Genomic DNA, 144179 nt, shown 5'->3' with positions numbered 1-144179 from the left:
GTAATAAAATTCATTTTTAGACAGATGAGTGCTAATTTAGCCTTCAAAGATGGTTTATAAGTGCATCAAGATTATTTTTTACATGTTTTATGGGCTGTTTTCTGTTTGACAATCCGTATTTTCATAGCTAGACCGGCCATCGGTCCAGAAATTAATGTACTGTTTACAAACACTCTTTTTCTACACGAAGTTTTTGACGCAATTTTACAAAAAAAATGAGACGAAATGATTTTTATTGGATTTGCTGAATGATATATGTACACAGTTTCAGAAAAGGTATTACTTCAAGCGATTGAAATTCTACTTTTAGCCAAATTTTTGGGAAATATGTGACATCTTTCCCCCCCTTTTTGCAATATTTTATAACAAATAAATGCAGATTGTTGCCATGGATACACCAAAAAGAAATTATATTTTACCATTTTATATACTGGATATAAAATCTATGGAAGATTCTGATTACATACATATGCCCATATATGACACAAACAGTAAGCTTGATATTGCAAGAAAGCAATGAAAAGGGTATGGTAAAATTCATAAGGGCAAACTTTAGTATTTTTTCCTAACTGTTTATTGCTACCAAAAACTGTGGAATTAAACAAATAAAACTGATACGGAGGGGGCAACTTAAACATACACCGAAGAATGACCGATGAAGTCATGACAAAATCAAAAGGACAAACTGATTAAACACTTTTGAAGAAAGCACTATATATATCAACCGTTTTAATATTGTTTTTGTAAAAACTACTGCATATTAATATCAAAAATGAATTATTGCAAAGATATTATGATTTCTATTGATTTTTTTCCTATGTGCATTGTAGCAAAGTCAAAAAGTTTGATCACGATGGGTGCAAGCAAGTCCTCCTTTTCGATCAGATCTAAAGTTAAAAGTAAGAGTGAAACGCATAGAAAAAGAAAAAGTGCAAAAGAAGGCTGGTCGAACCAGATATATTTCGACCCAGAGGCCGACAATGAATTTGGAATAAACTATTATATCGAACACGAAGGATTGGGTAAGCTTTCTACCCTTGTGGATGCTGAGGAACGTATTTTAAATGTATACGCATATAAAGTACCTTTAAACAACTGGCAATTGACATCATTTATTATGTACCATCTTTTCATTATCTTCAAAACTAAATCTTGGTGGTGGTCAATTGAAAAACATACGGATTGCATCTCAATTCAGAGAAGCAAGTTAGAGTCAGCTGTCCGATGTAAGCATATACAGACCTACAGACGAACGCCAATAGACTTGGTAAAAAGTGATTCAGGAAGCAAAAGTGTAAATGATTTGATTTGTTGGCTTTACAATAAAAATGAGCTGAATAAAGAGTTCGATGAACTGTTTAGCAATTGCAAAACATTTGCAAAACGTGTCTACGACCATGTTGCAGCAAACACGTGGTTGTTCTGGTTTGATGGAGCATTCAGTTAGAAATAGATTTTATTATGAACTTTCATTGAAGCCAATAAGACGTTTAGATATTATTTCGGTATACTTTACGATAAGAAGATATCATTTCGTTTGGACGTAAGTCATGAGATTTAATACCTCAGAATAAAGACTTTTAACGAAGTATGTCCTTGCTGTATGACCATAATGTAACCAAATGTACATACATGTATGTAGTGACTGTGTATAAATATATCAAATTGAAAATGTTTTACTCATTACTCATAGTCATATGGCATAACATAATACGGGTTAAATATCAAAGAAACAGTATTATTTAATGTTTGTGCTTTCTTCTTATTTTTTAATCGGTGTGAGAAAAATATTTCTTCTCACTAGTGAAATATTTTTTCTCGACAACTGATTAGTCGAAATTTAATTATGACGTCAATTTTTCTTGTTTTCTTCTGAATTTGTTTACTGTGACGTCATTAAAAAGGGCGGCAATGTATGAGGACGTCACATATATAAGGAACACAACGTAATGCAAATCTTTGAAAAGGAAGAATACAAAGTATTAGCGAAACAGATTCCACCACTATAACTCGTGTATGACGATATTTCTCAACTCTCAACAGCTAAGTTTTGAATATTCAAAAAGCTCGGCAAGCCTCGCGCTTCAAACATTTAATTCAACTATCTCTAGTGGAGAATAGTCCATTTGTCAATTACCGATTTAATTCTGTTATTACACACTTTTCGCGTAGTGAAATTAACTATTTGTGGATTCTTATAAATTCTATAACTTTTGGACTATTTTCAATCTCGGTCTATTTCTGAAATTTATTCGTACATACTTTGATTTTTTAACCCTATACCATTGCCTATGTAAATTTTAAAATTGTTTGTATGCAGAGAAATTTATGTATTACTAAAACTAAAAAAATATTACACCAGGGTTTTCGATATCACAAACTAGTCAAACATTTACTAAATTTTATCATCGGTATAAGGACATCATTCGTAAATATAGCTCAACATCAAGACTTCTTATAAGTTCAGGTATTTCACATCCAATTTTTTATGGAAATATTCTTTATAAAGCACAAAGATGTCAGTATTCACCCCAAAAACTAACAAAATCTTTGAATAGACTTATTAAGATGGGATATAGTTACGATACTGTTGTCAGGTCATTAAAGATTGCATATTTTGGCGTTAATATTGATTTACTTATAGGGTCTTTGCTTCGGAACTAAACACATTTATATAAAAACCAGTTGTTGGCATGACACGGATACTAGACCCCTAACGGGAAGGATTGTGCCTGATGTTCATATGATGAAATCATAATCTTTCAGTCAATTTAATTGAAGTCTGGAGCTGGCATGTCAGTTAACTGCTAGTAGTCTGTTGTTATTTATGTATTATTGTCATTTTGTTTATTTTCTTTGGTTACATCTTCTGACATCAGACTCGGACTTGAAGTTCTCTTGAACTGAATTTTAATGTGCGTATTGTTATGCGTTTACTTTTCTATATTGGCTAGAGGTATAGGGGGAGGGTTGAGATCTCACAAACATGTTTAACCCCGCCGCATGTTTGCGCCTGTCCCAAGTCAGGAGCCTCTGGCCTTTGTTAGTCTTGTATTATTTTAATTTTAGTTTCTTGTGTACAATTTTGAAACTAGTATGGCGTTCATTATCACTGAACTAGTATATATTTGTTTAGGGGCCAGCTGAAGGACGCCTCCGGGTGCAGGAATTTCTCGCTACATTGAAGACCTGTTGGTGACCTTCTGCTGTTGTTTTTTTCTATGGTCGGGTTGTTGTCTCTTTGGCACATTCCCCATTTCCATTCTCAATTTTACATTGAACGACAAATCTATGTGACGTATAAAATTTTCTGACGTCAGACACACAAATCAATGAATGTGTTTGTAGATAGATGTTTTTGTGTTCTTGTTAAATTGTTCCTTTTAAAATTGTTATACGATGATGACTGATGTACCCATATTTTGACTATTTTATTTATTGTGTCTGTTTAATTAACGCATCAATGTAAATATAACGGAATTTGATGAAACTGTCATCAAAGTGAGAGGGTTAGCGCTATAAAACCAGGTTTAATCCACCATTTTCTACATTTGAAAATGCATGTACATGTACCAAGTCAGGAATATGACAGTTCTTGTCCTTCGTTTTTGATGCGTTTTGTTATTTTGATTTTGCCATGTGATTATGGACTTTCCGAATTGATTTTACTTTTTAAACAAATTACTTCCCTTTGTCAATCGTAGACTGGTTCCATACTGGACAAAAATGGCTTTTGCCAATGCAAAACATGATGAATTGAAAGTGATGTATCGGCGGTTTAACTGATTTTTCATTTAAAATTATTTCTGATAAAAGATTTGAAAACCTTAAAGATTACTGACATTACGCACTGGCAAATTTGCTCTTTCTGCTAGCAAAAGAAATATTTAAAGGAAACTTCCTACACGTATATTAAGCTTTATTAATATTATACTACAAACATGCATATACCAAATTGATTGGTAATGTTCACTCGTTAAGTTTAAACCTTAAGCATCAGTAGAGGGAAACTTGACAATAGGAAAGGAGGATGTGTTCCTTTCACTTCACATTTTTATAAGAAAATTTTCATGACAGACTGTGGGTCTCATAAAGGACATAAATCATTGTTACGAGAGAATAAATCCTCTGAATATATGTAGTTATTGTTAGATAACGTTCCGAATCGTATATATTTGTATATATTTGTCGTCCAAGGTTATGGTTGTCTTTCTGATATTGTTTAACATTTCACCCCTTATTGTATTGTATTTACATAGTGTCAAATTTATTTGCTCTATGTGTTCACTTGATTTTTTCATATGTCTTTTGACAGTTAAGCCATTTCAATTGAAATTTAATAGTACATGTTTTTCTATGTTGTGATGTTACACTATTGTTTCAGGTGAAGTTGAAGGTCGGTATATTTGTACTATTACTATTAAAACGTTTAAACCCGCTGCATTTGTTTGCACCTGTCCAAAGTCAGGAACCTAATGTTCAATGGTTGTCGTTTGTTGATGTGGTTGATAAGACATTAGTGTTTGTTCGGTTTTTTTATATAGATTAGACAAATGGTTTTCCAGTTTGAACAATGTTGAATGGTTGTACACTAGTTATTTTTGTGGCCCTTTATAGCTTGCTCTTCAGTGTGAGTCAAGGCTCCGTTTTGAAGACCGTACTTTGGTCTATAATGGTTTACTTTTACAAATTGTGGCTTGAATGGAGAGTTTTCTCATTGGCACTCATACCACATCTTCTTATATCTATTGCCATTTGTTAAAACAAAATAAATTGTAAAATATTGTTTTTAATATTTTCATTTATTAGAAGAAAAAAAAGATATATAGGACATTCTAGAAATTCACGCCCGAATCGTAGCATGCTGCAGTTGAAAGACAAAATACCATTATGATTATTTTCTATTTTCATTTATATACGCCAAATATCATATTTAGTTCAACGGGATTTGAACACAGATAAATGTTGACTTCCCATTGACCTTCAGTGCAGCGAAGCCGCTCTTCTTTTTTCTCGAAACGGGAGAGTACCAACTTCAAGCTGAAGAAATATAGAAGTAAACTTGTGATTCTGGAAATGAGTTTCTGAAAAGCGTTAAGAATCCTCCTGAACGGATAAAACATTCTTCTTTAATTCATGAGGCATTACATAGTTTACGTCTGTTTACAGTGGAATATCTTAAAAAGTAGAAATTTGCAGGTTTTTCTAAACCTAGAGTCCATAAATCCATAAATGATCGGATTAGCTACATTATTAATTATAAACGAACGTGCTATAATGGGTAAAGCGGCTGATACAACAGGACCGGGTGGCAAAAGAAACCCTCCTTTGATTGCTGTCATTAAACTTATTGTCAAATGTGGAATATAACTAAGAACAAACACCAGACTTATGACAAAGACTATTTTGGTTAATTTCTGCACGGAACGAATCTGAATTTTGTTGACTCTTTCGCTCACTACATGTTCTATTGTGTTTTTTGATTTTTTCGTGTCAGCATGCACACTGTCGGTAGTAGCTATACCCAAAGAAGGCCTGTCATAATTTGTATTAGTATCTCTTGAATGTTTTTCAAACTGTTTCCTGAAGCTTGACTGAATATATATCCTTCTGCCAATTATTGAATATATCACTATCAGAAAACATATACAAATGATCGTGAAAAAGAGTAGTATACCTTCAGAGACAACCGGAAATAGTGTTTTAGCATAATCGTCTGATAATGAACAGTCGTGTCCAGTTACATAATTACTAAGTTTTACTAAACGTATTCCACCGAACAACAAATTAGGCCAAACAAATAAAAGTGTCAGTACAAAAATTGTGACAATGTATATCCTACATGCTTTGACGGTCATCTGTTTCTTCATTGGTTTACAAATTCGTCTGTATTTTTCATACGAAGATCCTATCAAAATTATCATTGACACTAGACTAAACCAATACGAAAGACTTCTGAATACTTTACAGGCTACCACATTATAGAACGTATACTGAAATCTCATTTCTATAATTTCGAACGGTATAGTAATCAAACACACCAGCAAATCAGAAATAGCTAGTCCAACGATGAATGTCCTATGTGTATTTCTTGGAAATGTAAGCGGATAAACAATCAATACTACAGTATTACCAACTATTCCGATTATAAATAAAATTACTAGATATATTAATGGAGCCAGTCTTCGTAATGCTTCTTCTTTGTTATAATCACTTAAAGTTTTAATGTTTGATTCATTTCTAAACGTCGCAACTTCTTGTAGCATGAACCATTCCATCGAACCCATTGTACACTGCTTGACTGTTCAAATTTCACAGTTGTAATTCTACCTTATATAGTACACGATAATTGAGTGGTGATGTAAAACAATGCATTAAAAACAAAGTGGAAAAATCCTAAAGCCCACGTGTATCCATTTATATTACTGATAAAAAATGTGATTGTTCTGTCACTAAAAGCATTGTCAACAACATTTAAATTATACATCTGGAACCGTATCCTTTCATCTACAATTATGTTTATGTTTACATTTGGTTTATCAATGTAACCCTCCTGTGTGAATTTTTTCCTAAGTATAGAGCATTATCATAAACATGTTAAATATAATTCAAACTTTCGTTTTGCAGTTAGCTTATTTAGGTACCTTCAAAACAAACAATTTATTTAGATACCAGCTAAAGTAGTATTATGAATAAAACATATCACAGTATATTCTTATGATAGATAACCTGGTAAGGCTCGGATTATTTGCTGCTGTGCATCATTCAATCAGTCTTACTGATAGTTGCATTTGTATTGCATTGAGTGCATACGTCTAATATAACGGTACTAGTATATCCCAATAAACTTAATTGACACACATAATGAACTGCGAATGTTCATTTTCAGTAATTTGTTAAATTTACTTGATTTTTATAATGAAGTGATTGAAATAATGGACGTCAAGTTGGTTACCTATTCCCTATTCCCTATTCGTTACCTATTCCCTATTCCCTATTCGTTACCTATTCGTTACCTATTCCCTATTCCCTATTCGTTACCTATTCGTTACCTATTCCCTATTCCCTATTCGTTACCTATTCGTTACCTATTCCCTATTCCCTATTCGTTACCTATTCGTTACCTATTCCCTATTCCCTATTCGTTACCTATTCGTTACTTATTCCCTATTCCCTATCGTTACCTATTCGTTACTTGTTCGAATTTTAATATCCTTCCCCCTTTTTAATTAATTATTATTCTTCTTCTTCCTCTTCTTCCTCTTCTTCCTCTTCTTCTTCCGACACTTTAAAAATGAACTTGTCCGCATTATTTCTCCAAAACTACTTGTCAAATTTACTTAGGGTTTCATAAAATGTTAGACTAATATGTCTAGGTGAGCCATCAATCGCTCATTTGTGCATTGGGGTCTATTAAGGGGTATTTTGGGGGGCAGAAAGAAGGGAGGGGTTTACTATAGAACCCTATGGGATTTTATTTTCTAAAATTTTCAAATGAATATAACTTGAAAACTGTAAGTGATAGATACATGCAGTCTTCAGAAATGATTAAAGGACAATAAAACAAATCACATGAAATATAGGGGAGTCCCTGGGGGGTCATCCCTACCCCCTTCATTTCGAGAATATGCTTTTAACTTGTAAATGGTCCAGATCCCCACCCCTAAACCATATATGTTCTTGTAGGGGACAATAAAACAAATAAAATGAGATAAAAGGGAAGTCCTGAGGGGGTCATCCTATCCCCCTCTTGTTTGAAAACTTGTAAACGGTCAACATCCCCACCCCTAAACCATATATATTCTTGTAGGGGACAATAAAACAAATAAAATGAAATGTAGGTAAAGTCCCTGGGGGTCACCACCATACCCTCCTGTTTGAATACTTGTAAATGGTGGAGATCCCCATCAGTAAGCCATATATATTCTTGTATGGGACAAAAAATCAAATCAAATGAACATGGGACCATATGAATTGCGAGTTATGGGAGCTTTGTTTGGGAGACTTCGTAACAGCATCCTGTTACAGTTACTTCTTGTTGTTTATACTCTTATATCTGGTACTAGTTCTAAATTTATTGAGGTAAAATGATCTTTTTATGACCTATTTATATGTGTTTGTGCTCAACCGATCCTTTTACTTTATGTTCGATACTCATTTGTTCCTTATTTGATTTTTATACGTTCTACCTTTTAACTGCTTTATGTCCGTATGTTTGAAGATGGATCTTGGTTCGAAGGGATGAAATCACCGTGTTAGCGCTTGCATAAAAAAAGATGTGGTATAATTGCCAATGAGACAACAACCCACAATAGACCAAAATGACACAGAAACTATCAACTATAGGTCAATGTACGACCTTCAACAATGAGCATAGCCCAAACCGTGTAGTCACCTATAAAAGGCCCAGATATGACAATTTCAAACAATTCAAACAACAAAACTAACGGCCGTATTTCATATACAAAAAAATAACGAAAAACAAATATGTAACACAAAAACAAACGATAACTACTTAATTTAATGCGCGGGGTAAGTATACGTTGCACCTTGAAATAAATCGTTTTTTAATTGTGTTCATGTCTCTGGTGGTAACAATGTGTTCTTAGAGAAGAAATGACCCTATTAGAGCGCATGTACCCGTTCCAGCGCTCGGTTAATACCCTGTTACCTATTCGTTACCTATTCACTTATAATACGTTTGTTGTACGTTGCACCTTTTAGAAAAGGATTTTCACTTGTGTTCATGTCTCTGGTGGTAACAATGTGTAATTAGAGATGAAATGACCCTATTAGCATGCATGTACCCGTTCCAGCGCTCGGTTAATACCCTGTTACCTATTCGTTACCTATTCGTTACCTATTGACTTATAATACGTTTGTTGTACGTTGCACCTTTTAGAAAAGGATTTTTACTTGTGTTCATGTCTCTGGTGGTAACAATGTGTAATAAGAGATGAAATGACCCTATTAGCGTGCATGTACCCGTTCCAGCGCTCGGATAATACCCTGTTACTTATTCGTTCCTTATTCGCTTTTAATGCGCGGAGTAAGTATACGTTGCACCTTGAAATAAATCGTTTTTTAATTGTGTTCATGTCTCTGGTGGTAACAATGTGTTCTTAGAGATGAAATGACCCTATTAGCGCATATGTACCCGTTCCAGCGCTCGGTTAATACCCTGTTACCTATTCGTTACCTATTCGTTACTTTTTCGCTTTATATACGTTTGTTGTACGTTGCACTTTTTAGAAAATGATTTTTACTTGTGTTCATGTCTCTGGTGGTAACAATGTGTAAATAGAGATGAAATGACCCTATTAGCGTGCATGTACCCGTTCCAGCGCTCGGTTAATACCCTGTTACATATTCGTTACCTATTCACTTATAATACGTTTGATGTACGTTGCACCTTTTAGAAAAGAATTTTCAATTGTGTCCATGTCTCTGGTGGTACCAATGTGTTCTTAGAGATGAAATGACACTATTAGCGCGCATGTACCCGTTCTAGCGCTCGGTTAATACCCTGTTACCTATTCGTTACCTATTCACTTATAATACGTTTGTTGTACGTTGCACCTTTTAGAAAAGGATTTTAAATTGTGTTCATATCTCTGGTGGTAACAATGTGTTCTTAGAGATGAAATGACCCTATTAGCGCGCATGTAACCGTTCCAGCGCTCAGTTAATACTCTGTTATCTATTCGTTACCTATTCGTTACCTATTCACTTATAATACATTTGTTGTACGTTGCACCTTTTAGAAAAGGATTTCCACTTGTGTTCATGTCTGTGGATGTAACAATGTGTAATTAGAGATGAAATGACCCTATTAGCGTGCATGTACCCGTTCCAGCGCTCGGATAATACCTGTTACTTATTCGTTCCTTATTCGATTTTAATGCGCGGGGTAAGTATACGTTGCACCTTGAAATAAATCGTTTTTTAATTGTGTTCATGTCTCTGGTGGTAACAATGTGTTCTTAGAGATGAAATGACCCTATTAGCGCATATGTACCCGTTCCAGCGCTCGGTTAATACCCTGTTACCTATTCGTTACCTGTTCGTTACTTTTTCGCTTTATATACGTTTGTTGTACGTTGCACTTTTTAGAAAATGATTTTTACTTGTGTTCATGTCTCTGGTGGTAACAATGTGTAATTAGAGATGAAATGACACTATTAGCGCGCATGTACCCGTTCCAGCGCTCGGTTAATACCCTGTTACCTATTCGTTACCTATTCGTTACCTATTCGTTACTTATTCGCTTTTGATACGTTTGTTGTACGTTGCACTTTTTAGAAAAGGATTTTTACTTGTGTTCATGTCTCTGGTGGTAACAATGTGTAATTAGAGATGAAATGACCCTATTAGCGTGCATGTACCCGTTCCAGCGCTCGGATAATACCCTGTTACTTATTCGTTCCTTATTCGCTTTTAATGAGCGGAGTAAGTATACGTTGCACCTTGAAATAAATCGTTTTTTAATTGTGTTCATGTCTCTGGTGGTAACAATGTGATCTTAGAGATGAAATGACCCTATTAGCGCATATGTACCCGTTCCAGCGCTCGGTTAATACCCTGTTACCTATTCGTTACCTATTCGTTACCTATTCACTTATAATACATTTGTTGTACGTTGCACTTTTTAGAAAAGGATTTTTACTTGTGTTCATATCTCTGGTGGTAACAATGTGTAATTGGAGATGAAATGACCCTATTAGCGTGCATGTACCCGTTCCACTGCTCGGTTAATACCCTGTTACCTATTCGTTACCTATTCGTTACCTATTCACTTATAATACGTTTGATGTACGTTGCACCTTTTAGAAAAGGATTTTCAATTGTGTCCATGTCTCTGGTGGTAACAATGTGTTCTTAGAGATGAAATGACCCTATTAGCGCTCATGTACCCGTTCCAGCGCTCGGTTAATACCCTGTGACCTATTCGCTACCTATTCACTTATAATACGTTTGTTGTACGTTGCACCTTTTAGAAAAGGATTTTCAATTGTGTTCATGTCTCTGGTGGTAACAATGTGTTCTTAGAGGCAGCACTCGCACCTGAAAAGTGGAAAGGGGTAAATATAAGTTGCAAAACTTGTTTCCCAATCCACTATAAATAAATATATTTAAATTAAAAAATAAAACGTGTGTTATGCGTTGCTCTTTAAAAAAAGAAATATGTTTGTGTCTTTGGTGGTAACTGTCGGTTTTTAGAGGTGAAATAACTCTAATAGAACATATGTACCCGTTTCAGCGCTAGACTGATACCCTGTTACTTATTCGTTCCTTAATCGCTTTAAATACGCGCGTGGTATACGTTGCACCTTGAAATAAATCGATTATCGATTGCTTTCACGTTTCTGGTGGTAATTTTGTGTTCTCTGATCTGAGAACATCTGCATATGTACCCATTTCACCGCTCAGTGATACCCTGTAACTTAATCGTTCCTTATTTGCTTTTAAAACGTGTGTAATGCGTTGCACTTTAAAAAGAAATGTTTGTGTGTCTCTGGTGGTAACTGTCGGTTCTTAGAGGTGAAATAACCTTAATCGAACATATGTACCCGTTTCAGCGCTCGACTAATACCCTGTTACTTATTCCTTCGTTATTCGCTTTAAATACGCGTGCTATGCGTTGCACCTTGAAATAAAAAGTAACAAATAGGTAACAAGGTATTAGCCGAGCGCTGGAACGGATACATACGCGCTAAAAGGGTTATTTCATCACTAAGAACACATTGTTACCACCAGAGACATGAACACAAATGAAAATCTTTTTCTAAAAGGTGCAACGTACAACAAACGTATTATAAGCGAATAAGTAACGAATAGGTAACGAATAGGTAACGAATAGGGAATAGGGAATAGGTAACGAATAGGTAACGAATAGGGAATAGGGAATAGGTAACGAATAGGTAACGAATAGGGAATAGGGAATAGGTAACGAATAGGTAACGAATAGGGAATAGGGAATAGGTAACGAATAGGGAATAGGGAATATGTAACCAAATTGAAATAAGCTCTGCAGTCAATAAGAAAACTGGTCGACATTAATATGAAAAATACATAAAGAAATTTAGAGGAATGCACCAGTAATTTTGCAGAACATTTTGTCAAACTTTGTCAATAGCAGTCCTATATAGTTATCAAAGGTACTAGAATTATAATTTAATACGCAAAACACGCGTTTCGTCTACATAAGTGACGTTTAGATCAAAATAGTTATAAAGCCAAACAAGTACAAAGTTGAAGAGCATTGAGGACCTAAAATTCCCCAAAAGTTGTGCCAATACCGCTAGAGTAATCTATTCCTAGGATAAGAAAATCCTTAGTTTTTCTAAAAATTCAAAGTTTTGTAACAGAAAATTTATAAAAAAAAATGACCATATAATTAATGATAGTCATGGGAACACCAAAGTGCTGACTACTATATACGACAGTTTAATATCAAATACAATGTATTTGTAGGAATCTAAAGTGCGATGGTCTACACTAAAGTACGACGATGTCTCACACTTAAAGTGCGATGGTCTACACTAAAGTACGACGATGTCTCACACTTAAAGTGCGATGGTCTACACTAAAGTACGACGATGTCTCACACTTAAAGTGCAATGGTCTACACTAAAGTACGATGGTCTACACTAAAAGTGCAATGGTCTATACTAAAGTACGATGGTCTACACTAAAGTGCGATGGTCTACACTAAAGTACGATGGTCTACACTAAAGTGCGACGATGTCTCACACTTAAAGTGCGATGGGATTTTTTTTTTGTTGCTAAAGTACAAAGGTATATCAAAATAAAGTTTGATATCGATGGACCAATATGGTAAGGTTCGAGGGCTTTGATAAATGTCAAAAAACATTCGATATGAAAATAGTCCTTTTGCAAACCTAGTATTCTAAGGTATACCATATATAATAGGTATTATAATGTACTGATAGGCTTCTGTGTTTGTTTCTAAATTTAGAAGACCGACCACGTAATAATTGCTAAAAAGTAATTTAGATGTCACAATTATATTTCTTGTAAAGATTTTTAAAATTTATTACTTAATTGAACAGCTTTGTACATCAGACGCGCATCTTGTTTACAAAAGACTTATAAAAGAGGGGCGAAAGATACCAGAGGAACAGTCAAACTCATTTATCGAAAATAAACTGACAAGGCCATGGCTAAAAATGAAAAAGACAAACAGACAAATAAAAGTACACATAAACAACATAGAAAACTAAAGGCTGAGCAACACGAACTCTACCAAAAACTTGGGGTAATCTCATGTGCTCCGGAAGAGTAAGCAGATTCTGCTCCACATGTGGCACCCGTCGTGTTGCTCATGTTATAACAAACCCGGTAAATAGTCTAATTCGGTAGGTCACATTCATGAAAAGGGAAGGGATTGTAGTTGCAACATAAGAAACATATCCGATATCATATGTGAAACGGATATTCCATATCGGTCAACCAACTGGTGATGGCGTCCGTAAAATTTACGATGGGATTGTTTCAACTTCACCTTTTGGAACTCTTGGTTTAATAGCTTCCCTGTGAGTAGTAAGCCTCTATCAAGGAAATCATGATAGAACATACAAGCGTGGGAATATTGTATCAATTGGGAGATATATACTCCGTATGCAGGCGTTTCTGGATGGTGCTCGAATAAAAAAGTTATAAGAAAAAAATAAGTATCAGTTTAAATTGAGATAAAAAGTAAAATCCCCAAAATACTGAACTCCGAGGAAAATTCAGAACGGAAAGTCCCTAATCAAATGGCAAAATAAAAGGATAAAACACATCAAACGAATGGACAACAACTGTCATATTCCTGACTTGGTACAGACATTTTCACTTCTGTTTAACACGACTTTCCTTTGATATGACAATATGCGGAACCTGTGTGGGTTGAACAGTAGTTACCATTTTTTTTCATTTTCGCCCATAATTCTAGTTTGAATTGGTTAAAACTATCTGTAAATACCTAAAATTAAGTAATTTTTGTATATTTGAATTGTTGCAGATGAGCACTTTACAAATACATGAGATGTATAGCAATTCTAGCTTGAGCGTTCCAAGATTAATCCGAGAAAAAAACACCTTTGCAGACCAAAAATTTAAATAGCGTTTCTTCATTAACGGACCTTTAAATGATAAAAAAACTGAATAGAAATATACAAGGCAGATTAAAGTAAATATCAAATGCAAGATTAGGTATTAAATAAACATAAAGTATGATGAAGGCATTTTTGGTCGAATTATAGTATTGTTCTGTGGAGCTGGTGGACAGGCAAGCGTGCGAAATGTAGTGGTTATCAATAGTTATCAAAGGTACCAGGCTTATAGTTTGATACGATATATGCTCGTTTCGTCTAAATAAGACTCAGTGACGCTCAGATTAATAAAGGCAACAGTAGTATACCGCTGTTTAAAATTTATAAATCGATCGAGAAAAAAACAAATCCGGGTTTCAAACTAAAACTGAGGAAAACAAATCAAATATAAGAGGAGAACTACGACACAACAGAAAGACAACATTAAAATGTAACACACAGAAAAACGAACCATAATAAACAATGGCCATTTTACTGACTTGGTACAAGACATTTTAATAAAAACAAAAAAAGGTGTTTTGAACCTAGTTTTTTGGCATTCCAAACCGCCCGCTTTTATTGCAATGTTAAATATAACATTGAAATGACAACATTTCATGATAGGACTACAATACAAATAAATGGGAGAACATATAGGACAGAGAAACACACGAATTATAGCTAACAAAAGGTACCAGGTTTAAAATTTAATACGCCAGACAAAGTTGAGGACACAAAGTTCCAAAGAGTTGTGCCCAATACAGCTAGGGTTTTCTGCCTGGGATAAGAACATCCTTATTATTTGAATAATTCATAAAAATAGTTAGAAAGCCAAAACAAATACAAAGTTGAAGAGCATTGAGGACCTAGAATTAAAAAAAGTGCCAAATACGGTTAAATATCAACACCTATAGTTTTAAACCATTCCCTTTAACGATATTATTTTGCAGTTGTGCACCGGCTATTAAGAAATTGTTTGAGCAATTGATTTTTCATTTTTGCAGATTTGAGAACTTACTTTTTCAGCAAAAATCATGAAAGAGGGTACACATTTTGTGTAACAAAATGCTCCTAAAGTAACAAACCAGAAACTTGAAACTTCACACGAGCGAATTGAATATATGTTGAAGTTGTACACCTGCTATGTTATAAGATCTTGTAATATATTTCCGTAAGATGTATGAAAGAAGGTAGACGTTTTAACATCTCATACAGTTTACATCGAAGATTTGTAAGATAAAATGTTAAAATTGTGCACATAGAATCGTTTGAAGAAACTTTTTATATTTTTCTGTACTTTTGAACTTATTTGTTTTCCAGCAAGATGTGCAAAACAAGGTTACAATTTGTGTAATCAACTTCTACAGTTACTTTTAGACTTTTACCCATTTTTTGCTTTTTGAATTTAAAATGATAAAGCATTATGATCTACCAGATGCCATTCTTTAAATGTGCATGAGATTGTCAGACATCAGTATCTATATTATTCAATCATGTCGCACTGACAAGACATCAAAACTTCTTATTAAGGTACAGTGATGCAGAACTGCAAAAATTGCTTAAATTGGACATTTAGATTTTAACATATTTGCAACAGCTATACCAAGAAAGATATACATTTGTATTCCAATAACAATGTTTTTTACAATGATTTTAAGTGTGAAGTTATTGCTAATATATGATTAAAAAAAACTGACGCAAAAAGGCAATTTAAGAAATTAAGTATCCTGATTATATTAACTTGTTCATTTATCTATAAAATAACATAGTTTTGAATAGATTTATTTTTATTACAATTGTAGGGACCGGACAACATCCTATGTTCTCCTTTAATGTTATAATGATTTACCATATACTTCAATATGCCCAACTTTCTTTGTATTTTCTCTCATTATGGTGACATTATGGCAAAGAATCATTGAAATCGCAAACAATAATAATAGAAATTAAAAATATTTTTTTCAGAGAACAATTGAATGGCCCTCCATCATTGAATATCAAAATCAAAAGAAGTCGCTTTCAGTTTACTCTAAATTACTACAGTCAGGAGTCTACTTCGTCAAAATTATCTTCCCATTACGCCAGTTCATTTTCACAATCGTAGAAATGGAAGCCATTGTAGGGATGACGCGCTACCAATATTGCTCTTGGAAACCGATAAATTTATCCACATTGCACCATTACGATCCTTATATGTCAGTTGTATTTTAAAAGACAAATGTATCAACTAGCTAATGAGCATCAGTTAATAATCTTGTCTGCATTGATTCAACTTAAAACTATTGTCTGATCGGTTGTCAGGTGGAATTTTCGAAAATTGATAAACATTTTAAAAAATTCTCATTAAATATTTCGTGGAAGGGCAGACTAGATTTTTTTTAGTGTAAGAAGACTATAAACCCTAGTAATCACACACAAAAAAATAGAATTTTTCGAAGATATGCATTTTCATCATCCAACTTGAAAGACTGTCGTCAAGTACTTTCAGTAAAAAAAATAGCTATTCGAACTCTGTTTTTGTGACTCATTAGATAGGTATTTCACTTGACCCATATATTTCATCTTTAAGAACTGTGATTTTCTTGTGTTATAAAGTCAACCTGTAGCTTTAATATATAAAAATGATAGAATCTGAAGCGAGACGATGTATGAAATATTCTTACTTTGTACGATATCAAGACAAAATACTCAACTCAAACACGTCCTAACATAAAAAGGTGCACTCGATTTTCTCTTTTCGATACAATTGTTACCCATTTTTTGAATTTTTTCTTCAGTCACATAATGGAAGGGCAGACACGAAAATTACTGAACTAATAGATTGATATGTTTTCCGTCCGTGGTAATTTTTTCATAAAAATCGGAGGTTATGCATTTTCTTCATCCAACTTGAAAGATACCCATGTCGTCGACTTGATATCTAATTGTTCTGCTTAACTATGTACTAGATAAATTGAAAACTTATGCAAATGGTGTTTTTAAAATAAAACACCTCGTATTTGAGAAGAAAATTGCAATTTTGTTTGTTTCTATTAACTTTTAAAAATTTTGTCACTATAGTAAACAATACAGTAAACATTTATCGCCTTCTCTAACAAAGAGCTTCGATTCTTTTGTTCTATTTCAACCTGGTTTCCGACTGACTACTATCGTTAAATCAAAGGTTTGAAAGAAAATTTGCTGCTTCCGTTTAAGGATATATCACTTTTAGGTCTCATTAAGAGTAGAAAATGTACGGTTCAACAGGGTCAAATGCGAAAGCTATTTCTTTTCACCAAATCTTTTCGATATCAAGCAAAACAAAAAACCTCAACATAAAATAGTAACAGAAGGAAACATATGATCTAAATAACACAACAAAAACAGTATTATCAAACCTGCTTCCTTTTCAACTTTATAAAATGTGTTTGAAATAAAATAAACCAACACAATTGATTTATAATATTACTTTGCTAGGTAGGTTATGTACAATCCTGAAAGTTAACCTAATTATGCATTTATGCATAGTAATATTAGAAATCATTCAAACTATTCTATTGTAAAGTGCTGAACTTCATAAAAATATAGAGGATATGAAAAATTAATGACGACTATAGCTACATCGTGATTAAATGATGATTTTATTTAAATGCAAGATACATTGCATAGAGGATATGGCAAATTAATGATGACTAGCTACAATATGAGTTCATATATATTTCAAAAACGATTATCAATTTTACTAATTATACTGACAAATTGCATGATTTTATTCGACATTAAGTTACGACTAAATGAAGGAGTATGTGTGATTATCAATTTTACTAATTATACTGACAAACTGCATGATTTTATTTGACACTAAGTTTACGACTAAATGAAGAAGTATGTGTGATTTTATACAGGATAAAAATTTAACTAACATCTCGAAGTCAATTCCGAACGAAAAACATATCAATGAAGGAAATCATATTCTCATAACGTATTTAGCAATTCTTTCGTCAACCGGAAGCCTAGGTAACTGTTTACTGTTTGGATACCTTTTGAAGAAAAAGCAATCGACGCACCGAATACTGTTATTAGGACTGGCAGCTTTTGATTTACTTGTCTGTGGTGTTACAGTACCTTTTGAAATATTTGACTTGGAATACCAGTACAATTTTTATTCGGATGTGGCATGTAAACTATTTCGATCTTTGAACTATCTGTTTATTTGTACTTCGATACTGATGTTAATGTCCATATCTCTTGACCGGTATTTACGAACGTGTAGACCCCTGTTTAGACAAATGTGTACAAAAAATGCTAAATACATAGCAGTAATTAATTGTTGTGTTGCAATGGTGTTCGCGTGGCCAAACTTATTCTTTTATGGCGTTCGTATTTCGGCTTCGGCAAGTAACTTTACTACTTTTGATTGCACGTCTGCTGACGAATTCGAATTAACCGTTTATACACGAGTTTACAGCGTGATTTTGGGAGCTCTCTTTCTCACCTTTTTTGTGCTTTTAATTCTGTGTTATTCTAGGATTGGGGTACATGTGTTTTCTCACATAAAATACAGGAACTATTTCATAAATATGCAGAAAAAAGAAAACAAACAAAACAATGAACATGGAATTACTTTAGGCATCCGATCAAATCATATAATTTCAAGCAAAATAACTAAAATATCCTGCATCATAAGTATAGTGTTTGTGCTAAGTTATTCGCCAATCTTGACATTAAGTATTTTAGAAGCGTTGCTAGGGAGGTACATTCTTCAACAATATTTTGTGAAAGCATTTATTTTGGAAATAGTGGAAAGATTTTATATTTTGAACCACATGGCGAATCCATTTATATATGTATTTGTCGATAAAAAATTCAGGAAAATGTTAAAAAATATAATAGGATGTATTTGGTTTTGAGAAACAGTAATTTCATTGCGTTAAATCATTGTAAAGCATTCAACAAATAACCAGGAAATGATGTAGATATGCATTATTTTAAAGTGGAGAGAGAATAACATTTCTTGAAAATGGACTACAAATGTACGTTCATTTGTGAGATGTGACACAATCGTATGCTTTGTTTGATGTTTACTGATCTTTACTATGATTTTTTTAAAAGAAAAAACCCAGATCATTTAGCCTTACACAAAACAAACTGTGATCTTAATTACTGTGTCTGTATAGGTTTTGTTAGGTTTTGCATTTGTATTTTAGAACAACAAATTGTCTTTCATTTCCTTGCGGTTCATGAACCTTTGACCTAATTTAATCCGGAATATTAAAATTGGAAAAATACCATGCACATATGAACATTAGAATTCTTCTGGTCCATTGTCAGTTCTCCTATATATAAATTAGCAAATAGAAAGAAAACAAATAGAATTTTTGTTCATATCCAAAAAATGCATATTTGTGAATATGTTTGTGGCTTACTTAACATTAAAATATATTCGACTCCGAAAATTTAACGAAAAGGAAAGTTACCCTGTAGGATACTTTTGATAGTTTGTGTTTAATTGTAAAGTAAATTGTAGATTCTCAAGTTTCTAATGAACATTAATATTCATCTTTTTGGGAAGATGTATTGATCTAAATCAGGCTGCCTTCATGATCCTGGATCTTCTGTTCATAATACTAGTATTATGTATTACTTAATAAAATAGATGGTTAGTTAAAACATATTTTATTTGCAAAAGTAGCAAACAGGATTGGAACCCAGCTATAACAACATTAGTGACGTCCTATGAGACCAAAAAAACGGTTAAACCAAGTTACATAGTACATTGACCTAGTTTAATCATGGGATTGATAACATTTCTTTTCTGTTTCACTTGTAAGAGGTAATAGTTGTGACATTTGTTAACTACATAATGAGTACTATGAATTAAGTTACGGTTATTATACGTTTGACCTTCAAACCATTTTATTTCAATTCAGAAAAGACAGACTATTCTACCTAGTTTAACTCTCATACAAAATACAGATGTTTCATTATTTAACTTACAAATTTGAAAATTCTTTTAAAGCGTCAGACTGAGTCTAACTGATCAAATCATAGCCTTATTCTAGGTTATACAGTGAGCGAGGAACTAGTGTCTTTTTAAATGAAGTTCCAATGGTATCTTTTTCTTATATGAATAGGACTCAAATGGCGTCAAATCAACTTGTAATTCCAATGAGTTTTCCGTTATACCATGGACAAAATGTCCCTTCAAACTGATATACATTCATTTTTGTAAATGTTTTCGACCATTGTGTTGATTAAATGAATAAATATGTTGTATGATTGTCATATTACAGCATTTTTGTTTTTCTAAGTTCAAAAATCACCTCCATATCGACCAAGTTGGTATCCAACTTCTGCATTTGTTTTTATGGGAAATAGCCGCGGTTTGCTACCGATACAACTGAAAAAAAATACCATATAAATCTGACAAAACCAGCCCAATAAACTGCACTACAGTCTCTAAAACAGTATGCATCGAGACTTTCTGCGAAAAAAAAATAATCTGTGCAATTAGAGGATGACATATAGCCTTTAAATAAAATTAGTCGTAAGAAAAAGAAAGTTTTTGATATTTTAGTTTTCATTATATTAAATAATGCTCTTGAAATCTATTGTAACAACTAATGGAAGATTAATTAAAAAGTTAAATCACAAAAATACTGAACTCCGAGGAAAATTCAAAATTAAAAATTCCTTATCCAATGGCAAAATCAAAAGCTCACACTCATCAAACTAATAGATTACAACTGTCTTATTCCTGTCTTTGCACAGGCATATTCTTATGTACGTAGGATGGATTTAACCTGCTTTAATAGCTTGCTAATCCTTTTATTTATATGAAAGTCGCATACAGTTATATTATATTGGAAACGATGTGTGATAAAACATACAAACATAATAGGGATTTATAAATGTAAAAACAAAAGGGTACAGCAGTCAACATTGTGTTATTATCTTTATCACTATAAAAACAAAAAGGTTCTTCTTATATAAAAGTAAGACTTTCGTACATTTATTAAATTTGCTAAATATTCAAACTGAACATGACACAAGTATATGATGGGATACAAATGGTTTAAAAGCAGGTTTAAACTTACCGTAATGTAAACAAATATTCGAAGGTTATTGTTCAAATCATTGAATACTAAAAAAATAAAGATAGGGAACATGCATCTCCTTTTTATAAAAAGTATTCGTATACGCAAACGGAAATGTAGAGATTGAACAGAACTAGATTGATTTAAAACACAACCTCGTTGGAACCTTATTTCAATGTGTTGAACCTTAAAACTTACCATTAACAGTCCTGTGTAGAAAGACTTTAGTTTAGCGGTAATCAAATAGGACAAAAATTAATCAAAGGAAAATGTTTGCACTGTGTTACTCTCTTTTATCTAAATCTGCAATCTCATGGTACATGCTGAAAATGCCTACATAATTATTCCAATTTGTGTTGAGACGATGAATAAAGGTTTCACTACAAGTGTTATGTATACTTAACATTGTCAATGTTCATATAGATCCATGTGAATGATGTCCAGGTCAGATGAATACTACAAGATGGACATGTAGACATTACGATTATTATAGTTAAGATATTTCTTCAAGTATCGGAGAAATAAACCTTACATTAAAAACTTAACGCTTTCAAATGAACTATTTAAATCCGGTTAAGATCAGATAACCTTGCCAGACAGACAGGTTCGCAATATTATCATTTTAATTTTAAATAATGTTGAAAGTAAAAAAAAAAATCCCAAGAGTATCTTCTATCCAGTAGCCAGTATTCAGTACTTTTGTCGTGCTGCTGATGCCAATACAAACCCGGTGACTAGTCTCATTTAATTTAGATGAAAAAGGGATTGGATTGTGGTCACGGCAATTGGAACATATCCAGTACCATTTGGAAAAAGATATCCCAAAACTGTCGCGATGGCGTCCATAAAAATTTCATAAGAATGATTTCAACTTCATCACTAGAAATTCTTTGTTTTAAAAACTTCTTTTTGGGCAGCAGCCATCTATCATGGAAATAATAATTGGAAACGCAAACTCTAGAATGGCGTATTAACTAATAGATATATACAGCATATGCTGTAGTGTTGCTAGTATATAGAAATGAAATGTCACAAAATCATTCTTTGTTGTAAAGCTGTGTTCTCATTGTCAGTATGTAGATGCAAGTCATGAATTGAGGCAGTCTTAATTATATCTGTTGCATCTTTTATTTTATGTTCGGTGGAATAGTTATCCAACTTTTGAAATATTTAATGAGCGAACATCATCTATGTAGCAGAACATGAAGTTAAAGAATAATAATATAAGATTGGAATGGGGAATACGTGTGTGAAGGATTGAAAAGTGCAATGTTTTAATAGTATTGGTAAACGAAAAGAAACTTAAGATTGTATGCTCTTTAAGAGATCTTTGGAATTTTAAAGTATCAACGGTCAAGTCACAATGGTGTCTGTTGCAAGTCGGCAGCTTAAAATGCATAGCTTTAGTAGTCTTAGTAATATATCATTTTGTTTAGAACATAACTGTTAGTTTTCTAGTTGAACTGTTTTGTATTTGTTAACCTTTTATACCATCTCCTCTGAATTTAATATTTACAATTATTCCAGACACAATGTAAAGTCAAAGGATTACTTTTTAGTACCTGGGATACCAACTTGAAAACAAACCTTTTATCAATGATCACTGATTATTGAAATTATGTCAGGTGAAAGAATAACATATAGCAAATATAAGTATCCTATTACTAATAAGTGAGAGTTTGTGCGACAAAAACTATATTCATGAGCCCTCGCTGTCGATGACAATTAGGTCAAGAACAAAGGAGATAACAGATGGAAACTGTACAAGAGGCACCTGTAAAGAACGTATAAATATAGTCTTTTAATTTCTGAAACATAAGGCCTAATACAAAAAATAAACATCGCCCCTATTTTTTGTCCTCCTTTTCAGCCAAAAAAAAAAAGAAAGTCAGTAAATTCGGTTTTTCAAGTCACTTAAAATGGTATAAAACAAACTCAACTACAATAAATACTTTGATATTTATAATCTTTTCAAAAATAATAAAATAACAAAAATTAAAATCAAAACAGCTGTTCCCAAAACCATATCCTCTGTAACCTTAGCTTGGCAGTGTTTTAAAGTTTAAACCTTCCTTAGCTTGGCAGTGTTTTAAAGTTTAAACCTTTCTTAGATTGAGCAAATCTCATCAGGTAAGGACTACTTTTTAATCATGATCGATGCTTAAAATGACCAGCTTTACCACAATATGATTGAGATGCATTCCTTAATGTGTCCTTTATTTCTCTTAACTACAAAATAATCAATTACAAAACAATAAAATTTGAAGAACTTCAAATTGAGGTACTGTAATTTCAGAAATTTCAGCCAAGTTTTAACCAAAGCGAATTGTGTGTCTAATTTAGTATAGCGAAAATAAGAATTGTCAATCAAATATCCGATACATAAATCTATATGCAGCTTATTCTGCAATTGCAATAATTTATCTGGCATTTTTGTCCAATCTTCAAACATTGCAATAAAAAATGCTCGCAACAATTTCTTAATTTACATTATTCATTTACAGTAATAACGTTGGATGAACTTGATGTTTTTTTTTATTATGATTGATTGAGGTTGAAGTCAATAGGGACACAGGAATGCATTTAGAAAATCGAAAATAAATATACCAATTTCCTCAATAGATATGGAATTTTTTGTTATCATGATTTACCTTCATTTGTATTTTTTAAATCTTTTGAAATAATGCAATTTATGAACAGGGATACATTTTTTGTAGTTGATGTTATAATTAAAAGATCAACATTCAGATAAAACATATTAGAATTATTATGATTCATTATTCATAGTAAATCAAAATGAGTTTTTTTTAAATTGATTAGATCTAGGGAGCAGGCTTGCATGCATGTCATCGAATTGGTTTTAGAGGGAAGGTTGGCAAATTATTACAGATTTAAAGACAATTATCAAGTTCTGTAACAGAACTATATTCTACTATCATACAAGTAGGCTGTTTAGCTAGCTCCTAACTGTAAAATTGTTTACCAAGGCAGGAAAATTGTTTTTTTTTTTTTTTTTAGTTTTGTCCGTACATTGGTTTCCACTCCTTGAATTTACCTTGGAGTTCAGAATTTTTGTGAATACATTTTTCCTTAAAACGAGATGCGATATATACTTCAATTAGAGATTAAACTTACATGAATCAAAATTATAAGGTCATCAGCTAACAAGTATTTATACAAAAAGAAGTCATGTCTAAATGCATGGAGTATACAAATTTATAGTAAAAAACAAACTACATAAACATCAAACAATTCCCAATTACAAAATGTTTTCTTTAAAGAGACATATTAATTCTTGCCTGGTAGGCTTATTCATACATATAAACACTATCAAGACATAGAATAGTTTGGTTTAAAATATTAATCTATCTAAAATGTGATTTTTATAAATATATGTGAGTGATCTATATAGCAGTTCTTTGCTCTTGTTTGTCATTTTCAATTCCTTATATTGCTACTATAAAATTTGGATTTGATGCATATCTAATGTATATCACAAACTCTTACATTTATGATAGTTATTAGTAACTTCATTTTACAAATACAAAAATCAATTTATTTGTTAGCTCTGATTTCCCATGATGTTATAACCACTTAATATATCATTACTTCTATATCAATCAAATAGTTGTCATTTCATTCAAAATAATCTATTAAAATTCACAATTTCAAATGAAAATACTGGTATTTGAGCAATTGTCTTTGTAACATGTGACCTTTGTAAAACTGTTTTACAATATCTAAAGCTACAACTGTATAATCTATAAGCTCATAACGTTTTTTTCTGAATACAATGAGAAACTAATAGGTGTAAAATCTTAATTTACCAAGTGTAACATTTTTTAGTTTTAAATTCAAGATTTTTTTTTTGATAAAACAGAAACTTGACAATTTGTGAAATTTGAGCGACTAATTGCTGTAAGTATTTTTTTTTACCCAGATAACAGTGGTTAAAAGTGTTTGTAAATACTAAAAATTAAGCAATTACTGTATGCATATCTATTCCATAAGGTCAAATGACAATAAAGGCTAGATATAATACATGAATTTCAAAACATTTTGCATAGAAATAATAAAATACAACAAAACCATGAATACATCATCATAACATTTGTAAAACATGTATAAAGAGGAGTGTCCTGAGCGAAACAACACCAAACATGAATATTCTACAACAAAACATAACAATAGTTTGAAGAACTAAGACTCTTATCATAATTGTTAAATATGCTAGTTTAAACAAGTTTAAAAACAGTGTTTATATAATATAAAAATATAACAAAAATACTGACCTCCAAGTCAAATTCATAAATGAGAATTGATGTCCATAAAACCTGACAAAATTAAACACTATTAATCAGAGAATTTTCATTATAAAAGATATTAATTTTTATACGTTTATAACTTTAACGTTTAAAAAAAACACACTTTTTTGCATAATCATTAACATCATATATGTATATTGCAAAACAAAATTTTTGTTTATCCAATGGATAAAGATTTTGGCACACAAAAAAAGCAATAACCATGAATCCCAAAGAGACTTCAATGTTTAAAATGATAAAAGGATCATCAACAAGGTTTAGAATTTAAAATGTCTTCCTAAAATTGGTCCATATGAAGAGATGAGATTAAAAAAAGGGTAGAAACATGCAATTACCCTGCTGCAACAATTAATGATTGAAGAGGAACTGGTTATAAAATTGAGAATGGAAATGGGGAATGTGCTAAAGAGACAAAAACCCGACCATAGAGCAGACAACAGGAGAAGGTCACCAACAGGTCTTCAATGCAACGAGAAATTCTCGCACCCTGAGGCGTCCTTCAGCTGGCCCCTAAACAAATATATACTGGTTCAGTGATAATGAACATCATACTTGTTTGTGAATTATATTAGATAGGAGCAAAGACTGGTACATGTATATATATATTGAGCAAATATGTCTAAGGTTTATATTTATTTTTTTGTAAATACTAACTTCAGTATGAGATACATACACTAAAAGATATAAAAAAAAACTAGCACCAAAACTTTTACAATCTAAATGATAATCTATCTATTACGAAAGGGGAAGAATAATTGTGGTCTGAGGCCAGAAACACGAAAATAAATTGAATTTTGTTAACAGAAAGGAAACAAATATCGGACTTTGGAAAAAGGGAGAGGGCTTTTGGTACCTTTTATGAAATTCTTCATACATAATATCTTTTACAAAAAAATCATCCTACAACAGTTCACAAGCTGTATGCCCGCGATTTCGCGGGTGTGGTCTAGTGTTCTAGTGTTTACTAAATCTAAAAGGAATTAATTCCAGCAAACCAACTTATACTTAAAACTGGTACTTAACCAATACATGCAATAACTAATGTTTATTTTTTTTAATTTTAAAACATTAGCAATGGTAATAAAAATACTATTTAAGAAACTAAAATGTTTTACCCAAAAAAATCTTACACAAGTATTAATATATTTCATAATGTAATATTTTAATCAAACATATTTTTGAAAATTGTATGGAGTTTGAAAAACTTTCTATATGCAACACAGATATTTCAATACAATTATATATATACCCTGACAATACAAGAGTGCTGTCACAGTTATAGAATGTTAAAATACCTGAGTATGGTCACAATTGAAGAGTTAGGTTTTTAAATATAGACAAATAAATTATGTATTCCTAAAATGTAACTATGTAAACATAAATAACAAATATCTGTGAAAATCTCCTATAAAAGAGTGTAAATAAATTAAAATATTTGATATTAAAAATATAATTTATATCCCCTACCATAGTGTCAAACTCTACAACATTTTAAAGTGCTAAAAATTCTTCCTTTCTTGCAAAGTACTCATTCAATTTCATTATGGCGTAGCTGAAAAGAAAAACAAAAATCATCATAAAAACAAAACAATTAACTTTCTATTAATTATGCGTAAACATATATCTAAAAAAAATTAAGTTCATGTGTTGCTGTCAAAAGTAAAAGATAAGGAGAGAAGATATAAAATCACAATTTCTAATGCAGCAATCCTTTTGTATCAATGGTTCTGATTAAATGCCAACATGTGTACAATTCTCTTTCTATGTGTCTGTAGTTGACATGTTGAATTCTGGAATGCATTGACATGGTATTTCTTCAATAAAAAAAATTTTAAAAATTAAAAACTACACACATTTTTTATTCTTTTTACCTAATTTCATTTCTTTCATAGGCTTACAAAAAGCCTTTTTCAAAAGACTGGTGATTAAATTTAATGCTTGAAGCATACATCAGATGTCAGGCCAAAATAAATTCATAGTGTGTTTCCGGTTTCCAGACCCTACCTCCGTTTTTGACGCCAACCCTAAACATTTTCTTGACCAAAACAAATAAATATTAAAAATCTGGATTTTTCAATCTGTCGGGATCCGACTTTTCGTTTAAAAAACTGCAGATCTTCAAAATGTTTGAAAGCAATCACCAATATGACCAGGTAAAGCGTTTTAAGAACCAAGATTTTAAATAAATAAGCATGGCTTTTCGACAACCGTGCAGTGTATTAGCTGTCAAATATGCGAAATTCGATCACATGGTTGCAAAATATAATGATATTAATTCCAGATAATAACGATATGATGAATCTTTTTGAAGAACACCATGATAGACCTATAGATGAAAAAAATACGAAGTAGACGCATTTTGCTCAACTTCTTTGCACAGGTACAGGACGAGATTTTTTAAATAATGTATTCAATATATATACATATATTAACAAAATCTCGTTTTTAACCTGTGCTTCTTTGGACCAAAAGTCAGAATTGTTTCAGGATTGACAGACTGTATCTAATTCTGTCGGTTAATTGACAAATATTTTAAAAGTAAAATGAGATCAATTTAATTCTAAAATCAAATTCCATCTTTTTTTTAGTAAAAAATGCTCTTACGAATGTTGTAAAAAATTGTTCTCAGGAAGCAACTTAAACGGCTGTTAATGCTTTTGGGCATTTGACAGTTTGAGTTAATGAGGGCAAGTGGGCAGACAATGTGTAATGAGAAATAGAAAGCTTTCCCTAGTAGGCAGACATGGTGTATGATTCATGTTCATTTATAAATGAATCTGCCCTGGCACCATGTCTACTTTTATTCTATAATATTTCTCTGGCTGTCCCACAACAGTTTATATTAGAGAAGAAAAAAATTCATGTCCTATTACATGTAAGAGCCAAAATTTTGTACTCGAAGTACCTAGTATACCTGGAGTTTTATGATGCAGGTTCATATCTCATATTGGTTTAAAATATGTTGAAAAATATAATTAGATATACATCAATACAAATACAACCACCTGCATTAAATTACAAGACATTTTGAAGAAACACCATAACTAATGGTAAACTATGATAAGTACTTACTCTAAATAGTCAAAATCTATAGTGGAATATTTTGACTGTATCAAAGCCCAAACTCCCCAGAAAAAATGTGCTGCCTGAAATATAACAAGGAAAAGAATCATTATTTTGAGCATTGTACAAAAAAGCCGTCTTCTTGTCCTGTTTATGAAATTGCTGTATGAGATCATGTACATTCAACTATATGGAGGGTTAAGTTGTTATTAAAGGACGTAAGGTGTCAGACCTATAATTACTAATCTAATGTCTGCCACCCTTTGTCTCTTATAAAAAAAAATCCATTATTTTTAACCAGAAGATTAAGTACTTTGAGCCTGATTTATGTAACAGTTAACATCCTGATTGCTCTGATAGTACTAGTGTTTTTAAAGTGTATATCAGTTTTATAGAGTTCATTAATATCGATTAGCATGTACTAATTCAGATTGTACATTATTTCATGCATATTGGGGTATTCCTGTGATCCAGATCTAGATTTAAAGTAGACCAATTTAAATCCATGTTCCAATGCTTCTAGCATTTCAGGAATGTTGTTGGTAAATGTCTTTTGTTCTATTCATGTTTTTTGTCATTTAAGAAATTTAATGTTCATGGCATTAATATTTGATAATAAACTTTGCATGCTGATTATGAAATCATGTTGTTATACATCATCTATCAGGAGCCATACTTCAGAATAGCTTGAACTTGAAAATTATATTAGTACATATTTGTTGAGGGACCAGCTGAAGGACGCCTCCAAGTGCGGGACTTTCTTGCTGCATTGAAGACCCATTGGTGGCCTTCAGCTGTTGTCTACTCTATGGACGGGTTGTTGTCTCTTTGACACATTCCCCATTTCCATTCTCAATTTTATTTTAAGTCACACAATCTTTTCGGAAAATGAAAAGAACAAACACATATATAAGTTATAAAATTTGTGAAAAAAGAGCTAAAATTGTGTTTAGCGGACAAGTCTTTTATTTTATTTCAAATTCAAATGTAATAACAAGGATAACTTCATACATTGAACAGATACAAATATTATGACATACCTAATGTTTACAAATAGAAGGTTAATGATGATATATGAAACTGATGGCTTTTCGGAAAGGACATAATACAAAGGTGTCAAATTTGCACTATATAATCTATTACCGGTTATACATGTTATTAAATGTATTGATGTTCAATGGATAGATTACTAGATTGATCGAGATTTATAACTTACCAAAGCACACTTATTAACCTGTGTGTACAGCTTATAAACCTCTTCATCAGTCACAGCAGATTTTATCTCGTTTTGTTTATTCCATTCTTCTAAATATGTACGTAGCCACATTAACTGGTACTCTTTGTTTGGGTACCTGCTGAAATCTACCTCATCTACACCTTAAAGATAAAGGAAATATTCTATAGTTTTATTTTTCAGAATATACAGGCAATAAAAGGCCTCCATCATGAAGTATAATGTTATTGTGGGTAGCAGAATGAAATTTAGCTGAAATTTAAGATAACATGATTGATTCGATAAACCAACTTATTTTTAGGGATACATGTACTTTATTTCACTTTTAGCCCTCTCTAGTCAACTTCGCAGCTATTAACTTTCCTAATTTTCTTATTTACCTGATAATGTTAGATATGGAAAGATCCAAGTTTTACATATTTTCAACAATTTATATTCGCGTTATTTTCTACTCCTGAAATAACGAAAATTAGTTGATTTATAGTACTAGTATGGTCATCGGTCAAAGAGATGAATACAAAATAAACATTCTTATTTGCAATTTTATTGTTCATATATCATTGTATATATTCTGGATTTTCTAGATAGCCAATATAGTGCAAAAATATAATTTTATTTTTGAAAAATTGTCATTTCTCACCCTTATACTCCTATTTTTTCCTAAAATAACTTGGTTGATCTATCTCTTTTTGCAATAAATGCACAGCAATAGTACCCACATCTTAGCTAGCCAAAGGTTACAATCCACTCATTTCCTCTTCATCCTTGGCAGATTGATAGAGAATTTTGGAGACACAAGTAATGATATATATTGGTCGCAGACATAACTGGCTGCATCAAATCAAAAAGTCTATATAACATGATCATGTGTAAATGTAGAAAATGTAGGTAAACAAATACCACGCTGATTGTGCAACAAGTCTATACCAACCCCCACCACCCAAATGCATATATATGACGATATTAATGACAATTTAAATGTTCTTAATCAAATAATAGAAGTTCCTGTGTATGTTTCTTGCACAAATGTGGAAATAATTTTCGTTTCCTGCTTAACCAAGTTAGTAAACTCTAGACACTACCATGTTTTCACCTCCACACTGAAGAGAGTTCAAGTGCTACCATTGTTCAAGAATAATGTATTAGGAATGGGGGTGACTTTAATCATCCAATAGATGGTGCAACATTGTTATCACAAATGTTGGCTCAACCTGCCAAGGGTGAAGAGGAAGGGTGTGGACGATAACCCTTGGCTAGCGAAGTTGGAGTACCCAGATATTTCAAAACTCTAAATCTGTGTTAGCATATATGCTTAACCTTATCTCTGCTTTCTGTTACAATACCTGCATATTCACAGAAATGGTTTCCTATATCATACGGCTGGTAATTAAACATTGCATACTCATGATCTATAAGACTAATTTTGTCTGAAAAAGAAGAAAACCAAATTAAAACACCTATTCACACATGTACTTTAGTTTTCAAAGGTTTTGTTTAATGATAAAAAAATAAATTTTTGCCAATTTTCTGCATTTTAAAGCTAAATTTTTTTCTCAACAATATTTTTTAAAGCCTTTTAAAGTATGTAAATATCTTAATGTATTTCAACATCCCATCTTTTTCCCATTTACAGTAGAGTTTTCATATATCTTCATACATATACAAAACTACTCAAAGGGACAGAACTCTAGAATTCATATTCACACTTAGCATTTTCACGATAAACATTTTGTCCATTTATCATTTCTCTGATTTTTAATTTTCATTAAACAGTTGATTATTTTTCCCATATGTGTAGTTTACTTAAGCTTTGTTCTTCATTGGTAAAAACTATGATGTTAAATATTCTTGCTTGCCTAATGCTTTGCTTAAAAGGCGACTTTGTCTCATGATGTCATGTATAAATAACAATCTTTTTGCCAATCAGTTAAAAGAGTGTCTAATTTTGTCTAAAATCATTAAAAAGTATCACAGTCAAACTTTTATATCTTTTAATAGTTTCTCTATTCTTTTACATTGACAATCAGTTTAAAATTAATATTATCTACTCTTAAAAGGAATCTTCAGTGTAACATGTGTAAAATTAAACAGCTATACGGTATAATTTTTTTCTCTCATTGTTGAAGGCAAATATAGCTTACATCCACTTTATTTAATCTTTCAAGTTTGGTGGATATTTCTCTCATTGACAATCAAACCACACTTCCTTGTTTTATACTTAAACAGTAAATCTACAGCAAATAATTAACAACTCATTGTATGTAACTCAGATATAAAAAAAAAATCAATTCATATCTGATGTCTTAATTTGCATGATTTGTAGTACTTTTTTCAATCATATAAACATCATCATACCTGTAGCTGCATCATAAACTAGATTTTTTAACAAGAGATCATTGTGACTCATGACAGCAGGAGCATTTAGAGATTCTATTGTCTTCTTCAGTTCTTCATATTCCTTCATCAGCCTTTCTATAGATCCAACATTTTTTTTAAATCTAAGAAAAAATAACAAATCAATGCATATTTTAAGAAAAATAACGTTTAGCTAGCATCCACCATCATTTTCATATAGGCATTGTTTAGGTTTTGATATGATAAGACTCTAAAATTTTTAGGATTTAAAAAGACCAATGAAATTTCAGATAATCATGGAAGAATTTATGTGAAGTTGTAATCTTTATGTAATAAAACAAGAGGCTCTAAAGAGCCTGTGTCGCTCACCTTGGTCTATGTGAATATTAAACACAGGACGCAGATGGATTCATGACAAAATTGTGTGATGTTGATGTGTTTGTACATCTTACTTTACTGAAAATTCTTGCTGCTTACAATTATTTCTATCTACAATTAACTTGGCCACTATTTTCAGAGGAGAAGATTTTTGTAAAGGATTACTAAGATTTACGAAAAATGGTTAAAAATTTACTGTAAAGGACAATAACTCCTAAAGGGGTCAACTAACCATTTCTATCATGTTGACTTATTCGTAGATCTTACTTTGCTGACATTTATTGCTTTTTACAGTTTATCTCTATCTATAATAATATTCAAGATAATAACCAAAAACAGCAAAATTTCCTTAAAATTACCAATTCAGGGGCAGCAACCCAACAACAGGTTGTCCCATTCATCTGAAAATTTCAGGGCAGATAGATCTTGACCTGATAAACAATTTTACTCCATGTCAGATTTGCTTTAAATGCTTTGGTTTTTGAGTTATAAGCCAAAAACTGAATTTTACTCCTATGTTCTATTTTTAGCCATGGCGGCCATCTTGGTTGGTTGGCTGGGTCATGCCACACATTTTTAAAACTAGATACCCAAATGATGATTGTGGCCAAGTTTGGTTTAATTTGGCCCAGTAGTTTCAGAGGAGAAGATTTTTGTAAAAGATTACCAAGATATACGAAAAATGGTTAAAAGTTGACTATAAAAAGCAATAACTCCTAAGGGGGTCAACTGACCATTTCAGTCATGTGGACTTATTTGTTAATCTTACTTTGCTGAACATTATTGCTGTTTAAAGTTTATCTCTATCTATAATAATATTCAAGATAATACCCCAAAACAGCAAAATTTCCTTAAAATTATCAATTCAGGGGCAGCAACCCAACAACAGGTTGTCCGATTCATCTGAAAATTTCAGGGCAGATAGATCTTGACCTGATAAACAATTTTACTCCATGTCAGATTTGCTCTAAATGTTTTGGTTTTTGAGTTATAAGCAAAAAACTGCATTTTACCCCTATGTTCTATTTTTAGCTGTGGCGGCCATCTTGGTTGGTTGGCCGGGTCACCCCACACATTTTTTAATCTAGATACCCAAATAATGATTGTGGCCAAGTTTGGTTTAATTTGGCCCAGTAGTTTCAGAGAAGATTTTTGTAAAAGATTACTAAGATTTACGAAAAATGGTTAAAAATTGACTATAAAGGGCAATAACTCCTAAAGGGGTCAACTGACCATTTCGGTCATGTTGACTTATTTGTAAATCTTACTTTGCTGAACATTATTGCTGTTTACAGTTTATCTCTATCTATAACTAGAGGCTCTAAAGAGCCTGTGTCGCTCACCTTGGTCTATGTGAATATTAAACAATGGAAACAGATGGATTCATGACAAAATTGTGTTTTGGTGATGGTGATGTGTTTGTAGATCTTACTATACTAAACATTCTTGCTGCTTACTATTATCTCTATCTATAATAATATTCAAGATAATAACCAAAAACAGCAAAATTTCCTTAAAATTATCAATTCAGGGGCAGCAACCCAACAACGGGTTGTTCGATTCATCTGAAAATTTCAGGGCAGATAGATCTTGACCTGATAATCAATTTTATCCCTGTCAGATTTGCTCTTAATGCTTTGGTTTTTGAGTTATAAGCCAAAAACCCCATTTTACCCCTATGTTCTATTTTTAGCCATGGCGGCCATTTTGGTTGGTTGGCCGGTTCACGCCACACATTTTTTAAACTAGATACCCCAATGATGATTGTGGCCAAGTTTGGATTAATTTATCCCAGTAGTTTCAGAGGAGAAGATTTTTGTGAAAGATAACTAAGATTTACGAAAAATGGTTAAAAATGGACTAAAAAGGGCAATAACTCCTAAAGGGGTCAACTGACCATTTCGGTCACGTTGACTTATTTGTAGATCTTACTTTGCTGAACATTATTGCTGTTTACAGTTTATCTCTATCTATAATAATATTCAAGATAATAACCAAAAACAGCAAAATTTCCTTAAAATTATCAATTCAGGGGCAGCAACCCAACAACGGGTTGTCCGATTCATCTGAAAATTTCAGGGCAGATAGATCTTGACCTGATAAACAATTTTACCTGATGTCAGATTTGCTCTAAATGCTTTGGTTTTTGAGTTATAAGCCAAAAACTGCATTTTACCCCTATGTTCTATTTTTAGCCATGGCGGCCATCTTGGTTGGTTGGCCGGGTCACGCCACAAATTTTTTAAACTAGATACCCCAATGATGATTGTGGCCAAGTTTGGATTATTTTGTCCCAGTAGTTTCAGAGGAGAAGATTTTTGTGAAAGATAACTAAGATTTACGAAAAATGGTTAAAAATGGACTAAAAAGGGCAATAACTCCTAAAGGGGTCATTTGACCATTTCGGTCACGTTGACTTATTTGTAAATCTTACTTTGCTGAACATTATTGCTGTTTACAGTTTATCTCTATCTATAATAATATTCAAGATAATAACCAAAAACAGCAAAATTTCCTTAAAATTATCAATTCAGGGGCAGCAACCCAACAACGGGTTGTCCGATTCATCTGAAAATTTCAGGGCAGATAGATCTTGACCTGATAAACAATTTTACCCCAGTCAGATTTGCTCTAAATGCTTTGGTTTCAGAGATATGAGCCAAAATCTACATTTTACCCCTATGTTCTATTTTTAGCCGTGACGGCCATCTTGGTTGGTGGGCGGGGTCACGCCACACATTTTTTAAACTAGATACCCCAATGATGATTTTGGTCAAGTTTGGTTAAATTTGGCCCAGTAGTTTCAGAGGAGAAGATTTTTGTAAAAGTTAACGACGACGGACGACGGACGACGACGGACGACGACGACGGACGCAAAGTGATGGGAATAGCTCACTTGGCCTTTCGGGCCAGGTGAGCTAATAATATTCAAGATAATAACCAAAAACAGCAAAATTGCCTTAAAATTACCAATTCAGGGGCAGCAACCCAACAACGGGTTGTCCGATTCATCTGAAAATTTCAGGGCAGATAGATCTTGACCTGATGAACAATTTTACCAAGTCAGTTTTGCTCTTAATGCTTTGGTTTTTGAGTTATAAGCCAAAAACTGCATTTTACCCCTATGTTCTATTTTTAGCTGTGGCGGCCATCTTGGTTGATTGACCGGGTCATCGGACACATTTTTTAAACTAGATACCCCAATGATGATTGTGGCCAAGTTTGGTTAAATTTGGCCCAGTAGTTTCAAAGGAGAAGATTTTTGTAAAAGTTAACGACGCCGGATGACGACAGACGACGGACGACGGACGCTGGACGCCAAGTGATGAGAAAAACTCACTTGGCCCTTCGGGCCAGGTGAGCTAAAAATCAATTTTTTCAAGTTGACATTTCTCCCAATTTCAGTCTATCAATGGTTGTTGTGACCTTGACGGTTGAACAACGCACAAACATATTATAATTCTGAGTTAAGTATGACGTCCATTATCACTAAACTAGTATACATATGTGTTTAGGGGCCAGCTGAAGAACACCTCCAGGTGGGGGAGTTTCTCACTACAATGAAGACCCATTGGTGGTCTTCGGCTGTTGTCTGCTCTATGGTCGGGTTGTTGTCTTTTTGACACATTCCCCATTTTCATTCTCAATTTTATGATCATGACGATACAGCAGATATGAATAAACAGTGGATGACAGACACCATATTTAAAGTAATGGAATGAAGCAGAAGTTTATGTTAAAAAAATCTTATTTGACAGAATACCTTTCATTTTTTTCTGGTTGGTCGTACCCAGTTGGTGCTATAGCCAACCACTTCTCAAGTTTTGGAAACAAACCTGCAGATGGTGGAGACCCTGATTTTGGTTTTAGAGAATGTAGTTTTACCATCTCCTTTGCAATTTGTCTGTAAAATAAACACAAGATGCAGATAGGACAACAATTGAGAAGAAAACTGATCAGATTTAGTCTTAGATGGACGATTTTTTTTTTATTCGTTGTTATTGGTTTTAAACTAATTACTAAGTACTCTTAGATGTTTACTTTAGTGTCTTTTTTGTTGTGCAGATGTATCAGTGCCCTGGCACATCCACTCTGGGTTATTGTGAGATGTATTTCTACTTGTATCCCTCTGATGAGTGGTGCTTTTTTCAACTGGTTTTTAAAGTTGTTGTTATGTTGTACTGTTACACCTCAGTCCAAAGTTAGGGGAGGGCTAGTATGTTCAAACCAATTTAACACCGCAACATTCTGTATGTACCAGTCCCAAATCAGGAGCCTGTTATTCAGTGATTTTTTTTTATTGCTCTGTAACATATTTTTTGTGTGTGTGGAAGCATTGAAACATAACAAGATCTGCATCAAGTTATCCCGGACTACTTACACTCTGTATCTTCTAACTGATTCTGGGTCCAGTGTTTGTCCAGGAGAGAATCCATAAGCCACGCCATTATTAAACTCAGCATAAAGTGGCGGACACAGCCCATGCTCTGACAGAAATATAATATTATTTTTCTCTGTATCTCTATCTATAATCAGATCTGTATTAGCACCATATATTCTTATTAGCACCACATCACAACCAAATCCTTTGTCTGCTTCATAACATCCTATCAGTTTGTTAGTTATACCTTCAGTGAAATGCTGAAATACAAAATGTAGGGTTTTCTCATTGTTGAAGGTATATTATTACAATTAGTGTTATAACTTGGGTAATTAAAGGCTCTCAAGAGCCTGTGTCGCTCACATGTCTTTACTGTTGTTTTTGAAATCATGCAAAATAAGGTTAAAAACAGGATAAATAGTGTTACATTTACATGTAGATACTAAAGATTATTAGATGTTACATGTAGATATCATTAGATACTACAATCATGACAATGTATAATAATATCTAAGATAATAACCAAAAACCTCAAAATTTCCTTAAAATTACTAATTAAGGGGCAATGGGTTGTCTGAAAATTTTGCAGATAGATGTACATCTAAACCTGATAAGCATGTTTACCCCTATGACAGATTTGCTCTAATTACTTTAATTTAGAGATACATGTATATACCAAAAAACTGCATGTTTTCCCTATGTTCTATTTTTAGCCATGTCAACCATGTTGGTTGTCAGGTGGGGTCATCAGGGCCATTGAGCCAGATGAGCTAAAAAAAGAGGGAACCTGTTTACATTTTAAGAATTTCACTGTAGTTTGAAACAATAATTTTTTTTTATTTATAGCAATACAGTTACATGACTTACTTAAACACATTTATAACCATTCAGTGGTGGATCCACAACTTTTTCAAAGGGGGGCCCACTGACTGACCTAAGGGAACAGGCTCCAGTAATGGTCAAAATTATAGAAAACTTCATCGGCTCTAACTCAAAATATGGACAATTTTATGTTAAGGGCGTCTTGAAATCTTTGGCAGCTCCCAAAGTGCTAATTTTGCACCTTTTTCAGCTGGATCAAATCACTACTTTCCTTAAAAATTCGGGACCCAAATTTTTTAACAGTGTAATTTTACCCCCTTCTTAAAATTTGAGGCATTAAACATGGAGAAATAAATTTGGAAGGGGTATAAATATTAATGGCAAGTAACCCACTGTCAACACTAGGGACTATATTTGTGAACAACAAAAAAATCAAGGGACGACAATTGTAGTCTCGGAACTTATACTTCAGTAATTCCCTATACATGCTATATAGTAAACTAAAATTTTCCCACAACAATGAACAAAAGAGGGGAAGGGTCCCATGCCCCCTGGATCCACTGTAACCAGAGAGCATGATCATGATGAATCTTCTTGCAAAATCCTATGTCTCCACCGGGACTCCAACCCAGGACTTCTGTATTACAAGGCAGCACTTTAACCGACTGAGCTAAAGAAGTACTTCCTTAGCTCAACCGCTTATGGCTGACTAAGTACATGAAGTATCTACTAAGTTTTCTAAGGGAAGCAATCCAGTGACACTTCCCCCACCTCAAGAGTCATTATATTCTATACATGCTATAATGATGATATCTTCATCTTTTTTATATTTATATTTTAACCTGGCTAGGTATTTCTTCTAACCGTGGGTTTTTTATTGTTGGCCGCCAATGTAACCTGAGAGCATGATTCTTCTTGCAAAATCGCATGTCTCCACCGGGACTCGAACCCGGGACCTCTGTGTTACAAGGCAGCGTGTTAACCGACTGAGCTAAAGAAGTACTTCCTTTAATAGCTAAACCGCTTACAGCTGACTAAGTATCTTCTACTAAGTTTTCTAACTTGCAAGCAATAATGTCACACCACCAATGGGTGTGAATGTGTGGGGTGTGGATGTGACAGGGGGCGAATGTTAATGGGAGCAAACATTATTTTGGGCGAACAGCTATAGCAAAAGACCTATGAGTATTAAATTGTGTGTTAAGTTTCAGACACAATAAATAACATATATATGCTAAAAAAAAAACACGCAGATTTTAAACCCCAAAAATCGTCCAATAATTCTGACGTCTTGAAAGGCTATCATATTTTTTTTCTTCGACGTCTTATTTCGTTTTTTTCTTTGACGTGACACCTTACTTCGAAGTGTTAACATGGTTAAGGCGTCAAAGAAAAAAAATATAATAGCCTTTCAAGACGTCATAATTATTTGGACTATGTAAGAGGGTGAACATCACCCTAGTCAGGCTAGTGATGTACTGAAATATCCACTGGCCAGGGCCCCGAGTCAGAATAGAATCGAACAGGGATCTTTAGAACTGTAGCCACTGGTCTTAACCAATAGAAATTCAACCCACACTTTATCAGTGATAGAAAGCTGAGACTACTATAACACGTGTTATAGTAGTCTCAGTAGAAAGATAGCAGGCCAGGGTCAACGAACTTCAGAAGTGTGCAAAATAGCTGCATAAAGCGACAAAATAAATGATGACAACTGCTTACAAACCTTAAATTTTATGTTATCTGTTTGCCATTGAGGTCTTATTACATCTAAAATAGCTTGTGCACTTTTTTCTAGATTGTTTTCATCAAGGCTAATATTCAGCTGTTCGTGTTGTCGTGCCATGATTGTAAATCACTAAATCAAAAAGGGTCAAACATGAATTATATCCGCATATAAAAGATCTAGGATTCGTCCAGAATTTTATAAATGCATGATCATACTTTGGTACATTGTTATATCTAATACTTACCGTAATACGTTAAAATACATTTTTATATTAAAAACAGTATTATAAAAGAAATAATATCTTAAATAAATTAATAAGCAAACTAAGCATAATTATGTTATATAAAAAAAATTTAAATTATTATTCTATAACAGCAGAGACATATATATACACATATGTGTATATATGTCTCTGATAACAGTCACGGAGACCGCACTTCGATAATTTTTCCTCGATTAAGGCTTCTAAGGGAGACTACCTGGACTTTTTTTAGCGGATACATATATTTACCACAGGCATTTGTTTCTGTCAATGTGGGGTTTTAACTTTACTATCCATACCCGTACGAAAAATCACTGTTTCTGTCAATGTGGGGTTTACTATCCATACCCGTACGAAAATATTTACGTTATCATTGCAATTTCATTTTTTTTTTAAATGTAATACAAATAGACATGGGGGAATTGAATTTACAATGTTTAAAATGTTTACAAAAATATATATCCGTTTAGGTTTAACACTGTTAGTTATCGAGACTCTAGGAATTGAAAACAAGCTAAATAAAACCCCACCTTGTTTAGATTATAACCATGGATTGAAGAAATACACCAACGGTATAATCTTATAATAATTATAAAAACAAGAAACAAGAAACACCTAACAAACGAGAACCACTGAACAACAGGCTCATGAAGTTATAGTAGGTTTAAACGTTTCCACAGGCGCCAACCTTCATTCTAACCTGAGTGTTAAATTACAACTTGATATGTGAGGTGATGCATTTTTCTATTCTTTATTTTTGTCCATCCTTTTCTGTTCCCTGTATTCTGTATGACCATTTATACCGTATTCATGATAGGCAAATCATTTTGAAAATATTGGAATGTTTCCTATCCTGTCAATTTCGAATACGGAGATTTGGCAAAAATCTTCCTTTGTACCATCAGAGACTTATAATACAATCTGTATCTGGTACCCTGCACTAAGAGTACTGTCCAACAAAGCAGAATCTGGCGCAACTGTTTTACTCGATAGTTCAACGTATTTGATTGACTTATACCGTTTATGGGATAGTTGTGACAGATGAACACAGACACATGTATGCTCCACTTTTCTATGTTGTGCTATGTACAGTGGCGGATTTATGGGGTAGGGACAGGGGACCCAGGCTCATCCTCTTTTGTAAGAAAAAAATGGTTAATTTTAAAGGGATTCACTGAAGCATGACTGGAGGGGCCCCGTCTTAGGCAGTTATTGGGCCACTCTTATGAAGAAAAAAATATGGATCCGCCACTGTTGTATACTATATTGTTTGTCTGTGTGTCTTTTCTGTTTTAGCCATGGCGTTGTAAGTTTATTTTCGACCTCAGAGTTTGAATGTCTCTCTGGAATCTTTTGTCTCACTTTTACTTAGTCTCTCTATATTTAGTAAATCATGCTTTGAAATCTAAAAATAAGAAGATGTGAACGTTTATTTTTTTGTAAAGTTTTTTAAATTGCTGTTTAGCCATAATGTGTTCAGTGTCTTTCTTGAACTTAAAAATGGGTAGTTTAAGGTCCACTTTATGATTCATATGTTTTCAGTGTTAAAGATGTAGAAATATATAAACTAAATTGACTTCTATGTCATATGGTCTTTTTGGAGAGTTCTTGCATTGGCAAAATATCCCAAATTCTTAGTTTGATGAGAAAATTACAGCTAGGAGCTTTATTTTATTTGACAGTTTAATATAGGTGGACGATAAACAATATAAAATAAAACCGACTAAAACTAATCACTTTTGATTATATGTTTTCATTTTTTACGAGATCAATGCATGGCGACAGATGTTGTATTAACTTTTTACTTGTCATTGTAAGGAAACATGGGACAATTGTAAAGGTAAAGTGAACACATTATATATGTTTAATGTATAAGTCCTTGTTACTCAAATGAAACCAATTTTGTAATAGAAAAAATAGCTTCATTTTAGATAAATATTTACCTAGAACTGAAGTGTATTGGATAGTTGCTTTATACGAGATTTCACAATCGAAGAAAGTAGTGATCAAAATCATAAAATATTTGAGTAAAAATGCAGACGTAAAATGCAACAATTACAATGTATATTATAACCTTTGTGTTTTATATTTTTTTAAAATTTTGATTAAATGTCTACATTTATTGATATTGCAAATTTGAAAACCTCTAAAAATTTACATGCGATTCAATTTATATGATGCATTGGCTATGAATGTTTACGGTACACTAGTACTTGAGCTAAAAAAAAATCTAATGAAAGTACATGTATGTTTTCAAAGCGTGTTTAAACAAATTTAAAAAATCTAATAACGCTTGGAATTTGGAAAATATACCATACAGTTCGATTTTTCATTCCTGTTTTATCTCAATAATGCAGTCGCACAATAACAAAATTATAACATCATTATACTTATAACGACTTTTGTATAGCATATTAATTGCCTGGCAGTGAAAAAAGGGGGGGTAGCAGGTAGCCATTGTCGTGAATAACAACCGAAGTAGCAATTCGTTTTCATATAATAAAATTGAGAATGAAAATGTGGAATGTTTCAAAGAGACAACAACTCGACCAAAACATTAACATGGTTCGTCTTGGTGTTTTGTCTGTATGTATAATTACATCCGTCATTTCCTATATACATGTACTAGCTTCTTTTTTTAATTTCCTTTATAAAAATTTCAATCGCTCATTACCTCCTCTGTGGATGATTTTGAGGTCGGCTAAAGAAATTTTATTTATTACTTTATCTGTTTGTCTGGTTTTTTTTTTCAAACTGATTTTTTACTTGTTTGTGTCTTATTCATTAAAACACATTTAAAACGTTTCTTCTTTAAAAAAAATGCCAAAGATAGCAATTTAGACAATAGATATTTGTTTTTCGTTCAATTTTCTACAAAAATGAGGCCGTTAGTTTTCTCGTTTGTATTGTTTTACATTGTCATTTCGGGGCCTTTTACAGCTGACTATGCAGTATGGGCTTTGCTCATTGTTGAAGGCCGTACGATGACCTATAGTTGTCAATTGCTGTGTCATTTTGTTCTCTTTTGGAGAGTTGTCCCATTGGGAATCATACATCTTCTTTTTTTTATAATTGTCTTATTTCTTCTTAGCCTATAATGATATGATGCTGTCGTCTTCTTTCATTTTAGTTCCATCCTGGCACATACAATACATGTTTTGACAACTCGAAGACAATCTTGAATGTTTTCGCATTATACCGTATTGCATCTCTCTATTCGCTCATCATATCGATCACTGATTACACGAAAACGTTGGCGAAAAAGGAAATAGCCTCACTGAGTTGTTCACATAATTATTCGTTTAAGAATTTCTTCATTTAAAAAAATAACAATCAATCAACAAAATACAATAAAACTATCATATATACGAGCTTATTCATTACAAAGCGATAATAAATATAATATAAATTTTTCTGCCAAGAAGATATAACAATAATACATTTTCTTTAAATGATCCCAAATTTTCAATATTCTTCTGAAATAAATATACTGCTCAATAGGTATCCACATTTGATAGAATTGTTGTCTTAGTGAACTATAATAAACCTGTTAATCGCAGCCGACGGGGATAACTTACAATATCCAAGCACACACATCATATAACCGGCTATCCAGATCACGGGACAGTTGAGCGCTCACAAAGATGTTTAACCCCGCATGTGCTCATCCCAAGCCTGTAGATCAGTGGTTGTCGTTGGTTCATGTCTGTCATATTTGTGTTTCGTAATTTATTTTTGTTATGAATTAGGCCGTTGGTCTTCTCATTGAAATGTTTCATATTTATTTATGTCGGGGCCCCTTATAGCCGACTTTACGGTATGGTTTTTTTTCACAGTTGAAGGCCGTACGTTTGCAAGTATTTACTAACATCCAATTTATTTGAACATTGGGGACAGTTGTCTCATTAGAAATCATAACACGTACATCCCCCTTAATTTTTTTTTATCCCGGTACGGAATATTAATAGGTTCTGTGTTCTTATTTGTAATTAAAAAATCGTTTTGCCTATCGTGTCTAACTTGTGTGTGTCTGCGTTTCCGATTGCCATTGAAAAAGAAAAGAATTGCAATCGTCTATTACAGATGCTGATCTGTGTAACTTATTTCATCTTCCCCACCGTGAAGTATATACCTCAAAAAGAGAAATTCTTCAGACTTGATATCTTATTATATGCGAGTGAAGTAATATTTGCCGTTCAGTCAGAATCTAAAGGATTATGGGTAATTTTATTGTTCGTACCCCAAAATGAAAATAATGTCAAGTCATTAGTTGGATTTCTGTTGGATTTAGGACGTTTTTAACCAATCAAGACGCTTAAAGGTGAACGCTTTTGAAAATATTACCCAGAATGCATTAGACAATCATTGCGATTTATTGAAATTTCGTCAGTTCTGGTGCTTTTAGTGTATTTAAAAGCTTTTATTTGCTGCATTAAGTTAGTTGGTTATATTTGGTCGTTAGCATCAATTATAAGGTATGAAAATTGGTATCCAATGCAACAGTTATGCACACATTGCCACTGATAAGATTAGGAACGAATGCAAAACAACTACTATATTCCCTCATTCAATATTTATTCAAAGATTCAAACCAGATTATAAGATAATCTAACCTTTACTTATATTTCAAAATCGACAATTCGCTGAAAAACAATCTATTTTTCGTTAAAAAATCATAAATTCCATTATCTTGTCATTACTTCTGAAATCTATAGGTAAATCAGTAGACTATGCGGATCCAATTCTTGCTCCACTAAATGATGTACGCATAAGATCGTCACTGCGAACTGTTCCTTTGGCATGTGGATAATTTGAATGTGTACGTATAACACAAGCATCCCCCTGGTTTAAAACTAAAATGGCAACACCTGTTGACCCTGTGTAAGCATTTTGAGTAGCTCTGTTGTTATCAACAAATATGGCAGTGGCGGATCCAGAGGGGGGGTTCCGGGGGTCCGCACCCCCCCTTTATTTTGGCCGATCAATGCATTTGAATCGGGACATATGTTTGCACCCCCCCTGCACCCCGCCTTTGTCCTGGGCTAGCACCCCCCCTTTCGAAAATTCCTGCATCCGCCACTGTATGGTTCCGCGGGCTAGTAGCCTACATCGTTGATAGAGATTTCAAAAGAATCATAGCCGCCAATCTCCATAAATATGGTATATGTAAAAATGTATACTCCTGCGATAGGCACCGAGAATACTCTAGTATAACGATTATAGCTGCTACCCACGTTAGTTTCCACATGATCAAAGATGAGACTATGGTGTGGCCCAATGTTATTTTCGTTATGAGTCATATAGGCGTAAAAAGCCACGGTTGATTCAGTAGTGGATGCAGGAGCACCAAGTATACTTTTTGCTACAAAGGGAAATAACAACCTTTTTTTATAAATAAATGATCAAATATTGTACTTCACTGTAATAACATACTTATTATTTAATTCGAAAATTTTTATTTATGCTAAAGAATAAAAGGAGTATGTGCCCACAATACGTCTGCATCATAGCTTATAACAATAACTTGATAAGAAACAAGTATCCATCCTAATGTTGCCCCAAATCCATGATAATATGCAACATTTACTAGGTTTTTGGGACATAAAGCAATGAGAGTGTGCACGTCGTTCGACAAATTATATCTATTCAAATTACAAAAATTGAAACAGATGCAAGAAAATATTAAACATATTCTTGGATTACCTAGAAAATTTCGACTGGTATTGTATTTTAAGCTCCGATGGCATTAATTGGTGATTTGATGGTCGCAAATTAAGTTTACGCGTTACAATTGATGCCATGAAAATTAATGACGTTATCCAATCAAAATGAACGTTACAAACTTTGTTGCATTAGAATTAATCGTATTATACTAATCTAAAAAATGGGAGTCCTCATGACGTGTAAGCAACTAAATGTCACAGCACGGCCTTCAAAAAGGAATCGAACATATATATCAAATACTAGTAGTCAGATAGTAATGTCTGCATATTATCAATTTGTACAATTTTGTAATTTTAACTGCATACAAAATAAATGATCTAGTATAGAATGAAATTCATAACAGTGTAGCTATGGCCATTCATTAACTGGGGAAAATTAGGTGAACGTTCGTCTGTAATGCCCACTGCTCACGACGTACTTATCATAGAAATTTAAACTGTGAGGTCACCAAAGGTTCTAAACGCCTAAATAAAATAATTAAAAATACTAATCAGGAATAACCTTTGTAATTTGAAAATAAATAAAAATGGCCTACAACACGGAGTCTTGGCTCACACCGAACAGCAAGCTATAAAGGTTGAATACTTAAAATTCTTTACTTGATTTTTTGTTATGGTTTGACCATCAACTTTCCTAATATGATATCGCACGTTCTTTCAGATTATTTTTTTTACTTAATTGGCATGATGTCGTCTGTTTATGTAGTTCATATGTGTTTTTCGTTTCTCGTTGGTTTTCCCGTTTGAATGGTTTTACACTAGTAGTTTTGGGGCCCTCTATAACTCCGTGTTGCAGGTCGTACCTTGACCTATAATGGTTTACTTTTATGAATTATTACTTGGGAGGAGAGTTGTCTCATTGGCACTCATACCACATCTTCCTATATCTATCTATATCTATACATTTTTTTTTCAACAAAAGAATACATCACAAGAATATAAGTTTTGTAAGAAACGTGAGAAATTGTGTTGGACTTGAAGATAAGGCAAAGTGACAAATATCTGAAAGAATGAATCGTTTTATGGTATTAAACAAAGAAATCAAATGATTTTTTAATTATCCAGAACTCTTCACAAACAAAACCCACATGTATACGCATTGAATAAATACTGTAGGCCATTCTTAAATGATCACACCGTAGAAGTAGTTGTGCTCTTAATCAATGAGATATTTTGTGAATTAACCCCATCAACATAATAGTTTTTTTTACAATGGATAAACCTATTTTTTTTTATTATTATTGAATAATATCATCTCTGAACATTATTATTCTTATAAATGACACGGTTGTATGTGATGATTATAATAAATATTTAAAACAAATTCCTTTCAAGCTTTGTAAAAAGAAAGTTTCATTTTATGTATCGGAATGTGTAACAAGTGAATATTTCAATCTCCACTGGAAGGCCTCTGACAGACTGGGTGAGCATAAAATCATAGCCGTTGACAAACAAGTTACAACCTACAAACGTTTTACTGTCGACCACACTGTTATGCAATTAATTCTATATATTGACACAACATTGTTGATTCATCTATTTAATAAAATCAATGATAATATTAAAAAGTCAGAACCTTATTTCTATTTACCCGTATTATCATTTTCTTCCCGCTTTTGATTACTATAAACAGTCATTGTGTTTTCTTCGTATTCTACATTACTGAGTTTGTCGCCTACTTTGCTTAGACTTCTAGGATTAGATTGTCCGAAAACGGCTTCCGATTCGAAATGTTGACGAGTTTTAGTGCGGAAAATGTCTGAATGGTTGGTGCTTCTGTCCTTTTTGTATATGTTACACGCGAATGTCAAATGTTCAACAGTTTCTATAAGTTTTTCTGTCTTCTTTCGTTCTACCTGCAAAGTCCCCTCCACGTGTTTCAAACGATTGATTTCTTTATTTTGCTGCAGAAGAATTTCCTCGACTTTTTTTTATTTTCTGCGACTGAAGGTGGTGTTCATATTCCATTTCCCTGAATTTTGAATGAAATTTAGTCGTCAATATTTCCTCTAACTGCCTCAACATGCTCAATTTATCGAATGATATTGTACCATCTTGGTTGCTTAGTCCGCTCTTAAGGAGGCTCGAGGGTATAAAAATTTCAGAAAAAAATCAAACATTTGTTTTTCATTACAAATTTTATTTATTTCCTTTTGTAGTTGTTACTTTATCATATGGTACAAACATCTTTCAAAACAATCAATTCGTGTTGGCCCCAGATGACTTTTAAAATGTATACATCATTGAAAAAGTTCCAAATTATGGACTTTGGTGGAAAAATGCCATTTTTTGGCTTTAAAATTGAAATATCTTTTTCAACTCATCGGTGACCTATCTTTTTTAATATAATTTCCATATAAGCCGTACTTAAACTAAATTATTGTAAAATTTGAGCGATTTCTGTAATAAATTTCTTTTTTTATTTCGATATTACCTTTATTTCTCCTATTACTTCAACAGAAAAAAAACACCTTTACAAAAATGTATGCTTCTTTCGAAGGCAGATTGTGAGCGCAAATGAACGGTGACCCCACTTTTTTGTTTTATTTTTCTATTAACTATAAGATAAAGTTCATTTGTAGAAAAATATAAAGAAATCCTATATAAATGATTTAACCCGCGAACCCCCTTAAGGTCTTCACTTTTGAACGTAGACTTTACAGTCTTTAAAAGTAAGCACATACAAGTAATCTGCCAAAATAAATTCATTTTGGCACCAATTGTGTCAATGCCCTAATTCACTTGAAACAATCAGTGGAAAAAAGATAAGGTTAAGTTCTATCTTAAAATGATAAACGCATAGCTATATATAGTTATACAAACTATTCACTAAAAATCACGTACTATATCGTTGTACTACACTATTCAATAGAAAGACCACTTAAAACATCTTGAGGTGACTTCGCCTGGCCTTTTTCTACACGTACAACAAACCGCCTAATATCCCATTTAATATATTTTTAGGGGGGGGGGGGCAAGTTGTCAAAAGACTAAGGACTAGTTTAAGCTATTATTATTGACAATCGCTTGTTGATTTTTAATTTTTACTATCTAAAGTGAGTGGATTGTTATATTAATAATGTTTACTCCCCGAATCTTAAAGAAAGGGATGGGAAAAATGTTATAACTGGGAAATTGAAAAATTCTTGTTTGAACTGAAAACAACCTATGTATTAGCAGTTACAGTTGCTTCTCTTTGAGTTAAAATCTATTGCCAAGCGACATAAAATGAAAAATTAGTTAAAATAAATCACACTGAAAAGAACAGATATAGTTACTATTGGTAGAGGTACATTTAGCGTCTAATTTTTACCTCATCGTCGCTTTAGTGAGTGAAAATCTTTAGGAACGTTTGTAACAATATTTTGATTATTCAAACACGTTACCAAATTTATTTTTTGGTAGCTTCCATAAATGTTATGTATTACGGTTTTAGATGATACTCTAGCTGGTACATGTACAGGTCACTGCATAAATGAGTTGCCTTAAATCCTTCGAAAAAATCTTTCCATTTTAATATCAAATGTACATGCACATGTATTAACATTGCACTTACACGAATATATGTATTCTAACATCGTATTGCATGTCTGACTTTAGTTCGATAACCACAGTAAATTGGAAAAAAGATGAAACTACAATTTGCTTACAAAGATGCATTTTCCATCAAACACGTGAAATATAAGTAAATGACCTGATTTGCTAAGTGAAAACATTAAATATGAAGGAATTTGTCAATATTTGTCAATATATCACATTAACAAATCCTATAAACATAAAATAGACATATGACAGATCGATGTTCGATCTCTAGTCACCTGATTGACGCGGATCTTGTATATCTATAAGTAGGTTAATTATTAACTGAATATTAAATAATTTTTGTTTGTTCACAGTATGTCTTAACAATTAGTAACTGCGCTGTAGCATTACCATGCATTAGAGTTGTCCCATTGGCACTCATTCCACATTTCCTTATAGCTAATTATCAAAAGAGTGCAATATGTTTTACAAGAATGCTAAGACATATATACTTGTATTTTCTTTTGGCGACGTCTGTTACGAACATTGTGTAATTGGTGTCATAAATTTTTATTGATTTTGCAATAATGTGAGATTCCTGAATATTCATGAAATAACAATTATGTGAAAAAACGCCTAAACTTGTCGAGACTTTTGTAAATTGTCTGAAATTATCTAATTACCCGTTGGCGATTTTAGGACATAGTGATTTACAAGGAAAACAATTTCGACTTTTGAAATGCTCACAACGGCTTACTTTCTATCTTGCTTATATATTTGAAGTCCTTTGAAATATTTGCCGGAATCTTAAGTCACACTTCTTACCAAGTGTGAAGTGAAAAATCATTGACCGATAATCACAATGGAAAACAATATTGTCTTTTTTCGCGCTTCGCAAATAATTGCAGATTACGAGGACGAATCGAAAATACAATCTTGACCTTATGTTATCATGTAAGCATGTGCATTGCAAGAAAAAAATAATTAGTAAACCTTACATTTTTCTGTCCTCCCATATCCATCTATATAAACTTCTTATCAGTTTTATGCTTCCCTTCAGTTCTAAAATGCTAACTTGGCCTGACATTAAGGTTGTTGCTCGAATTTTTATAATAAATATCCAATTAAAAAATATATATATTTAAGTCCATGATGCCTGACCATGATACGTATCAAAGTCTAGTATTTGTCATAGTATTGTATTTCTACTCAATACTTGATATCTTCTTGAAGAAAATATTAATATAATTTTGCCATTTATTTTTTTATAAATTTAGTGCGTCCGATACGCTTTTCTTGAGATATTTGCACTAGGAACAATCAACCCTAAATATTTGAAATCCAAGGATGTATAGTATTTATAAAAATGTAAAAGCATTAGGAGACATACAAACAAAAGAGGCCAAAATTTATCTATAGTCAATTATCATGCCTAAACGAGTTGGAACCTTAATTTCTGAATAATTCATTTAGTATATATCATCATGTACAAGGAAGCATCACTATTAAATACTGGTCTTTGTCTACAATTTGTATATTTCTGTTACTAAGAAATCGTGTCTACAAGGATATATTATATATACGATGACCTATTGTTGCTTGAAGTTCACCCACGTAATTTGGACTCTGGTAAAAAGTTTGACCAAGGGTAATCATACCACATCTCATTATTCTTGTATATTTAGCAACATCAGACATATATTAAAAGAAGCTGTTGTTTCCCTGTCACATTGCTTTTTGTGTGAGCTATTGCAAAAAATCATTGTGGTCATTTTTGTATATGCTAATACACATCATATACACATGTATATTGTCTTAGCAGGTAATAAAATTAGTGTTTACAGGTAATAACTACAGGTGCCCGTAGGGACAATTATTTACTACCATCAAATAATAATCTGTAACCAATGGGGCGATTTTTGTCATGTTTGCGGTGGTTTGTAATACGTAAAATTTGGATCAGGAAGATATGAAATATTTAGTGGAAATAAAATAGGAGATATGAAGCGTGGAAGCAGGTATGGACTTTTAAATATTTTTAATTAGATTTTCCTGGAATTTAAACCACTTAATATTGTTATATCAACTAGAATTAAAAACAAGGCTAATTTGAAAATCGCTCTAAACCTGGGACATGCTATTGATAATTATACTATTCCTAACCCATTATTTCAGATACTCTAACTTTTGTCATACTTTGGTTTTAAATTCCTTGCATCAAGATGATAAATGTACACACTTAATAATAATAGATGGCTAAGCATTCATCAAGTTTATCGTAACATGTTACATGTAAACGTTTGTTGAGACTTTAAAATGCGTGATATATGTTATATCCACATTAAATGCACCGAATTCTTTCATTGTCGTAGTTTTCGACCGTTTTTATGAAAAGTAAATAATTTGGAAAACGTATATAAAGGAAATACGGCGATTATGAAAGCACGTCTTCTATAAAGAGTATTTGACAGCCTCTAGAGGTTGCCGTTGGTAGTTATATTGTGTAAAACTCCTCTTGATATTTCGTTTTATGCTTGAAATGAGCGTTTAAAAAGTCTAAATGCACCCTTATTATATATTTTTTAACGCAGTGACACCTTTTACACCACATTTTAAAGCCTAACGCGTCTATTAAATTGTTATTTGACAGATAATATGAATGAATACACAAATTGTCTAAATAGTTTACAGCTTTATACGTCACACATAAATCTATTTCTTAAAAAGAAGTAAGAGTTTTTGTGACCTATCCTTCAGGGGATTATGTTAAATGGTTTAATTAATCATTTGTCGTTTAAAACAGAACGAGACCAAAACGTCAAGTTTTATTATCATCGGCCTATGCGTGAAAAGTACACTATTTGTCTCCGAGCTAAATTTAAACGAAAAAAAACGCGTAAAAAACTAACATTGAGAGACCAAAAGTGATAACAAATTTAATAATTTGGTGATTTTAAATTAAAAAGCACCCGCCAATATCTCCTTAAAAATTAAGACCCTTACAAATAAGAGAAAAAGCATGTGAAGCCTACTGTATCAGGTAAAACAAATCGCAAATGTTAAATTTCTGGCACCAGGTTACACACAATATTTCCACAAATAGCCAGTACCTAATGAGTCATGGACAGAAAATTGTACCTTCAAACCTTTATACAATATATATATATATATATATATATATATATATATATATATATGTATTCTCATACATTGTTAAATGTATATTATCATGCTGGAGTAAAATATCCCTGCAATTTGACTTGTTATCCTGACAGCTAGGGCATGTGAGCTCATAATTTCTGTGCCCAAAACCGAAGAACAGAATGAGAGTTCATGTTAAAATTATGACATTTCAGTTTAACGTAAATTTGTTTCGGGCTTCACAGGGAATATAGATAAACTCATCATATAAACCCTGAAGTTCCCGTCCTTATTACATGCATATTATATACAAAACTGGTACTTACAACATGTGAATAAAGCAATCATTTTAATAAAGGTGACGGGTATAGAAGAACTGGTTGCTTAAAAATGCACTTCCATTATATTTCGATGTATTCATCGAAAAACATGTATCTTAAACATCAGTATAAGCACCCTTCACGTGTATAACTGTCACTGTACAACAGATAATACTATAGCAATACATCTACAAAGAATTTCATTTGCATGTAAATCTTATAGCATTACTGGTGTACGTATTGAGCTATAAAGCAAAGAGGATCGAAATGAAAAATACTTTGCCCTCGTCATAAATTATATTCATTTGCCATCTTTGCAAGCCAAGGGTTACGATTCTGTTTTAAAGTTAGAATTTTTGTTAGTGGTTTTCATATATTTTATTGTTATGTTATGTTTGTACTTTGATTGACTGAAGGTATTTTATATTTTCGGTTAAACCTATCGACAACCATTATAAGGAAATGATGATAGTCCGTCGGAAGGGGACGATAAATGGCTGACCCGTGTAAAGAGAGAGCCATATCTCTTGCACGTTAAAGACACCCTTGTAGATTTCGAAAAAGAGCAGTAATGCCACTACAAGGCAGCACTCGCACCCGCAAAGTGGAAAGGGATTAATATAAGTTGCAAAACTTGTTTCCCGATCCACTATAAATAAATATGTTTAAACTAAAACTAACTAAACATTATAAGATTCTGTACGAATTACAGCTTGGCTTATGTGAAAGACACCTGCTATTGTTGAAGGTATCATAAATTGCTCTCTAGTTGTATTTTGCTTGGGTAACTTTCACCCTGACGTATACCCCATATCTTTATATATTCATATACTGACAATATTAACTGCATAAAAGAAAATTGGTTGTTTAAAGAGAGGTTTTTTGGTTAGCAACTGGTCAAAGAGTGAACATGGTTGTGGTGCATCTGATTCTACGCATATGGTACTGTATGTTATAATGCTATTGGTTCCGAGTATCATGATCTTCTTGAGTGAATGTATGTACTAGGTAAATTTTATTTAAAATGTCTCTAATGAAGAATTGTATCATTGGCAATCATTTCACATCTTATTTTATTCTTACTTCTTCAGTAGATTATGAAAAATGTAAAGCGTTTTTACTAGTTAAAAGTGCCAGATTCTTCGTTTCCTGGAGTCGTTAATATAACATTAACAGTACCAAATTAACTGTACCAGGTGGGTATTTAGGCAATTAATTCATCTTTAGTGATCCTTGAGGCAAACATATGACATGCAAAATAAGTGCATATATATTTACTAGATACTCGACATGCTTGAAAATTTTAAGAAGATTATTTACACTTTGTAATGTAAATTTTAAAGTAAAAATATATATATTATATCGTCGTTTATTAGTAAACTTCTAATCATTTTGTAAATGTACCTCTTTTGTTATATATTGATCATTGTTTATATATGATATATGCCATCGTCGTATGTATGCATGTATATCGGTAAAATGACAGAAAGTCTCATGACTGAAAGTCATAAAGTTAGGATAACAAGTCACAAATAATGTGTATACAATTGTTTGAATAATTAAGAGAAAGATCTTGAAAAAATACTTTTTTATTACATATATTTATTTTATAGTTTAGGAAATAGTTCATCAGACAAGATAAATTAAAGAATTTTAATCATGCAAAAGATATATTGATTGGCACCATGAATCCGTTTAAGTATAAAGCCACTTTGAAATTTGTTTTCTTGGCCATAATTTGATCACTGCTGGTATTTTTTTTTAATTGATTTTATTATAAAAATAGTTTATCTTTCTATACAAAAGTTGAAGAAAACTACAAAAGTGCTGGAGTTGCTTTGTGAGTATACTCCATGTATTTCAACAAGCAACTGATCTGCCTACAACACCAGATTTTCTAAAGTGAATTTTCATCAATTGCGACATCTAACAGCACTTATTACCGAATATGTTCATTTGTTTTTTTTTAACTAACTATGATCAAAATGATCTGCGGCCAATGATTGGGTAGGATCTGCTTACCCATCCGGAGCACATCATGTCTCCCCGTTTTGGGGTCAAATGAGTGTTGCTCATTCTTTTCTTTCCTATTTCTGTTGTAGACTGTTGTTTGTCTTATAGTCATTTTTCGTATTAGTGTTTCTCTTCGAATTATGATATGTGATTTGGTCCTTTGGTGAAATACGTCTCCTTTAAGAATAACATACATGTATTATAATTTTAAACTCGATTTTTTTTATGACTATAAGAAAGGTTTGTCAATACTACGTGTATATAATAACATGGCTTGTTTCTGTCTTGATTCTGAAAGTCTATAAAATACAATTAGAATATTTTATTAACCCATGAAAGTTAGATTTAAAAATTTAAAAAAAAAAACAAGGTCATTGTTCATATGAATCACACCCCTGCAAAGCATAAGCAAAACAATGTTTACAAATTGCACAAAGGTGGTTAATTGATTGCTATGAAATATATGATTCATGTAAACTGATGTAAAACAACAATTTTTAATACAGGAAAGCCTCCACCAAGAGGATGCAGCGAGAGAACGGGGCAATAGAACCAGAACTACTCAAATCTAAGATCGCCATCCTTTCAGGTAAATACATATCTTTTATAAAATATTATTCATTTTTTGCATTCTTCGCATACTTTTCTATATTGTATCGACACTAATTCTATATAAAAAAAGAAATGTAAATAATTTGTTTCCTTAATGCATGCATGCTGGTCTTTGTTGGTCTTGTATGATTTTAAATTTTAGTTTATTTATATATTTCGGAGTTTAGAATGACGTCCATTATCTCTGAACTAGTACACATTATTGTTTAGGGACTAGCTGAAGCACGCCTCTGGGTGCGGGATTTTCTCGCTGTTTGGAGACCCATTGGTGGCCTTCGGCTGTTGTCTGCTCGTTGTTCGAGTTGTTGTCTCTTTGACACATTCCCGATTCCCATTCTCAATTTTGTATTATGTATATGAATACAAGGATATTTTGGTTAAATATCAATAAGAAATCAACCCAAGAAATATAAGTTACACAAAAAAAATTCAACATTCATTTTTGAATCTCAAGAATTATGTACTTCCGATTTTTCGCATGTAAACGCATAGTTCACATAAAAAAGTAGGCAATTTCACTATCGGTAGCAAAATGGGTATAAACAAAATAATATATAAAAATGTAGATATTCGTCATTTCTTTCATAAGTGTTTATGTGCAAAACTATTTAGATTTATCTTCTACTACATGTAGTTATGTAATTGGAATTTAGAATTTTAACTTTCTCATCCGGGATGTAATCAATTATGTAAGAAGAATACATGGATAAATATTTGAATCCGATATACCTATTTATTTCCACATTAAGGTGGAATAAGTTCAAAACAAGTAAATATTTATTCATTCCTCGGTAAAGTCTTGTTTAGTTATCAAAACTAGATGATTGATAACGACAATTTCATATGATTATGATAACAACATCTTCAACTGAAATATGTGGTGGACACAGGTCAATTTTAGGCTACATTAACGGCACTTTCTAATTACATTTTGTTGATTTTATTTAACTAATTTATTTTGTTTATCAGTTATTTGCTGATAATTTCCAGTACTAATTTTTATAGTGTATTGGATTTTTTTTTACCTAGTATGCTAATTACTAGTGTTCCTAACTGCACGGTAATTGCAATTAAAGTTTTGTTTTTGCAGAACTACATGTATATATGTTTCCCTTTTTTTTTTTAAATACAAGACTTATTTTGATTATCACAAAAGATGGTCAGTGAAACGATAGCCTAACATAAAAGCTCTACCACAAAAAAAACCATCTAAAAGTTAATACACGGTACTCACGAAAGTCAAAATGTCAAAAAAATATGCCAAATTATAAATCAACCCAATACAGACAACTTGTGAAAGAATTCTACAAAAACGATTAGAATTTAATATAGACATCAAATTCAAAAGTTGACAAAAACATCAAATAAAACAACAACAACCCTTTGAGATGTTCTGTTATACGAACAGACGCATTACTTTGCTATATTTTGTTATCATTCAAGGTGTTGTCAGACATCACCCCCCCCCCCCTCAACGTATGTTGTTTCTCTAGAGACATTATAAACACACAATAATTACCCAGCATGGCAATGTCTCTTTGATAAAGATGGCAAAACCCAGTTAAACAAAAAACAATAGCTTATAATAGAAAAAAAGAAAACTGCCAGGTAATAAAAGCAATGTAAGCATATTAAAGGCAAATTATTATATAAAAGAACGTTTTCCTGTCAAGCAACATATTTTTTTCAAATGAAAATTGGCATCCAACGAATAATCATTAATCCACAGTACCATCACCCTCTCAGTATCGTTATAAATATTTGGCCTGTGTTGTTGGATTGCTGTTTTATTACTCGCGACATATATTACTAACTGTTATTTGTTTCGCAGGTGGTACAGATTTAGCTGGAAATCCTTTAATAACATTTCCTATACATAGTGCCACAGACAACAAAGACTGGGAACTTGAGGGGGCATGTAAATACCTTGTATACTTGCAGGATGTTATTTTCTTAGTTATGAAGAGGAAAAGTGCGGCTTTTGTGGCTAATTTTAGACAGGGATGTACTGAAAATGTTATTACTGAGGTGGTTAAAGCTTTGGAACATCTAGAGGTGAATATCATAATCATATATTTTGGATCGAAAATTAAAATTCGTTCTGTAATCTATCTTATCTATTGGACCAGATTTACCTAAATTTTTTTTGCGTAGGTCTACTTTGACAACTTATTTTTTTTTCTAAAATATATAAATAGTCATGCACTTATATAAAATATACAAATATAATAAATGAAATTAAACATGTTATTATCGTTGAAAACTGTATACTGAACTGTAATGTATATTCTCATATTGGTACAAAAGAAACGGACTCCCATTTGCACGTCGTTAACCATTTTGACGGCCCTATATTATGTTATGACGACTTTCCGTACGTACAAATTTCAGACACGTGTATCATAAAGTTTCAAACTTAATTGCACAAGAGTTAATAATCCTGTCAAAGTCGTTTAGCATTAGTTGTATTATACAGATTGAGCGTCGAGGAGCTGTGGCAGCATTTTATATAGTCAAACCAAAGTCCAGAAGCAAAACAAGACTTCTCAAAAGACTACTTGGTCTGAAATCACAGCGGAAGGATACCGTAACGTTTGGAAATCAGTTTAAAGTAAGGCTTATGTTGTATTACATCAAGTGGAACCAAAGAAAGTATCAAGCATAAGGAAACATTTAGTTTGTAGTATTTAAAAGAATAAGCTGTTCAGTGATTTACATATAAAAATAAGAAGATGTGGTAACTATGATTGCCCATGAGACAACTCTCCACAAGAGATCAAGTGACACAGACATATGTACATTTTTAACATATATTAGAAAGACAGCGTATGGAGCAGGCTGCAATCACATTGTAACTTAGAGGTACCATCGGGTTAATGGGATCAGTCATAATATATATGAATTCAATAAATGCATTCCATGTTTATGACATAGGAATTCAAAAAGAGGAAGATCGCATATGAGCTAATTATCAGACTTAAAAATTGAACTAAAACGAATAATGAAACCTTTAAATTGTTTTATATAATCTGAGTTATTTCTGGTCAGTCTGCTTCATGAATTACGTACAATTTGGTCAGCATGAATTTATTTAAAGTTCTTTAAATTAATTTAAATGTTTTCAGTTCAAATAAAACACCATATTCGTTTAAAAGACCCCACATAAGGGACTTTCTGTAGAAAATTGTTATCTATATAATAAAGTGTTTTGGTCATTTCTTAAATGTTTGTGAGTTTTTTTCTCTAAGTCCCATATTCTAGCGAAAAATGCGTAGTACTATTTACTTTTGTACTCGCGTGACTCATGCAGAGGATGGTGTCTTCAATATGTCTCTGGCGGAGGTTTATTTAAGTCTTAGAGTACATCTCTTTAAACGGAGTCTGAAATGAACATATTAGACCGTTCTGGATTCCTGCATTAAAAAAGTTAGAATTAAGCGAAAATCTTTATTAACCACATTTGATACTAGGATTCTCTGTCCCAGACAAAAAATATTCCAAATACTGTTACAGGTGTATGTGCTATTATAGCAAAGTTAATTAGGTTCCACAAGACCAGATTGAGATATCTCAAGGAACACCATACAAACCCAGTTTTATCAGGTTTCAATTGTAGAACTACAATTAAATATCTTGGTTTATCTGGAGTTAACTCGCTTTTGGCAGAAAATGAAATATCAAATTGAATTCCTTATTTTCTATGCGTTCACGTTTTACAGGAATTATCATATATAGATTTTTATATTTTTCATAAAAGTCAAATATAGGAAGTTACCTTACATCCTACATGTCCATCATTTCAAAGTACTGAACAGAGTCAGTAGCGCTAAAAAATTCGGTTTCCCTTATAATAGTGCAACTTTATTTCCTTATTTGATACTTTGATATTTTCCACAGTTTATTGGACGCCTTTATTTCCTTATTTGATACTTTGATATTTTCCACAGTTTATTGGACGCCTTGATACTTTGATATTTTCCACAGTTTATTGGACGCCTTTATTTCCTTATTTGATACTTTGATATTTTCCACAGTTTATTGGACGCCTTTATTTCATTATTTGATACTTTGATATTTTCCACAGTTTATCGGACGCCTTTATTTCCAGGTTTGAAATGTCATAGTTCGGCTGATGATCTATGAACACTCTAAGATGGCTATATTATATCTCGAGTTCTGTTATATTTCTAGTTAATGGTATTTGAATGGCTACATATGTATATCCTAATTACTTCAATTTGTGTTTTGTTGTAGCTTCTAGCAAGAAATATAAATATGTCAAAACCTATCATGTTAATTAACTGAATATTCAGTATCAATATTCTTGTGAAACACTAAACACCACCAATATGTCACGGTTTTAAACGAAAATTACAAAAATAGCTTACCATACCGTGGTAAAAAAGGGACGGAAGAAACTTAACTGTTTTCTGCTCTTTAGTCGGATTGTTGTCTTTTTGAAACATTCCCAGTTTCCATTCCCAGTTCTGTTAAGGGATTGCCAAACTCATAAGTTATAATAAACTGCATGTAGTCAAATTTAAGTTTAATGTTGGGTTATATTATGAATAAGACTTTTTAGATATTTGATACCAATTTGGTGTGCACTGTGCGAGTCTTAGCTGGAATACCATCCAGTATGATTGAATTGAAAGTTTTAAAAAACAAAACCATAAAATATTCATAAAGTTTCAAAATCTAAATGTTTCTTACCAGATAAATCATAGAAAAATTAGGAGATGTGGTATGATTGTCAATGAGCTAATTATCAAACTGAGATATAATTTTTGATTTAGAGAGTTTTGTAACGTAAGGTCAAGCTACAATAAACAATCATGGTTAATTGGTCTATTTCATAAGAATTTTCATACAAATCTCGTCTGCTAAAACTTAACTAAAATAGTCGAAAAAAATCTTTTTATCTTCTTTTTCTTTTCATTAATTTTTCTCAAAATAGCAGTACATTTGTAAACACAGCATGGAATGCCGATTTCAAATGCCGTAAATTCATCAAATCTCCAAAACCAAACCGTACATTGTACTTTAAGATACTTTTTTAAGGTTGATACATAATGTTGGCACATACACTTTTGTGTTATTGATGTATGATACTCACAGGGTAATTGATTAAGAAATGTGGAATGCAAATATTTCAAAGTATCATAGTTGCATCGTTATCTTTTACAGACGGTTGTTGTAAAAACGCTTGTTGAACTTTATACACAAATTGAACCAAAGGAATTAACAACAGATTATGGAGGTCACCTCACATACGACCATGATGCTTGGATCTTTCTACACAAGGTAACAGTATATAAAGTCACAATCGTGTTAACTCGATGAAACAGCATCGAATAACCGTAGGAGGGTAGCATATCAAAACTGTGCTGCAATTTGTTTTCTCTCCCAAAACAGCTGCTTTCTGCAATTGAAATTAGTAATCTTCAAAACTAAATTTTGAGTCACGTAATCTCGTCTTGGTCGTCCCTCAGTAACGAGATTCCTACATTGCTATAAATTTTATTCAGTCAATGGTACTCAATTGTATGTTTCCTGTGAAATATTTTAGGAATTTTATTTCCTTATCTTTGAATGAAGGTTGTTCTCTGACGTACTATTTCTTCCATATCTTCAATATTTTTTTCTGTATTTTCTGTTACAAAGTAGGAAAGCATTGTTGTGATTTTTATGTGAAAACGTTAAAAGTTGTTCGATTTATGTCTCTTTTAATTGTCCGCCTGAACTTCCGTTGTCAGACTCCTTGTTTATCCGGAAAAGAACCACCTACATATTTGTGATTTGTTTTTATTTTACGAACGACCTACATGTAACACTGAGTGTTTCTCATTATTTGCAGATACATTGATTTATTCTTATTTTTTTATTACCAATGAAATTGTATCCCCGGATAAAATGTGGACAGTATTCAAGATCGATTGCTATATCTATAGAAAACTGTATACTCTGACCGAAGTAAATTTTCTAAAAGTGTAAATGTTCAATAATGAACCATATTGGTAGCAGGAATAAAAACAATATGCGAGTCAGGATTATTGTTATGTACTAAAACAATCTTCATTTTGTTCACTAACAGAAACCTTCTTCTTCGTAACCGTAAACTCTTCAGATTTTGCACTCAGTCTCTTACAGAACTGAAATTGGCTAATTGGTCGAAGTAATAAAACATATATAAACATTTAAATAAAGTACAACTGACTTCGTAAGTAATAATAACATGATTCTGTTCACTTGTCTATAGATAATGAGTATCTGTCTTAATGTTGTTTGATTTCATGGTCAGTAATATTTTGTAGAAAATTCTGCCCACACTCGCCCAGTCTGAAGATGTTAAGGACAGACTCCATAGTGTCAAAGACAAGGCTCTGTTAATGGCAGATTATGATACAATTAGTCACACAGCTGATCTGCTAAAGACACTCCACTGTGAACTTGAAGAGCAGTTCAATTCACTGATACGGTAAGTCAGAATAAAAGATGATCAGTTACACAATGTGCTAGTGTGCTAGTGACCTAATACGATATAAATGGGGTCGTAAATTCCATTAAATTTAATTTTAAAGAAAACAAACTAAGTACAAGACTTACAAAGCATAGAGCCTCCTGACTTGGGACAGGCGTGAAAATGCGGTTAGACATGTTTTGTTCAGCCCTCCCTCTGTACATGTACATGTACTTCTGGCCAATGTTGAATAATCAAACAAAAAGCAATACGCACAGTTCAACTCAGTTTAAAGAAGTCCGAGTCCGATGTCAAGTGAACACTTATATATATTTGCGTTTGAAGTGTTTTCTATGAACAATAATTGTAATAATGATCAACATATTTCCCACAATGTACATGTATACATATTAATCAATACATTTCAACATGTCTCTTCAATAACGGATTTGCTGTAATGTGTCGTCTAAAACGTGCCAGATCTATTTTAAGTCAGTAACCTGGAAACGTCTTTGAGCAGTTAGAAACTCAGGTTATGACCCTTCACAAAGGACGGCCTGTTGACTCTATGCGGCAAAATAAATACGCACTAAGGTACTATCCAAATGCTGAATTATATCTGATGTCTCGTGTTTGGAAAGTAGCACTCTTCCTAAGCTTAAACGAATCTTTGCAACGACCGTTTGTTTTTTCGGTATTGTTACACAATCTTTCAGACTCATATAATTTTTCCTGTTTGTGTAGTATTGTCAATTTTGATGATCCAATACCTATTAAGTTTACTGGTTGGTAGATTCTTATAGACTCTATATCATTTTTGGGCTACCTGCATTGTGTTTTTCATGATCCCAGCAGACTTATTTTCCAACTGTGTACAACATGAATTATGATCAATATTTCAAACAACTAAGGATCATTAAACAACAACAAATTAGTACATGTACTAGACACCATCTTTCTAATTACTGTCATTATATTGACAATAATGTTATTCCCAGTGGCTTATGTATTAAAGCACTGCCTCAAACTACCGGCAACCTGTCTGATACATTTCTACGTAGGTGGGATCAAACCCTATTTCATTGTTCCCTCCGTCTACTCATACTCCTTAGAGAACACTGTATTGAACATCTTAAAAACCTAACACTTCAATTTGACTCCTTGTCTCAGGCTTGCAAAACAGATCTAACAGCAAGCGAATTCGAGAACATCCAAGAGCGCCTGAGAGATATAACCAACACTAAGACCGCCACTCTCCGCTCCAAACAAAGATGCAAATTTCAACGGGATGGTACTTTTTTCCCATCCATTAGTACAAAAGAAAAAAAGAATAATAAAACCAAAAACAGACATTTTAGACGTAGACCTCAAGTCCTCAGCAACAAGATCAATACCGTTGTTAATCTTTCCAGCAAACAACTTACTGAGGACGAAACGTCATTACTATCCAGAGGCCTAAACTTTTGTCCAGTCCCATGTCCAGTGAATGATACTAAATTGTCTGAGGAACTGGATTATTTTGCCAGGAGCCTCCGCATCAAGGAACATTTTGCATCGAAAGAGGACGATAGCACCACCTCAGATAGTGACTCTGATGACTCCAACGAATATAGATTTAGAAAGAAAAGCAACTGGGTCCCTAAACCAAGCAAAAATACCACCTTAGTATCATTTATAGACAATGTTAAAACGGATATACTTACAAATGTAAAAATAAACAATCAGACCTATGATAATTTAACACCTGATGAACGTGTGGCTTTGACAAATTTGAGAGATAATGACGACATTGTTATTTAACCTGCAGACAAAGGGAGTGCAGTTGTCGTCATGGACAAATCTAACTATGTCCAAGAGGCCATTCGCCAATTAGATGATGACCGGTTTTACGAAAAACTTAATTCGGACCCCACCCTCCAATTCAGCGAGGAAATAACAGAATGTTTAAAGGAAATGTGTGACAATAACATCATTGATATAGATACTTTCAAATATTTAAAACCTGAAAATTCAAAACCTGGGCGATTCTACCTGCTCCCTAAAATTCATAAACCTGGTAACCCAGGTAGACCAATCGTCTCAGCTAATGGTCATCCCACCGAAAAAATATCCGAATTCGTTGATTACTATCTTCGACCACATGTAGAAAACTTGCCATCTTTTATTAAAGATTCTACAGATTACTTACTAAAGATGCAGGATTTAAACCCTCTACCTGCCAATACTACTCTTGTCACTATGGATGTCACCTCTCTCTATACGAATATTCCCCATGCGGATGGTATTGAAGCATGTAGAGAAGTTTGGGACTCTCGATCTCTTAAAATGCCACCTACTGATTGCTTAGTTGAAATGCTTACTATGGTCTTGAAAAAGAACAACTTCACATTCCAAGGAGAACACTATTTACAGACAAATGGCACTGCTATGGGTACAAAAATGGCTCCATCTTATGCCAATATATTCATGGGTAAATTTGAAAAGCAACTGCTGGAATGCTCCATCGAAAAACCGCTTTCCTGGTATCGATTTATTGATGACGTTGACATGAAATGGGACAAGGGAGACCAAAAATTACAAACTTTTATAACAAATGCTAACAATCAACACCCTACCATTAAATTCACCCATGAAACATCTAATTCCACCATAAACTTCCTTGATACATCTAGCACCCTCTCTGTAGGTATAATAAACACAGATATATACTCTAAACCTACAGATACTCATCAATACTTGTCGCCTGAAAGTTGCCATCCTCCACACTGCACGAAGAGCATTCCATACAGCCAAGCTCTCAGAATAAGGCGAATCTGCTCCTCTGAAGACACTGCAAAACAACGTCTGGGGCAGCTTAAAGGACATTTGAAAAGAAGGGGATATAAACACAAAAACATCAAAAATAGTTTTCGAAAAGCGGAATCCATCCCCAGAAGCAGTCTGCTAACTTACAAAGATAAACAGAAAAGTAAAAGAATCCCATGTGTGCTCACCTACCATCCATGCCTGAGAAATAGTTTCAAGACCATTCGTGATCATTGGACAGCAATCGAGAAACACTCGAAGTTATCCAAAATCTTTCCTGAGCCTCCCATGATTGCCTTCAAACAACCTAATAGCCTGAGAAATATACTTGTCCGTGCTGACCTTTCCAAACCTAACCATACTGTAGGTAATTGTCAGCCTTATGGGGATAAGCGCTGCAAATGTTGCAATCAATTGCAGCATTCATCAACATTTCACAGTAAGACCACAGAAAAGACATACAAGATCTTCTGCAATGTCAACTGCAAAAGCTCAAACGTGATTTACGTTCTTGAGTGTCCTAGATGTGGTCTCCAATATGTTGGTGAATCTATGCAGCCATTTCACAAACGCCTCAATGGCCACAGGAGTGACCTCACAAAAAAACCGTATATTCCTGTCAGCCAACATTTCAGGTTACCAGATCACAATCTGAAAGATTTTGATCACATGAAGATCCTTGTGATCGAACAGGATTGTACATGGCAAAATAGGCAAAGAGAAAATCGGGAGAGGTTTTGGATAAAAACACTGGGTGTCCTCCATCCAGATGGAATCAATAGAAAGAAATAATTAAATTTACAGTCTAGTGTTTATATTATTATATTCAGGATTTTAGATTAAAATCAATCGACCAAAACTTACCTGTATTATTAGTGATCTATGTTTACACCTTATACATTATATCTTATTATTGTTAAAACTTTTGTCACCGAAGAAGGCCATTTGTTGAGCCGAAATATTTGCAATTATTGTATAATTTATATCATCTGTTCAGTTTTTCCATCTTTGTGCAATGATATTCAACACTTTTTAGTGTTTTGTTTTCCATCTATTTATCGGTATTGTTACACAATCTTTCAGACTCATATAATTTTTCCTGTTTGTGTAGTATTGTCAATTTTGATGATCCAATACCTATTAAGTTTACTGGTTGGTAGATTCTTATATATTACATGAAAAGGATGTGGTAACAAAACCCCATCAACACCCTATTAATTTTATATAAGTATTGAAGTGTACCCTCCCCAAGACCGTTATTGACCATCTGTTTCACAGATGACAACATGTATATTCCAAACTATAACCTAGTCCTCTTTTCCCCAAATGTGACCTACCGAATGAAACTAATCACCGAATCATCATTTGTAGTCTCAGGTAGTAGTTAACAACACCAGAGCAATGTCTACTTAAGAGGATGGTTGCTTCAAACCTCGTAAATCTTTTGAATCTTCTACATTGTGTCACATTGCCAGCGGGACTATCTGCACCATATCTTTTTAACTCGTTTGTGGATTCTTTCCTTACACTTTGACTGAAGGTGCAAATTGTACATGCTTGTTTGAATTCTACATCATAGTGCCTCGTTATCATGTCGCTCCATATAATTGATGAGCGTAGTCTAAACCCATCCTTGTAAAACAATTCCAAGCAGGCATAGTTAAGCAATAAAAAGAATCAAGTTGATTAATTTCAAATAATTAAACGCTATTCATCAAAAAATGAATTAAATACAAGACTCCGCATCCGTTATATGTATTAAACGTATTTAGTTTTTATCGTAAGCTGATTTTGATATTCATTCAGTATCAGTGGCGGATGCAGGAATTTTCGAAAGGGGGGGTGCTAGCCCAGGGCAAAGGCGGGGTGCAGGGGGGTGCAAACATATGTCCCGATTCAAATGCATTGATCGGCCAAAATAAAGGGGGGGTGCGGACCCCCGGAACCCCCCCTCTGGATCCGCCACTGAGTATAACATGTCTTTATGCATTTTGCAATTACAGTACACTTAAAACACCGAGTTTACTGAATGTTTAGTCATACTGGTTGATAAAATACCATATAAAGATTGAAAGTTATATAACAGTTGTTAACGAATTAGCAGAAAGTTAAGTTATCAGTAAACTTAAACGAAACAACAGCAATTAAAACATATATAAGATCACTAGATAGATTTTAATAGGTCACAATAAGACATCAAAACATAACAATAAATTCTGACCTTGGCTAGACGTGTTGTAAAATAACTTAACAGTGGTTATCACAGATCTGAAAGTAACAACACATTTTAAACGGACAAGGAAGATCGAAATGAAATAATACAAAAAACAGCAAAACACAAGTGAATCAAAACTAGTCAACCTATTTAAAAAAAATGATATAACAGGACAAATAACAACTTTTTATATACTGTGGATTCATTAATATTCGTTGGATACCATTTTCGTGGATTTCATAGGCACAAGGGAACCACGAGTTCAAATAATGAACGAATTGCAAATTTTCTAAAGGAATGTATGTAGAATTTGTCAAAACCACGAAATTAAATATCCACGTATATGCAAATTTAGTACCCACGAAAATAAATGAATCCACAGTATCTTAGCTTTAAAACAACGAACGAGCAGATGCTGCATGGAGCTATGACTTATAGTTCCTGCCAAAATGATACGATAATTTCATATATATGCGCGATATTTTAAAAATATAGCGCTGCTGATAACAGGAACTACATCATCGAAGAACTGGAACTTGTGACTTGGTAATTAGATGAATCTTTATGCTTTTTTTTCAAAAAGTTATGACTTGAAGATGCTTTAACAAAAAATACGTAGCTGTCCGACGGCCGGGTACAAACAAGAATACTCCGCTTCAAATTCCTTTGGATCAGGGGTATACTATTTTGATCTGAGCGTCACTGATGAGTCTTATGTAGACGAAACGCGTGTCTGGCGTATAAAATTATAATCCTGGTACTATTGATAACTATGTATACAAAAAGATAATTATAGATCAAATCTTACAAACACAAAAACACAAAAGATATCAACAGTATAAACCTAACCCATAAACATCATATTAGACTAAAACAAACCTTGTTTGATGTTGCTATCTCAAAATGCTTGATAAAATACTAGTAGGTAAATAGTGACTTGCATGAAGGAACAAGCAATAGAAAGGTCGATGCTCTAAAGATTTCGAACTCATTTTTATCAAATTTTAAAATGTTTGTGTATTCAATTAAGCGAACAAAATTCAAGCAACACATTAAATCATATTTGTGATCGCGGTTGACGGAATAATTTTAGAGCCTGTGTTTATTTGAAAGCCTAGGCTGCTTTCTGCTCCTTTGTAGGTTTGTTGTCTCTTTGACACATTCCCCATTCCAATTCGTAATTTTGATGGTTTATCATTATAGCAGAGTGCTGTTTACTAAGAATCTACGAAAAAAAAAAATCTTCTCGGTAGCATTGTAACCATTTGGTCGATGATTTGGTTTTTTTTTTATCTTTGACAAGTACGTTAATTCCTTTGCTTTTGAAGGTTACTGACACTTTCTGCCTCTTAACACTTTTAAACATGCACCACGACAAAATAAAAGCTTAAACTGCTTTCCTTTCTTTGACTCTTGAGTAACTATGTCTTTCTTTATTATGTCGGCAATCTTTATTACGTAGTGTTATGATTTGTGGATTGTTGATTTATATTTGGACTTTAAACTTCATAGTGTTGTCTGGAATTGTACTTAAATTTCTTGATTACCCCTTATTTTTAATTATATGCTTTCCCTTATCAATATAATGAAATTTGATGCAGCTGTCATACAAGTGAGAGGTCCAATACACCATTTTCTGCATAACAAAACCCCTGTACAGATAAGGAATATGGCAGTTGTTGTCCATTTGTTTAATGTGTTTGAGCTTTTGATTTTGCCATTTGATTAGGGACTTTCCGTTTTTGAATTTTCCTCGGAGTTCAGTATTTTGGTGATTTTACTTTCCCCCTAGTGCATAGACTGATTCTCAAGATGGGAAATGAACTCGATTATTATCTGGCAAATATACCTACATTTTAATTGTTACTACCAGAAATGTCTTCATATCAATAGCATTAAGATAGAACATAATTCTAATGAATTTCGTACTTAGATGCTGATAAAAAAATGTTTGTATAAGACATCTTTTATTGACTCAAATCTAAACTAAGTATTAACCTCGATATATCAAACAGACGTTCCTTTGACAGTTTATGTAGTAAATATATATTTGGTTCACTGTCTCTAATACAGTATATAACCAATAAGAGGTAACTGTTTTAGAACATATAGGCTGTTATCATGTAAGTAGTCAAATGCTTATGTTTAATTGTTTTTTCCCCAACTATAGCATCAACATAATCGAATGGTACTGTTATTGCTAGAACGTTTATAAAATGACCGAACAAGATTTTATACACATAGTTTTCAAGATGTTGTATTTGTATATTCAGACACAGTGACATTGATTTAACAGTTGAAAAATGCAAGCAGACTTTACACCATCTTGATGATCCAGACGAAGACAGTCCAATCTCAAATGTTCATCCTTCACTAAGAACACAAATAGTTACACAGATCAGAAATGCGTTTACCGATCTCTCATCAACCCAGATTGAATTAGAGGCTATTTGGAAATCTGTTGACGAAGGAATAAGAAAACAGATCAGCTTAAAAGAAAAGAAGGAAGAAGCAGACAAGGTAATAATTGTGTTTTCTAATGGTATTTGCTTACGTCATCACCAAGATTAGATGTTTTGATATCAGTTTTGAACAGTTATTTTTGAAATCTCCTCTAATTGAAAATTTCTCCAACCGGTTGCTTCTTTGTTTAATTTAGTTTCTTGTTTTTACAAACACACATGCATACACACGTCCACAATAATGAACCTACGCATGCACAAGCTTTATATAGATATAAAAAATATTGAAAAACTTTGCTTGAAGACCGCTCTTTGACCTATAATATTTTCTTATATCTACCAATTAGCAGCTATCATCATATACTATGTTACAAGCTTATTTGAAGTCGACGAGGAAAGGCATCTGTTCTACTTGGTCGATAAGTCTTGATCATTTAACACAGTGCAGCAGCAAATCCTGAGGCGTTTAGAACAATACTTTGCTACAGTAAAGCAGATGCAAATTAAAATTGACAGGCAAAATGTCAAACGAAGTTGATATAAAGAACCAAATACAATTTGAAAATGCACTTGCTAACTGCATTCGATGTGAATCATTATATTTCGTCTATTTCATCAACATAAACTATGAAAAGTTGTCTCCCTTATCTCATGCAGGGATAACTCTTTCCGAGATATGTACATGACAGTTAGACAAACAAGTAATAGCTTTTCTAAAAAGCTTGCCGTATTTTAGCTGATTATATTGAGATCAGTGGTTTGTGAGTAGTTTTTTTTGATTGGAATATTGCACTTCAAGAAATATGAAAACATGCGCTTTTTTGTCATTTTTGGTGTATTATTGGTCTACCCGTGTTATAATGGAAGGAGATTTTATAAAATTGAGAATGGAAATGGGGAATGATATTATAATAAAATGTATTTTGTGTCTATAATCAACTTGATAAAAATAGCATATAACCTACAAGTACTTTTGAGGATTACTACTTGACAAAATGGACAACAACAGAAGGAAGTGGCGGATCCAGAGGGGGATGTATAAGGCGTACACCCCATTCCCCCCCCCCTTTTGCTCATTTTTTTTTTTAAATGATTAATCATACTAGACTATGTGAACTTTGCGATTTCCTGTGTACTCTATTTTTTTTATATTTATGTGACAATTCTTTACTTATAAAGATATTTTTGGCTGGAATTTACTGATTGTCAAAGTAATGTGATTCACTATGGTAGAGTTGACCAGTGCTTCGAAAAACGTCACTCAGTTGTTTTGAAATTCAAATTACAGTAACACATTGCTAAGTCTGAGGATGACAATCATGACACCTTCAAAGCGACATAGGATTGAGCAAGAACATATTGACTTCTATTTAACTATTCCACCGAACAGGAAGTAATACTCTATAGACTATAACACTCTCATGAAAAAATTCTGAGGCAATATTATTTACCTACGAGAACATGTTTAACCCCAAATGCCATTGTCATGATTGATTGAATATATAAAAGTGCTGCTTTGCGTTGAAGACTAAACTCCAACCTTTAATAATTTACTTTTATAAATTGTGACTTGGATAGACAGTTGTCTTTGGTACTTACATACATGTATATGAGATCCAGTTATATCTATCTACAAGATTGAGCACACATTTTTTTTGTAATAAATTTAAAAGATAATTATTTCTATAATATCTGATAATATGTATCAGTTATTTGTGATTTTTCATTTGATGTGTACTCTCTGGTAATGTCAGTTTCAGCATGATCAGTTGATTGGTTGTGATAGAAAAAATGGGGCAGTTTGCAATTGTCATGTGCAGGTACACCACATGTGGATCTTCTTTCCCCTCTCATTTATAAAATTGTGCATGATATCTATCACAGAAACGCACCAGAATTTTGGTAAATGAAACACTTGTCATATTAAATTAAAGTCAGGGGTGGAATTAAGAGGGTTTTTCAGGGGGCCTGGGCCATCCCTTTTGTAGGAAAATTTTGTTTTTTTATAGGGAATCACTGAAGCATGACTGGAGTTGGCCCCTTCTTAGGCAGTCAGTGGGCTCTCGCTTATGAAAATTTCTGGATCCACCACTAAAAGTTTGAGTATAGTTAGATAAGAATTTATGACATATTATGTTGAAATTTGCACAGATAATGAATGAAAAATAGAGTAAATTAAAAAATAGGCACTATTATTAAAAGCTTTCCTTGCTTATTCACAAGGACATATAATATCCTCCATGCTATTCCGATCTTAGTTTCTATTCATACATACATGTAGTCTGGTGCTGTTCCAAGTAGTTTTCTTTTTTCTGTTTCTTGAGAAGTATTTCTTTTACCTGTTCAGTCACTGTAAAGTGTTACAATTCCTATTTAAACGCAACACATAAATAGTGACCAAAAAGGTACAGCTATCACATGAGAGAAGCTAGAAAATAGTAAAATGTATACATTTTAAACATTTTTGTAGGACCATGAAAATGGGATATATAGATAGATATGCATAAAGAGACCATAGAACAAATAAGCAAACAAATTCAAAGGAGATGTACAAGTACATGTAACATGAATTATTATTATTAAAAAAAAGTCATGGCATGGCCAGAGACCCCAAACTTGACAGCATTTGGTGTTGAACAGGTAAAATGTTTGCATTGACAATAAATATAGCCTTTGTTTCACCCAGGTCGCCTTTCCCTAAATCAGCTATATTAAAGGTAACCACATATTTCTGGGCCGGGTTGAAAAATAAATGAAAATGACTTTGAAAAAAGCTTATAGAAAGACACCAAATTTGGGAGACATCTATTAAAATGTTTGAAATAATAAGAAAGTTGACAAGAAATAAGCTTTTTCAGATAATATAGAGACTATTGCAGTCAGCCGCCTGAAATGTTTGCTTATACACTTTGCTTTCCTATAATGATTTAAAATCAGTGTGATAGTTTTCATGAAGAACACTGAGCGTACAGGTTTTATGACGAGATAAATGTTGTGTAACATGTATCTACCCAAATAAGTAAAATATGAAAATTCTTGCCTCCAAAACCAGTGATTGATCTCCTGATTTATATCTCATCACTCTATGCAGATGCTGTGTGAAAAAAAAATTGACTAAACAGTATGCTTCTATCCATTGAGTTGATTTATTATTAATTATTTTGCTTTGAATACACCTTATTGCTACAATATGAATATGTCCACCATTACAAACTGTACATGTACATCACAAATATTCCATGTAAAATTTTGATGTTTTAATACAAAATATATGATGCCACAATGGAAAAGTAATTGTTGTACATGTATGACGTTAATGGTTTAAGAACGGACAGATTCTTAGGTCAGGTGGGACAATAAGGGGGAAGGGGGCGACTTCTCCAGTCATGCTTCAGTGATTCCCTAGATAATCAACCAAATAGTAATGTTTGTTACGAAAAAAAATATACTAAGTGTAAAACCTGATGATGTGAATAAATTGAAATCAGACATATCAAATAAAATTTTCAGTGCTTTTGATATATCAATAGGCAATCTGATGAGTTAAGACTTTTTTGACTGATTTTTATAGTTCGTTCTTATGTTGTACTGTTATACATGTACCACTGTCCAAGGTTTGGGGGGGATCAGAATCCCGCTAACATGTTTACCACGCCACATTATTTATGTATGTGTCTGTCCCAAGTCAGGAGCCTACAACTCAGTGGTTGTTGTTTGTTTATGTGTTACATATTTGTTTTCGTTCATTTTTTTATATAAATAAGGCCGTTGGTTTTCTGGTTTGAATTGTTTTACATGTCATATCAGGGCCTTTATAGCTGACTATGTTGTATAGATTTTGATCATCATTGACCTATAGTTGTTCATGTCTGTGTCATTTTGGTCTCTTGTAGACAGTTGTCTCATGGGCAATCATACCACATCTTCTTTTTTTATAATGACTGCTGATCACCACTGTGTTCATACTGGGACTATTATGTTCCAACAACCAGTGGCGGATCCAGAAATTTTCATGAGTGCAGGCCCACCAAATTTCCCAAAAAAGGATTGCATGCCCCCTGGCCCCCTTCTAAATCAGTCTCCTGACAGCTACAAAGAATAAATTATCAGGTACGAGTACATCAAAGATCATTAAACTATCTACCCCACATGCAAACATCTATTTGGGAGTTCACTGTATTGCAAGTTTTTTTTGGGGGTTCGAAGGATCGTATAAATCATTGCATTGGGGGTCATTGTCAAAATATAGAGCTAAAGATAAATTATATAATTTGCAACAGCTGACACTATATATATATAGTGCACTGAAACCCTTGCAAATAACAATACAGTGTCAGTGGTGCTTGGTGTAGGCTTCTTTGCACATAAAAACCATATTGCTCACCTTGTAATTTTTGTATTCTTCTAATAAGTATCGTCGGGTTTGTTTATTTACACCAGAAATCAATGAAGCGATGAATGCTGGAAACGAAATTCGAAATTACATCTTTGGTAAATTCCATGATTCTAAATAAAGGCAACAGTAGTATACCGCTGTTCAAAACTCATAAATCCATGGACAAAAAACAAAATCGGGGTAACAAACCAAAACCGAGCGAAACGCATTAAATATAATATTTTCTAATCAATATGTCCAAGCAATGAAAAATAAATCGTTATTATTTTTATACATAGAGCATACGTTTTATGTATTTACTATTTAAAATCTAAGCTTACGAAGAAATCTAACACAAAAGTATCTCAATGCTCGTCGATCTCAATCATTTAACCGTTTTAATACGCAGTTTAAAGTGTAAATTATACGCATTACTGTTCTATTTTTAGAGAATAGCAATAATACATAAATGTACAGTTTCTTAACAAACTAGCAACATAATTACAAGATTAAATCACCACATTGTCACAAGATTATATAATCTGCACCAAATTGACAGTTTGTCGTGAGTTATCATCATAACTAATCACTATAGCAAAGGAACACTTTATCATAATATGTACATATAACCTAGTATCATGATTTCAATCCGACCCCACTTACGGACGCGTTGAACATATAATGCATGCCACTCATTAATAGCCAATCAGACGTTAAAAAGACCTTCATTTCCCAAAAAATCATTCCGGAAACATCCGCGAAGCAGTATTTATAACCAATGAAATAACAGAAATATCGTTAACAGATTTACCCGAACCTGACGTTTAGCCTCTGACTAATCAGACCGTATGACCATGGTCATACGGTAATTAAATATTTTACAAACAAAGATAAATTAAACCTTTAATATTTTACAATTCCATAATGTTTTTGAACCTATTTTACAATTCCATATTGTTATGAATATATTTTACAATTTCATATGGTTTTTTAACATGACAGTTTGATGTAATCATATGTTTTCATTACAATGAAAAGTCGTAAAAGCTCGCATCGAATGACAAACAAATAAACATTATTTTTCACTCTGACGCACATTAAGGCAGCAGTACACTGTAGTTTAACGATTTTTGAACTTACGAAATAAACCAAGTGAACACAACAAACAAAGAGCAAAAACAAGAACTGCAAGGAAGAGCTACTGGATGCGTCGACATTGTAAGGATCTTCTGCTCTGCAAGTATCACCCGGCATGCGCATCCACAAACAGTCAAATTTGAACACAATCGGTAAAATAACAGATAAAACGAAAGTCTTGGTATCAAAACAAATAGCAAAAAACATGTCGCTTGTGGATCTAAACAGATACATTGTACCTACTTTTAATAATGACCCCCAAAACGTGTTCAGTGTCAATTTCAGTCGTTTTCAATGATACATCTTTTGGAGCGTTTGTTTTTGAGGACACCCATGTTATTGAAATTCAAATAGTGTGAACATACACAAGCGTAACTTAGCAATTGAGATATCTAAACGTCAAACGATGACGAAGAGGGCATATTACTGATGGTAAATGGGAATTTGACAATTGGAAAGCTTTGAAATACATTTTGGTCTTCAATCTTCTAGTATGTCAATATTGAGAAAATTGCTCTTCTATTCAACTTCGTACTTTATTTGGTCTTTAAAACATTTTTTTGGATTCGAGCGTCACTGATGAGTCTTTTGTAGACGAAACGCGCGTCTGGCGTTAATATAAAATTTTTATCCTGGTATCTATGATGAGTTTATTTGTTAAGAAATAAAATAGACCTTTACATGAAATATTGGTATGATTCTTAATGGTACGTTCTCTGGAATATATATGATTTAATTATGAGACAGTTAGAAGAAAGACAAATTCAATGACACATACATAGTAAAAAAAAAAATTAGGTTGGCGTTTGGTGGCTTTCATCGACTGATGATGATTCATTCTTCCCATCGGTATCTTCTGCCTTATATCATAGAAAAGGTGCAAAAGATACCAAAGGGACAGTCAAACTCATAGATTCTGCCCTAAATCCTCATAGTGCAGGGGAAGTGGGGTGAGGGGCATTAAAAAACGACGGAGAAGGACGGTTTATTTGAATGAAATATGCTATATTGAAATTCTGGTTTTTAGTTATGTATGGAAATAACAGAGAGGTACTGGCCTTTGATGGCTCAACACCCTAATATAGGCACAAATCTTAGTCAAGCAGAACTCTACAGAACGCATTTTAAATCGTTACTGTATGACCCAGCGAAGGTAAGAATGATAGACATAAATAGCATTCATAAGCTGAGAATAGTATACATTGGGCTGAATACCGTGTCAACCTAAAAACTTGAGAGACATTGTAAATTGATCATAATCAGTTTTGCTAATAGATCCGTCTTGTAATGATTCAATTGAAGACTAATTCATATTGAAAAGCATTATGCTGCAAATGACCATGCTGGTATACGGGCTTATAATGGCAAAACACACACACCGTTAATTGAATTATAATTTACAATTATAACAGCAGTAAACACCAAACATATTCTGTCGTATCACCATTATACCAGTTGCTAACACCTCTTGTTTATCTAGACCATATAAAAATTTAAAAATGAAGAGATATAAAATAAGTTAAAATACCTTTTATCAGGATGTATAATTAAAGATTCATCGCTAATTGAAAAACAACTGTAAGCCAAGAACATTTGAAAAAAAATCAAACGTTATTAGTTATATAAACTTGTTCACGCATTTTGATAATTTCTATCATGATGTTATATAATACAATGGTCAAAATTACATTTCAGGAAATTATAGCAGATGCTACAGGAATTTTGGAAACACTACAACGAATGGACGTTAGAGATATTTCTCAACAAGATGGCATCAAAACAATTGTCGAGAGACTGACAAATACAATCCACCCCTTTGCCACTCAGCTAAATGAAATTAATCAGATTTATGTAGAAATGCATGTCTTTTTCCTAGTTTATGAAAAGGTATGTACTTATACATATTAACAAAAACCACCGAACTCGTAGGTTAATAGAACAGTGAGAGATATAAAACGTGACAAAGTCAAACGGCAATTATAGTACTGCATTAAGTATATGACTTTATAGATACACAATGACAACCATTAAAACGTCTCGACTTTAAACAGGTTGTAAATAATTTAAGAGAGACTTACAGTGATATGCCGTCAACACGAACTATTTCCAGCAAACACATTTATCGCACATAATCACGTACAAGATCCGTGACTTACGGCAAATACAACAAAGTTTGAATAGAGTTTTTTTTATTTATATTTATCGAAGAGATACAATTTATTGCAGACACCCGCGCAAAAAGCGATATTGAAATGTGAAGATTGCATGCATGCGTGTCTACTTTTAATATTGGCTTTGTCAACTTCTGAAAGAATATTTAATGTTGTCAAAGTATTGTTAAGGATAAAGAAAAATAATAATTGTTTTTGTTGATTTAGTTGATTTTTATTTTTATATTCTGATGTGGTATTACGTAAAAGACAAAGTTGGTTTTGATTCAAAGCAAAGAGTTAGAAAGTAAGGTTACACTCGTATGACAAACGAGTCGAAAAATGAGGTTGTGAGTTCGAATCTAGTCCGAAATTAAAGTCAAAATGCAGAAATGGATGGGTCACTTTGAAAACTGTCTAATTATGAGAATATAAAGGTTGGCAGGTAGGTGAAACTTGCATAAATGAAGAGATAAATGAAAAATGAACAGATCGATGCCCGATTTATATAAATCCAAGGCCATCAGTCGGCACCAGAAGCGACGAAGCAGCGCATCTATTTTAGGTGGGCAAATATCCACTTTTTGATAGGGGACGACCTCTTACGTCCCACGGCCCCAGCTTGTCTTGCAAAACAGCCGTTGGACGTCAGAGTAATCTCGGACTAGTTCGAATCCCACACGTGACAGGTGCATTCGACTTCTATCTTAATTGACAAGAATTACCAGTTTTCCTATCGATGTTCAGTGGTCTCTCTGGGTACTCTGGTTTCCTCCATCAATACTAACCGAGCGCAACGAAATAACATACATACATGAAAGTGACGTTTAACACATATAAGTTTATCAATCAACCGAAAAATAACTTAAAATTATCTTATCAATACAAAAACTATCATTCATTTGCTCAAAGAAACGAAGTAGTTCAAGTGATGTTCGTCTACTACCTTTCGATTTTCTCCGAAACTCACAAGACCTCATGTTTTCATTATCCACGTTAAAACCTTCCATCTCTCTTTCTTAATTTCTATTTAAGAAAAAAAACACTTTGTGGTGTGCGTCATGATTTCGCTACAAATTTCGAATTCATCATTTTAAAAGGCACGTTCATTATTTATTTTAAGGATTTTGACTTATTTGCGTCAATAAATTGTCCATAAACATCTTCTTTTGGGAGACTTTTATTGCGATTGACATTTAAATTTTAACACGAGAGCTTGGACTATGTTATATTGTTTAATAATTGATATTTCATAATCAATTACATATAATCTTATGACCAAAACCATCACTTACAGCTGTAGAATGAACACATTAAGTATTCATTGATGCAAGTTAGATATTATGATAAAAATTAAAGTCATAATTATACCAGATCATGTGACAAATTTAAACATGAACAACTTTGTCAACCGACTTCATGATTAAATACCTTTTTGCTAATTAGGCACCAATTTCAATTTCAATAATTAATGTGATTTGATGAAACGACAAAAATAGGCACTGGTTTATTTTAATTTTTACATAAAAGTTTCCTTGTATTATTGAAAACTTAAATTTCGTCTCAAATTTATTAAGAAGTTTGGGCAATTTTATTGCAATCAATATGAACATTGATACAACTTGGTTTAAGCTTCATTTAGGTGAAGATTGCATGTTAATCAAATTTGTAAATTTTTTAAAAATTTTGCGAAAAATGCATATTTTCAACTTTTCTGAAATTGGGATGTTTGAGAAACTATCAAATTTTCTCTGGTGTTTTTCAGAAGAGTGCAAATGTGTACAGAATAGTTAGCACTGTAGTTATGAAGTTTTGATACTACTTTACCAAATTAAATAGAAAAATGCGTGGAATTTTCTTTAGTTTTATCACCATAGCAACCGATTTTTTCCTTGGAAACGGAATTTTTATTTGGAGAATATTGCAGTTTGAGAGCTTAAATGTCCTAAATTATTTCATAACCGATAGGAAAATACATAAAGCTAACGCAAACTTTAGACTACTATCGTCAAGTGTTGTTGACTTCAATTGTTACCATGGAAACATCATCCATAGCAACATCCACTCGAAAACTTCATAAATAGAAATTTATGTAAAAAAATACATAAGTAGCGGGTGTTTATTTTCAAATTGGAATATGACTGCATGCTTCGCTTCACTCAGTCTTTTCTGTTCTTTTCATAAGGTTCAACAAATGTTATATATAATGTGATATTGGGGTTGGAAGGTTGGATAAAGAGGGGGGTAGGTTTATTTTTAAAGATATCATAAATGTAGATACTTGAAACCTCAGGTTTTATTCATTTGAATGCCTTTAAAAAATGGCCATTGACCCCCATTTATCTTTTTATAAATCTTTTACATGTATAATGATATTAAGCCAATTTCAATGGATGATATCTCTAAAACAAACATATTGACCTGCATATTTTTTTACTCTTTTGATTCCTTTATTAATCCCCTATCGATATTAACTTGTTAATTAATTTAAAACTGAGAAGCGTACTTCCTTCAGATTGCAGTTGAACCCGACTTTTAGATTTTTTGTTAAAATACACAAAAAACCACATATTTTCATTTTTTTCTGAATCATGAAGTTTTGTGTAATAATCAAATATTCTCATGTGTTGTTTTTTTTTTTATTGAAAAGTGCAAATACGTAAATCACAGCTAGCATTGTAGTAAAATAGTTTGAATACTACTTGTCATGACCAAAATAAATAAAATTTTGCGTGGAGCTCTCTTGAATTTTATATAACCGTATTAACGTATTTTCCCCTTGGAAACTAAGTTATTATTTGTTGAATTCTGCAGTATAGGGAATTCAATGTTCACAATTGTTTCCAAACCTTTATGAAAATACATAGAAGCATATATATACTCTAAATCTATACTACAACGGTTAATTATTATTACAACAGTTGTCATGGTTACAAATATCACACATAACAACACCCAATCAAAAGATATATAATTTAATTTCATGTTAAAAAATACATATAATTATGTTAATATTTTTCGTTTTTCTAATGTGAATATAACTGCATGCTTTAACCTGTTTAACTCTCAGTCCTGTCTTTGCTCCTTGAGAAGACTCAACAAATTTGAAAATATACACTGTGGTATTTTGGTGGAGGAGTGGAGTTTAGGTAGTTTTTGTTTGAATAGGTAATAAATCCTTATAAAAAAAATTGCGAGGTTTAGCTATAAAACCAGGTTTAATATTCCATTTTCTATACAGGAAAATGCCACTAGTGTGGATCTAGCCGGTGTTAATATTCATGAGGCTAGCCGTCAATAATATTCATGAGATCAAAACCGCGTTCGATGAAATGTTTTGGGTAGTTATTAGATTGTGACAATAAAATAAATTTTGCTGTCAATATCCATTATGGTTATGCTATTTATAGCAATATAAAGTAATTAAGAAATATTAAGCCAATAGGTGTCTTCTGTAAGGTCCGCGTCATTTAAAATGAAAGTAAATGAAAAGTTTAATTGCATTGCCTCACACAACACAAAACAATTATGATCATTAAAATGTTGTTATTATTGAATCAATGTAAACTTTAGTAATTAAAACAAGATGATTAAATAGAGGGTAATTAAATGGAATTAATTGTCATATGGGCATTCCATAATCTGTTCGTTGTCTACAAATATAGTCCAATTCTAAAACTAAAATATACAATACATATGATAGTATCACACAATTAAAAAGATCAGAAAAACAAGAAACATAGTTAATTGAAGACATATAATAAACAGAAAAATAGAAACTGTCAATTACTATTTCAATGACATAATTCTTCAAAATTACGGAGATCAATAAGAGTCTTTAATCTTTAATTCAGTCCATATTATTGCCTCTAAAATGGCCCATATCACTTATGCCCTAGACCCGTACGAGTAAGTCAGAAAAGGATAAGGGGGGGGGGGTACCCCGGTATATCACAAATTCGAAAATGAACTATTGCCGGCTGGCCAAACGAAGAGATTCTCCACGTGGGCAATGATACCAGAGGAAGAGGTACTTATTGCCTTTAAAATGGCCCATAGCACTTATACCCTAGACCCGTACGAGTTTGTCAGTAGAGGGTTCAAAGGGGGGATATGGAATTCAAGATACAACGAATTCGAACTGAACTATTGCCGGCTGGCCAAACTAAGAGATTCTCCACACCGACCATTATACCAGAGGTAGAGGTTGGTATTGCCTCTAAAATGGCCCATAGCACTTATGCCCTAGACCCGTACGAGATAGTCAGAAAAGGATAAAGGGGGGGGGGTACCCTGGTATATCACAAATTCGAAAATGAACTATTGCCGGCTGGCCAAACGAAGAGATTCTCCACGTGGGCAATGATACCAGAGGAAGAGGTACTTATTGCCTTTAAAATGGCCCATAGCACTTATACCCTAGACCCGTACGAGTTTGTAAGTAGAGGGTTCAAAGGGGGATATGGAATCCAAGATACAACGAATTCGAACTGAACTATTGCCGGCTGGCCAAACTAAGAGATTCTCCACACCGACCATTATACCAGAGGTAGAGGTTGGTATTGCCTCTAAAATGGCCCATAGCACTTATGCCCTAGACCCGTACGAGTTTGTCAGAAAAGGATAAGGGGGGGGGGGGTACCCTGGTATATCACAAATTCGAAAATGAACTATTGCCTGCTGGCCAAACGGAGAGATTCTCCACGTGGGCAATGATACCAGAGGAAGAGGTACTTATTGCCTTTAAAATGGCTCATAGCACTTATACCCTAGACCCGTACGAGTTTGTCAGTAGAGGGTTCAAAGGTGGGATATGGAATCCAAGATACAACGAATTCGAACTGAACTATTGCCGGCTGGCCAAACTAAGAGATTCTCCACACCGACCATTATACCAGAGGTAGAGGTTGGTATTGCCACTAAAATGGCCCATAGCACTTATGCCCTAGACCCGTACGAGTTAGTCAGAAAAGGATAAGGGGGGGGGGGTACCCTGGTATATCACAAATTCGAAAATGAACTATTGCCGGCTGGCCAAACGAAGAGATTCTCCACGTGGGCAATGATACCAGAGGAAGAGGTACTTATTGCCTTTAAAATGGCCCATAGCACTTATGCCCTAGACCCGTACGAGTTTGTCAGAAAAGGATAAGGTTGGGGGGGGGGGGTACCCTGGTATATCACAAATTCGAAAATTAACTATTGCCGGCTGGCCAAACGAAGAGATTCTCCACGTGGGCAATGATACCAGAGGAAGAGGTACTTATTGCCTTTAAAATGGCCCATAGCACTTATACCCTAGACCCGTACGAGTTTGTAAGTAGAGGGTTCAAAGGGGGGATATGGAATCCAAGATACAACGAATTCGAACTGAACTATTGCCGGCTGGCCAAACTAAGAGATTCTCCACACCGACCATTATACCAGAGGTAGAGGTTGGTATTGCCTCTAAAATGGCCCATAGCACTTATGCCCTAGACCCGTACGAGTTTGTCAGAAAAGGATAAGGGGGGGGGGGTACCCTGGTATATCACAAATTCGAAAATGAACTATTGCCTGCTGGCCAAACGGAGAGATTCTCCACGTGGGCAATGATACCAGAGGAAGAGGTACTTATTGCCTTTAAAATGGCTCATAGCACTTATACCCTAGACCCGTACGAGTTTGTCAGTAGAGGGTTCAAAGGTGGGATATGGAATCCAAGATACAACGAATTCGAACTGAACTATTGCCGGCTGGCCAAACTAAGAGATTCTCCACACCGACCATTATACCAGAGGTAGAGGTTGGTATTGCCACTAAAATGGCCCATAGCACTTATGCCCTAGACCCGTACGAGTTAGTCAGAAAAGGATAAGGGGGGGGGGGGTACCCTGGTATATCACAAATTCGAAAATGAACTATTGCCGGCTGGCCAAACGAAGAGATTCTCCACGTGGGCAATGATACCAGAGGAAGAGGTACTTATTGCCTTTAAAATGGCCCATAGCACTTATGCCCTAGACCCGTACGAGTTTGTCAGAAAAGGATAAGGTTGGGGGGGGGGGGTACCCTGGTATATCACAAATTCGAAAATTAACTATTGCCGGCTGGCCAAACGAAGAGATTCTCCACGTGGGCAATGATACCAGAGGAAGAGGTACTTATTGCCTTTAAAATGGCCCATAGCACTTATACCCTAGACCCGTACGAGTTTGTAAGTAGAGGGTTCAAAGGGGGGATATGGAATCCAAGATACAACGAATTCGAACTGAACTATTGCCGGCTGGCCAAACTAAGAGATTCTCCACACCGACCATTATACCAGAGGTAGAGGTTGGTATTGCCTCTAAAATGGCCCATAGCACTTATGCCCTAGACCCGTACGAGTTTGTCAGAAAAGGATAAGGGGGGGGGGGTACCCTGGTATATCACAAATTCGAAAATGAACTATTGCCTGCTGGCCAAACGGAGAGATTCTCCACGTGGGCAATGATACCAGAGGAAGAGGTACTTATTGCCTTTAAAATGGCTCATAGCACTTATACCCTAGACCCGTACGAGTTTGTCAGTAGAGGGTTCAAAGGTGGGATATGGAATCCAAGATACAACGAATTCGAACTGAACTATTGCCGGCTGGCCAAACTAAGAGATTCTCCACACCGACCATTATACCAGAGGTAGAGGTTGGTATTGCCACTAAAATGGCCCATAGCACTTATGCCCTAGACCCGTACGAGTTAGTCAGAAAAGGATAAGGGGGGGGGGGGTACCCTGGTATATCACAAATTCGAAAATGAACTATTGCCGGCTGGCCAAACGAAGAGATTCTCCACGTGGGCAATGATACCAGAGGAAGAGGTACTTATTGCCTTTAAAATGGCCCATAGCACTTATGCCCTAGACCCGTACGAGTTTGTCAGAAAAGGATAAGGTTGGGGGGGGGGGGTACCCTGGTATATCACAAATTCGAAAATGAACTATTGCCGGCTGGCCAAACGAAGAGATTCTCCACGTGGGCAATGATACCAGAGGAAGAGGTACTTATTGCCTTTAAAATGGCCCATAGCACTTATGCCCTAGACCCGTACGAGTTTGTCAGAAAAGGATAAGGGGGGGGGTACCCTGGTATATCACAAATTCGAAAATGAACTATTGCCTGCTGGCCAAACGGAGAGATTCTCCACGTGGGCAATGATACCAGAGGAAGAGGTACTTATTGCCTTTAAAATGGCTCATAGCACTTATACCCTAGACCCGTACGAGTTTGTCAGTAGAGGGTTCAAAGGTGGGATATGGAATCCAAGATACAACGAATTCGAACTGAACTATTGCCGGCTGGCCAAACTAAGAGATTCTCCACACCGACCATTATACCAGAGGTAGAGGTTGGTATTGCCACTAAAATGGCCCATAGCACTTATGCCCTAGACCCGTACGAGTTAGTCAGAAAAGGATAAGGGGGGGGGGGGTACCCTGGTATATCACAAATTCGAAAATGAACTATTGCCGGCTGGCCAAACGAAGAGATTCTCCACGTGGGCAATGATACCAGAGGAAGAGGTACTTATTGCCTTTAAAATGGCCCATAGCACTTATGCCCTAGACCCGTACGAGTTTGTCAGAAAAGGATAAGGTTGGGGGGGGGGGGGGGGTACCCTGGTATATCACAAATTCGAAAATGAACTATTGCCGGCTGGCCAAACGAAGAGATTCTCCACGTGGGCAATGATACCAGAGGAAGAGGTACTTATTGCCTTTAAAATGGCCCATAGCACTTATGCCCTAGACCCGTACGAGTTTGTCAGAAAAGGATAAGGTTGGGGGGGGGGGTACCCTGGTATATCACAAATTCGAAAATGAACTATTGCCGGCTGGCCAAACGAAGAGATTCTCCACGTGGGCAATGATACCAGAGGAAGAGGTACTTATTGCCTTTAAAATGGCCCATAGCACTTATACCATAGACCCGTACGAGTTTGTAAGTAGAGGGTTCAAAGGGGGGATATGGAATCCAAGATACAACGAATTCGAACTGAACTATTGCCGGCTGGCCAAACTAAGAGATTCTCCACACCGACCATTATACCAGAGGTAGAGGTTGGTATTGCCTCTAAAATGGCCCATAGCACTTATGCCCTAGACCCGTACGAGTTTGTCAGAAAAGGATAAGGGGGGGGGGTACCCTGGTATATCACAAATTCGAAAATGAACTATTGCCTGCTGGCCAAACGGAGAGATTCTCCACGTGGGCAATGATACCAGAGGAAGAGGTACTTATTGCCTTTAAAATGGCTCATAGCACTTATACCCTAGACCCGTACGAGTTTGTCAGTAGAGGGTTCAAAGGTGGGATATGGAATCCAAGATACAACGAATTCGAACTGAACTATTGCCGGCTGGCCAAACTAAGAGATTCTCCACACCGACCATTATACCAGAGGTAGAGGTTGGTATTGCCACTAAAATGGCCCATAGCACTTATGCCCTAGACCCGTACGAGTTAGTCAGAAAAGGATAAGGGGGGGGGGGGTACCCTGGTATATCACAAATTCGAAAATGAACTATTGCCGGCTGGCCAAACGAAGAGATTCTCCACGTGGGCAATGATACCAGAGGAAGAGGTACTTATTGCCTTTAAAATGGCCCATAGCACTTATGCCCTAGACCCGTACGAGTTTGTCAGAAAAGGATAAGGTTGGGGGGGGGGTACCCTGGTATATCACAAATTCGAAAATGAACTATTGCCGGCTGGCCAAACGAAGAGATTCTCCACGTGGGCAATGATACCAGAGGAAGAGGTACTTATTGCCTTTAAAATGGCCCATAGCACTTATACCATAGACCCGTACGAGTTTGTAAGTAGAGGGTTCAAAGGGGGGATATGGAATCCAAGATACAACGAATTCGAACTGAACTATTGCCGGCTGGCCAAACTAAGAGATTCTCCACACCGACCATTATACCAGAGGTAGAGGTTGGTATTGCCTCTAAAATGGCCCATAGCACTTATGCCCTAGACCCGTACGAGTTTGTCAGAAAAGGATAAGGGGGGGGGGTACCCTGGTATATCACAAATTCGAAAATGAACTATTGCCTGCTGGCCAAACGGAGAGATTCTCCACGTGGGCAATGATACCAGAGGAAGAGGTACTTATTGCCTTTAAAATGGCTCATAGCACTTATACCCTAGACCCGTACGAGTTTGTCAGTAGAGGGTTCAAAGGTGGGATATGGAATCCAAGATACAACGAATTCGAACTGAACTATTGCCGGCTGGCCAAACTAAGAGATTCTCCACACCGACCATTATACCAGAGGTAGAGCTTGGTATTGCCACTAAAATGGCCCATAGCACTTATGCCCTAGACCCGTACGAGTTAGTCAGAAAAGGATAAGGGGGGGGGGTACCCTGGTATATCACAAATTCGAAAATGAACTATTGCCGGCTGGCCAAACGAAGAGATTCTCCACGTGGGCAATGATACCAGAGGAAGAGGTACTTATTGCCTTTAAAATGGCCCATAGCACTTATGCCCTAGACCCGTACGAGTTTGTCAGAAAAGGATAAGGTTGGGGGGGGGGTACCCTGGTATATCACAAATTCGAAAATGAACTATTGCCGGCTGGCCAAACGAAGAGATTCTCCACGTGGGCAATGCTACCAGAGGAAGAGGTACTTAATGCCTTTAAAATGGCCCATAGCACGTATACCCTAGACCCGTACGAGTTTGTCAGTAGAGGGTTCAAAGGGGGGATATGGAATCCAAGATACAACGAATTCGAACTGAACTATTGCCGGCTGGCCAAACTAAGAGATTCTCCACACCGACCATTATACCAGAGGTAGAGGTTGGTATTGCCTCTAAAATGGCCCATAGCACTTATGCCCTAGACCCGTACGAGTTAGTCAGAAAAGGATAAGGGGGGGTACCCTGGTATATCACAAATTCGAAAATGAACTATTGCCTGCTGGCAAAACGGAGAGATTCTCCACGTGGGCAATGATACCAGAGGAAGAGGTACTTATTGCCTTTAAAATGGCCCATAGCACTTATACCCTAGACCCGTACGAGTTTGTCAGTAGAGGGTTCAAAGGGGGGATATGGAATCCAAGATACAACGAATTCGAACTGAACTATTGCCGGCTGGCCAAACTAAGAGATTCTCCACACCGACCATTATACCAGAGGTAGAGGTTGGTATTGCCACTAAAATGGCCCATAGCACTTATGCCCTAGACCCGTACGAGTTAGTCAGAAAAGGATAAGGGGGGGGGGTACCCTGGTATATCACAAATTCGAAAATGAACTATTGCCGGCTGGCCAAACGAAGAGATTCTCCACGTGGGCAATGATACCAGAGGAAGAGGTACTTATTGCCTTTAAAATGGCCCATAGCACTTATGCCCTAGACCCGTACGAGTTTGTCAGAAAAGGATAAGGTTGGGCGGGGGGGGGTACCCTGGTATATCACAAATTCGAAAATGAACTATTGCCGGCTGGCCAAACGAAGAGATTCTCCACGTGGGCAATGCTACCAGAGGAAGAGGTACTTAATGCCTTTAAAATGACCCATAGCACGTATACCCTAGACCCGTACGAGTTTGTCAGTAGAGGGTTCAAAGGGGGGATATGGAATCCAAGATACAACGAATTCGAACTGAACTATTGCCGGCTGGCCAAACTAAGAGATTCTCCACACCGACCATTATACCAGAGGTAGAGGTTGGTATTGCCTCTAAAATGGCCCATAGCACTTATGCCCTAGACCCGTACGAGTTAGTCAGAAAAGGATAAGGGGGGGTACCCTGGTATATCACAAATTCGAAAATGAACTATTGCCTGCTGGCAAAACGGAGAGATTCTCCACGTGGGCAATGATACCAGAGGAAGAGGTACTTATTGCCTTTAAAATGGCTCATAGCACTTATACCCTAGACCCGTACGAGTTTGTCAGTAGAGGGTTCAAAGGGGGATATGGAATCCAAGATACAACGAATTCGAACTGAACTATTGCCGGCTGGCCAAACTAAGAGATTCTCCACACCGACCATTATACCAGAGGTAGAGGTTGGTATTGCCACTAAAATGGCCCATAGCACTTATGCCCTAGACCCGTACGAGTTGGTCAGAAAAGGATGAGGGGGGGGGTACCCTGGTATATCACAAATTCGAAAATGAACTATTGCCGGCTGGCCAAACGAAGAGATTCTCCACGTGGGCAATGATACCAGAGGAAGAGGTACTTAATGCCTTTAAAATGGCCCATAGCACTTATACCCTAGACCCGTACGAGTTTGTCAGTAGAGGGTTCAAAGGGGGGATATGGAATCCAAGATACAACGAATTCGAACTGAACTATTGCCGGCTGGCCAAACTAAGAGATTCTCCACACCGACCATTATACCAGAGGTAGAGGTTGGTATTGCCTCTAAAATGGCCCATAGCATTATGCCCTAGACCCGTACGAGTTAGTCAGAAAAGGATAAGGGGGGTACCCTGGTATATCACAAATTCGAAAATGAACTATTGCCGGCTGGCCAAACGAAGAGATTCTCCACGTGGGCAATGATACCAGAGGAAGAGGTACTTATTGCCTTTAAAATGGCCCATAGCACTTATACCCTAGACCCGTACGAGTTTGTAAGTAGAGGGTTCAAAGGGGGGATATGGAATCCAAGATACAACGAATTCGCACTGAACTATTGCCGGCTGGCCAAACTAAGAGATTCTCCACACCGACCATTATACCAGAGGTAGAGGTTGGTATTGCCTCTAAAATGGCCCATAGCACTTATGCCCTAGACCCGTACGAGTTTGTCAGAAAAGGATAAGGGGGGGGGGTACCCTGGTATATCACAAATTCGAAAATGAACTATTGCCTGCTGGCCAAACGGAGAGATTCTCCACGTGGGCAATGATACCAGAGGAAGAGGTACTTATTGCCTTTAAAATGGCTCATAGCACTTATACCCTAGACCCGTACGAGTTTGTCAGTAGAGGGTTCAAAGGTGGGATATGGAATCCAAGATACAACGAATTCGAACTGAACTATTGCCGGCTGGCCAAACTAAGAGATTCTCCACACCGACCATTATACCAGAGGTAGAGCTTGGTATTGCCACTAAAATGGCCCATAGCACTTATGCCCTAGACCCGTACGAGTTAGTCAGAAAAGGATAAGGGGGGGGGGGTACCCTGGTATATCACAAATTCGAAAATGAACTATTGCCGGCTGGCCAAACTAAGAGATTCTCCACGTGGGCAATGATACCAGAGGAAGAGGTACTTATTGCCTTTAAAATGGCCCATAGCACTTATGCCCTAGACCCGTACGAGTTTGTCAGAAAAGGATAAGGTTGGGGGGGGGGGGTACCCTGGTATATCACAAATTCGAAAATGAACTATTGCCGGCTGGCCAAACGAAGAGATTCTCCACGTGGGCAATGCTACCAGAGGAAGAGGTACTTAATGCCTTTAAAATGGCCCATAGCACGTATACCCTAGACCCGTACGAGTTTGTCAGTAGAGGGTTCAAAGGGGGGATATGGAATCCAAGATACAACGAATTCGAACTGAACTATTGCCGGCTGGCCAAACTAAGAGATTCTCCACACCGACCATTATACCAGAGGTAGAGGTTGGTATTGCCTCTAAAATGGCCCATAGCACTTATGCCCTAGACCCGTACGAGTTAGTCAGAAAAGGATAAGGGGGGTACCCTGGTATATCACAAATTCGAAAATGAACTATTGCCTGCTGGCAAAACGGAGAGATTCTCCACGTGGGCAATGATACCAGAGGAAGAGGTACTTATTGCCTTTAAAATGGCTCATAGCACTTATACCCTAGACCCGTACGAGTTTGTCAGTAGAGGGTTCAAAGGGGGGATATGGAATCCAAGATACAACGAATTCGAACTGAACTATTGCCGGCTGGCCAAACTAAGAGATTCTCCACACCGACCATTATACCAGAGGTAGAGGTTGGTATTGCCACTAAAATGGCCCATAGCACTTATGCCCTAGACCCGTACGAGTTAGTCAGAAAAGGATAAGGGGGGGGGGGGTACCCTGGTATATCACAAATTCGAAAATGAACTATTGCCGGCTGGCCAAACGAAGAGATTCTCCACGTGGGCAATGATACCAGAGGAAGAGGTACTTATTGCCTTTAAAATGGCCCATAGCACTTATGCCCTAGACCCGTACGAGTTTGTCAGAAAAGGATAAGGTTGGGCGGGGGGGGGGGGGGTACCCTGGTATATCACAAATTCGAAAATGAACTATTGCCGGCTGGCCAAACGAAGAGATTCTCCACGTGGGCAATGCTACCAGAGGAAGAGGTACTTAATGCCTTTAAAATGGCCCATAGCACGTATACCCTAGACCCGTACGAGTTTGTCAGTAGAGGGTTCAAAGGGGGGATATGGAATCCAAGATACAACGAATTCGAACTGAACTATTGCCGGCTGGCCAAACTAAGAGATTCTCCACACCGACCATTATACCAGAGGTAGAGGTTGGTATTGCCTCTAAAATGGCCCATAGCACTTATGCCCTAGACCCGTACGAGTTAGTCAGAAAAGGATAAGGGGGGGTACCCTGGTATATCACAAATTCGAAAATGAACTATTGCCTGCTGGCAAAACGGAGAGATTCTCCACGTGGGCAATGATACCAGAGGAAGAGGTACTTATTGCCTTTAAAATGGCTCATAGCACTTATACCCTAGACCCGTACGAGTTTGTCAGTAGAGGGTTCAAAGGGGGATATGGAATCCAAGATACAACGAATTCGAACTGAACTATTGCCGGCTGGCCAAACTAAGAGATTCTCCACACCGACCATTATACCAGAGGTAGAGGTTGGTATTGCCACTAAAATGGCCCATAGCACTTATGCCCTAGACCCGTACGAGTTGGTCAGAAAAGGATGAGGGGGGGGGGGTACCCTGGTATATCACAAATTCGAAAATGAACTATTGCCGGCTGGCCAAACGAAGAGATTCTCCACGTGGGCAATGATACCAGAGGAAGAGGTACTTAATGCCTTTAAAATGGCCCATAGCACTTATACCCTAGACCCGTACGAGTTTGTCAGTAGAGGGTTCAAAGCGGGGATATGGAATCCAAGATACAACGAATTCGAACTGAACTATTGCCGGCTGGCCAAACTAAGAGATTCTCCACACCGACCATTATACCAGAGGTAGAGGTTGGTATTGCCTCTAAAATGGCCCATAGCATTATGCCCTAGACCCGTACGAGTTAGTCAGAAAAGGATAAGGGGGGTACCCTGGTATATCACAAATTCGAAAATGAACTATTGCCGGCTGGCCAAACGAAGAGATTCTCCACGTGGGCAATGATACCAGAGGAAGAGGTACTTATTGCCTTTAAAATGGCCCATAGCACTTATACCCTAGACCCGTACGAGTTTGTAAGTAGAGGGTTCAAAGGGGGGATATGGAATCCAAGATACAACGAATTCGCACTGAACTATTGCCGGCTGGCCAAACTAAGAGATTCTCCACACCGACCATTATACCAGAGGTAGAGGTTGGTATTGCCTCTAAAATGGCCCATAGCACTTATGCCCTAGACCCGTACGAGTTTGTCAGAAAAGGATAAGGGGGGGGTACCCTGGTATATCACAAATTCGAAAATGAACTATTGCCTGCTGGCCAAACGGAGAGATTCTCCACGTGGGCAATGATACCAGAGGAAGAAGTACTTATTGCCTTTAAAATGGCTCATAGCACTTATACCCTAGACCCGTACGAGTTTGTCAGTAGAGGGTTCAAAGGGGGGATATGGAATCCAAGATACAACGAATTCGAACTGAACTATTGCCGGCTGGCCAAACTAAGAGATTCTCCACACCGACCATTATACCAGAGGTAGAGGTTGGTATTGCCACTAAAATGGCACATAGCACTTATGCCCTAGACCCGTACGAGTTAGTCAGAAAAGGATAAGGGGGGGTACCCTGGTATATCACAAATTCGAAAATGAACTATTGCCGGCTGGCCAAACGAAGAGATTCTCCACGTGGGCAATGATACCAGAGGAAGAGGTACTTAATGCCTTTAAAATGGCCCATAACACTTATACCCTAGACCCGTACGAGTTTGTCAGTAGAGGGTTCAAAGGGGGGATATGGAATCCAAGATACAACGAATTCGAACTGAACTATTGCCGGCTGGCCAAACTAAAGGATTCTCCACACCGACCATTATACCAGAGGTAGAGGTTGGTATTGCCTCTAAAATGGTCCATAGCACTTATGCCCTAGACCCGTACGAGTTAGTCAGAAAAGGATAAGGGGGGGTACCCTGGTATATCACAAATTCGAAAATGAACTATTGCCGGCTGGCCAAACGAAGAGATTCTCCACGTGGGCAATGATACCAGAGGAAGAGGTACTTATTGCCTTTAAAATGGCCCATAGCACTTATACCCTAGACCCGTACGAGTTTGTAAGTAGAGGGTTCAAATGGGGGATATGGAATCCAAGATACAACGAATTTGCACTGAACTATTGCCGGCTGGCCAAACTAAGAGATTCTCCACACCGACCATTATACCAGAGGTAGAGGTTGGTATTGCCTCTAAAATGGCCCATAGCACTTATGCCCTAGACCCGTACGAGTTTGTCAGAAAAGGATAAGGGGGGGGGGGTACCCTGGTATATCACAAATTCGAAAATGAACTATTGCCGGCTGGCCAAACGAAGAGATTCTCCACGTGGGCAATGATACCAGAGGAAGAGGTACTTATTGCCTTTAAAATGGCCCATAGCACTTATGCCCTAGACCCGTACGAGTTTGTCAGAAAAGGATAAGGGGGGGTACCCTGGTATATCACAAATTCGAAAATGAACTATTGCCGGCTGGCCAAACGAAGAGATTCTCCACGTGGGCAATGCTACCAGAGAAAGAGGTACTTAATGCCTTTAAAATGGCCCATAGCACGTATACCCTAGACCCGTACGAGTTTGTCAGTAGAGGGTTCAAAGGGGGGATATGGAATCCAAGATACAACGAATTCGAACTGAACTATTGCCGGCTGGCCAAACTAAGAGATTCTCCACACCGACCATTATACCAGAGGTAGAGGTTGGTATTGCCTCTAAAATGGCCCATAGCACTTATGCCCTAGACCCGTACGAGTTAGTCAGAAAAGGATAAGGGGGGGTACCCTGGTATATCACAAATTCGAAAATGAACTATTGCCGGCTGGCCAAACGAAGAGATTCTCCACGTGGGCAATGATACCAGAGGAAGAGGTACTTATTGCCTTTAAAATGGCCCATAGCACTTATACCCTAGACCCGTACGAGTTTGTAAGTAGAGGGTTCAAAGGGGGGATATGGAATCCAAGATAAAACGAATTCGAACTGAACTATTGCCGGCTGGCCAAACTAAGAGATTCTCCACACCGACCATTATACCAGAGGTAGAGGTTGGTATTGCCTCTAAAATGGCCCATAGCACTTATGCCCTAGACCCGTACGAGTTTGTCAGAAAAGGTTAAGGGGGGGGGGGTACCCTGGTATATCACAAATTCGAAAATGAACTATTGCCTGCTGGCCAAACGGAGAGATTCTCCACGTGGGCAATGATACCAGAGGAAGAGGTACTTATTGCCTTTAAAATGGCCCATAGCACTTATACCCTAGACCCGTACGAGTTTGTAAGTAGAGGGTTCAAATGGGGGATATGGAATCCAAGATACAACGAATTCGCACTGAACTATTGCCGGCTGGCCAAACTAAGAGATTCTCCACACCGACCATTATACCAGAGGTAGAGGTTGGTATTGCCTCTAAAATGGCCCATAGCACTTATGCCCTAGACCCGTACGAGTTAGTCAGAAAAGGATAAGGGGGGTACCTTGGTATATCACAAATTCGAAAATGAACTATTGCCGGCTGGCCAAACGAAGAGATTCTCCACGTGGGCAATGATACCAGAGGAAGAGGTACTTATTGCCTTTAAAATGGCCTATAGCACTTATACCCTAGACCCGTACGAGTTTGTCAGTAGAGGGTTCAAAAGAGGGATATGGTATCCCGGATACAACGAATTCGAACTGAACTATTGCCGGCTGGCCAAACTAAGAGATTCTCCACACCGACCATTATACCAGAGGTAGAGGTTGGTATTGCCTCTAAAATGGCCCATAGCACTTATGCCCTAGACCCGTACGAGTTAGTCAGAAAAGGATAAGGGGGGGGGGTACCCTGGTATATCACAAATTCGAAAATGAACTATTGCCGGCTGGCCAAACGAAGAGATTCTCCACGTGGGCAATGATACCAGAGGAAGAGGTACTTATTGCCTTTAAAATGGCCCATAGCACTTATACCCTAGACCAGTACGAGTTTGTAAGTAGAGGGTTCAAAGGGGGGATATGGAATCCAAGATACAACGAATTCGAACTGAACTATTGCCGGCTGGCCAAACTAAGAGATTCTCCACACCGACCATTATACCAGAGGTAGAGGTTGGTATTGCCTCTAAAATGGCCCAGAGCACTTATGCCCTAGACCCGTACGAGTTAGTCAGAAAAGGATAAGGGGGGGGGGTACCCTGGTATATCACAAATTCGAAAATGAACTATTGCCGGCTGGCCAAACGAAGAGATTCTCCACGTGGGCAATGATACCAGAGGAAGAGGTACTTATTGCCTTTAAAGTGGCTCATAGCACTTATGCCCTAGACCCGTATGAGTTTGTCAGAAAAGGATAAGGGGGGGGTACCCTGGTATATCACAAATTCGAAAATGAACTATTGCCGGCTGGCCAAACGGAGAGATTCTCCACGTGGGCAATGATACCAGAGGAAGAGGTACTTATTGCCTTTAAAATGGCCTATAGCACTTATACCCTAGACCCGTACGAGTTTGTAAGTAGAGGGTTCAAAAGGGGGATATGGTATCCCGGATACAACGAATTCGAACTGAACTATTGCCGGCTGGCCAAACTAAAAGATATTCCACATCGACCATTATACCAGAGGTAGAGGTTGGTATTGCCTCTAAAATGGTCCACAGCACTTTTGCCCTAGACCCGTACGAGTTTGTCAGGAAAGGATAAGGAGGGTATCCTGGTATATATACAAATCCGAAAATGAACTATTGCCGGCTGGCCAAACGAAGAGATTCTCCACGTAGGCAATGATACCAGAGGAAGAGGTACTTATTGCCTTTAAAATGGCCCAGAGCACTTATACCCTAGAACCGTACGAGTTAGTCAGGAAAGGGTAAGTTGGGTACCCTGGTATTTCACAAATTCGAAATGAACTATTGCAGGCTGGACAAACTAAGAGATTCTCCACGTGGGCAATCATACTATAGGTAGAGGTACTTATTGCCTTTAAAATGACCCATAGCACTTATACCCTAGACCCGTACGATTTTGTCAGCAGAGGGTTAAAAGGGGGATATGGTATCCTGGTTTACAACGAAGTCGAACTGAAACTATTGCCGGCTGGCCAAACTAAGAGATTGTCCACATCGGCCATTATACCAGAGGTAGAGGTAGGTATTGCATCTAAAATGGGCCATAGCACTTATCCCCTAGACCCGTATGTGTTAGTCAGGAAAGGGTAAGGTGGATACCCTGGTATATCACAAATTCGAAATGAACTATTGCCGGCTGGACAAACTAAGAGATTCTCCACATTGGCCATTATACCATACGTAGAGGTGGGTATTTCCTCTAAAATGGTCCATATCACTTATCCGCTAGAACCGTACGAGTTAGTCAGGAAAGGGTAAGATGGGTACCCTGGTATATCACAAATTCGAAATGAACTATTGCCGGCTGGACAAACTATGAGATTCTCTACGTGGGCAATGATACCGGAGGTAGAGGTACTTATTGCCTTTAAAATGGTATGTAGCACTTATACCATAGACCCGTGCGAGTTTGTCAGCATAGGGTTAAAAAGGGGATATGGTATCCTGGTTTACAACGGATTCTCCACGTAAGCCATTATATCAGAGGTAGAGGTGGGCATTGACTCTAAAATGGCATATTGCACTTATGACCTAGAACCGTACGAGTCAGTCATCAAAGAGAAAGGGATTTATCCTGGTATATCACTAAGTCGAATTGAACTATTGCCGACTGGCAAAACTAAAAGATACAAACATTTTTTATGTACTACTTTTGGATATATTATATAGATTAGATGGCTTTAAAAGCCCTACTTCCGGTAGAATCCAATATGGTGGACATTGACGTAAATAAGCTTATTTTTTAGGGAGGGTGATTGAAATGTGTTTTAACGTTTTGTTACTATTATTAAATTGTGCAGGAACCTTTCTTTGATGCTTCTAAGGGATACAATGTATAAGACATATGTCTTAAAAACCCTTTTTTCCGGTAATATTCAAAATGGCGGACATAAATACATGTATATCATTTTTTTATTTTGATATTTAACTTCTTTTCAAAATGTGAAGAAAGTGGGGTTTTTTTTTGTGGTGGTCATTAACCATATGCTTTAATTTATCCTCTAAACCACTAATCATATTCTGTAGTTGATATTTGAATACATAGTTAACACTTCCGGTAAAAAAAACAATATGGCGTAAAGGTCAAAGATGAGTACTCAATCTATATCTTCGATGTAGAGTTTTGGATAGATTGATTTAAACAAAGAAAATCACTTAAGTACTAAAACATTTTAAAAACTACTACTATTTTGCCAAAAAAATATGTGTATTCCCAGTTACCACCACATGCACACGACGCAGGGCACGGGAGACTTGATTTTCCACATTAACAACAACCGCGGCACCTTTCTTACATCCACAATGTGCAAGCTTCTGACAACATGATGAGGCCTCAGAAAGAGTTTTTTTTAAAGTGATCCTCTTTGTCCCGTCGTCATCCATTAGCGCCTGGACTTGGTAGCATAAGAGCCAATTTCAGGCTCGTCCCCTTGACACGTGTCTTAGTATATTGTACGTTTTGCATGCTGGAAAAGACTAGACTAAGTTGATAGCCTCAATTAACCTACCCTTTTGCGTAAATAGATATTTCTTGCTTTGTTAACCATGCTAACCCCATATGATAAGTTTGTGCTATCTTACAGTAAACACCGGTGATTGAGGCGGATCAATTATTATTCTTTATGTGAAAGTCACATCTGCAGATGCAATGTCTCCCAAGCAGTCTTTTTTTTTCCCTTTTCAAGAAAACAGAGAACCGTATCACAACCGGAAAATATATGGATCACAATATTTGTGTGTGATCACTCATCGCTAGTGCATTTGGAAGGTCATTGATATATATTTATCCAAAGCTTTTCCTCCTCCTAAACACAATCCATAGTTTGTCTACCCCTATCTCACGGAATAGCGAAACAGTAATGACAGCATCATCAGAAACGACTGTTCGAATAATGACTTGTTTAAGTTCGTGTTTCACTGCATCAGACACATGCACCATGATTCTTGTGTCAGCCTTTTAATATGAATATGGTGTTTAACTTGAAATGCATCGCGTGGTGGTAAAGATAGAATATCCTGAACATGTGTTGCTACAACTGTCATATGCATTTAAGACTTCATCATAATAGTTTCATGTTTTTTTTAAGGTAAGGGCATAATGCCCTATCAGCATACTCGTTATGAAACAACTTGAAACTGTAAACAACAGTGGATGAATGCGTACATAGAAAATACCGGTAGTTTGAAGGCTGCCACAAGAAAAAAGAGCTACATTTAGGGGTAAGGGAATACATAGACGAATCCAGAGTCAAAACAAATCTCAAAATTGGTAAAGTTTTCTGAGAGATGCCGACATTAAGAAAGAACTTTTTAGTTTTTATTCTCAGGAGCTTGCTCAATAGATTTTGAGGGAGAGTAAGTTGTAGCAACAAATGCTCACGATGTTCTGTGTTATTCACCACATGATGGTGTTTCAAGTTTAGCCCCATGTTAAAATGAAGAGGCTTATACTATAGAATCAATATACATGTGTCTGATGCAGTGATACACAGACTTAACTGAGTCATGACTTGAACAGTCGATTCTGATGCTGCTGTCATTGCTGTTTCGTTATTCCGTGACAAAGGGGCAGACGAACTTTGGCTTGCATTTGGAAGTGGGAAAAGCTTTAGATATAATATATCCATGAACTTTCAAATGCACTTTTACTTGAAAGGGAACTTCGTTGTTGACATGGATGGCGTTTGAAGATGTGACTTTATGATTTAGAATGATGATTGATCAGCCAACAGCACCAGATATGGATTTGATAATGTCATTGATAAAATGATACGTGGTTTTGTAGTAAGATCGAACAAACTTATCAGATGGGGTTTATGAAGCAAGAAAACATGTTTTTGGAAGTGGAAAGACTTATTGATGCTATTTGAACGACTCGGTCTACTGTTTTTCAGCATGTAAAACGTGCAATATACCATGGCGGGTTTGGATGAGTAACAAGCTTATTTTTTTCCTATGCTAACTAGTCCAGACGCTTATGAGGCTATTTAAACGACTCGGTCCAGTTTTATTTCAGCATGTAAAACGTGCAATATACCATAGCGGGTGTGGATGAGTAACAAGCTTGGGATTGGTTTCTATGCTTACTATTCCAGACGCTTATGTATGGCGAAAGGAAAAATATGAACCATTGGAACCCTTTTGGACAACTCTTTGTGAGGCCTCTTCACCTTATCAGGAGCTTGTACATTATTGATGTAAGAAACAATACCGCTGTCTTTTTAAATGAGGAAAATCAGCTCTCCGATTGTGAATATTTGCGGCCATTAATCCGTAATTTTAAAGATGTTTTAGTACTAAAGTGATTTTATTTTATTTTCATCAATCTATCCAAAACTCTACATCGAAGATATGGACTGAGGACTCATCTTTAAAATTTACGCAAAATTGGTTTTATTTATTTACCGGAAGTGTTAATTTTGTATTTAATCATTATCTATAGAATAGAATAAGTGGTTTAGAGGATAACTTAAAGCCAAATCCAAATGTTTACTGACCAGCACAAAAAAACCCAGTTTCTTTCCATTTTGAAATAAAGTTGAATATCAAAATAAAATAATGATATTTTATGTCCGCCAGTTTGAATATAACCGGAAGTAATGATTTTAAAGACATATCTCTTATTTATTATATCCATTAGCAGCATCAAAGAAAGGTTCCTGAACAATTTAATGATAGTAGCAATACGTCAAAACACGTTTCAATCACCCTCCCTAAAAAATAAGCTTATTTTAGTACAATGTTCGCCATGTTGGATTTTACCGAAAGTAGGGTTTTAAAGACATCTCATCTATATAATATATCCAAAAGTAGTACATAACAAAGGTTTGTACCAAATATTATTATAGCAGCATGATAAAAACCGCTTTTCTCACACTAGCCTCTGATATTTGGATGATTTAAGTATGATGTCGGCCATTTTGGATTTTTACCGGAAGTGAGACATTTTTTTTTCAAATGCCTCCTTATCTGAAATAAAAGAGTAATAGCTGAGGAAGGTATATGCCAAATTTTATTCTTGTAGCAGGATTTGCACAATTTTTCACAAAGCTGCCGTATTAATTTCTGGTACATCAGATCATCGAATCAGCTATTCCATAACATACCAAGTACTTTTGTGTTTTGTCCGCATATAGTACTTTTTCTGTCTTAGCTAGCTTACTTATATCCACACTGTTTGACGTCCAGGATCGTAGATAGAATCCAGTTTCCTCCATCATTGTTCTCCCTTCCTTATAGTCAGCACACCCTCGTTCTGTAAACTTAACAGAATGTTGTCCACATACAAATCTCTTTCCATCAATGTGGCTGTTATAGTGTTATTACGTTGTAAATGTTAAATATCGTTGCGTTTGGTATAAACGGCGAACAAGTCGCTCCGAACAGAACGGATTTGAACTTCTAAGTCTGTAAATAACTTGTTGGGTCGGATGGGTTACTTAGCCACCAGAAACGTGTATCGTCTCGATCACCCTTTTTTGTAATCCTTCATGTAAAAAGGCTTTTTTTTAAATATCCGTTGTTATGGCGACAGAATTGTCTGTAAATCTCATCAGAATTTTTTTCAGGTCGTTTAGCTTCGGCGGTGTATCCAAAAGGCAGTCATTTAAACTTGGCGAATTATGCGACTGTCGACAACTGCAGTCGTAAACAATTCTGATAGGCATAGTGCTTGATTCCTTCTGTACAGGATGATTAGGAATGTAGTGATATTTTTCTTAAGTTCAGCTGTTTCATCTACCTTCTCTTTGAATCCTCTTCGTTCCTGTTCTTGTATAATGTTTCCGTACTTCTTTAACTTATCTGAGTTTTTAGTAAGTCTTTGAAGGACGTTTTCAGTCGTTCTGTTCGTGACTGCTTAATTTATAGGCAATTCATCATGTTTCCAAGGTAACCTAGCGAAATATTTAGTTTCTCAGAACTCAATTGATCTGTCCTGATAGACTTTAATATATGCATTGTCGTCTTCGTCTACCTCCCTGCTTTTTATTCCTATTGAATCTAAATTCCAAAATCTCTCTAGATTGTATTCTTCAACTTTGTGTGATATTAGAACATTAAACATACTAGTCTTCGACGTGTTTGTTTTCGTACCGTATGTAAGTACCGAAAGCATATATCCGATCTTGGATTTCACGGCGGTCGGATCGTTTCCACGTACTATATAATCGTTAACAATGTCCCCGTAGTGATATGCGCCTACCAGCAACGATATCTCGAATGAATCATGCTTTTGCACCGTGTGCGCTAACTTTAAACCACGCAAATAACCGTTCTGTGTATCAATGTTACGTATGTAATTCTGTAGAGGCATGCCGATCAACATGCCGATCATCTGTACTTTGATTGACAAGACTTGTCCTGCAACGGTTTTCAGATAGATTGTTGACTTTTCTATGTGTCTCGCGTTTTTCTCTGCAACTCCAAATGCCGATAAATATATTATTTCTGTTCCAGCTATCTGTAAATTAAGTTAAGTTCTGCGTTAAAAAAGATGCTTGCGCTCCTTCGTCAAAAAGAATATTCGTATCGATAAAGTACTGATTTGAGCCTACTTGTGCTACGGCAGTTTACAAAATTACATTGTTTGCAATTCTGTCGATTGAGAATACAAAATAGTAGCATCATGTTCCGTATTACGAATGTCATTCACGATTTGAACGTTGGTCGAATTCGAAGATAGTGGGATTAACGGGTTGCTGCTCTGATTTCCTTTTGCGCGAAAATTAGTATGCGCTGAGTTACTACCCTTGTTTCTATGGCTAACCTCATTCCCTTGTTTTAATAAAATTATATTGTTTCTTGGAAGTGCATTACATTAGTTTGTATGGTGTTTCTCATTACAATGTGTACATGTGTGTTTAGATTTACATTCGTTTAGTCTGTGTATAACAAGGCAGTTAAAGAATAACTAAGCTGTTCATACGGGATTCTGTGTCGGCTATTTTACTGCAACGAGTTGGTGCGTGTATTTCGTGACAGAAAACGCTAGGTCTAGTCTCAATATTCTTGTAAGATTTAGATTTCATCAATTTCGAGTGTCGACTCTATTGTCCTGTGTCCAGTATAACGATCTCATCTTATATGCTTTTACGGAGGTCCCGTAATACCAAGGTTGATATTCTATGTTCTCGCGCGAGATATTTTCTGACTTCCACGGGTAATTTGTTCACAATAATGGAAACAAGTAGCGTGCCGTATGTTTCATGTGTCTGACCCAAAGTTTCTAGACCCTGACTACCTTCAATTTGATCGTAAAAACTTCGTAAGCTTGTAAACTGATTTATAGGCGAAGGAATTTCTAAACCTAGTGCTTCGTGTTCTAGCTCATGAGCTTTCAAGCAGTTACACTTTTGTATATTTGTAAGTGACAGGTTCAGATGTGAGGCCGACTCATATGAGTCCCAGAAGGTTTGCCATTCTAAAATGGTGCCTTTGAAAGTTGGAAGCGTAAGTTTTGTAGGCCGTGACTCTGATTAATAGCTGCAGAAAATGTACTTTGTTGCGTGTTGATTGTGAGACTAGCTTGGGCAAACTGGTTTTCAAACGACTGTGTGTTGTGTGGGTTGGCTATGTTGTGCGTTGAAACAAACGGTATAGTTTCTGGATTTAAAGTGTGCGTTCTAGTACTTAAGTATTTGATTCAATATGACGGGACTGCAGGGTTTTGGACATTTTGTATGAACTTACGTACGTGTTGAATCTTCGTTACCATATTAACCGAAAATTCATCTGAATCAAATAATCTAATTTACCACATCGTAACATTCCATTAACTTTAGAATTTGTTCATTCAAGTCCTAAAAAATGTTTGTTTTTGCACAAGTTTTCCGAGTGTTGCAATGACTTCTACTTCATCGAAATTTGTATTCTCCTTTGCTTCATCTAATCTTCGGATACCTTGAACTACACGTATTTTGCGACTGCATATCTGAACAACGGAACCGAAACTACGTTAGTGATTGCAAAAAGCAGATTAGCGCAAGTGAAAAACCTAACATAACCGCATCTAGAACTTATGGCCGCCGTTATTGGAACTAGACTAGCTTTTCATGTAAAATCGACCTTTGAATGTAAAAACGTGGTTTTTTGGTCGGATAGTTGTATAGTATTGCACTGGTTAAAATCATCGAAACCGTTTAAACGATTTATTGTGAATCGAGTGCGAGAAATAACAAAATCTACAAAATCAACATTAATGGAGATATTGCCCGAAAGAATGCAACCCAACCGATCTCTTAACACGAGGAATTGACGTCGATCAATACATCGATAGTGTCATTAAAAGAAGGCCGAATTAGTTAAAGGTATTGACAATTACAGAAGAAAACGAAGACGAGGAATTTCTAAACAATGAAGTTCATACTGATCACTATGGTATCAGTAACGTTATAGACAATTCGAAATATGGAACTTTCAGGAAAGTGATTCGAGTAACTGCTTACGTTCAGTGGTTCATATCCAACTACCAATATACCGATATACCAAACATCTGAGATAAAACACAAGGAAATATCCTAGTATTAGACAAGTAGGACTCTTCATAGATGACGGTGGTTTTGTGAGATGCAATGGAAGGATTCACACCGCAACGATTTCAGAGAATACCAAATTTCCGTATTTATTACCTGCGAATCATTTACTTACCAAACTGATAGTGACAGACGCACATGAGCGTTCACTTCATTTTGGACTCAGTGCTACGCTCACTTACGTACTACAATCGTATTGGGTACCGATACTTAAACAATTTGCTAAGGAGTAATTGATCAAGTTTTCGCTCCTGTTAATCATTGCTATGTTACCTAAGTGTGACGTGTTGCATTAGAGTCCGAATATATATACATACATTCTATTCGCTTTTGTTATTGTTAGCTATATAGTTGCCCGATGTATCCACTTAACGATATTGGTGTCAAGTGACCAGGATGAATTTGAAGCTGAAATCGATACTAGCAGGACATAGAAGCGCCGTTTTCAGAATATTCCAGAAATTAGACGTAAATGGGGAGAGCGGAACAGAACTTGTTGATTCCGATGAACTTTCGAAACAGAAATCGTTGACTCTGATGAGTATTTATTTAATTTAGAAACAAAAATACGTTAAATAGCAAAATGTATCTAAGTACAAACATCAACGCTAAACACAAATGCCACAAGTTCACAACATCACACAAAAGTACATGAATGCATTATTTTACATACCTTCATATAAGAGCTGACGTTATTTTTTACGAGAAAATTGAAACATATGTACGTGGTTTAGAATCCGTTGGTCAGACAGAGAATACATATGGCCCATTATTGGTCCCTGTCATATTGAAAAAGTTACCGGGGGACGTACGCATAAATCTAACAAGACACCATGAATCAAATAGTTGGCAATTAAATGAACTACTACAAATACTATATCACGAACTCTACATAATGGAGGAAGGCAATTCCTCTGCATGATCATACGGAAACGTATACCGCTACAGCAGCATTTCACACCAATGCAAAGGTACGTACAAAATAAATCAACAGACAAATAAACGTAAAACCATGTGTACTTTTGTAACGAATCACATGTCCCCGTTAACTGCACTAAGATAATTGATCACACAGCAATTATTTCTATTGTTAAACGGGATAGTTTATGTTTTAACTGTCTTTGACCTCCCAATATAGATGATTGCAAATCACACCAAAGTTGCAGGAAATGTAAAATATGACACCATACTAGTTTATGCAAAAGACGCGGTTGAAAAAGATGAAAAACAGAGTAACACTTAGGTAGCAATACACAGTTAGGAAAAAAACTTAAAATTGACACTCATAATTTTTAAACACCCTCTTTCCCCTCCTGTCTAACAAAGAAGGCTTTATATGTGTGTTATGCATGTATATACTTATAGAAAGAGAATCTTCCATAGATTTGATTTCTAATGGTCATAAGGGTGAAATATAATCCCTCTTGGGTGTAACCATGGCAACAATCTGCATTTCTTAGATACAAAATATAGCAAAAAAGGGGGGTGAACATGTCACAAAAGTCTCCAAAATTTGGTCTGAAGAAAAATTTCAATCAATTACAGTAATACCTTTCCTGAATCCATAGGTTTATATCTATCAAGTGGTCCCAAAAAAATCAAATGCTTATCTGCTCGTTTTTCCATAAAATTGAATTGAAAAGATCGAGCGCAAAATCTTTGTTGATAAACACTACAATAATGTATGGACCTATGAACGGTACGGATAGGAAAATACGGACTGTCAATCATATAAATGGCCTATAAAACATGTTAAAAACAATCTTAATGTTCATATAAACCCACTAAGAAGGCGATATTATTCTTCAATTATCTAAAACTCAATTTTATTGTACAAAAACTTTCATATTTAAAAAATTCACAGGGGCCATAATGCGAAACTAAACTTCTAACTGTGTATTGCTACCTTTGTAAATATTAACACAATTCAGGAAACACAACACAACGCGAAGAAAACGTTCTTCACTCACAGACACAGAATAAAAACTGCCGTAGCGCAAGTAAGTTCGGGCATTCAATGTACTAACACAAACACATTATTTGACAAGGGCGCACAGATGTCCTTCATCACAGAAAAATTAGCTACAGAGCTTGATTTGACAATTACCAGACAGGAGACCATAAACTTGTCAGGATTTTGTGACACAAGTGAGGGCAAAACAGTTCGACATCAAAATAATGGTACCATTTACTTACTTACAGACAACGGAAAATTACCTATCAACGTTTTGATTGTACCAGAAATAGCTGTACCAATGAAAACTTATGTACATAATATTACAAATTTAAAGTATTTGTTTGGCTTGAAATTTGCCCATCCGCTCTCACATGACCCAATGGTTGAAGTTTCTCTATTGAATTCTATCTAAATCGATTATTACTGGTCAATTGTCGATGATAGAATAGTATGAGGAGCAGGACCTACTACCGTCAAGTCGGAAATCCGTAACCTTCTGTCCGTCACAATCAATTGAATACCTGCAAATCCAGATCACACACTTACGTCAATGATGAACATATTAGTAGGTCACAAATTTGAAGAGCATATATTGGAGAAATTTTGAGAAGTTGAAGCTGCTAGTATAAATAATACTGACAACAAATCTGAAAACAGACCATTCTAAGATGTATATGAATCAAATAGTAGAGGTTACCATATGGAAACAGAAAGATATATTGCTAAGTTACCTTGTAAGGAGGAACACCACACCTTACTAGACAACAGAAGTGTTGCACAACGGAGAACAGATAATGTCAATAAGCGTCTTAGTCGTGAACTTACATTTTTATAGAACAACGGAAAAATTATAAATGAAGAAAAACGTGGATTTATCGAGAGAGTTGATGAACGATCAACCAAAACAAATGTTTATTCCATACCGCACCATCATACTGTAAAAGTCGTCAACCACGCCCATCAGAATTGTATTTGACTGCAGCTGCAAACCTTCACCTGTTAGTCTAAGATTAAATGATTGTTTGATGGATCTTTGGCCAAACTTTAATGATTTAACCGGAATTTTTCTCCGATTTAGAATGCACAAATACGCCGTGTCGTCAGATATAGAAGAAAGCCTTTCTTAATGAGTTGGATGAAGAGGATCGTGATGTTACCAGATTCTTTTAACCTAGTAACCCGGATGACCCAAATAGTCAACTAACCGCAAACAGATTCAAGTCAGTATAATTTGGAGCAACTTTCTCTCCGTTTATCCTAAATGCTGTTATACGTAAACATTTGACTGCAATTCCACAGACTTGACAACAATTTTAAAGAAAGACTTTTATGTCGACAATAATATTTCGAGCTTTGATCAACAAAGAGCTTTGTTAGACTTCTTTCATGCATCACGTTGAGTATTTGTAAATGATTTGTATGATGCGGGAGCATAAGAAATTGAACATTTATCAAAATCATCATATGGAACCGAGAAGCTTAATTCTTATGGAACAATTTTGTTCGGCGGATGGTGGGAGAGATTGAGATGAATAACGAAAAACTGCATTAAAAAAGTATAAGGACGAGCACTTATGGACAATAAAACACTCAACACGATAATTACTGAAGTAGAAAGTTTTCCAGTGATCGCCCACTAACATACGTTTCATCGGATCAAACGGACGACGAACCCCTTAGTCCGTCACATTTATTACATTGAAAACGGACTAGGACGCTACCGTATAACGGACTTGAAGACTGTAGTTTACAACCAGGAACCAAAGACACTACGCATGAATCAGTAACTGGCTAGACAATAGAAGTTTCTTTCATTAAAACTCGTAAAAAATACATAAAAAGATGGAAGCAGGAATACATAAATTCGCTTAGGGAACATTACCGATACACAGATCGAAACACATAGAACATTAAAGTCGGAGATGTAGTTCAGATTCAGGACTATGTATCAAGAGTAAATTAGATCATTGACAAATTATTTTACGGCAAAGATGGACTTACACGATCAGTCATAATCGAACAAAAACTGGTTTGATATCTAGACCAATTATCAAACTTTATCTGTAAGAACTGAATTCTTTGGAACTTGAAAATAGAGCAGGTCAGAGTGAGGCAAAGACGAAAATAAAAACTTGGACTAACATGTGTTAAATGTAAATTGTGAAAAGTAAAACGATAATGTGTGATTAGCATATGGACATTAAAATGAATATAAAAAGTGGGCTGCTAAATATTTTACATATAAACTTTCAAGTTATAATTTATTTTATTAGAACTTTAATAATTAAAGTTGTGATCACTTTCATTTATTGTAAAGTAATTCATGTGCGGCCCAAGCATGTTGGGAGCAAAATCACAAACGCTGCCGCTATTCATTGTAATGTCACCTAAGTGTGACATGTTGACATTAGAGCTTGAATAGAGAGATTTGTTATTGTTAGTCATATAGTTGCCCGATTTATCCACTAAACGATAGCCTAGACCCGTACGAGTTTGTCAGCTGTAGGTTAAAAGGGTAGTAACCCGGTTTAACACGAAGTCGAAATAAACTATTACTGGTTGGCCAAACGAAGAGATTTTCCACACGAGCCATTATATCAGAGGGAGAGGTATCCATTGCCTCTAACATGACCAAAATCATTAATGCCCTAGACTCGTCCGACTTAGCCAGGAAAGGATAAGGTTGGTACCTTTATATATCTCAAAGTCGACATGAACTATTGCCAGCTGGCCAAACCAAGACATTTTCCACATGGGTCATGACACCAGAGGTAGATGTAGTAGTTGTGTAATGGCCCATATAGTACTTATGCCCTAGACCTGTACGAGTTTGTCAGTAGAGGGTAAAAAGGGGGATGTGGTACTCCGATTCATCACGAAGTCGAAACAAACTATTGCCGGATGGCCAAACTAAGAAATTCTCCACGTGGGTCATTATATCAGAGGAAGAAGTAGGCATTGCCTCTAAAATGACACATATTACTTATTCCCTAGACCCGTACGACTTAGTCAGCAAAGAGAAAGGAAGGTACCTTTATATATCTCAAAGTCGAATTGAACTATTGACGACTTGTCAAACTAAAAGATTCTCCTCATGGACCATGATACAGAGGTTAAGGTAATAATTGCCTTTAAAATGGCCAGCAAGTAAAAGTATGTTTGAATATTATGATATACAAGAGTACTTCCCTTACCCTTTTCCTACCAATACGTACGGATCTATGATATACGATACATGGGCCTTTTTAGAGAAAACAACTACGTTAATCTTTTTAATAGTCCACAAGGAGAATCTCTTATTTTGGTCTTTGTGATATACAAGAGTCCTACTTCCCTTTGCTGTCCAACATGTACGAGTCTAGGACATAAAAACCATGCGTAATTTTCGAGGCAATATTATTCTCTACATCTGATATAATGGACAACGCCATCAGGGTTAGTGCTCTGGCCCATCTTAAAGGCAATGACTACCTCTACCTCTGCTAAAATGGTCCACGTTTAGAATATCTTAGTCAGTCAGCTGACAATATTTCATTTCGAATTCGTTGTACACCGGGATACCATATCCCCCTTTAAACCGTCTGCTGTCAAATTTGTACGGATCTAGGGTATAAGTGTCATGGGCCATTTTAGAGGCAATGCCCACCTCTACCACTGGTATAATGGCCCACATGGAATATCCCTTAGTTTGGCCAGCTGGCAATAGTTTATTTCGACTTCGTTGTAAACAGAGGTACCACCTCCCCCTTTTAACCCCTTGCTAACAAAATCGTACGGGTCTAGGGCATAAGTGCTATATGCCATTTTAAAGCTGGGTCCACTTCTATCTCTGGTATAATGGTCCACGTGGAGAATCTCTTAGTTTGGCCAGCCGGCAACAGTTCATTTCGACTTTGTGATATTCGAGGGTACCCCTTTACCCTTTGCTGACTAATTCGTACGGATCTAGGGCATAAGTGTTATGGGCGATTTTAGAGGCAATGCCCACCTCTGCCACTGGTATTATGGCCCACGTGGAGAATCCCTTAGTGTGGCCAGCCGGCAATAGTTCATTTCGACTTCGTTGTAAACATAGATATCACCTCCCCCTTTTAACCCCTTGCTGACAAAATCGGACGAGTCGAGGGCATAAGTGCTATAGGCCATTTTAAAGGCTAGGTCTACCTCTCTCTTTCTGGTATAAAGGTCCACGTGGAGAATCTTTCAGTTTGGCTAGCCGCCAATAGTTTATTTCGACTTCGTTGTAAACAGAGGTACCACCTCCCCCTTTTAACCCCTTTCTGACAAAATCGTACGGGTCTAGGGTATAAGTGCTTTTGACAATTTTAAAGGCAATAAGTACCTCTTCCTCTGGTATCATTACCCACGAAGAGAATCTCTTCGTTTAGCCAGCCGGCAATAGTTCATTTTCGAATTTGAGATATACCAGGGTACCCCCCTTATCCTTTCCTGACTAACTCGTATGGGTCTAGGGCATAAGTGCTATGGGTCATTATAGAGGCAATACACACCTCTATCCCTGGTATAATGGTCGATGTGAAGAATCTCTTAGTTTGGCCAGCCGGCAATAGTTCAGTTGGAATTCGTTGTATACAGGGATACCATATCCCCCCTTTTAACCCTCTACTGACAAACTCGTACGGGTCTAGGGTATAAGTGCTATGGGCCATTTTAAAGTCAATAAGTACCTCTTCCTCTGGTATCATTGCCAACGTGGAGAATCTCTTCGTTTGGCCAGCCGGCAATAGTTCATTTTCGAATTTGTGATATACCAGGGTACCCCTTTATCCTTTTCATACTATCTCGTACGGGTCTAGGGCATAAGTGCTATGGGTCATTATAGAGGCAATACACACCTCTATCCCTGGTATAATGGTCGATGTGGAGAATCTCTTAGTTTGGCCAGCCGGCAATAGTTCAGTAAGAATTCGTTGTAAACCGGATACCATACCCCCCCTTTTAACCCTCTACTGACAAACTCGTACGGGTCTAGGGTACAAGTGCTATAGGCCATTATAAAGGCAATAAGTACCTCTTCGTCTGGTACCATTGCCCACGTGGAGAATCTCTTCGTTTGGCCAGCCGGCAATAGTTCATTTTAGAATTTGTGATATACCAGGGTACCCCTTATCCTCTCCTGACTAACTCGTACGGGTCTAGGGCATAAATGTTATGGGCTAGTTTAGAGGCAATACCAACCTCTACCACTGGTATAATGGTCGGTGTGGAGAATCTCTTAGTTTGGCCAGCCGGCAATAGTTCAGTTCGAATTCGTTGTATCTTGGATTCCATATCCCCCCTTTGAACCCTCTACTGACAAACTCGTACGGGTCTAGGGTATAAGTGCTATGGGCCATGTTAGAGGCAATACCAACCTCTACCTTTGGTATGATGGTCAATGTGGAGAATCTCTTAGTTTGGCCAGCCAGCAATAGTTCATTTTCGAATTTGTGATATACCAGGGTACCCCCCCCCCCCCCTTATCCTTTTCTGACTAACTCGTACTGGTCTAGGGCATAAGTGTTATGGGCCAGTTTAGAGGCAATACCAACCTCTACCACTGGTATAATGGTCGGTGTGGAGAATCTCTTAGTTTGGCCAGCCGGCATTAGTTCAGTTCGAATTCGTTGTATCTTGGATTCCATATCCCCCCTTTGAACCCTCTACTGACAAACTCGTACGGGTCTAGGGTATAAGTGCTATGGGCCATTTTAAAGGCAATAAGTACCTCTACCTGTGGTATCATTACCCACGTGGAGAATCTCTTCGTTTGGCCAGCCGGCAATAGTTCATTTTCGAATTTGTGATATACCAGGGTACCCCTTATCCTCTCCTGACTAACTCGTACGGGTCTAGGGCATAAGTGCTATGGGCCATGTTAGAGGCAATACCAACCTCTACCTCTAGTATGATGGTCAATGTGGAGAATCTCTTAGTTTTGCCAGCCGGCAATAGTTCAGTAAGAATTCGTTGTAAACCGGATACCATATCCCCCCTTTGAACCCTCTACTGACAAACTCGTACGGGTCTAGGGTACAAGTGCTATAGGCCATTTTAAAGGCAATAAGTACCTCTTCGTCTGGTACCATTGCCCGTGTGGAGAATCTCTTTGTTTGGCCAGCCGGCAATAGTTCATTTTAGAATTTGTGATATACCAGGGTACCCCTTATCCTATCCTGACTAACTCGTACGGGTCTAGGGCATAAGTGCTATGGGCCATGTTAGAGGCAATACCAACCTCTACCTCTGGTATAATGGTCGATGTGGAGAATCTCTTAGTTTGGCCAGCCGGCAATAGTTCAGTTCGAATTCGTTGAATTTTGGATTCCATATCCCCCCTTTGAACCCTCTACTGACAAACTCGTACGGGTCTAGGGTATAAGTGCTATGGGCCATTTTAAAGGCAATAAGTACCTCTTCCTCTGGTATCATTGCCCACGTGGAGAATCTCTTCGTTTGGCCAGCCGGCAATAGTTCATTTTCGAATTTGTGATATACCAGGGTACCCCCCTTATCCTTTTCTGACTAACTCGTACGGGTCTAGGGCATAAGTGCTATGGGCCATTTTAGAGGCAATACCAACCTCTACCTCTGGTATAATGGTCGGTGTGCATAATCTCTTAGTTTGGCCAGCCGGCAATAGTTCAGTTCGAATTCGTTGTATCTTGGATTCCATATCCCCCCTTTGAACCCTCTACTGACAAACTCGTACGGGTCTAGGGTATAAGTGCTATGGGCCATTTTAAAGGCAATAAGTACCTCTTCCTCTGGTATCATTGCCCACGTGGAGAATCTCTTCGTTTGGCCAGCCGACAATAGTTCATTTTCGAATTTGTGATATACCAGAGTACCCCCCTTATCCTTTTCTGACTAACTCGTACGGGTCTAGGGCATAAGTGCTGTGGGCCATTTTAGAGGCAATACACACCTCTACCTCTGGTATAATGGTCGGTGTGGAGAATCTCTTAGTTTGGCCAGCCGGCCATAGTTCAGTTCGAATTCGTTGTATCTTGGATTCCATCTTCCCCCTTTGAACCCTCTACTGACAAACTCGTACGGGTCTAGGGTATAAGTGCTATGGGCCATTTTAAAGGCAATAAGTACCTCTTCGTCTGATACCATTGCCCACGTGAAGAATCTCTTCGTTTGGCCAGCCGGCAATAGTTCATTTTCGAATTTGTGATATACCAGGGTACCCCCTTATTCTCTCCTGACTAACTCGTACAGGTCTAGGGCATAAGTGCTATGGGCCATGTTAGAGGCAATAATATGAATTGTTAATAATGACTCAGATTGGTCTCCATAATTTTGAAGAATCATATGTCATTGAAATAGTAATTGACAGTTGTTATTTTTCTGTTATTTCTATTTCTGCAATTAACTATGTTTCTATTTTTCTGATATGTTTAAATAGAAAATACTGTCGTAATATTGTATGTTTTAGTTTCATGATTGGACTATATTTGTAGACAACGAACAAATGACCATCAATTCCTTGTCATTTCTAAATTTCTATATTTAATCATTTTTTTTAATTTATTGTAGCTTACATTGATTTAATTATCACAAAATTTTAATAAGAACTGTTCTTTACTTTATTTGTTTGTTGTAATGTCCCGTTTAATTTCTATATTTAATTATATTTTTTTAAAACTTGTTATTGCTTTAGTTTACATTATTTCTCTAATCACAGAATGTTAAAAGACCGTTTCTTTGTTTTATATTTATGGAGGCATTTACATTGTTTTTATTACATTTACAATGTTGTTTAAAGACGCAGACCTTGAAGAAGACCCAAAGTTGATTCAATAAACGCGGACCTCGAAGAAGACACCCATTGACATGCCTATTTGAAGTAATATCAAATATAAATAGGAACGTTATTTAATTATAATTATCGTTCATAGTTTCTAACAACACTTCTTCGAACGCAAGTCATCTCATGAATATTATTGACGGCTCATGAATATTATTGAAGGCTGGCCTCATGAATATTAACGCCGGCTGCTATCGACGGCTAGATCCACACTAGTGAAAATGCCTGTACCAAGTCAGTAATATATGACAGTTTTTATCCATTTGTTTGATGTGTTTGAGCTTTTGATTTTGTTATTTGCTTAGAGACTTTCTATTTAGAATTATCCTCAGTGTTCCGTATATTTGTTATATTACTTTTTCCTACAACATTTGGTTTCAACCTGGTAATCTATAATTTTTCATGAAATGTTACTAACAGATGATGGCAAGGGATTGCAATAGCACATTCTAGCTTTTGTCAAGGTCCATATAATATTTGAAAGTGTTACTCTGACAATATAATGTCCTTTACAAATGGGAAAAACTTAAGAAATTTTGGCAAAATTCTAATTTTCCTAGCGCAATAACTCTCACAAATTTCAAACAGCAAGAGACCCAACTTGAAATCTCAGTTATAAATATAAGCTTACAAACCGATAATAGACACATTTGGTTTAAGCATTTTAAAACTGAAACTGAAGTGACAAAGACAGATGGATTGACAGACCAAAAGAAAAACATAAAATCATGGTCTTTTAAGAATACTACACACATAACAAAGGTAAAATCTCTTTGTTAATACTGTGCTACAATCAGGATAATGCAATACTGAGGTGTACATTAACTACATGTACCTCAGATATACTGCACAATTCAAATGTACTCATGCCTTTAGGGGTTGAACCTAGACTTTGAAAGTGGTGTCAATCCCTAAAATAAAAATAAACAGCTGCACCATGAGCGCATGTTACGCCCGTCGACTTTCAAAGAATAAATTTCATTAACTTCTCAATGTCAAATCACAAATTCATGAAAAAACTAAAGGGAGGTTATGTTAATAGATATAAACCCAACACCAAAGTTCGGCAGTTAGGTTTTCTTGTTTGAATTGTTTAACAATGTCATTTCGGGACCTTTTACAGCTACTATGCGGCATGGGCTTTGCTCATTGTTGAAGGACGTATGATAACCTATAGTTGCTAATTTCTGTGTCATGTTGGTCTCTTGTAGAGAGTTGTCTCATTAACAATCTTTATTTTTAAATTAAAAAAAATCTACATGAAAGTCGAAAAATATAATATTGTATGTATGACAGAAAAAAGGGCTCCATAATGTTCTCCTAAGATCAAATGGTCACTTTTAGAAATTTCTTTAGTTATTCAGGACATTTAAGGCAAATTATACAGTTGACAGTGACACCAACAAAGTTCAAACTTGATCTCAGTTTTGTGGTAATAAGCATTGTGTATACATGTTTCGTAAGATTTGGTTGAGGCAAACTAAAATTAGGAAATGAAAACCAACTTTGTAACGACTAATGTACTGACGGACATGGGTTAAACCTACTGCAACAACACCACCCCAACCCAAAATTGCGGCACGGCCATAAAAATGTTTATTTTAGATTTTGCCCTTGTACCTTGAATCGATCAAATGTGTGCAATGCGTTGGACATTAGAAATTTATTCTTTTATTTCACATGGTACACTAAAGTCTTGTATTCGTGAATGTTTACAACTTGTTGGGACTAAAAACCATTGATAATTACAAAGAAAAATAGATTGATATGTACTGCGCTGTTTCTAGTGTTGCAGTTAATTGAATAAGACCATGTGTAGAATTTGTCTTCAAATTATTACTGTTATTAATTTTGTATTTATGCAGAAATTCTGAGCTTAGTGGTTTCATTCCAAATCTCGGGATTAATGCAGTCTTTTATAAAGGTTACAGAGACAGATATAGAAAATAGGAGCGTATTTCATGTAAAGGTTAAAAACATTTTTGGAAGATTAAACCTAAAAAAAAATATACATTTTTTCATGTTTACTATCTTAAAGGAGAGGAGGGGGTTTCGGAAGGATTAGAAGTGTGCTTCAGGTGAACCCCCTCCCCAAAACACACACACACACACAAAATAAGATATAATGTTATCGGAATCTTGAACTTATGAGATAAATGTAGAACGATGCATACTATCGAATGATTCATAATTAATACAATTATTTTGCTTGATAATTTTGATTTGATAATTTTGCCGGTAATAGTATAACTATTTTACCGGGATTGGCACAATTCCAACTTAGCAGATGTATTCCATTTGTCCATCTCGGAGATCCTGAATTCCAATTGCGGGATAGTAGTACACCAACGGAGTTATTAATGACATGTTAATAGCTACAGGTATATATTAAGAGGATTCCATTATACTGGACTTCTGATATAAGCGATCACCAATTATATGTTTTTAAAGTCTTTTTGCAACTTCAAGTGCTAATGTTGTGAAAGCATCGTGGTAAGTCATGGCGGTAAAATGATATGCTAATAACACGTCACGTTGAGTTAAAACTACATATTGTTAGGTTGACATTACACCATGTTAACTTGATACTGGATTGCTAGGATAACAAATGAAACGAATAGTTGAACTTCATGATGTTGACTTATTATTAATAAATGTAATGATCACAACGTTATATTATTATAATGTCACGATAGGTTTATTATGCTGTATATAGACTTAAAACTACACGATGTAAAGCTAAACTAGCATAATGTTATATGAATATAATGTCACGATAAATTAACCAAACAATATGCTCACTAGAAATAAAACGACGTAGTATTTTATGCTGGTGGAATAACATCTCAGACGGGTGGGTGCCCTAAGAAATTAAGAATTTTCTTACAATTGTTAGGGCCATATCTAGCTTGACTTACCACAAGCCAGCTATTGCAATCCTATTAAGTTCATCATCTGTTAACTTTTAAAAATTGATTACCAGATGATGAACTCGAAACAAAAACCGACCAAACGCAATTATCTTATCAAGTATCTACTTGTATGCAACATTTAAAAAAATCAACATACTCCTCCCCCTTTTTCTACCCCCTCCCGCAACCCCAATGTTACATTACATATTAGATTAATTGATCAATCTAAAGCAAAAAACACAGATTAGACTGTGAGTGAAGCAAATAATGAAGTCATATTCCAATTTGAAAATAAACACCCGCTATTTATGTATTTTTTTACATAAATTTCTATATATGCAGTTTTCGAGTGGATGTTGCTATGGATGATATGTGTTTCCATGACAACAATTGAAGTCAACAACACTTGACGATAGTAATTTAAAGTTTCCGTTAGTCTTTATGTAATTTCTGATCAGTTATGAAATAATTCAGGACATTTAAGCTCTTAAACTACAATATTCTGCAAGTGAAAACTCCGTTTCAAAGGATTAAATCGGTTGCTATGGTGATAAAACTAAAAACAATCCCACGCATTTTTCTATATAATTTGGTAAAGTAGTATCCAAACTTCATAACTACAGTGCTAACTATTCTGTAAACATTTGCACTTTTCTGAAAAACACCAGAGAAAATTTGATAATTTCGCGAAAATCCCAAATTCAGAAAAGTTGAAAATATGCATTTTTTCAAAAAAAATTTCAAAAAATTTACAAATTTGGTTAACATGAAACCTTCACTAAAATGAAGCTTAAACCAAGTTGTATCAATGTTACATATGAACATTAATGAAAAATGCATGATTCTATTCAGAATTAGGCTCTAAATTGTGGTGATTTAGCTGATTTCTGAAAGATTTTACCACGCTTAACAATAAAAAAAATAGTATGTCCGTTACCATGGCAACCACTCATATTTTCCCACTCAAAATTATTTTTTGAGCAGTATTCATTTATTGAAATAAACCTTCATATTTTTTTAATTTTCTTATCTTATGATATTTCCTTTTAAAACTTAATATGGATGATCTCGGCCTTTCAGACATTTTTAACATTTCCATTTCAACAATAGCACTTCAATATTTTTATATTGGTTTCATTTAGACATCTTTTGCTGCATAAAGCAAGCTCATAGATGCTTAAAAATATTGACCAAAATTGTTTTAGCACTGTCATAAAAACACAGCTCTAATTAAATTGGTATCTTTCACAGGCACTTTTATGGTACAAGAAAGCTTTGGATATCATTCCGACATCGCTATGTAGTCGAGCTGCTAATGGTGACAGTAACATTTTAAGCACGCCACCTGGATGGAGAAACTCAGTACAGGCTTTTCTCCGAAAACACCCTGCACCACGTGATGATCACATTGCGCATATTGATGTAAATATACCTGACATTGTTGATCGTACAACTGTGAACCAGGCGCAACTACTAGCTGACAGGTAATAGTTTCAAATATGCTAGGTTGTTAGTTTACCAAAAGAATGGGTACACACATTAAAAATGAATACAACAAGGTAATAGTGTTATGTTATGGTAACGAATAGACAACATGACAGACAGCAATCAATTCTATCATTGTAATACAAGCTTTTTAATTTTGATACATTCTGAAGCGTATAAAAAGTTATATTAACATCGGAACAGTACCTATGACGTCATACTACTATGTGCAAAAGACTAGATCAACGACTTTTTAAAATTTAACACAATAAGAGTGTTGACCATAAGAGAAAAAGGTTTAACACCTTGTGGGAATTTGATATAGCTCGATATTAACTCTCGTTATTTAATTCAAAATGTAATATTTGACTATCCGAAGGCTAGTTTATTAGCATGTTGAAAAAAATAACTGGAGTTGATATCAAGCGATATCCAAATCTCACTCTTAATGAAACTTATTGTTAGCAAATTGCCTGTTATATATCATGAAGTACTAGTTGGAGGTCGTAGAATGACAGGCTGCCTTCTTCAGACTCTGGTAGTTAGCTGTTTCATCGATATCCTACTTTACCTCTTTCTTTGAAATCATAATCAACTGCCATAACCTTCTATGTGAGATGGGTGCATTTTTCCTAATTGATAGATAATAAATTGTCAGAAAACAAACACAGTATCTGAGATAAAATAGAATACCTATTTTAGAAAATCGACTATGTTTATTTTAATTATACTGGTCAGGTTCACAGAAGTGTGTATTAAACATAGCAGTCATAGAATAATTCAAATAAAAGATCGGAGTATACAGACATAGGCATTAAGTCCACTTGCTTAAATGATGCAAATAATCCTCTATTTAATACCAATTTTTAACGATAAAAACACTTTCCCCAAAGAACACAGCTGCTGTCAATTTATGGCAAGAAAACAATCAAGCAAGAAATTTTGACAATGAAGTGAAAGAATCGACATGAATTATTGAATGTCAATTCCTTACCTAACCATAAAGAGCATCAGCTAAGATTATCATTGTCAATGTTTTGATGTAGTTTTCGACCAGTAATGTCTTACAAAAACATGGCACTAAGTCTGTATTGTTTATAAAATACGACGATAGCCAAGATGTATCCGACACTTCTCTGTAAAGTTACAAGTTTTCAAGTGAACTTTTAGAAAATATATTGTTTTGTTTTTGCAACACATCCTTTATATTTTGATATTTGACCTTTTATATTTTGATATTTGACCTTTTATATTTTGATATTTGACCTTTCACGTTGCATATCTTTTAATGGTTGAAGGAGAGGAAACAATGAGTCTGAACTATTTTGTTTTCGATACATATGTTTTGAAATCAGAAGCATTTTCATATACATGATCTAATTAAAAAGTAGGATTAACATCTTTAAATCAAGTGTAAACTTGAAATCTGAATATAACATGGATTGTGACCAATAAATGTTACTATTATTTACGTAAAACTAGGGAATTCTACCCCATCCATATATCTTACAGAAGCATGACCATGTCTTAATTTTATATTCATTGTAACATTTTTGTTTAGGGGTCAACTTAAGCATACCTCTAGGTGGGGGGGGGGGGGGGTGGGGGGGGGGTTCTCGCTGTATTGAAGACCTATTCATTGGTGGTATTCAGCTTATTTGTACTCTTTTGTCGGGTTGCTGTCTCTTTGACACATTCCCCATTTCCAATCTCAATTTTAGTGTCATAAGTATATTTTTGTCTCCAAATCAAACAAATGAGAGCCGAATGTATGCAAATGCGAATGTATCTATCCCAAGAACCAGTTTTTTATTTGTTTTCAAATACAATCGTTCATTTTTACAATTTATATTAACAATTATATTATACACCTGTGAGTAAGCTGAGAATTGATTATCAAACATCTCCCACTGGTCAAATATTTAGATATTAAATGGCAAAGCATTCAATAAGGGATTCGTTGTGAACTTTATATCTTTATCACAAACAAATGAAATGTATTTGAAAATTGCCACAAGATATTGTATAAAACAATAGAATATCTATACTCTTGTCGGCAACTTTATGAATAAACCGATGCTTTTGAATAAATCATAAATATTAATAAGAGACTCGTATTTGAATAATTTAATTAACTTGCACCAAGAAACAAGTTGAAGAAACGCCATCTTTCATGTTTCAAGTTCAATTTAATTGTAAAAATCAATACCTGAAATGACAGATATATTTTCTATTGTTATATTCTGTCGTCGTACTCTCAAACAACAGAACATACACATAATCTACGAGATAAATTAATAACGACCATCAAATCTCAGATAATTTGATGGATCTGTAAAATTGTAATTCGGACAAAACTTAATTTATATAAGTAAAAGATTAGATATGATATGTTTTCAGCCTAATTAATTTGAGGGAATTAGATTTTTTATAATTAAGAACTATTCATTCAAAATCTTTTTTCTTTTGAAATGAGACATTGTTTCTGAAATTCAAAGGGATAATGTCTCGACAAATATCCTGATCCGTATTCAACATTGAAATTATCAATAGATTTGTCAGACATTAATTTTGATGAATTTTACGGTTGGTTTGCATTGTTCAAGGATAAAACGGTTAATGATATTTAACAAAAAAGTACGCAAAACGAGTGCAAGCGATCGGATTGTCGGTTTGTGAAACTCTTGAGTACAAAAAAAAAAGACATACATGTCTTCAACATCGCATCATGACTAATTGAAGAAAGAAATGATTGAAAACATTCAAAACCTTTAAACTGAAATATATCTTGCGACAAGGAATTGACACAATTCCTTGTAGCAAGATCCGAAGCACTATGTAGGAATTTTAGGTCCTCAGTGCTCTTCAACTTCGTTCTTTATTTGACCTTTTAATATTTTTTTGATTCGAGCGTCACTGATGAGTCTTTAGTAGACGAAACGCGCGTGGCGTAAATATAAAATTTCAATCCTGGTATATAAGATGAATTTTTTGAAATTAGTAGTAATCATTGTGATCATTTCTTTCCATTTTAGGTTGCGTTTATTGATATCAATATTACGGGGTAACAGACTTGAGGCTAATTTATTGTGTCACGTGTATGAATGGAAAATAGAGACTATGTCGAACACTGGTGAATTATTTGCAACAGAAGAAGAGGGGGACCAGTTGGAATGTGTGAATTTAATGTCTGGTAGAAAGTTTCGACATGGTAATATTGTACCGAAAAGGCGAACTAGTAATCTCTATATACCAAAACTCCATCGACGTGAAGCAGCTTCAGTAACGGACCATAGAACACAGAAACAGCATGATATGTTACGTCGAACGTCATCAGCTGATACCGATAAACAGTTACTGAAATATTTTGACAGTCAAGGGCTTGGGAAATCAAAGTATAAATGTGCAAGTGAATTTTCGCTTAACCATTCACCGCGACAAGTCAATAGTACTGATATTGACAATGTTGTACAGTTTATTCAAAAGTTAACATCTTCAAGGTCAATGAGCAGTGACAAAAAGCTGCATTATGTCTCAGAACTCATACTTAATTTAGAACTTGACAATGACGATGGCAATCATCTCCCAAAAATGTCACGAAGACGATTTTCACCTTCGGCAAAAATCATTAGAAAGATATCAAGAAAAGGTTCTGTCACAGACAAAAAACCTGCTGAAGAAATATCAGAGCTAAATCGTCGTTTATGCCGATCTCTTGATAATATTCTTGATATCGATTTAGATTCATTCAGCAATGATCAAGACAGATTAGATCAATCCAAGTCCATGTTTCATATCCCAAATGATCATCATTTAAGTAGAGCATATATCAAAAACGGGCATGGATTTAGTGATGTTCCTGAAACCAGCGAAATGTCTTCAAAAGAAAGCATAGATTCAATAGTAACAGATGGAGGTTCATCTCGACTTCTAACGACCCAAGAAAAGATGCATGATTCGTTTGATGGAAGAAAAAAACCGCCAGAATTTCCCAGCAAACAGGTAGACGACACTCAAAATTTGCAAGCCAATTCAGGATCCTACATTATATTTCATAAGCATTCGAGAGAAAGAAGCATCGATTGTTTTCCAAAAGAAAACGGAAGCAAAGATATAAATAAGGAACCTATGCAAACTGATAATCATATTGAGAGTGATGACGACAGGAGATCAACTGAAGAGTCAAAAGAGAATTTTAAACGGAAGTCAGTGACTCGGATTGCTAGTATGTATAAAAATAGGTATGTATGTATTATTTACCAACCATGTAATCTGCAAATTGAAAGCTTGTATAAATGTTTTTACAAGCATGAATATTTTAACCTTCAATTTACTGATAATCAGCTTCTGTTGTACGATATAACATTGTACAGATAATAAGGAATCATGGATTTTATTAGTGTTATTACATTATAATATGTTATTTATGTTTAGAGCATTAAATTACTCTATTGTTTGCTTGAATGTATTATTGCTAAACAATTACATAATTGGAGGGAAATGATTGTTGAACAATGACACGAATTAAATAGAAGGACTTCCTTCATTTGATTTTCTGAGTATTAAGTGCATTTGCTAATAAACCTTTGTGAATAAAATATAATAGTTGATAAATAATAAATATTCAAATGGAGCTGATCTCTATTCTTTCCCGATTCATGTAAATCCCTTGGTTACTGTTTGTAAGCTTAACTTTCTAACATTAGTCTATTTTGTTTATGAAATTATAATATCGGTAAACATCTATCGCCCAATATATACCATAGTGTTTTATTTAACATTTAAAATTTCAGAAGATCCTGGAACCTGCCTCACAAGAATGAATTCTTAAACACAGAAACAGTGTCTCATGTTTTACCTGATAGTGAGTTTGATTCGCCTCTCCAGGTATATATCCTCCAACTATTAACACCTGTACTCTATAACTTACCTTTCCCAATCTGAGATTTGAGCAACCACTACAAATAGTAATAAAGATATAGACATTACCTTTGCCATTCAAGGTATTCCTGTCATCTACAATTACCATTCCTTTCTCCTTTACTTAGATTTCAAACATTATTTTATCTTGCATTATACCTGCATGTATAACCTATAAATGGGTCGTCTTCAAGTTCGTTTTTAGTTCAGGCAATTTGAATTGCTTTTTTCCAATAACTTTCTGTTTGCATCTTTAATCACATTTGGAAATTTTAAGACTATGGATCTGTTTATTGGTCGTACCTAAATTGAATAATTATCAACTCATTGGTCGTTGTTTACCGATCACAACGTTTTAATGTATATCATTTCAAATCTCTTAACTAGAATGTATTATGTTCTGATTCGGAGAAGTGCTTATTTGTTTTTTTAGAAGTGGTTAAATTCTTTACACTACTTTCTAATGAACATATATTTTTAATGAAGGTTCCATATTTTATCATTTGATCAGCGCGATAAGTATACTATCATGCCTGTGTATTACTTAGATTTAAATGATTTTAGAATTGCAATTCCGTACAGAATATTTGAGTGAAACTAGATTAACGGCATATTATGCATTGTTGTTTGTTTACTAATCCTAAATAAATTTGCAGATCGTTGGTTGCTATATGTAAAACTTAATATTCTAAATCATTATATTTATGACTTTAAAGTACATGCACTCCACTGAAGCGAAAATTTATTTAGGTTAACTATTAAATGTCATAGATTTAGTTACGATGACATATTTGAATAATCCTAATACTATTTCAGACGAAAGCAGCCAGGAGGAAAATTAGCGGTTCTTTATATGATGTACAGAAAACCTCATCATTCGAAGAATTTGACTTTTCAAGTGGTATTTTTGGTAGTGCTCCCCGAAAATCAATGCTTAGCCTGTCAACAGACTTGGGGTATGATAGTCAACATGACCACGTTCAAACTGATGACCCAAAAATAAAATCAAACGAGTTCCAGAAAGATAGACGACATTCAATTACCTGTGGCACCAGCGTACTTAAACTTCGTAGGAGCTCGTCTAATGAACTGAATGGTCAGATAAAATCTCACATACTACAGTCGAATCAGGGTAATTTCAAAGAATATAAAGTATGAAGTTGCAAATAGATTATGTATGTATAAAATGTGTGTTGTACTTCTTCTATGATAATTTCAAAACAAATATCGTAGGCTCTTAATTACTTCTTCTATTAAAGAGCGACGAAAGATACCAGAGGAACAATCAAACTCAAAAAAAAAGTAAGCTGACAATGCGATGGCTTAAAATGAAAAAGATACACAGACAAATAATAGTACACAAGAAACAACCTACAAAACTAAAGACTGAGCAACACGAATCTCACCAAAAAATTGGGGTGATATCAGGTGCTCCAGATTGGTAAGCAGATCCTGTTCCACATGTGGCACCCGTCGTGCTGCGCATGTTATTACAATCCTGGTAAATAGTCTTATTTGGTAGGTCACATTCATGAAAAGGGAAGTGGATTGTAGTTACGACATAGAAACATATCATATATCATCTGTGAAAAGGTTATTCCATAACGGTCAACCAACTCGTAATGGCGTCCGTAAAATTTACGAAGTAATGATTTTAACTTTACCATAGAAGATATGGCATATCCGCGTTACAAATGTAAAAATTAATGACATGCAGTCATTTATTTGATATTAATTCTTTCTGCCTGTTTGAGTCATTAAAGGCGTGACACTTACAACATAAACCATGGACTTGAATTTTAGAAGGCTTTAATTAAAAAGGAAATAAAGAAAACTTCCATTTATTAATTAATTAAATGATTTATAAATCAATACAATTCAGTCAAGGTAGACTTTGACCTTAATGTAATCGAGCTTATACCAAAAGTCACAAAAAGGAAACCTTTAATAAATAACACAATAAATTAAAAATTATTTAATAAACCGTATTTGAATTGCAAAATTCTAACCGAAAAGTAATTTAACAAATGGCAAAATGAAAAGCTTAAACACACCAAACAAATGAAATAAAACTTGGTGCAGTCAATTCTTATGTAAAAATGGTGGATTAAACCTGGTTTTATAGTTAGCTCAACCTCTCACCTGTATGAAAGTCTGATAAAATACCAATATATTGAAAACAATGTCTGAAAAAAACAGACAAGCATAATACTTAAAAATGTCAAAATATGGCTACTGCAGTCAACTGTGTGTTATGAGTTTATCACTATAAAAAGAAAAAACAAAACGACACGTAGACACGATATAAACAAAGCACAAAAGCAACAATGAAAGACTAGAATGCATAAGATAACCATAGCACAATACAACAATGAGAGGATGTATAAATAACGCGCAATTCGTAAAAGATACTACAAAAAATGAACTTACTGTTAATGTTGAATTTAACAATGGCAAAAAGAAAAGAACACTATGACACTAAATTACTTCTAGACCATAATGTATTATGTGTGATGTTGATACGAACTATATATCAACAACGACTAGGTATCTTCGGAAGAAAATGTTTTTTTTTGAAGAAGGACAAAAATGTTCTATGATAACCATGGTTCATCAACTGATGCACAGACACTGCTGAAGTTTTGTAGTTCGCGTAGCAGCTCTAGCTATTTGAATACCAAATGAGTTTGGAATTGTACATACCATATGCAGTTAGAGTTGGCATATTAATGCTAAGGTTTGGCAAATGCATAATTTAAATCTAAAATCGTTTCGTTTGTCGTCGATTCTGATATTGAGATAACCACTTTTTTGAAATTTTAGAGGCAAAAAAAAAAAAAAAACAACCCAAAACGCAATGTCTATTCTGTCTTGGAACCCAATCATAACAAGTTTGGACTGTTTATTGAAAAAACGGTATAAGTATATATCTAAATGTGATATTAAATGATCTGGCTTCTGTGGTCCTTTTATTTTTAAAAATGTCTGAAGGGACTCATGTGCGTAGTAGAAGAGATCGGAAAGGAGAGACGCACAGTGCGTTCTCATAAAAAAATGCGACTTGATGTGATCACTTGTTCAGCATTAAAGTGCAGGATGTTAATGTTTGTAAAATCATTATTGTTATTTTCAGAAAATGTATGGAATAAACAGTTTTTGATCAAATCTGCAATATTTCATGTAATCACAATTTGTATATTGATCATTTTAATTGATGCTTTCATTTGTGATCATATACAATGCATAATGTTGTCATTCCGTACTTCTCTGAATGAGCCTTATTTAAGGTAGCTCAATAAAAATATTTGTTTACTTCCAATCACTTACCTTTAAAATGGTGTAACTTTCTTATGAATGCATACAAAATGATAAAAGAGGTATATATAGATAGATAAAACATTATTCTTTTAAATGGATGCAGTATTGTTATTATGCAATTATTATTTAATCAATTATTATGTAATTAGTGGCAACATCTTGGTCACTTCACTTGAATGAATTTAGATCTATCATCTTTTTAACTACACAGAAAATTTGAACGAAATCTTAATCAACACACCTTGGGCTTCAAAAGGGTGTTTCAAATTATCCCTATGGTATTCCATTCTCTCATAGATCTCTAATTAGTGTAAACATCATAACAACATAAAAGAAGATAATGTTCAATTAGGTGTAAAATGTATTCTATAGATTCTATCTGAAATCTGAGACTCTTTTGTAGATAGTGACCATAGGAACAACATATGATCAAATCAACCCTCTAGGAATACATATGTAGAACCTAATTTCAATTGAAAGTGGAACTTAGGTGAAAAATAATTTAGACACAGTTAACATAATAATTGGTTACATAATTGTTGCATAACACTAACATTGCATTAATTTGAAAGAGTAACCTGTTAGCTATACATAACTACCACTTTTATAAATTTTCAAGCATTATTAAGAAAGTTACAGGTTTTTAAAACTTCGAGTTGGAGTTATAAAATATTTGTATTGTGCTTCCTTAAACAAAACACTTAAAGACCATAATATCTCCTAGAAAAAGAACCACTGACCTTGTAGCTATTGACCAAAAGTTGCCAATGGAATTAAGCTCGGTTTATAGTTTCCAAGGTGGAACTAAATAAACTATTTTAATTACTCTAAATAACTTTATCTTGCAAATTGTTTTTAAGGATAGCACATCGAAAAACAAAATGGTCATAAGTGACGTCGTTTCTATAGAAAATGTACAACTCGTTAGAGTGATGAAAGAATGTAAAGGTCTATGGTATTTTTGCAGATATAACGATTAAAAAACTAACAATGGATAGAAAACGATGTCACTAGAAATTTAATTCTATTAGAAAATATAAAAATAAGTTAAACTTCAAATTCTTAAAGCTTTAATTGAATTATTGAAAACAATATAGGGGTCGCTTAACATTATTGTATAGTGAATAGTCTAGAGAATTGTATTAAACCAATTATAAAAAATATTTGTATAAATATATGAGTTTCATGTGCACAGCACGTGTGCCGTGAAAACATCTAGTTGTAAGCTTCTTTTTTGTACATAAATTAGGCAGTAAGTTTTCTTGTTTGAATTGTTTTACATTGTCATTTCGTTTAAAGAAATATGTGATTCACACACACACACACACACACACAAAATTCTTTGAATGGTAAATCACATATGCTATGTATGAGTAAGAAGTAAAAAGTAAAATAATAAAAATACCGAATTCCGAGAAAAATCCAAAACGGAAAGTCCATGATCAAACGGCACAATCAAAGGCTTAAACACAGCAAACGAATGGATAACAACTGTGATATTCCTGACTTGGCACATGCATTGTCTTCGGTAGAAAATGGTGGATTTAACCTGGTTTATACCCACCCCCCCAAAAAAAACAACAAAAAAAAAACAAAAAAAAAAAAACGTGTATGACAGTCGCATAAATTTTGTTCCACATTTCTCTATTTCATATTGACTCCACGTTTCTATAGAATCTATTATGATTTTTGAGTTATCTAATAAATGTTGATTCTATGTTGGAGTAGACGATAACACAGATGCATATGTAAAGCATATATTTTATTTCTGTAATTAATATCTTTGTTCAATATTAACCTGAACATTTTTTTGTTATTCAACAATTTCATTTATTGTCATCGACAGTGTCCAGTCTGCAGTTAACCATTTATGATGTGATCGGTTGAAATATGCATATCTGGCAGCATATGTATTTAATACTTTAATTTTTTAAATGTTAGGTTTATAGGGAGAAAACACAAACATTTAACCATTGTTGTAAAATCTTAGGATGTTGTCTTTATCAATTCTAAGATATTAACATTTTGAAAAGTTAGATAGATGTCTTTCCGATTGTAAACATTTAATGCTGTCCAGCTATTAGCACTTATGGTCATACGTCCAGTCGATAATTGTACATGATAATGTTTTACTCAGACTGCTTATGACGTCTTTACACTTAATCCGTTGTGTGTGTACTGATTGACATTTAAGTCTGGGGGAAAATGGTTAGATGAAATTGCTTTGCACTAGGTTTTAGTTATTGCGAGTACTATTAGATCAGTATTTGTGTTTTTTTTCAATTTTCTTTATTGTTGCTAAAAGCTGATCTGGTGAACGAAAATATTCCCAAACTTGTTTTTGACAGACTGTGCTTAATGTTGACCAATCACAAAATTGTTCAATTATCCCATACTCTGTTTCTGCTTGTCTCAATCCATGAACCTATGACCAAGTTGTTGTTGTAAGCTATAATGGTATGCGTTGTATTTAAAATAGATCCTTCTTTTTTGAGTTTCCACATTTTGTCGTATGAGGGCTTTTTGTAGCTTACTAAATGTTTGTTGGTATTGTTAATGGTCGAAAGCAGTAAGGTGGACTTAAATACTTCACCACTTTATCCTTTGTTCCTTATTGATATTTGTTTCATTAGCTATCTTACCATATCTTTAGAGCAGTGTTGTTTTTATTTTGATTCACCCAATTACTTATATGTTACTTATTTTGCACTTAATTGTGAAAGTGTGTACTTAAATTGTACTAAGTCTTACTGATAACTATTTAACATTTTTGTTGGCGTCTTTGTCAAATTAACTATAAACTACAAAAATTCTTTTTTGAAGTCTTTGTTAGTTTCTTTCTGTGTTAGTTTAAATTTTTAAAGCAGTTCTGTGATGCATGTTTACACAGATTTGGCTGCCTCGTCCAAATAACGGTCACATTGAACTGTAAATTATGCCAATAAGAAGATGTGACAAATCTCCACAGACGACCAAATGACACAAAAATTAACAGCTATATGACACAATGTAGTCTTTAAGAATGAAAAAAATCCCATACAACTTATTCAGCTTTAAAAGGCCCCGAATTTACAAATGTAAAACAATTTAAACAAGAAAAACGTGCACTTATTGCTTTGGCTACTAAATAACGCCTGCATTTTGGAGAAGCAACAAAACCAATGAAATATCTTTGTTTTTTGACAGAACCAGATATATTTTTCCTATGTATACGCTTACACGAGACAAACAAGGCGGTTAATTCTATCAAGAAAAATAAATATGTTATAAATGGAATAATTAGCAATTAGGCAAATAACCCACATAAACTTTTCTTACATACACAATTACAATTATCAATATTTGTATTAAAAATATAAATGGATAAAAATCATTTCCCCCTTTGGATACAGCCTTAATTAACGTTGACAAGGATGTTTTAAACGTAAATGCTAAGAGAAATGCTTCATCCCGACCTTAATTTCCGTTTTATATTTTAGAAACACAATTATTTCTGTGAATAATTCTGGACAACCAATTTTATAACCATAGGATAAAGAAATGAATATTCTTAAATTAACGTAATTGATATTGCAATTATAGAAAAATACTTCCAAAACAACTTCCTCTGACGGTATCAATTCCAATAACAAATGTCTCATGGAAGTAAAAAATGACATATCAAATTACTACCGAAATATAAAGACAGTTTAAAATCATATATTGACATGTTTTTATGCCTCTTGAAATACAGAAATAGAAACTACGTAGCTTCAAGGGTTTATTAAAAAGAAGAAAAAAAAAAAAAAAAAACAGAGAAAATGTAAAAAAAAAATTCTGGTGATTGTTTATATCTGTATCATTAATCTTCATGCTCTTTCTTTGAAGTATATGATAAAAAAACGACTTTGACTTAAGTGATCTATAATTGATTCAGACGACAATATATGTCTTTAGCTATAGGTGATATGTTTCTCCCAAATGAACTTGTTAACGTAAGATTCAATATTGGAATTTTCATGTAACAAGATGTACATTGTATCCAATACTTTTATCTTAACTGTAATACGTTGATACTTTCTATGGATCATTTGTAGTGTATCTTGCCATATGGAACAAATAGTCAGAATTAAAGAACTGTTATATCTATTACTGGCATAACGGCTATATCTTTTGAACCTTATTAATGCTTGATATTGTCTTTTACTCTAAATTTCTTCAGAGTAGATATGTTACCAACTAATAACCAAATATTATGTAATCTTCATCTACACATTAATTCAAATTATTCGTCAATGTCTTGTTTCTTCAGAAACATCAAACATCGCTCAATCAATTCCTTGCTATCTAATACTACTAATAAGCATACAGGTACACAGAGCATTTCCAATATCAATCTAACAATGCGATTGAAAACTTTAATTTTGTAAGTTCAATAATGCTAACATTAGTGATGAGACGACAACCAAACGACACATATAGACTATTTTGGTTATTTTGAGTTCCTCATCTTTGAAGGCAATTATGCAGGTTTACATATAAAAAAGAAGATGTGGTATGATTGCCAATGAGACAACTATCCACAAAAGACCAAAATGACACAGACATTAACAATCATAGGTCACCGTACGGCCTTCAACAATGAGCAAAGCTCATACCGCATAGTGAGCTATAAAAGGCCCATGTTTTAAATGATAAAATGTAGATTATGTTATCATCAAAACAATGAAGATGTATTCGAAACTCAGTTCTAACCCTATAGTATTGACTTGTCTGTTTCTTCTCATTTTCAATTGACTTTTGATGTTACCATTCTTAGAGTGAACAAAAATACGAATCTAGGATCGTACTTTTTAATGATATTAATTGATGATATATTTGTCAAAATAAAGATTAATTTGTTTATGAACCTGTTTATGTAAGGTGTGATTATTTTTTTAAAATGTATATACATAGCGAGAGTGACCGTAAATAAAGGCAACAGTAGTATACCGCTGTTCAAAACTCATAAATCCATGGACAAAAAACAAAATCGGGGTAACAAACCAAAACCGAGCGAAACGCATTAAATATAAGAGGAGAACAACGACACAACATCGAAACGCAACACACACAGAAACAGACCAATCATCAGACAAAACACCACGAGAATAACAAATGTAACATGAAAACCAAATACATGAATTTGGGATAGACAAGTACCGTGCCACGTCTTATCTCAATATCTCAAAAATAAGAGAAAACACAAACGACTCAACGTTAAAATGCAACACAAAGAGAAACGAACAATATATAACAATGACCATCTTCCTGACTTGGTACAGGACACTTTTAAAGGGGAATAAAAGTGGTGGGTTGAACCTGGTTTTAAGGCATGCCAAACCTCGCACTTTAATGGCAAAGTTAAATATAACATTGAAATGACAACATAATATTACAGGACTACAATACAAATAAATAGGAGAACATATTAGACACAGAAAAACATGATTAATAGATAACAAAAAGTATCAGGTTTAAAATTCAATACGCCAAAAACGCGCCTTGCCCACACAAGACTCACCAGTGACGCCCAGATATAAAAGATCGAAAGTGAAAAAAGTACAAAGTTGTACAGCACTGAAGATCAAAAGTTGAAAAGGTTTCGCAAAATACGGCATTGTTTTTATGCCCGGGATAAGAACATTCTTACTATATAGAACAATTCATGCTATTGCAAACAGTAAATTTTATCAAATGAATATGAAAGAGATATACACAAAGAAACTAAAGTATTAACTAATTACAGAAAACTAAACCTGAATACATAACGCCTAGATATAAAAGATCGAACGTGAAAAAGGTACAAAGTTGTACAGCACTGAAGATTAAAAGTTGAAAAGGTTTTGACAAATACGGCATTGTTTTTATGCACGGGATAAGAACATCCTTATTATATAGAATACTTAATGCTATTGCAAACAGTAAATGTTAACAAATGAATATGAAAGAGATATACATAATGAAACTGAAATATTAACTAATTACAGAAAACTAAACCCAAGTTTATCACAAAATAGACACACATCCGAATCAGTCCAAGCGTCAACGTAATTAAAAGCTATCTAAATAAAAGATTCGTTTAATTTCACCCTTATTTCTCCTCGGTTTATTTGGGCGTACGCATTGTAATACTCCTAGTACCGCTATTACAATTTGTTGAAACATTTTACAATAATAAAGCATAGTTATAACACTTGTGTGCATTTGAAATACATATACTGTAATTGTTTTCCTATCTTTCATAACTTACATCAATTTCAAACATAGTTTGTAGATGTGGATTTTACAATGTCCTTGACGACACTGTTTTTTGTAAACTATAAATTTTGAAAAAAAAACGTCAATATGTGCATCATAGTCCACTGCTAAAATGAGAAAAAATGGATTGCACGAGACTTGCTTGTCAAGGTCGAGAAGCATTCGAAGCAGTAGATTATATGTTCATTTTTAGCATCAATTTTTAACAGACATTTGTGGAAGCATAAACATATTTAGAAAAGTGTTTAGCAAATAAGTAGTGTGAATCGATAACCTTTCAATTGGAAAAAGAAGGTATCATAACGGAAGAAAAACAACCACTGACTATTTCTGGTTGCAAAAGGAAATTAAATACATGTCCGTTACGACAGAGTAGTATTTATTTATGTTTCATTTTCTGGGAAAAAATGTCACTTAATTAAGAAAGTTTTTTTTTAATATCAACCTTACTTTAGACAGAGACAAATCTACAAGGATTTATATTGTGTAGTTTTCTTTGCGATTTTTTTCATAGGATAATGCTGTAAAGTTTACAATTTTAAAACTGTATTTTCTGAACAAAATACACATACTGGGGCACGTCAAATATGATCACTTTTGTGAATAGATCTTTACACTCTCAACAAGTTAATAATAGTAATGCACAGTAATAACCAAGGTTATGCATATAAAATATTCAAATTTGTGCAATGGGATAATCAATTGGAAATGCAAATTTGTATTTATTAAGCTTCAAATATATAATGTTAAGTAATACAATTGTATCAATTGAGAAATGTTTGCCGTTTATTCATCATTACAGGATAGGTTAGTATCACATACAGTTTTTGAATGCAGGATTTAATCATGAGTTGAGTGAGATGACTAATGCTCCAAATTGACATGTGAAATTTAAGCCAGACACAAATAAATTTCAATTTATTTGAAATTCCACGACGAGCTAGGATTTTAATCAAATTTATCTTTTCTGTTCTATCCAGTTTGTTATTATTCTCCTATTATTGTTTATTATAAAAATTTTGCAGTAAAAGTTTTCAATTTACAATAGTTTAGAACTAACACAAGTTTACAGACCTGACCTATATTTTTAGTAATTATGTTCGTCTATATACACGTAGCCACAAAACAAGATTTAATTAACAAACATTATATAATAATATTGTAGTCCTCTTATAGTTGATGTGTTTCCTTTGGTTTTTGTTTGTGACCCGGATTTGTTTCCTCTTGATCGACAATACTATTGAACAGCGGCATACTACTGTTGACTTTATTTATGAGTTCCGTCTTCTGATTTTCTTAAAGCAACCAATAATATGTTAAAATTATAATCAATAAGTCACAGGCAAATCCAGTGCTAAGGGAAGGTACAATGGCCCCTGAAATTGCAAGAATAGTAAGCATATTCGACCCTTTTCAAAATATGTTTGATTCATTAAAACATGAAATGGTTGATATAATCTGATTACTTTAGTACAGACCGAGCAGTTGAATCAAAGACAAGTGTACATTTACGTATGTTGCATCAAAACGTTATTTTACGCATAGTTTTTGGTCAAGATTTATATGAACAACAGCTTAAGACAAAAAGCAAAATTACATATATCACATCATTGTCAAATAATTTTTCTTTTGGTTTTGGATAAACCTGTTGCTTATATCTAATTATAAATATCAAGAGCTGAGTATGAGGGAATGTATTGCAGTTATTGCTGCTTTGCACTAAATATGATAGATTTCAAACCTATTTGCCAAATAATATGATTTGTAAAACTCAATAATATAAATACTGATGTCTGGCCAATTGGTGTCTTATGGACATCTGAAAGATGCTTTTTGGTGAATTTATGATATAATAATAAATATATTTTTGGTTTCTAAATGTTTTAATATTATTATTGTCTGTATTTGGATCACACCTCTATTGTGCCCTTTCCAATGAAATATTGAATTGAATTGAATTGAAATGACGGGGCTAAAATATAGCTTCTCTATACTTCTCATAGACTGGTATAGAGTAGCAAATATGCAAACTCATCTTTTTTATTAATGAATTTGTACAGGCATTAAAAAAATAAACTCAATGAGCCATACATAAATATCCCGGTTTATGTAGGTCATGCTGTCATGTTTAAAGTTTGCATTTAAAGAATGAAACACTTCTTAAATAATTCCACTATATTCAGATGGCATTTTGGAACTCACATTCATTATAAGCATGTCTATTTCAATAAAAGGATATATCGAGTCGTCTTTAATGGATTGTAAGTTTCAATCAATTACATAAATTGCCGTATCGCATTATTGATGAACACAATAAATTTCAAAATATATTCATTCATTTGTGATTAAGTTGTCCTCCTGTATAATTTTTCTCGTTTAACAGGGCAATATACAATGTATGGAACCTTCACATATTTTTTTTTTCGTTTAAATTCTAATTCCGGGAATGAATATTAATTGTAGCTTTGTTGCATATCTGCACTATGTTTAATTAAACTACTGCTGTACAATTTCAAGTTTAAGTCTTTGACAATGAAACTTCAAATTTCAAGGGGCAAACCATCTTAATTATAACAGTAGCATCTTAATTAAATTATTGTCAGTAATATATTTGTTTGGAAATAAAGGATACCAGGTTTTATTAGTTGCCGTATCGCATTGCATAATGAGCTGAAATTGATTTTTTTGTAAATTAGCTTTTAGATAGTCTGCAATATCAATTAAATACCACAAATTATTGGCATTAAAAATTTTTGTTCAACGAGCGAACACAATTTGCTTGTGAATCCTTTTTTTTTTTATCTGTACTGAATTCTGCAAATGTTGACTCAGCTATATAAGCCCTTATTGCCCCTTAAGTTACTAACAGTTTTTCTTGTCTTTTCAACATAGTCTTGTCGTATCCTATAAAACTGTATTTTTTAAACATCTCGTTCAAATGTAAATTGAATAAGCATTTCACTGACATTAGAGTTAATTTATCGGTATTTTGTTGGTTTTTTTAACCTGTTTTAAGATGCTACTTGCCTTTCATAAAAAAAAATATCGTCATAAATTAATGCCGCACGTGATGTTGTCATTTTAAACAGCAACGACGTCGTAGAGAAAAATAGCGATAAATAAATTATCACTGTTCTTTAAAACTCCAGAATATGTTTCGGCTGAAAAACGTCCTCTCTTTTGAATAAAACATCGATAATCTATAAATATAAGAAATGTACTACCGTCGGAAATGCCCATTGTTGACTTTTGGATCAATAAAAATATGTGCCGAAATGTGCAATTTAATCATTGAAACAGCGTTGAAAAATCAAAAACAAATTTTCGGCCTATATTTAAAGGCAAGTTTACTCAAATATTTATTCAACTTAAAAAGTCTCTTTGATATAAAAAAAGGAAAATAAAGAAGAAGGAAATATCTTCTGGTATGTGCCAATAGAGTCTTATGTTAAACAATATTATGTAATAATTGTTCTCTGGTATTCTTAGAGGAATATATATTGATGCAGCTACATCAACAAATTGAATTTGGAACCCAAAATTATTTCCAGTCGAATTATATCGATATTACTTGTTTGATTATATTGTTCTCTTGAATAAATCTCTTTCTGAATCATGATTTGACACTTAAACATGTCATGTAAATTGGTTTTAGTAAATTAAGGAGACCTAACTTTTATAAAATTATAAAGAAGCATCAATTTCTTACTAAAACCAAATGAATTGTAGTCTATGCATTTTAATTGAAATGTAAATAATCTTAAAATTAATTCCCTTATTGAGCAAGCAGTGAAACAAGAGGTCGGAGTACACACGAATAAATGGACAAAACTTTTACCAAAAAACCAGAACAACTGAATTTTAGTATATTTTATTTTCTTTTCAAATACCACCTACATTTATAATTGAAAAGACATTATGTGATGACCTTATTCAAACATTATAAATACAAGCATTTAAATCACCACAAATAGAAAATAAAATATGTTTCAAAATCAAAAATGTATACAAACTTTAAGGAAGCTGGCTTGTCATGTTTTGGATATATTGTCAGATTTTCGGAATCCTCTGGTTTTATCCATATGAATGCCTTGAAAAAAATTTCTCGGTAACCCCCATTTTTCTTTTTGTAAATCTTTTACGTGTATAATGATAAGCCATCTGTAAAAGTCTTATAAAATTTTAATGACTTTTAATAGCTTTTGAGAACTTAAACTTGTCAATGATAAAGCTATGAAAAGTCAAGAGAGAATAGTTTCCCGCCAAAATTTCAATGGCTAATATTTCGAAAACAAGCACGGTGACCTATATATTTTTTTTGCTCTTTGGATTCCTTTATTAATCCCCTATCAATATAAACTAGTGTTCTGAAAAGTTAATTACTTTGAAACTGAGAAGCGAACTCCCTTAAACAAAAAGAATGTAAAGATATAAAAATTGGAATAAAATCGACCCACTGAGATTTGAATCTGTATACATGTATAGTATAGCATATTTAGATGGAATGAAAACACATGCATGTTTTGTTATTGCTATCAATGTGTACTTTTTTATTCAGTGAATCAGCAAACCATATTCTATAAATGGTTTTGATTCACCTTTATTTGTTCATTGTTTGAAAATAATTGATTGAATAACATAGCTATATTCATGTTCTATGATTATTAATAATAAATATTATTATACCACTGTGATTTTTTGTTCACACGCCTCGTGTTTTTTCTCTATCACATTTTATACGTTTAAATATAATAAAAACAAAAAGAATCTTTTTGAAAACCATCTGTATGTATCGTTGCCAGAAAGAGATGCAACATTAATCTTAAAGTCAAATTTCTATAAAGGAAGTATACCCTTAGTTCTATTTTTTATGTTCCGTCTGATTTCGTCTTAAACCGTCTTAATAGGTTTTAATCGTTCGCTAGAACCTTCCATCTTGTTATTCATAACATGATTGAATTGAATAAACTGTCCGTATCAACTATGGAACGGAATGACCACTGTCTAAACGTTTCAAAAAGTCTAAACGATTTTCACTTGCGGTAAATCCTGTTGAACAAGACATAATCAGACCAAAATTATCATTTCAACTGTAATCTTGTTACTTGTGTCTGTAATTACGATACCATATTTTATTACTGAAAGCTAAGGATAATGTGTTGACTTCGTGTTGGTATCATAAACAGCTTTTAAATATTCTTCTAAAAGTAAACTAGATGTGTCGAAACGACACGAATGGCCCTGTCTCAAAAAGTTGAAAAATCTGCAACACATGTGGACACAAACATGATGGTAGTCTTACATATAAAAAATCAGCTCAAAATCTAAAGGCATATAGAAAAAAGTCTGTATAACTGTGAATTTATCAAAGTCGTAAACCCCTAATTTTGGCAAAAATCAGCGGAGCTGAACTAAACTTAAACTTGATTTGTAACTCATTGTGGTTAACTCACATACCTCACATCAGTCCAATATCTAAAGATGTTTAGAACAAAATAAAATTGAGAATGGAAATGGGGAATGTGCCAAAGAGACAACAACCCGACCATAGAAAAAAACACAACAGCAGAAGGTCACCTACAGGTCTTCAATGTAGCGAGAAATTCCCGCACCCGGAGGCGTCCTTCAACTGGCCCCTAAACAAATATATACTAGTTCAGTGATAATGAACGCCATACTAATTTCCAAATTGTACACAAGAAACTAAAATTAAAATAATACAAGACTAACAAAGGCCAGAGGCTCCTGACTTGGGACAGGCGCAAAAATGCGGCGGGGTTAAACATGTTTGTGAGATCTCAACCCTCCCCCTATACCTCTAGCCAATGTAGAAAAGTAAACGCATAACAATACGCACATTAAAATTCAGTTCAAGAGAAGTCCGAGTCTGATGTCAGAAGATGTAACCAAAGAAAAAAAAACAAAATGACAATAATACATAAATAACAACAGACTACTAGCAGTTAACTGACATGCCAGCTCCAGACTTCAATTAAACTGACTGAAAGATTATGATTTCATCATATGAACATCAGGCACAATCCTTCCCGTTAGGGGTTTAGTATCATACCATCATAACATATATGAGAAGAACATAACCCGTGTCATGCCAATAACTGGTTTTGGAATAAATGTGTTTAGTTCCGGAAGTCTGTATAACTGTAATTTTCAACAATTTATCAAAGTCCAAAGCCTGTAATTTCGGCAAAAATTAGTGGAGCGGAACAAAACTTAAACTTGATCTGTAACTCGATCATCATGGTTAACTCACATACCAAAAATCAGCCCAATATCTGAAGGCGTTTCGAAAAAAACTCCGTATAATGTTTTGTTGCGCAATGACGATATGATGGAATTACAGAATGTCGGAATGACGGACAAGGCTAAAAATATATGGCCCCGTCAACTTTGTTACAGGGCCATAAAAATAATAAAAATTAGAGATAGGAAAAATTAAATCACAAAAATACTGAACTCCGAGGAAAATTCTAAACGGAAAATTCCTAATTAAATGATAAAACACATCAAACGAATGGACAACAGCTGTCATATTCCTGACTTAGTACAGGCATTTTCAAAGTAGAAAATGGTGGAATGAAGTTGGTTTTGTAGCGCGAAACCTCTCACTTGTACGACAGTTGCATAAAATTCCATAATATTGACAACGATGCGACAAAGACACAATAGAGATACAACAGCAACACGAACCCCACCCAAATCTGTGGGTGCTCTGGAAGTGTAAGCAGAACCAATTCCACATGGTCACCCGTACTGTTGCTCATGTTATTGCAAAGCCGGTAGATAGTCTAATTCGGTAGGTCACATTCGTGAAAATTGGAACGGAATGGTTGTTACGACATACGGAACATATCCGATATTATCTGAATAAAGGTTTTCCATAACGGTCAACCAACTCGTGATAGCGTCCGTAAAATGTACGTAGTGGTGATTTCAACATCACAAAATGGAACTCTTGGTCTAAAAATGCAAAAGTTCACGATTGGGAAGCCGAAATCATCTTTTTAGTCGTACAGTTTTAATTTAACCGACCCTCATAGTCAATCTCTAAATAAGAGTCTTAATCAAATGGCAAAATCAAAAGCTCAAACACATCAAATAAATGGAGAACAACTGTCATATTCCTGACTTGGTACAGACAATTTCTTATGTAAAAAATGGATTGACTCTGGTTTTATAGCGGTAAACCTCTCACTTATATGATATTCGCATCACATTCCATTATATTTACAACTATGTGTGAACAAAACAGACATAATTGGTAAAACACAATATGTGTACAGCAGTCAGAATAATTTCAAATCTATAATAGAACAATAACATAATGGCGGGATCTTTAAAAGTACAGAGTCACGTTATATGAACCGAAAAAACACAAAAAGCCGCACATAAAAAACACACCAGCAAAAATGAAAGATAATACAAACACATGGGATGTATAAGTACCGAGCCACGTCAGATGGATATCACAGAAAACAGAACAAACAGTAAAAGTAATATTAATAATAGGACAATGACAAATAAAAGAACAATACAATACGTAGTTAAGATGATAAACAACGTCAGTACGCAGAATCTATACATCAAGATCATCATGTATTATTTGTGAAGTTGACACGTAATATTTATCAACAAGGTCTTGGTACCTTCCGATGAAATGTCTTAGGAAAAGGACGAGACGTTTTTTGACATACCCCTGGTTCATCAACTTTCTGCGCAGACACTGGTGACGTTTAACAAAGTCTGAGTATGAGCTTCAAGCTCTTGAATATCGAATAAGTTGGGAAATGCTTATCCCATATGCAGGTGAATGAATGAAGTGAATGATTTACTTTGACCCTTTGACAAAAATATAAAAATTTCAAAACAATTGAACCAACTAATTTATCAGAAAAATTACACTAGTCTGGTTATATAGCTGTTTGACAAACACTAATTTTGATCATTGAGAAGCCCAATATTCCCTTAACAACACACCGTATTTAAAACGTTTAGCTGATTTTACAGAGTTATCTCCCTGTAGTGTTAGGTACCACCTTAAGTATCTTACTTTGTTTACAGCTGGGAAGAGTGTTATACTTAAATTGTCAAATTATCGTTGTCTTCCTGAAAAGCTGTTTTTTTAGTTTTTAAAACTCTTTTATATCAAACATTTGGTGTTTTGGAATCAGTCTACCACTTTGTCTTTGAACGCGTTTTGTATTCGTAGACATCAGTACAATGGTCCTGTTTTTTTGTTTGAGGAAAGTTCAACATACAGGTATGATGTATGGTTGTAGTCGATACCATTACTTTTCAGTTACAAAATGGTTCACACATTAATGGACAGGCAAAACGTTATTAGAGCTTGAGAAACTGTTACATGAAAGATATCAATTTTACGATATTAATGATATGAGCGAACCATAAAAAAAACATAGTAGTTCATTTACGTCTCACCATTAATAATACATTATAGTTAGACAATAGACATAAAACATCTTTTAAAATTGTTAATGTTATTTTAACAGAATTATGAGAAACTAATTAAAGTGTGTTTACCGTTATTTTATAACAGTATCGTTCTGTAATACGTTTTAATGATATATAACTAAAAGCGTCTTCCAAGATCTTAAGATATTTTGTAGGTTTTTGTACTCTTCTGAATAGTGTTAACATTGTCACTTGATAAAATAACCAAACGTTTATTTGCATGAATAGTTTTAAATGCTGCGTTTTTGTTCTTGTAAATAATCATAGAACGAAATTTCTGTATAAATATGTGTTCCTCTGTTTTGATCTTGTCGTCACCAACAAATTGTCTAAATGTTACGGAGTTGCGTTACGCTTAATTCGAAAATGCTGTAAGGTCCGATGGCAGGGCAAATTTTCAGTGTAGTTTAAAAAGTTCTGAGCATATGTAATTTGTTATCGTCTGGACGATTATAAGTTGCTGTATCAAATGGTGTTTTTTTTTCATAACTTTTATTACTTTTTGCGAACAGTATTTCTTTACATTCTTTCAGCACTCGAAATTTAACAACTTCAACCTTATAATTCAGGTTCAGAATTCCAGCGATTTCAAACTGGATGTGTACTCTATACAGTTCGAATTATTACATATCCTATCCTATCTGAAGTTTTCACTTGTAATATTTTCAATTTTTTAATTGAATCTATTTACATCCATATACCGCATCCGCTCCCATAGTGAATAAGATATGCTCAATTATTGCAAAAAGTTCATTTTCAGGTTCAAAATGTAGAAAAAAGACTAAGGGTATATTTCTACATTGCATAAGACAATGTTTGGAATGACGGGTTTTATTAACCGTACCGTCGACAAAATAAAATTAGACAAGAAAAATTCAGGTGGTTGCATGAAACAAACACAAGGGCAGTGGCAAACCTCGTACCAGTATCGAAGCGAAGTTGGATACTCACAATTTAAATAGGTATCCAACTCTGTAAAACGCATAAAACTACAAACTAATTCGTTTAGAGGTAAATGGTCCATAATAAACGAGCCTGCAATGTGACGTCTGATATCTACCTAACAGTTTGCAATGCAATATAGAAAACTATTGAAGAATAAAGATACTATACAAAGAAAAAGAAAAAAAAAGCTTGTTAGTGGTATCGGTGTGTTGGGTTCTGATAATATCTATGAGAAATTATTATATTGATCAATATCAATCATCAACATCTTGCAATTTATGAACTTATTAAAAATGTTGATAAATTCTAAAATTAAGTCCTCCATTGTGTTTAATTTGGACTTTGGTCCTTGGTAAAATTATAGGAATGTGGCTATGAGTATATTCAATGTATAGACCTGTAATTGATTGGAACGCATACCACATCTTTCTTATATCTATAATAATTGTGTACGTCAAACACGCATTTTATTTTCAAAAGACTTCACTTCAGCGACTCTAGAATACAAAAAATAAAATAGCCAAATGATAATTTCAGGTTGAGAAAAATCAAGTGATCGAAATCATATACATATGTATGTTCTTTGAATGCTCTGTTTTTCATCCCTCATTATTCCGGAAATTTCTTATGATGATGAAAGTACCACATTTTTGGGGTAAATGTAAACAGAAAGCTTTGCTTTTTGTGTTTTTTTTAACAGAACAGGAATCATTTAACTATTTACAAATTATTATCTAGACAAGTATCACAAGTGTTATCCGTACTGATATGAAATAGCTAGATGCAGTATGATTGCAATTGATAACTATCCACTAGAGTTCAAATGACGCGGAAGTAAACAATTAAGTGATAGATATTATTTCAGCAAGTGAACTATTATCCATATTGAGATTTTCAGCTTCAATCAACCTTTCTTTGTGAAAACACATTTTACGGTCTATTTCACGCAATTTGGTTTTCTAATGTATTGGAAGGTTAAAACGATTACACAAAAGAAGCAAATGACTTAGAAAGCATCCTCTTCTAGGAATCTTACAATGTTTTTAACAAATTGACGAAAATAAAACGTCAAAGACAACTACAACTTCACCCTTGGCCTGCTTAGATTTTATTCTCAAATTCATGCTGATGTCGTATTCTTCGTTTCATATTTAGAAAAACTGATCAATTTGAATGTGAGAAAAAAAAGACGAATTGGATTTACTATCGATTGAAACTTTACTCTTGTGATAGTGAAAAAAGAAAGAAATTGTTATTGTTTTAGTTCTAGAAATATGAACGATATTTATCTTGTAATTGAAATATACTTCAGTTCACACTCCTACAAAATCACCACTTTAAATGATTATTTTCTTCTAGAACGGACTCATTTTGATTCTCCATAGAATGCCCTAATTTCTCTGAAGTAAAATTATTATAGATATCTTTTATCTTCGAAAAATGATTTATTTCCAGAGTTTATATTATGACAGAATCAGATGAGGTGAAAATGACATGTATCTTTGGAATTGGTTAGGATTTTACATTATGAAAAATTATAATTCTTTCATTGATGTTTTAAGTTAGGTAAATTTTCGTATTTGTAATGATTAATCATAACACGAGTTTGCTTAAATTGAAACTTTTATTTCAGAAAAGCAATATTTTCTGAACAAACAATTTTAAAGATGAAGTGAGTAGGTTTCATCTAAAGGCCATGCAAAACAAAATAGTTTAAACACTGAAATTGATAGGAACAATTAAACGATCAATTTTAGTCATGAATATTCCCTTTTTTAAACCTAGGCTAAGCATAAATCAGACGTTTGAAACGTATATTGAATAAAACATTATTTTAAGTACTTAATAAATAATTATTCCAGGCAACTGTTCTTGATTGGTCATGTAACTGTATGTTTTTTTAAAGGTTCTGATTCCCCTCTTTGAATCTCCAGTCTCTTAGAATTGAATTCACTATCGTAATTTCGAAAACAGCCTGTCAATGCCCAGGTGAAAGCGACAAATAGACAACCAGTAGTACTCAAAACACAATATAGAAAACAAAAGACTGAGCAACATGAAACCAACCAAGAGTTGAGGGAAATCTCAGATGATTCATAAAGTTGAGTGTAGAAGATTTACAAATCAGCTCATACGACATGTTCGTTAAAAACAAGTTTGATATATATCATGATGCATAAAAAGCTCTACCATTTGTAAAAGGTGTATTAGATTATGACACAACATATCTACAAAGCAGAGTAGCAGAGATTCTAGTTTTTTATATGTATTTCAAAGTAAAAGGAAATCCTTTAACGCAGAGCAATCTAACGTTTTGCCCATTTCAAATTCAAGACGCTATATTGTATTTATTTTCCAGATGTCAGCATAGTCATATTTCTTTTGCGTTTATTTTGTTTGGCATATATTATAAGCCAATGGGTTTTTCTGTCAAATTGTGTCAAATATTGTCATGTCAGTGCCTTTTATAGCTTAATAACTGGAATGGCTTCTGCTCATTGTTAAAAGCTGTACGGTTACCTCTTATTGTTTAATTATCGCCAGTTGTGTTTTGTTTGAATTTTTATTGTGTTATTGCATAAATACATGTTAGAACTTTTTGGTGTTGAAGCATTGGATGAAATCAATTTTTCAATCGAACGATTCTCAGCTAGTAATATTTCATGCTATATGTTTTTATATCTAAGTTTTTCTGTAAATAAAACAGGTGCACAACGGTAATTGTTCGGATTTTTCTCCAGTAATGCGATTTGTAATTTCTCAGATGACCTTCGTTTCACTGAAAGTGACATCTTCGTTCCATTAGACGTGGTTTATCATACAAAATGCATTGTTGTTATGATCATGGAGTAGCTACTGTTTCAAGTAAAAATTATGATACGGACCATTTACGACTATGATTTGTAAACAAAAGTTTAAGGGCAACAGTCCTTTTGCGCCATTTACTGTTTTTCAGGGGTATCATTTGCGCCAAATTTTGTTTTCCAAATTTATCAATTGCGCCAATATTCGGAATTCATTTGCGCCAATTTACCTTTACACATATCTATCATATATATTAATGAATAATATTTATTTTTATTTTTGGCTTAAAAAGTATCATATTTTCTGAGATATTTCACCATGAAGAGGAGCATCTGGAGAGAAATAACTTCTAATTGGCGCAATAGTATGTTTTAATTTTGGCGCAAATGATACCATGTAATTTTAAAACAGATGGCGCAAACGAAGCATTGGAAAAAAAAGTTGTGGCGCAAAAAGACGCATTTTTGGCGCAAACGGATCTCTCCCAGTTCAAGTACCTTACCGGATTTTAAAAAGTATATTGGAATAGCGAAGATATTTTAATGCACACGTAGCAT

At 34.5% G+C, this 144179-nt stretch overlaps 2 protein-coding genes and 1 long non-coding RNA gene across 6 annotated transcripts; 1 reads left to right on the top strand and 2 right to left on the bottom strand.

Annotated features, from left to right (window-relative positions):
• Positions 1 to 22960: 22960 nt before the first annotated feature.
• LOC143082736 (uncharacterized) lies at positions 22961 to 24915 on the bottom strand. The gene is made up of 2 exons (XR_012980461.1): positions 23275 to 24915; positions 22961 to 23240 (listed from the first exon to the last, which is right to left on the bottom strand). It is a non-coding gene; the product is annotated as an uncharacterized LOC143082736 (long non-coding RNA).
• A 63-nt stretch (positions 24916 to 24978) lies between these two features.
• On the bottom strand, positions 24979 to 39609 carry LOC143082735 (ethanolamine kinase 1-like). The gene is made up of 8 exons (XM_076258568.1): positions 39457 to 39609; positions 36909 to 37168; positions 36291 to 36431; positions 32150 to 32292; positions 31138 to 31221; positions 29777 to 29937; positions 28570 to 28643; positions 24979 to 27049 (listed from the first exon to the last, which is right to left on the bottom strand). Exons 1-8 carry the CDS (start codon positions 39574 to 39576, stop codon positions 26989 to 26991), a joined length of 1044 nt encoding a protein of 347 aa, XP_076114683.1. The 5' UTR covers positions 39577 to 39609; the 3' UTR covers positions 24979 to 26988.
• Positions 39610 to 50851: 11242 nt separating this feature from the next.
• Positions 50852 to 122972, top strand: LOC143082737 (uncharacterized). 4 transcript variants are annotated; one of them, XR_012980462.1, is made up of 13 exons: positions 50852 to 50984; positions 54947 to 55029; positions 56884 to 57107; positions 57529 to 57663; positions 60240 to 60356; positions 61367 to 61530; positions 68806 to 69052; positions 75534 to 75659; positions 76202 to 76393; positions 116632 to 116864; positions 119901 to 121090; positions 121659 to 121752; positions 122602 to 122740. XR_012980462.1 is itself a non-coding variant. In XM_076258569.1 (13 exons), exons 1-13 carry the CDS (start codon positions 50968 to 50970, stop codon positions 122941 to 122943), a joined length of 3180 nt encoding a protein of 1059 aa, XP_076114684.1. In that variant the 5' UTR covers positions 50852 to 50967; the 3' UTR covers positions 122944 to 122972. The 4 variants fall into 4 exon arrangements, 3 of the variants coding, with proteins under 3 accessions (XP_076114684.1, XP_076114685.1, XP_076114687.1); XM_076258569.1 differs by having other exon boundaries at positions 119901 to 121106; positions 122602 to 122972; XM_076258570.1 differs by having other exon boundaries at positions 119901 to 121106; positions 121659 to 121729; positions 122602 to 122773.
• Positions 122973 to 144179: the final 21207 nt, after the last annotated feature.

This window comes from Mytilus galloprovincialis, chromosome 7, assembly GCF_965363235.1.
Source record: "Mytilus galloprovincialis chromosome 7, xbMytGall1.hap1.1, whole genome shotgun sequence".
NCBI lineage: Eukaryota > Metazoa > Mollusca > Bivalvia > Mytilida > Mytilidae > Mytilus > Mytilus galloprovincialis.
Note: the sequence above shows the minus strand (reverse complement) of the source record. Positions and strands in the feature narration are given on the sequence as shown.

Excerpts from the sequence above, each read along its gene's own strand:
- LOC143082735 (XM_076258568.1), bottom strand. The coding sequence starts at position 39,576 with ATGGCACGACAACACGAACAGCTGAATATTAGCCTTGATGAAAACAAT. Across the intron at positions 31,222-32,149 it reads AGTTTATGATGCAGCTACAG|ACAAAATTAGTCTTATAGAT; the intron begins GTATGATGATGT and ends CTTCTTTTTCAG. Across the intron at positions 29,938-31,137 it reads CCATTTCTGTGAATATGCAG|GTGTAGATGAGGTAGATTTC; the intron begins GTATTGTAACAG and ends TTTATCTTTAAG.
- LOC143082737 (XM_076258569.1), top strand. Across the intron at positions 57,108-57,528 it reads AAGCTTTGGAACATCTAGAG|ATTGAGCGTCGAGGAGCTGT; the intron begins GTGAATATCATA and ends TGTATTATACAG. Across the intron at positions 75,660-76,201 it reads TACTGTATGACCCAGCGAAG|GAAATTATAGCAGATGCTAC; the intron begins GTAAGAATGATA and ends ATTACATTTCAG.